Genomic DNA, 103,164 nt, shown 5'->3' with positions numbered 1-103,164 from the left:
TTGAGTTGCTCATCAGGATTGGAGGACTCGTATCTCTGAGGACGATTCTTCTCCTATAGACTGTGTCTCATCACACACAAGTCTCCTCCTACTACCAGTAAACATAGCTATTACAATTAATAGGAAATCATAGCCTACAAACAGTCCAACTAGAATATTGTTGCAAAGTTATTGTCGGTTATAACGATTAGAGGATATTTCAGTAATTGTCCATATAAAGCTGTTGTCTATGACAGGGACATGGACAGAGGAGAGATAAAAAAATATATATTTTCTCACCCATCTACACACAATACCCCTTAATGACAAAGTGAAAAATATTTTTAGAAATGTTAGCAAATGTATTGAAAATTAAATACAGAAATATCTCATTTACATAACTATTCACACCCCTAAGTCAATAATTTGTAGAAACACCTTTGGCAGTGATTACAGCTGTGTGTCTCTAAGAGCTTTCCACACCGGGATTGTGCAACATTTGCCCATTATTCTTTTCAAAATTCTTCAAGCTCTGTCAAATTGGTCGTTGATCTTTGCTAGACAATCCTTTACAGGTCTTGCCATATATTTTCAAGTAGAGTTAAGTCAAAACTGTAACTCAGCCACAGGGAAACATTCACTCTTCTTGATAAGCAACTTCAGTGTAGATTTGACCTTGTGTTTAAGGTTATTGTCCTGCTGAAACGTGAATTCATCTCCCAGTGTCTGTTGGAAAGTAGACTGAACCAGGTTTTCCTCTAGGATTTTGGCTGTGCTTAGCTCCAACATACACAACATAACCAAAAGTATGTGGACACCTGCTCGTCGAACATCTCATTCCAAAATCATGGGCATTAATATGGAGTTGGTCCCCCCTTTGCTGCTATAACAGCTTCCACTCTTCTGGGAAAGTTTTCCACTAGATGCTGAAACATTGCTGCGGGGACTTGCTTCCATTCAGCCACAAGAGCATTAGTGAGGTTGGGCACTGATGTTGGGTGATTAGGCCTGGCTCGAAGTCAGTGTTCCAATTCATCACAAAGCAGTTCATTGGGGTTGAGGTCAGGGATCTGTGCAGGCCAGTCAAGTTCTTCCACACCGATCTTGATAAACCATTTCTGTATGGACCTCGCTTTGTGCACGCCGGCATTGTCATGCTGAAACAGGAAAGGGCCTTCCCCAAACTGTTGCCACAAAGTTGGAAGCACAGAATCATTTGGAATGTCATTGCATGCTGTAGCGTTAATATTTCCCTTCACTGGAACTAAGGGGCTGAGCCTGAACCATGAAAAACAGCCCCAGACCATTATTCCTCCTCCACCCAACTTTATAGTTGGCACTAGGCATTGTGGCTGATAGTGTTGTCCTGCCATCCGCTAAACCCAGATTCGTCCGTCAGACTGCCAGATGGTGAAGTGTGATTCATCAATCCAGAGAACGCGTTTCCACTGCTCCAGTGGCGGCGAGCTTCACACCACTCTAGCCGACACTTGGCATTGCGCATGGTGGTCTTAAGCTTGTGTGTGGCTGCTCGACCACAGAGTCCCATTTCATGAAGCTCCCGACGAACAGTTCTTGTGCTGATGTTGCTTCCAGAGGCAGTTTAGAAATTGGTAGTGAGTGTTGCAACCGTGGACAGACAATTTTTACCCACTACGCGCTTCAGCACTCGGCGGTCCCGTTCTGTGAGCTTGTGTGGCCTATCACTTCGCGGCTGACCCGTTGTTGCTCCTAGACATTTCCACTTCAAAATAACAGCAATTACGGTTGCATACATTTGACAAACTGACATGTTAGAAAGGTGGCATCCTATGACGGTGACAGCTCTTCAGTAAGGCCATTCTACTGCCAATGTTTGTCTATGGAGATTGCATTGCCGTGTGCTCCATTTTTTACACCTGTCAGCAACGGGTGTGGCTGAAATTGCCGAATACACTAATTTGAAGGGGTGTCCACATACTTTTGTATAAATAGTGCAACACTTTGTATTCAGAACAAAAACGTAATTGTTTTGCTCCATTTTTTGCAGTATTACTTAAGTGCCTTGTTGCAAACAGGATGCATGTTTTGGTATATTTGTATTCTCTACAGGCTTCCTTCTTTTCACTCTGTCAATTAGGTTAGTATTGTGGAGTAACTACAATCTTGTTGATCCATCCTCAGTTTTCTCCTATCACAGCTATTAAACTCTAACATTGGCTTCATGGTGAAAACTCTGAGCGGTTGCCTTCCTGAGTTAGGAAGGACGCCTGTCTCTTTGTAGTGACTGGATGTACTGATACACCATCCAAAGTGTAATGAATAACTTCACCATCCTGAAAATAATATTCAATGTTAGCTTTTTTTACTGTTACCCATCTACACATCGGTGCCCTTCTTTGCGAGGCATTGGAAAACCTCCCTGGTCTTTGTGGTTGAATCTGTGTTTGAAATTCACTGCTCAACTTAGGGACCTTACAGATAATTGTATGTGTGGGGTACAGAGACGAGGTAGTCATTCAAAAATCATGTTAAACACTATTGAGTCCATGCAAATTATTTTGACTTGTTAAGCCAATGTTTACTCCTGAACTTATTTAGGCTTGCCATAACAAAGGGATTGAATAGTTCTTGACTCAAGACATTTCAGCTTTTCATTTTTTATTAATTTCTACAAATTCTGAAAAGCATAATTCCACTTTGACATTATGGGTTATTGTGTGTAGGCCAGTGACAAAAACATCTCAATTTAATCAATGTTAAAATCAGGCTGTAACACCACAAAATGTGGAAAATGTAAAAGGGTGGGAATACTTTCTGAAGGCACTGTATATACACTGACTGTACAAAACATAAAGAACACTTGCTCTTTCCATGACAGACTGACGAGGTGAATCCAGGAGAACGCTATGATACCTTATTGAGTCACTCGTTAAATCCACTTCAATCAGTGTAGATGAAGGGGGGGAGACAGGTTAAAGAAGGATTTATAAGCCTTGAGACAATCGAGACATGGATTGTGTATGTGTGCCAATCAGAGGGTGAATGGGCGAGAAAAAATATTTAAGTATCTTTGAACAGGGTATGTTAGTAGATGCCAGGCGCACCGGGTTGAGTGAGTCAAGAACGGCAACGCTGCTGCGTTTTTCATGCCCAACACAGTTTCCTGTGTGTATCAAGAATGGTCCACCACCCAAAGAACATCCAGTCAACTTGACACAACTGTGGGAAGCATTGGAGTCAACATGGGCCAGCATCCCTGTGGAACGCTTTTGACACCTTGTAGAGTCCATGCCCCGATGAATTGAGGCTGTTCTGAGGGCAAAAGGGGGGGTGCAACTCAATATTAGGAAGGTGTTCCTAATATTTTGTACACGCAGTATATACTGTATATGCCATTTTAGCAGACCCTTTTATCCAAAGCAACTTACAGTCATGTGTGCATACACTGCGTGCACAATTGTTAGGCAAATTGTATTCCTCGGGATTCATTTTATTGTTGAACAAACACAATGCTCTCAGTCAATCCAAAATGTTATTGAACCTCAAACCTGAATGTTTAACAAAGGAAAATTGAGTTTTGTCTTTCTCAGGGAAATATATAAGTGTGCACAATTATTAGGCAACTATTAGTGTGCAGAATTACTAGGCAACTAAATTACAAAAATAATTTCTCTCAACTCACTTGTTTATTCTCAATTTTTAGAGTAAGTGTAACAGATAAGTAACACAAAATGACAATTATATAACATTTTTGGCCTTTCAAAAATATTCAGTGACCAATATAGCCACCCTTATTTTCAATAACTGCCATGAGTCTTCCATCCATGGAGTCTGTCAGTTTCTTGATCTGTTCACGATCAATTTTCGCTGAAGCAGCAACCACAGCCTCCCAAATGCTGTTCAAAAAGGTGTATTGTCTTCCATCACTGTAAATCTCACGTTTGAGAAGGGCCCACAAGTTCTCAATAGGATTTAAGTCAGGTGAGGAAGGGGCATCTTTGAGGCCCTTGCTGGCTAGCCAAGCAGTGGAGTACTTGGATGCATGTGATGGAGCATTGTCCTGCATAAAGATCATGGCCTTCTAGAATGCTGAGGACTTCCTCCTGTACTACTGTTTGACGAAAGAATCTTCCAGAAACTGGCAGTAGGTTTGGGAGTTGAGTTTCAGTCCATCTTCAACCCGAAAAGGTCCAACTACCTCATCCTCAATGATAGCAGCCCATACCAGTACCCCTCCTTCACCTTGCTGGCAGCTGACTCAAAGTGGTGCCCTGTGTCCATTACTGATCCAGCCACGGGCCCATCCATTTGGTCCATCAAGAGTCACTTTCATTTCATCTGTTCATAAAACCTTTGAAAAATCTGTCTTCAGGTATTTCTTTGCCCAATCTTGATGCTTCAACTTGTGAATCTTATTCAGTTGTGGTCTTGTTTCAGACTTCTTGACCTTGGCCATGTCTCTGAGCACTTGACACCTTGTACCTTTGAACACTCCAGGTAGGTTGCAGTTCTGGAATACGGTGGCACTGGAGGATAATGGGTTCCTAGTAGTTTGACGTTTAATTCTTCTCAAGTCTTTTGCAGTTAATTTGCGCCTTTTCTTCCCCATGCGTTTTTTGCGCCCCAGTTGACTATTCGCAACAAAACGTTTGATTGTCCGGTGGTCACACCTCAATAGTTTAGCTATTTAAAGAGTGTCGCATCCGTCTGAAAGGCATTTTACATTTTTGGCTTTTCAGTGTCAGTTAAATCTCTTTTTTGGCCCATTTTCCCTGAGGTTATGAGGCTGCCTAATAATTATGCACACCTTGATATAAGGTCTTATTCACTTTCGACACACCCTCCCTCATTACACAAATACATATCACCTGAAAATGATAAAATCCAATAAGCATTCAAGTTTATATGGTTTGGAGTTCGAAATTGTGAATAGAAATAATGATAAGATCAGAATACTCACTTGCCTAATAATTGTGCACGCAGTGTACATTTTAAATATGGGTGGCCCCGGGAATCAATCCCACAACCCTGGCAGTGCAAGCCTCTGCTTGACCAACTGAGCCATACAGGACCATGCAGTAATACGACCTCTTAAAGTTGTGAATGTCCTCACCTTCAGCGGTAATTATGTAGTTGAGGTGCATAGAGCAAGCCCATGCTGATTATGGTACATAAATGGACAATGGGCTAAAAGTAAGAGGAAGAGAGGAAATGAATTAGTAATGATCTGTGTGAGGTCTGAGCACTGAGAAGGGACTGGTCTGAAAGCCCAGGGAGATGACTGAACACATAGACAGACAGAACGACTGCTTGGGCGATAAATGCTGTCTGTGTCTGTCCTATCTGCCACAGAGACGGACAGACTCAGATAAATGGACAGGGGATGGAAGAGAGGAGGAGGAGGGGTGTATATTTTATTAATTTAACTAGGCAAGTCAGTTAAGAACAAATTATTATTTACAATGAAGGGAAGGAGGACAGAAGGATCAAATTGTAGCCATTCCATGGATGTGACCTAGAATGCTGTTTATTGGATGTTGAAAATAAAATACATTACTTTTCCGCGGCCCGCCTGTTATATTTTTGGAAAGGACTCCCCAGACACTCATAGTGGTACTTAACAATGGGGGTTCTTTGGAAATTCAGTGCAGCTTTCTGTGTTTTCTTATTCACTCTGAATGTTATGTATGAACCAACACATCTGCCCACCATAAAAGAAAACCTGTCCTGATATCCCTAACAAGGTAATCGAATGTGTTTAAAGCCAGATTCATTGCTAAAGGAATCTCTAATTAGGTCATTAGATCGGGGGAAGAATCCATATAACAAAATTGCAGAGTTGGATCATTGGGAATCAAACCTATGGCACTGAAAATAATTCAATGAATTGTATTGAAGGAGGATGTTATTCTGGTGGGTACTGAATCTACACTTCACTCAGCTTACAATGTCGGTATAACTGTAACAAACACCCCCGTGCACACTGAGGCTGCGCCAGAGGTGTTTCCATGGAAACGGGTTGCCAGTAAGGGCGGGCGGCTGTATGGGTTAATTGGGGGTGGGGTTTATATGAGCCCACCTCAACACAGATGTTACCCCCCCCCCCCCCCACCCACCCCCCAGGTCTCCAGGGTACGCATCTCAAAGAAACCAGCCTCTTGGTTACCATGTATCCCTCCACAGGACTCGACTATCAGAGAGAGAAAGACGTGTCACAAACAACTCACCTACCAGGATTATCAGCACCCATTAGCAGAAGGCTCAGCGGTTTCAACTGAACTAGAAGGGATTTGATACTGTGAAGTGGTGGTTAATGAATGTAACCATATGTAATTAATGTTGTCATAACACTGTAAAATCACATCTGTGTCCTACCTATAAGTAAAGGGGCCATGTTTTTTGTTGTTGTTGTTTTGTTTTACAGTGGTTTCATGCAATGAGCCAACAGTGTCCTCTAGTGTATGGATCATTACAGTACTTCTAAGATTGGATCACAAATTCAACATAAGTACTTATTGTATTTCACCTCATAAATAGACTGGGGAAATATTCTCTTCCACTGCTACAAATGATCCAATATTCAAATCGTTCCTTTTTATTTCTATGGTTTTTATTAACATATTTCACATTTCATCAGGTCAATATTCCAGGGCATGTTAGCTATTGACTTAAGAAGACTTCAGGATGTGCTGATAAAATAAATGCTATTTCCATAATTAAAAACGGTAGATTTTCTCAGTTATAGAAAAACATCTGTTTAAAATAAAATAAAGTGATTGTAGTATATATATTTTATAAATACAATTTTCTATACAAATCTGATCTTAACTAGACTGTTACAAATCTGGTAAATGGTGCCTTGTATACGGTATGTACGTATTTAAATGTTTCGATGTTGAAATAATTGAAGAGACGTTGATGTTATTCAAATGAATAATGAGTTGTGGACTTTGATACACTTTTCTAATAATATATCTTTATTTCAATTAAACTATCTATATTGACTCGTTCATTACACTGACTACTACACAACAGGCATTGCAGCTTGAATCCCAACTTTAATATCTCTTTAAGTTCCCTAAAAATAGCCTAAAAGCGTTCCAGTGCTAAGCATCAAAAACATGATAGGTAAAGTTCTCTTGCTTGGGTTTGAGGCTGAAGCTGTAGGTTCCAATTCGCTTCCTGTAGCAGAAGAACAAGAACGAGAGACTCCCGACGAAGAGGAGGAACAGTCCTATTCCCAGTAAGATGTAGTCCACCAGACGAAGAGTAACAGAGCTCTCTTTGACGGACACTGCCAGAAAACATGTCAGAATACATTAACTCCCCAATATGTACATCTGATCATCATCATATACTGTATATCATGGGCTATAAGTAGGACATTCTGGATATTTGGGATGTTATCAGTAGCCTAGTCATCATGCTGTCACAGTATAGCTTATTTTGATGCAGTCACACTTTGAAGAGCATTTACCTTGGTGTGATCGAAGGAATGGTCCACAGGTTGCTTTTCCCGTTCCCATTAGATTAGAAAATCTTTCTGTCCGCTCAATACAATCCTAACAAAAATTAAATATATGGAAAGAGAATAGCATTGAACTAGTTAAACTTCTTCTCCTAGTAGAGAAGTTTTCAAAAGCCTCTAGGGTAGCCATACCAAAATGGTTGAACACAGTGGCTGAAATTAAACTGGAAATACCCGGAGCTGGACTCCTGCACCTATTAAGGGTGGCAGGTAGCCTAGTGGTTAGAGCGTTGGACTAGTAACCGAAAGGTTGCAAGATCAAATCCCTGAGATCAAGATCGAATCCCCGAGATCGAATCCCCAACCAAAAGGTTGCAAGATCGAATCCCCGAGATCAAGATCGAATCCCCGAGATCGAATCCCCACCCGAAAGGTTGCAAGATCGAATCCCCGAGCTGACAAGGTAAACATTTGTCATTCTGCCCCTGAAGAAGGCAGTTAACCCACTCTTCCCAGGCCGTCATTGAAAATAAGAATTTGTTCTTAACTGACTTGCCTCGTTAAATAAAGGTTAAAAAAAAAAATTGTTAAAGGGAGAGTCATGCAGAGCTGAGCTCCAGCACCTTGGGTTAAAGGGAGAGTCATGCAGAGCTGAGCTCCGGCACCATACGGGTTCAAAAAAGAGTAGGATAAAGTATTAATCCTAGCCCAAACCCCTAACCCTAGAATAGTAATACATTGTACTCACAGCAGCAAGCCTAACTCTAACCCTAATTTTGGCATAACACTTATATTCAACCCGCCAGGACTTCCCCAATTCCCAATTTAACCCCTGGTTGAACAGTAAATCTAGACATCAATGTACATACTGTATACTTGAGTAGTACAGTATGAATAAAGATGGACAGATACTCACAGGCTGGCAGGTGGCTGAGCCAGTCTCAACACAGATATGAATCTGGCAGTGCAAGTAGATGACATTGAGGTTGACGTAGGAGAAGATGCGAAGGGACAGGCGAGACTTGCTGGAGTTGCCGTTCTCCAAGACTGTGGTGTACGTGTTGGGGAGGGGACAGCTGATGAGAAAAGAGACAGAGAGAGATAGATGACTGGCAGAAAGCTTAGAAAGTACCTAAACACATCTGTATCTTCAGGAACATTTCCCTTCTATTCTGTTCTACTCCATGCCACTTAATGAAAACCTAGCATCTAAACTAACTATGATAGGGCAACATAAAAATAAATTGTAGAACAGACCTGTTTTCCAGGAACAAGTAAATTGTTGGTTCCAAGGGGTTGCTGCTCTGGGTGGCCCAGCACTTGTTGATGACCACTTTGATCTGGTCAACTGTGGAGTTGACACTGACCTCGACCACAACGTCCTCCTCGGGAGACAGGCTGTAGTTCTGAGGGAGAGGGGACATTCCATTCAGGAGCTGAACCGTCACATGGAAAGTCCCTGAGCCCATGACGGCATCTTTGATCATGTCATACCTGTCAACAAAATATGTCATGAATAAGATATTTTGTAACAGCATGCTGAATATGTCATAGTTCATAGATACTGCATTACTATAGACTGTATGTTAATCAGAGAGACATTTCAAGCCTTTATTGAGTAGACTTATGTGTAATCAGTTTCAGTCTAGCTGAGCAGTGATATGTGGGTGTAAAATGGTGGTGACCATAGTGACGGTAGATAAAGTAACCATGGCGCCTGGCACAGCGTACCCTGTGGGGCCATAACCCGCAGAGATGAGGATGCTCCTCCCAAATGTACACATGATGGGGACCTCCAGCCGTACTGTAGGAACTCTCGTTTTGCTGTCGGGCAGGCTCTGGAGATCCATGGAATTGAACAGAGTCGTCTGAGCAGTGTAATGAGTGCTATTCTGAAATACAAAAGTTGACAGGGGAATGGGAAAGTTATTTTACTTTCTAACAGACCATGAGGACAGTTCAATCTAGTTTGGTCATCAAACATCTGCACCTACAAGAGACCATATTCACAGGCTGCATGTTGCTATGCATATTTTTGCTGTTGTTGCATGTTTTGACTAAATAAGGACATTTAAACCTGTAAAATCCAGGTCTGTTATGTACGGTACATTATAGAATAGCCTTTTATTTCCCCAAAACACACCAGAGACTATGCTCGTTGTGACACAAAGGGGCAATAGTTAGCATCATCTAGCCACTGGCTCACAAATGTACTGACTCACATATAAGAGCTGTGTGTTACACTGGTCCCAAGCCACCGTCAGCTGGACATGGCTGCTGTTCGCTTCGTTCACGCCACACTCCTGTCTCCCCAGGTAGAGGGAAGAGTCCCCAATGTGCCTCGCCTCCAGGAAGTCCCTCGCAACTGTCACGATGATATAGCTGGCCCTGCACTCCACAGAGATGCCCCTCGTATAAGAAACCAGAATAGCCAAAGATGTTGGAGTCTTAGGCTGCAGACTCGTTGTGATGAGACCGCTGGTCACAGTGGTGGTCATTGCTGTAGGAACGTCAGTGGTGGTTGTGGTTGGAACTGGGGTCATGGTTGTGATTAGGATTGGAGTAGCGGTTGAAACAGTGTTGTTGATTCTAACGGCATTGTTGGTTGTAACTGGTGTGTTGATTGTAGTTATAGTTTTATTGTTGGATGTGATTGAGGTTGTCTTGTAGGTTGTAGTGGTTGAAACTGTATTGTTGGTTGTAACCAGAGTGTTGGTTGTGGTTGTGGTTGTGATTGTAGCTGGAGCTGTGGTCGTCTGGACAGGTGTCGTGATGGGCATTGTAGGTATGGTTGTGGTCAAAGGTGCTGCAAGGCAAAAATATGAAAATTACAGGTTGAACTGTAGTGAACTGATTAGGCAATGAAGCCTGCAGTACTCTAGTATCTCCAAATACCTATGAATTAAGACTATTAAACTAAAGTGAAAGAAAGGATTCTCTATTGTCTACCTGAACAGCCCCGTCCTGGCCTGGAGGGGTTGGAGTCAGTGAATCCGTCCAGACAGAGACAGCTGTAGGAGCCCCAGGTGTTAGTGCACTGGGCCCATGGGGAGCAGTCCATGTCCCCTGTACTGCACTCATCATCATCTGTTAGAGACAAAAACAAAAATAGAACTGGCATTGAAAATCAGGTTAACAGTTGATGCAGATTGGTATCCCAAAATGTGCCCTCCATCTAATACTCACAGAGAGTTACCTTCTTTCATATTTAACCTACAGTATATTTCATCAGGAAGTCCCATTGATATAAATAATAGTTTTCAAGAAGGCCAATTTAAGACCTGGCACATTATCTTGTGCACATTCCTTTTATCAAAATCAAAGTATTCTTACAAATGTAAAAGGTTAAGACAGTGTTACCATCTATACGGGTGTTGTTGCTGTCAACAGTGTATATGGAGCTGTTCTGTAGGGCCTGCATCAGAGCAGAGGACACCTGCAGGATGTCCTGGGACTGACTGGGTGTGAAGATGATGATGAAGTTCACTACTACACTGCCAGGAGTCAGGCCTGTGATCTGAACCCTCACATCTCCTGAGTTCACCAGGGCCAGGATATAAGGAGGGAGAGACTGGAGGATCTATGAGACAGTTAGTGGAGACAGGGTGTTTGTGTCAGTGTTGTTTGATAGAAACTACAACATTACAACATGTAGGAACTACAAAACATGTGTAGGTGTCTTTATTACATCATTCATGTATTCCATGTTTCTACTATTAGTGAGGACAATGACATCATTCAAACATTCAAAAACCATTTATCAAACATCCGTTGTGCGATAGCCTTGTACCTCTTTCTCAATACTACGACTGAGATTCTGATACTCCTGGCTAGTGGGGTACAGCAAGGCATCAGTGAACTGCACGTTGGTCAGGCGAACTGTTGCTCGAAGTGTCTGTGCAGCTGTGGATGGGATACACTCATCCAGTCAATGCACTGCAGTAACTAGAAAAGCAATGGTGTAAAGTACTTCAGTAAAAATACTTTAAAGTACTACTTAAGTCGTTTTTTGGGGTATCTGTACTTTACAATTAATATTTTTGACTACTTTTATTTTTACTTCACTACATTCCAAAAGAAAATGATGTACTTTTTACTCCATACATTTTCCCTGACACCCAAAAGTACCCATTACATTTTGAATGCTTAGCAGGACAGGAAAAGGGTCCAATTCACACACCTATCAAGAGAGCATCCCTGATCATCCCTACTGCCTACGATCTGGCGGACTGTCTGAGTGTTGGAGTGTGACGCTGGCTATCCGTAAATAAAAAAACAAGACAATGGTGCCGTCTGGTTTGCTTAATATAAGGAATTTGAAATCATTTATACTTTTACTTTTGATACTTAAGTATGTTTTAGCAATTACATGTACTTTTGATGCTTAAGTATATTTAAAACCAAATAACTTTAGACTCTTACTCAAGTAGTATTTTACTGGGCGACTTTCACTTTTACTTGAGTTATTTTCTATTAAGGTATCTTTACTTTTACTCAAGTATGACATTTGGGTAGTTTTTCCACCACTGTAGAAAAGTTTAATATCTGCTATAGGAGTCAACATTACGTGAAAGTGTTTTGCTGTGCCAGTGTGTAATGAATAAAGTACACAGCATCAGTTAGGAGAACACAACCCTCATAACAATTAAAGTTTGCGCACATTACAGTTAGTTGATCTGTCGAACATCCTGCACATGGTACTAACCAGTCTTAACCAGCAGCAGCAGGCTGGCCCAATGGCTCCCACAGGCACAAGGAGTGACAGTGACATTGTAGAGAACCCCAGGTTGCAGCCCTGTCACCTCCCAGACTGACAGCTTTGTCTCCCAGCGTCCCTTGACCTCTGACCCCTCCTTCAACACCACGAGGAAGCTGAGCCCGCTCTGGGATTGGCCAGTCCAGGACAGGCAGAAAGAGAAGCCAGTAACATTGGAGGCCTGCAAGTTGGTGGTGGGGGTTGGGTCTGGGGGAGAGGGTAGAAGGGAATCAGTAGTCAATCTCACCTTGAAATATTACAGCATCTGAGCTGCTTTGAAATTAGTTGTGATTTTGTTAAGTGTTCAATGTATTAAAACAATTCGATTAAAGTGGAGCACTTTGGATAATATTATCCAAACAGCCTCAAGGGCTCTGAGAAACAGCAGGGGAGTCATTGGGGGAAACTGATATTGGAGAAAAAAATGGTCACTGCTATACACTGTATAAAGAGAGTGTTATTGATTTACATACGGCATGTGGATGGTGGTAGTGAGGAAACACTCAGATACATGTCCTCCACAGTAGGTCCCATGCTGGTTTGGGGCATGGAGGTGGAGAGGGGTAGGGTAGGAGTGTTGGTGTTAGTGGTATGCTGCAGTGAGGTGGGACTACTCCAGGATGTGAGAGCTGTACTGGTCTCAGACCTGTTGGAGCTGGTTATAGCTAGGTCATGTGTGGTAACAGGTATATGGGTGGAGCTCAGCATCATGCCCCTGTCTGTGGTTGTAGCTACGGCTGTTGGGTTATCAATAAAGCTGGAGTCCCAGGACTGATAGCTGGTGCTGTTGGGTGGCAACTCTGTTGCATTGGCCCACCAAAACGTATGAGTGGCATTACTGGGCAGGGCTGAGGTCACAAGGTAAGCAGCTGAAAGCAGAACAAATAGGTTGAGAGTGTGAGTTAAACATTTTCATTTTGACATTCATTTAATATAACCCAGAGTTAGTATACACCACTCCCTGTTCTTACCTTGGCAGTCTACCCCTGTGTTGTTGGGGTTCAGATCAGTGAATCCAGGATGGCAGGTGCAGCTGTAGGAGCCCTCTGTGTTGGCACAGTCTGCTTGACGTGAGCAGCTGCTGAGAGCAGCATAGGTACACTCATCTATATCTGAAAGGACAGCAGCATAATGTGTGTTATAAACTCAGCAAAAAAAGAAACGTCCTCTCACTGTCAACTGCGTTTATTTTCAGCAAACTTAACATGTGTAAATATTTGTATGAACATAAGATTCAACAACTGAGACATAAACTGAACAAGTTCCACAGACATGTAACTAACAGAAATTGAATAATGTGTCCCTGAACAAAGTAACAATCAGTATCTGGTGTGGCCACCAGCTGCATTAAGTACTGCAGTGAATCTCCTCATCATGGACTGCACCAGATTTGCCAGTTCTTGCTGTGAGATGTTACCCTACTCTTCCACCAAGGCACCTGCAAGTTCCTGGACATTTCTGGGGGGAATGGCCCTAGCCCCTAACCCTCCGATCCAACAGGTCCCAGACGTGCTCAATGGGATTGAGATCCGGGCTCTTCGCAGGCCACTGACATTCCTGTCTTGCAGGAAATCACGCACAAAATGAGCAGTATGGCTGGGGGCATTGTCATGCTGGAGGGTCATGTCAGGATGAGCCTGCAGGAAGGGTACCACATGAGGGAGGAGGATGTCTTCCCTGTAACGCACAGCGTTGAGATTGCCTGCAATGACAACAAGCTTATTCCGATGATGCTGTGACACACCGCCCCAGACCAATCGATCCCGCTCCAGAGTACAGGCATCGGTGTAATGCTCATTCCTTCGACGATAAACGCGAATCCGACTATCACCCCTGGTGAGACAAAACCGCGAGTCTTCAGTGAAGAGCACTTTTTGCCAGTCCTGGCTGGTCCAGCGATGGTGGGTTTGTGCCCATAGGCAACGTTGTTGCCGGTGATGTCTGGTGAGGACCTGCCTACAAGCCCTCAGTCCAGTCTCTCTCAGCCTATTGCGGACAGTCTGAGCACTGATGGAGGGATTGTGCGTTCCTGGTGTAACTCTGGCAGTTGTTGTTGCCATCCTGACCTGTCCCGCAGGTGTGATGTTCGGATGTACCGATCCTGTGCAGGTGTTGTTACATGTGGTCTGCCACTGCGAGGATGATCAGCTGTCCATCCTGTCTCCCTGTAGCACTGTCTTACAGTACGGACATTGCAATTTATTGCCCTGACCACATCTGCAGTGCTCATGCCTCCTTGCAGCATGCCTAAGGCACATTCATGCAGATGAGCAGGGACCCTGGGCATCTTTCTTTTGGCGTTTTTCAGAGTCAGTAGAAAGGCCTCTTTAGTGTTCTAAGTTTTCATAACTGTGACCTTAATTGCCTACCGTCTGTAAGCTGTCAGTGTCTTAATGACCGTTCCACAGGTGCATGTTCATTAATTGTTTATGGTTCATTGAACTAGCATGGGAAACAGTGTTTAAACCCTTTACTATGAAGATTGTTAAGTTCTTCGGATTTTTACGAATTATCTTTGAAAGACAGGGTCCTGAAAAAGGGACGTTTTTTTTTTGCTGAGTTTATGTAGACACTGTGTATGTCTACAGGATATATAATATATTCCCTTGAATGAATGTGTGTGCGTGCATGCATGATTGTGCGGGTGCGTGTTCATGTGTGTGTTCATGTGTGTGAGTATGCGTGCTTGTGTGCACATCTGTGTGTGTTTTTGTGAGTGTATGATTGTGTGTTTGCACTGGTGCGGTGTGTGTTTTTCTGAGTGTGTGTCAATGACAACAACAACAAAAAATTCCAGAGGAAACATGTCACAGATGAGTGTGAAGGGGAAATGGAAGCAGAGTGGGACACCGTGGTGTTACTGAGTCAGCACAGTGTTCTCAGTAACACGAGTATAACTCCAACACAGACTACATAATCATAGCCACCAGAAAACCCAACAAAGTCGACAGACAGATGTTACCAGAAATACTGTATATGGTGCTCACTTACCTTATCTGGAGATATTTATGGCCCTGGATGTTACACACTACAAAAGCCTGTGTATTTACACCCCACAGTGCAGTACTGTATCCTCTTACCTTCAACTGACACAGAGGTGACTTCTTCAATGTGTTTGAGAAGAAGGTGCAGCTTTGTGGTCGTGTTGGACAAGGACAGAGTTTCAGGGGAACCAATCAGCATAGATGAAGCGGTTCTAAATGGTCCTACAGGCCAGGAGCTGATGTAGTATACAGAGACGTCAGAGGAGTCCAGGGCTCCGGTCACCTATAAGCCAATACAGAATGGTCAAGGCCTATACTGGGCACACACACTGAGAAATGTAGGGGCAATATAATGGACCGTCATTGAGAAGAACATAGGGAGAGATACAGTAGCCTACCACAGAGTGCAAAAGCCTTGTGTGGTTCATGATTCCCCCGTCCATGGATATCAGCTGCTGGTAATCTGTCTTCACAGTCACAGTGACGTTGAACCAACAGCCTCTATTGCCTGAGTGAAATAATAACGAATAACGGTTTGCAATATGATTTTATGTGCCGTGATGTTTACACAATTGCAGTTATTAAACAATTTAAACATATATCTTGAATCACTTCAACAATAAAGTTGATCTGGGATCTGTACTCACCTGTATGTTGAGGGTTGGTGCAAAAAGAGAGGCCCTCTCTCTGGCAGCACTTTTGCCACCCTGGGCAGTCTGAGTCCCATTCACACCCTGTATTCCTGGGTGCGTTCACTACACCCTTGGGGCAGGAGCCTGGTTTGGCAGTGAACTCTCCACTTCTGTTCATAGCTTAATCAATGAGAGAGACAGAAATAGAGAGAGTATCATTTCAGATGTTTACAAAGAGCACTGTAAATAGCAAACTACGAACTGTATTCTTGGTCGACAGCCCCATCTATTGATCTTTGTTAGATACTTCATAAAAAGGGGTCTCCGTGACTACAGGTCCTGATTGTTGTAGGGCAGGGTGCTGATGTAAATTGTGAAAATTAGAAAACTGTTAAATATGTTCTTTACACATAGATACTTCTGTGTGCTCCTAAATATACTTTCTTTTCATGATGAACAAGTCCTAAAATATAAGCTGGACCACTCACGTAAAGCACAGTAGCTGCCCACTTGTTCATAGCCGTCACAGCACCTCATAACCTCCTCGGTGACATTCATGTACTCAGTCCAATAGGCTGTTTTGTAAAGAGTGACCATACACGTCTTCCAGGGTAGCCATCCTCCACACAACCTCCGGTCGCTGTAGGAGGTCTTATAGGACCACACTTTACTCACCACCGTGCTCTCATGTCCAGTACACAGGTGGTAGCTGGACATAGACAGGTCATATCCTGAAATAAAGAAATACTTATGTTATATAGTATCTAAAGGAGACAATGCTGTTCTTTATGTTTGCAGAATGTAAGACAAATGGGAAGGGAATTCCAAACAACTGCTACAAATACATAATATTGGAAAATAAGTATTTGCAGATCAATGTTGCATAAATAACAGGATATATACACACGAACACATAACAAAAGGTTTTAATTTCCACAACAGCCAGCATTCATATAGGGCCAAGGAGTGCCCACACTATAAACGCACGTACAGTATGCAACATTTTATGATTTGCACCTGGTTTTAGAAACAGAATCAAAACTGATTAGCAGATATAAGCTACCTGTCTCCACCTGTACAAAGAAAACATTAACAAAGATATCATGGAACATGGCAATAAACAGTAAAGCATACACATTTTCATATTATTGATTGTGTCATAACTTATTGTCCTACCTTTAAACAAAGTGCTGTGTCCCCTACAGAGGTCAAGAAGAGCCACGGCCAGACTGAGAGAGAACATCCAACTCATCTTGAATAAATGAAATACGCCACGTATTCAAGGACCATGCTGCACTACCATTTTCAGAGCTGAGCTTTTGGTAACGGTTCTGAGTTTCTTTTCCCTCGTCGTCCACACACCCTGATATCCTCCACCCTTGCTCCCACAGTCCCCAGTGTAACATACTGCATGGCAATATCTAGATGGAGAGTGCATACAGCTATATGGAGACGGTGTATCCATTCACATTTGGTTGAAGTGACATTTCTGGAATCAAATTGATTCCTTTCTTTGTTCCTATGTTCCTGTATGTTTCCTGTATTTAAAAGTACTGTGCATCCCTAACTATTGAGTGTGTGCTTATCATCCAAACCAGTTATGCGTGGCCGGGACAAACATAAGGCTTTGCAAATACACTACATGAACAAAAGTATGTGGACATCTGCTCGTCGAACATCTCATTCCAAAATCATGGGCATTAACAGGAAGTTGGTCCCCCCTTTGCTGCTATAACAGCCTTCACTCTTCTGGGAAGGCTTTCCACTAGTTGGAACATTGCTGTGGGGACATGCTTCCATTCACGCACAAGAGCATTAGTGAGGTCGGGCACTGATGTTGGGCGATTAGGCCTGGCTCGAAGTCGGCGTTCCAATTCATCCAAAAGGTGTCCGATGGGGTTGAGGTCAGGGCTCTTTGCAGGCCAGTCAAGTTCTTCCACACTGATCTCGACAAACCATTTCTGTATGGACCTCGCTTTGTGCACAGAGGCATTGTCATGCTGAAACAGGAAAGGGTCTTCCCCAAACTGTTGTCACAAAGTTGGAAGCACAGAATCAAGATTTCCCTTTACTGGAACTAAGGGGCCTAGCCAGAACCATGAAAAACAGCCGCAGACCATTATTCCTCCTCCACCAAACTTTACAGTTGGCACTACGCGTTCGGGCAGGTAGTGTTCTCTTGGCATCCGCCAACCCCAAATTCGTCAATCGGACTGCCAGATGGTGAAGCGTGATTCATTACTCCAGAGAACGTGTTTCCACTGCTCCATAGTCCAGTGGTGGCAAGCTTTACACCACTCCAGCCGACGCTTGGCATTGCACATTCTGATCTTAGGCTTGTGTGTGGCTGCTCGGCCACGGAAACCCATTTTATGAGGTTTGGAACTCGGAGAGAGAGTTGTAACCGAGGACAGACCGAGGACAGACAATGTTTACGCGCTACACGCTTCAGCACTTGGCGGTCCCGTTCTGTGAGCTTGTGTGGCCTACCAACTTTGCGGCTGAGCCGTTGTTGTTCCAAGACGTTTTCACTTCACAATAACAGCATACAGTTGACCGGGGCAGCTTTAGTAGGGCAGTAATTTGACGAACTGACTTGTTGGAAAGGTGGCATCCTACGACAGTGCCATGTTGAAAGTCACTGAGCTCTTCTTTACTGCCAATGTTTGTCTATGGAGATTGCATGGCTGTGTGAATCCACTAATTTGAAGGGTTGTCCACATACTTTTGTATATATAGTATATGTTATGACCTGCCATGGCAAACAACATGTTTGTGATGCTAGAGGGGAAGAGATGGTGGCTATGAAAAGAGAGCAGCAGTGACTGTCCCAGGTGACTTGGTTTCCACTCAAGTAACCATGGAAGTGTTTGCTCTCATCCTCTCACTCATCTCCTCACCCACTGCCTCCGGCAGGCAGGCAGGCTGGAGAATCAGGAGAGGTGATGTAAAAATGCAGTCACTAAAATACTGTGCTACCTAGTGTTTCACTAGTCTTGCCTAGGGCAACAGACTCAAATTAAATCAAAGTTTATTTGTCACGTGTGCCAAATACAACAGGTGTAGACCTTACAGTGAAGTGGTTACTTACAGGCTCTAACCAATCGTGCAAAAAAGGTATTAGGTGAACAATAGGTAGGTAAAGAAATAAAACAACAGTAAAAAGACAGGCTATATACAGTAGTGAGGCTATAACAGTAGCGAGGCTACATACAGACAGTTAGTCAGGCTGATTGAGGTAGTATGTACATGTAGATATGGTTAAAGTGACTATGCATATATGATGAACAGAGAGTAGCAGTAGCGTAAAAGAGGGGTTGGCGGGTGGGACACAATGCAGATAGCCCGGTTAGCCAATGTGCGGGAGCACTGGTTGGTCAGCCCAATTGAGGTAGTATGTATATATGAATGTATAGTTAAAGTGACTATGCATATATGATAAACAGAGAGTAACAGCAGCTATTCATGAAATATTAATATTTTCTGCTGGTTATAATGCTAATTTGATAACTAAGCTCTCTAGGAAAAGTAGTTCCTTTAGAAATTGTCACTTTTCACTCAAAGACTGTAATAAAAAATACATGCTCCATCCTTCCATAAAAAAGATGTCTATAACCTCTGGAATTTTAAAGGTTCACTCATCACAACACATTCATTACCATCCTTCCATACAAGGCTTATACATCTTGTAATTCTAATGTAGTGTGAAAATGAACTATTAAACATATTAAGCAATTAAACCTAGCCTCAGTAATTTGACTGAATCAATTATGATAGTCTGAGGCACATCACTGCATGAAAGGCACATTTACAGGCCGTACACTCCAGTGCACAAGTCCGAAAGGGTATAGCTTCTGGACATTTTTGTGTGCACTTGTCCAGCAGTGTTTGGCCCGGCACACATCCCATAAATCTCAAATAACGGACCACTTTTGTGCGCAGACATGCACGGACGTGTATACAGTATGTCCGGAAATAGTTCAGTAAAATCCCCAGAAACTACCACACATGTCCACCCACATACCCGGACACATCTTGAAATTCCAGTGCACGCCTTTGACGTCAGTTGCAATACATCTCCTTACACGTCCGTCCACGTCTCTCCCATGAATGTCAGTAAATGGTCGTGCACTTGCTCAAGGTTGCACATATTTATTCGCCCCACTGAATGCTAATGCTAGTCATTGCTAGCTTGCCTTAGTGGCTGTCAAGGGTATAATAAAAACACAATGAATTATTAAATGAATGACTTACAGTGAATTATTAATTAATTAATAAATGACTTAATTATTTGTATAATAATAAATATCACAAATCAACCTTTTCCGAAACAAATATTCAAGCATCACTATCAAGGTTTTTCCAGCACCTCACGACATTGTTATACTAAAACAAGTCTTAGTTCCTTGAATAAAACTTATCAATACACTTGTTGAAGGACGACAAATAATTGCAGTAGAGCGGGAGAAAGTGGGTAATAGCATCTGCATTTAGGCTAAGCAGAGCCTGAAACTAAAGTAAAACCCATGGAGGCTAGCCCTGGGCCAAGCTGGATGACTCCTGCCAGTATTCAGTGCTCTTATTTTGAAAACACTTTCATTAATTATTGAATTTCAAATGTGGTGCTTACTTGCTTACATGGGAAAAAGAGGGGTGAGGGTATACCTCATATGAAGGAATACGAACGAGCCTATTCAAAATTCAAAGACTAACAAAAGTGTTTTCAAAAGGATCAAGCACAGTACTGACAGGAGTCATCCAGCTTGGCCCAGGGCGAGCCTCCATTGGGGGTGCTATAGTGTTGAGAGTTGACTGGTCCGTGGTATATACAGTGCATTTGGAAAGTATTCAGACCACTTGACTTTTTCCACATTTTGTTACGTTACAGCCTTATTCTAAAATGTATTTTAAAAATGTTTTATTTCCTAATCAATCTATACACAATACCCCATTAAAACTGAAATATCACATTTCCATAAGTATTCAGACCCTTTACTCTGTACTTTGTTGAAGCACCTTTGGCAGCGAATAAAGCCTTGAGTCTTCTTGGGAATGACGCTACAAGCTTGGCACACCAGTATTTGGGGAGTTTCTCCCATTCTTCTCTGCAGATCCTCTCAAGCTCTGTCATGTTGGATGGGGAGCGTCACTGCACAGCTATTTTTAGTCTCTCCAGAAGCGGTAGATTGGATTCAAGTCTGGGCTCTGGCTGGGCCATGAAAGGACATTCAGAGACTTGTCCAAAGCCACTCCTGTGTTGTCTTGGCTGTGTGGTTAGGGTGGTTGTCCTGTTGGAAGGTGAACCATTGCCCCAGTCTGAGGTCCTGAGCGCTCTGGAAAAGGTTTTCATCAAGGATCTCTCTGTACTTTGCTCTGTTCATCTTTCCCTTGATCCTGACTAATCTCCCAGTCCCTGCCGCTGAAACATTTCCCCACAGCATGATGCTGCCACCACCATGCTTCACCGTAGGGATGGTGCCGGGTTTCCTCCAGACATGACGCTTGGCATTCAAGCCAAAGAGTTCAATCTTGGTTTCATCAGACCAGAGAATCTTGTTTCTCATGGTCTGAGAGTCCTTTAGGTGGCTTTTAAGAAACTCCAAACGGGTTGTCATGTGCCTTTTACTAAGGAGTAGCTTCCGTCTGGCCACTCTACCATAAAGGCCTGATTGGTGGAATGCTGCAAAGATGTTTGTCCTTCTGGAAGGTTCTCCCATCTCCACAGATGAACTCTGGAGCTCTGTCAGAGTGACCATCGGGTTCTTGGTCACCTCCCTGACCAAGGCTCTTCTCCCCCAATTACTTACTTTCACCAGGCGGCCAGCTCTAGGAAGAGTCTTGGAGGTCACTGTGTTCTTGGGGACTTTCAATGCTGCAGAAAGTTTTTGGTACCCTTCCCCAGATCTGTGCCTCGCCAGAATTATGTCTCAGAGCTCTACGGACAATTCCTTCAACCTCATGGCTTGTGTTTTTCTCTCACATGGACTGTCAACTGTGGGACCTTATATAGACAGGTGTGTGCCTTTCCAAATCATGTCCAATCAATTGAATTTACCACAGATGGACTCCAATCAGGTTGTAGAAACATCAAGGATGATCAATGGAAGCAGGATGCACCTGACCTCAATTTCAAGTCTCATAGCAAAGGGTCTGAATACTTATAAAAGTAAGTTATTTTATTTGTAAGAAATTTGCTACATTTTCAAAAAAACGGTTTTCACTTTGTCATTATGGGGTATTGTGTGTAGACTGATGAGGAAAACATTTAATTTGATTTTAGAATAAGGCTGTTACGTCACAAAATGTGGAAAAGGGGAAGGGCTCTGAATACTTACCGAATGCACTGTAGGTTGCCTTAATGGAAACTCCCCAGACATGAGATCCATGTGCTGTGGCTCGTCAAGTAGCTCTTGTCCCTCTCCAAGCAGCTCTGTAGTTCTCCATTAAGGGCAGTGAGCACCTCACTCCGCAAGTAGGGGGGCTTGACGAACCACACTGGTTTTCTGTTTTGCAGGCCTCCTCATTGGCCTCCTCATTGTTCTCTCTCATTCTCTGCAAGCACTCTCGACCATGCATCTAGAACCAATAGAACACAGTAAACAAATGCATAAGTCTCAAGTCATTCATGTTCATATAATTCATATAAAATCTTAACTTCACCCCACTAACCCCAGATTCAGAGTTAGTGAAGGGGAATTCCAACCTTTGACATATCACCTACCTTCATTGTAGTTCCCCAAAACAGTTTTTGATATCTTGTGAAAGTACTGAGATTATTGGTATTATTGGACTATTGTGATAACAATAGTTGAATTTCATCCACTTGGTTGAAAGGGGCTCCACATGCCTTTGGCTACATGCACTCGATGTATCACCCACAAACACAGACCCAAAGGTCATTATAATCAAATGAGATATAAGTTTTGCATGTGATACAGTCAGTGCACAGAGCTACAGGCATGAGGACTAGAGTAGGAAACAGAATGTTAGCCAAAATGTGTACCAAGCTCATGATTACTGTTATTTTCAGTAAAACAGTCAATACAGTTCTGATCAAATCCAATCAAAATGTATTTGTCACATGTGCCGAATACAACAGTTGTAGACCTTACAGTGAAATGCTTACTTGCAAGCCCTTAACCAACGATGCAGTTAAGATAATACCTCAAAAAAGTAAGAGATAAGAATAACAAATAATTAAAGAGCAGCAGTAAATAACAATAGCGAGGCTATATACAGGGGGTACTGGTACAGAGTCAATGTTAGTCACCAGTTAGTCAAGTTAATTGAGGTAATATGTACATGTAGGTAGAGTTATTAAAGTGACTATGCATGGATAATAACAGAGTAGCAGCAGCTTAGAAGAGGAGGGGGGGAGGGTGGGCAATGCAAATAGTCTGGGTAGCCATTTGATTAGCTGTTCAGGAGTCTTATGTCTTGGGGGTAGAAGCTGTTTAGATGCCTCTTGGACCAAGACCTGGCACTCCGGTACCGCTTGCCATGCGGTAGCAGAGAGAACAGTCTATGACTAGGGTGACTGGAGTCTTTGACAATTTTTAGGGTCTTCCTCTGACACCGCAGAAACAATTACTGTTCCAACAAAGTACAGCAATCAGTGATTAACGGAACTACGAGGGCTAGAGCAGCCACTCTAGACCAGGTGGGTGGAATTCAATGTCTGTTTTATTCTACTTTTCTACACTCAAATATATAACTTGAAACATGTAATAGGGCCATATATGCACTATGTATTCCAAGGACCAGGAGTAATAAACCTAGTGTTACACAGAAACTACTTTTACAAAATTACTTCTTTGTATGGTTCTCCAAGATTGTGTCCCCTATGTTATCAGGTAAACCTGAGAGATACGCCTGCCTCACAGTCTTGTAATAGGTGGCACAAGAGCCTGCAATGGATATAAGCACAATAACCTGTAATGGATATAAGCGCAAGGTTAATTTGATGTTGTTTTGGTGGCCAGGTCACCGGTGTAGAGCATTGCTATCGTTTGTAAAAACAGCATTAAGCATACCATTGAAAGTATCAACCATTTTCAGTATTTGAATGAACAAAGAAAACATTAACATCTGGGGACGTGTTCGTGCTCTTTGACATCGCACAGACACATTGTGCTGGGAGGTAAATCTGTGTCAGAGAGAATGCAAACGTGTTACATTTGTGTAAATGTTACAACTCAATTCAACAATTTCTAGAATAATCTACTACACTAGCTAATTGCCTTTGCAAAAATGTATGTCTTACTAGCTGTGCATGTATGACACACCAGGGTTAAACCTCGTTAGTTAACTAGCTAGTTACCTAGCTACAATAGTACGCAAGTATAAACAATAGTACTCAAGTATAAACACCATGGGACCACGCAGCTGTCACACCACTCAGGAAGGAGACGCGTTCTGTCTCCTAGAGATGAACGTACTTTGGTGCGAAAAGTGCAAAACGATCCCAAAACAACAGCAAAGGACCTTGTGAAGATGCTGGAGGAAACAGGTACAAAAGTAACAATATCCACAGTAAAACGAGTCCTATATCAAAATAACCTGAAAGGCCGTTCAGCAAGGAAGAAGCCACTGGTCCAAAACCGCCATAAAAAAGCCAGACAATGGTTTGCAACTGCACATGGGGACAAAGATCGTACTTTTTGGAGAAATGTCCTCTGGCCTGATGAAACAAAAATATAACTGCTTGGCCATAATGACCATTGTTATGTTTGGAGGAAAAAGGGGGAAGCTTGCAAGCCGAAGAACACCACCACAACCGTTCAGCACGGGGGTGGCAGCATCATGTTGTGGGGGTGCTTTGCTGCAGGAGGGACTGGTGCACTTCACAAAATAGATGGCGTCATGAGGAACGACAATTATGTGGATATATTGAAGCAACATTTCAAGACATCAGGGACCCTCTGCACACATCGACAACAGCCACCCTTGAAGCATCGTTACCCATCGCTCCACAAAGGGGAACAACTACTTCAAGGTCTCAGAGCGAGTGACGTCACCGATTGAAACGCTATTAGCGCGCACCACCGCTAACTAGCTAGCCATTTCACATCGGTTACACTCACCCTCCTTTTGACCTCTTCCTTTTCCGCAGCAACCAGTGATCCGGGTCAACAGCATCAATCTAACAGTATAGCTTCCGTCCCTCTCCTCGCCCCTACCTGGGCTCGAACCAGGGACCCTCTGCACACATCGACAACAGCCACCCTGGAGCATCGTTACCCATCGCTCCACAAAAGCCACGGCCCTTGCAGAGCAAGGGGAACAACTACTTCAAGGTCTCAGAGCGAGAAACCATGCTTATATTTGTTACAAACCTGAAAACAGGATAAATAAGTAGACACAGAGATATGGCTTCTTTTCACTGGGCTTCTCTTGCAACACATGAGGTAGAGAGGCACGCGCCTGTGGCAGTTGAGAATTTACGTGACGTGGACCGTCTGGAAATTTCATGAAATGTACTAATGCATAATTGGGATTTTACTATCCCAGAAATTCCTGTATCACGTAAGTGTTCTGGGATGTGTGGATCTCTACAGGAGTCTGCACATTAGCATTGGGAAATTCCCACCCACAACCGTGCACCTCAAATTTCACAGGAATATAAAAGATCCAATTTCACCCAGAAACTCTGCTTTTCATACAGGCTGTGCTGGAGGGAGGTGAGGGAGGGAGGGTGCTCTCAGAGAAGAGGGGCGGCTCAACCTGAGTGACACAACAACCATTAACAGGTGTCATCACATCACCTAGTTCCACAGATTATGGGACTGGCCCTAACTGCAGAAGCACAATCATAGTGTCCCCCACTCAGGTGCAGCTTGTTCTATCCAGTTTATTTGCATACCTTAAAGTCTTCGCATATACACACAGATTGTACATACATGTCAAAATGAGGCAATAGCAGTGCCCCACCTTCCTTGGATTATCCGCTTGTGAGGTACCTTGTACTACATGAAGACTTTCCAGGATGTGGTCGGATAAACAGAGCAACAGGCGTCCTCTGGGTATCTGTAATGAGAGAGAGCAGAGGTGCCATAATGACATTTTTAATCACATGTCTTTAATTAGTTTCAGTGGGACAATGGATCTGGTTACAGAGAAACGCATTCATCCACCAATGCCAAATGCAGATATTACCCCGTGCTTTGATTGTCGTCATTTAGATGCACATAAATAACATTAACAATAAGAGAAAATACATTCTGCATTTATTTATGTAATTCCACATTATTTAACAGTATCCATCTATGGTTTTAAAGACCATAATATTGATATTCTGCAACTGAGACAGCGATTTTGACCTGATAGCAATATGACTGTTTTTTTTATTGAATGTGAATTGGTGTTGCTTCCCAAGGGCATGCTCACATGTCAAAGAACGAAAATATGGCCTGTCACTTTAAGATGGTTAAATCTGCCTGTCATATCCTACACTCCCGCCTACATGGTATAAAGCAGCCTATCAGCTCACAGCGCACGTGACGAGCGTTCTATGCGATGACCTCATCCCTGGAGTGGGATGACGTCAAATTCAAGATGGATGGAATCACGACTACCACACACTCAACATAATTCTGATATAAAGTCTTTAGTGTGCTGCGTGGAAACAGAACGAATACATAGGGGTAAGTTTAGAAAGCCATGAAACTACTTTGGTTGAGATTGTCTTGCGCTAGTGCTCTACATTGGACTCTTGTTTGGAGAAAAGCTTTTTTTTCCTGACGTAACTCTGAGGTGGCTTCTTCGTCTTTTCTAAACCCCACGAGTAACTGCTCTGTGTCTGCTCCTGTAGATGCTGCGTCTGCGCTTTAACTAACCAGGGAGAAGATACAGTAGTGGGTGTGTGCGCACACAGTGACCACACACTCGTTTCTCGAGCACTGTGGTTTTATTCTGTTTCTTTACGTTTCTCTTTCGGAAACATTAACACAAAGTGATTACGTGATTTCACCACCAGCAACGGTAACAAACAGACCATATACCGCGTCATTGTTTTAGATGTAATTGACCTATTTAGTCCATTACGGAGAGGATACTTGCCCGAGTTCTAAAACCAGTTTCGGCTGAATTTGTGTGTCATCAGGAATTTTAGCCACGTCTCGCTTATTATCTAATGCTTGCTCCCCTGGCTTCTCCTCAGACACATTCTATGGGCGCAGCGTTCTAAACTTTTCTGGTATGTTATGTACCAAACATGTTTGTGTAATCATGTGGAATTGATAACGGTGTCCACCGTTCTGTGTGCAACGGAATGAACGCTGTCTGCGTTCCTTCTAAATATGCCCCCCGCCATGTCTTCTGATTAAAGACATGATGTAATCGAAATAGAACCTATAAATGCGCATGCGTCATGTTATTTGCGCTCATAGCACAGATAGATACAGTCGCCTCCTTCCAGTTGCTGAGCTAAAAAAGGTTGGATAGTCTAATGCAGTACTCTTCATGATTTACAGAATACGTGTTTTGGTATTCTAAAATTGAAAATTAAGGATTTACCAACTAGGCAAATCAAATTTTCACTAATAAATTGTTGGCACAGACTGCATAGCAAAATACCTCTTACCGAAAAAAACAGGCTTCTGGCAAACACTTGTGTCAAGTCTTTGGCCAATTTGTCGCAAATTTGCAGCAAACTCATTTTTCATGCATATGCCAGGTTTTGTGGCAGACTTGCGGTAAATTTGCGGCAATTTGTGAACTTCTGGCGATCAATTCTAGGAAATTTGTGATGAACTTTCTGATTGCTGCAAACTCAGTATGAATATGCAAATTAGATCAGGGAAAAACTAAAACATTAAATGTAGTAAATATAAACATGTATTAAATGTATAAACATGTATTAAATGTCTTAACAGATACAAATAAATCCAATACATATTGAAATCATCAGCATGGTAAAAAGAACAAAGACCAGATATTTCCCAAATAAATGGTTTATTTAATATTTTTATGTAGCTACAACACATACATGAGAGAAATGTGAACACTATGGGTGGGGATGTTGACCTTAGGATTATTATTATTTTTTACATTTTAGTCATTTAGCAGACGCTCTTATCCAAAATGCATACATTTTTTTCTCCGTACTGGTCCCCCGTGGGAATCGAACCCACAACCCTGGCGTTGCAAACACCATGCACTACCAACTGAGCCACACGGGACATGTTTAAAGGGGCAACTACAGAATTATTTACATGAGCCAAGTGATAACTGAGCAATAGATTTCAACCAATGGAAGTTTAAAAAATCATTAACAAAATGTAAATAATTAAAACATAACTAAATCATACCCTGTTCAGGACTATTGCCTTTGAGTGAACTTTGGAGATGGCGGCCTTGTGGAAGTCCTTCGTCCAAAGCTTGTTGAATGCATGTACTGAAACAATCAGAAAACACCAAACAATCATTCATCATTAAGGTTGTTAGAATTTTCAGCGGGTTTTGTGATGAATGAGCAATCTGATTCAATAAATGCACATTTAGCTATATTCTGCGACAACCCTCCAGTAAGCTAGCGTCTTGAGCATGGTCGCCAGGCTAACGTTAGCTAACTATTAAACCTTAACACAGCCAGAGATATTAGCACAGAAAATGGCTAGCTAACTAGTTAATGGTCGTTCGCTAATGCTCAAGCTAATGTTAACTAGCTACCTAATTATGATAGGACAACCTATTTAACCTGAATCAAATGTAACCATCAAATTCTTAATGGTAAGTAACAAACTTTACAAATTATCACAGTTTTCAGTCTGCCAAAACACCCTTAGTTTGTCTAAATAACATTAGCCATTTTCAAACTCACAAAGTCGCACTAGAGGACTTGTTAGTTGCCACGTCTTGACACTTGCTCACATTATGGTGGACTTATCCCACTGGCTGGGTCAAATATCCATAATGTATTTTTTAGTGTTGCGTTACGCAGGGGCTTTGCTGACATGCATCTAAAAAAAATTGGTTGAGTTTGCCCCACCAAGATTTACATGCTAAAATCAGCACTGCCATAACCCAACCTTAATAACCCAGTACAAACGACCCAACCTTGCTGTTTTTACAAAAAACAACCCAACTATTGACCCAATGCCTGCAACCCAGCAATTGGGTCATCCAAACAACCCAGCATTTTGTAAAGTGTAACTTACATCTCAAAGTCATGCATGCAAGAAGTCTTGGCCTGTCTGGTGCACAAATATTTCTGTCCTCAGTTTGATTGAAGGCCTCAATCTGTATTTTTTCCTTGTAACTGATTGTTTCCAGAACAAGAGAAGGAACAACATGATCAAGATGAGTTAGCTTCTACTAGTTTTAAGCAATGAAAGATCTGATTGTTACAAAGAATGACTGTATGGGCTACATTTGAGAATACATGCATTTGCTTACCTTATCAATCTTATAGATAATACTAATTTATCGCTCCAAAAAAGTGTTATGAGTGATTGCACCGCAAACATATTTCCAGGGTGTTGATGCATCCTCCTCTCTGCCTCTTCCAACACCACTGGTAGGGGAAGGGTATCCATCTGCAAAAATAAATGTTGCATTATTGTCAAATCAACTCATATTGTTGCTACCTTAGCAGTTGTGCTAGCTAACATGCTACTGAACTGTGACACTAGCATATTGGTATTAAGACAGCAACGTATTCACCCAAAAATATAAATGTTTAGGCAAATCATTAGTTTGCTAGCTTAGCTACCTATCACATTAATTGTGCAAAAATAGGATAGCTAACGTTAGCTAGCTAAGCACTAGCCTGTCCGTGGCACTGAGATTGAAACTGGTATCAACAAAATGTGTTTCACTCTATCCCATAAAACATGACATTGCTAACTAGGTAACATTTACCAAATACAATGTTGAAGTTTATTCACTATGAAGTTTAATTAATAAGTTAGACACTCACAGGACAACTTTGGTAGCTAGCTAAGATAGCTTGGTTTCCATTTTTCAACAGATGTTTCTAATCCAGGTTACTGGTCTTGGCACGTTTTGCAACAAGTTATGCCACAGATTCAAATTGAAGCTTGAGAGAATTGTCTGCCAGAAAAAAATCTCTGGCGAACTCTTTGCCACTTGTGGCAATAAATATTATTGATGCCAAAGATTTGCCACAGATTCACCATTAGGTGCAAACATTTGCAAACTACTGGCAACATTTTGTGGCACACCATTTAGTTTTCAGCAAATTTGCCACAAACTTGGGGAAGTTTCTGAAACATTGTCACACCTGTATGTTATAAGAATTTGGCATAATGTTATTAGATTCTTCTACTTTTTACAACTTTTCTGCTGTTATTTATTTCTTTAGGTAGATTTATTTGACACAGTTTGTTTGATTTTATGTATTTCCTAAATGTTTAGGTAACTCCTTCCTTATTTTTTACTGAACAATGTTAGTCAAACTAAGGGTCTTGAAATTAAAATCCTCATTTTTTTTCTTGCCTTTCAGTCAGAATGGAGAGTCTGGTGCACTATAGTAATCCCTCCCATGGCCTCTCGGTCTTGGGGATGCTCAATGAGCAGCGCCTGAAGGGGCAGCTCTGTGACACAGTCTTGGTTGTCGGCGATCAGAGGTACCAAGCCCACAGGAGTGTGCTTGCTGCCAGCAGTGAGTATTTCCAATCCCTGTTCACACGAAGGCTGTCTGACACCCACAAAGTGATACAGTTGGACTTCTGTGAGCCTGAGGCCTTTGAGGTAGTGCTGAATTACATATACTCATCCTCCCTCTTCGTGGACAGAGGCAGCCTGGCAGCCATCCAGGAGATGGGATACAGTCTAGGAATCCCCTTTCTAACCAACATCATGTCAACAAGGCCGCATGTGTCTTACTCCGTCTCCAGAAAAAGGTTGTCCTTCTCAGAGGAAGATGACAACGACAGCCAGCTGAGGAGTGTCATTATGCGCCAGAACCGAGGTGGGGATTCTCCCGGCCCCAGTCGCTACAGTTCAAATTATCAAGGAGAGCCCTCAGGACACAGGAAACCAAACAAATCAGCCAGGAACACTGCATCCAATCCCAGAAAATCACCTGAAGCAACTAGTGAGGGTTCTGATAGCAAGCCCATCAGTTCATATGCCTCCATCTTAAAGGGGAAGACATCATCACGCACAGGGTCATCAGTAAGGCCCCAACTCACCTCCTCAGTCTCCTTCAGTGAATCTCCAACAGTCATGTTACAGACTGAGTCTGATCTAAGCACTAAAGAAGAGGAGGAGGAGCAGAGGCTCTACAGACCCAAATCAAAATTTCAGGGCTCGGCAGGGGAGCCTAGCCAGACCATTGACAGGAGTGGCCCACTCATAAAAAGCCTGCTGCGCAGGTCATTATCCATGGACAGTCCCGTCCCAGTCTTCTCCCCAACACTGGAGCTCAATAAGCTGCAAGGCCGGGAACAGTCTGTTGTTAAGATGGTGGCAAAGACAGAGGAAGGGACTCAGAGTGAGCACAAACACAGTGTGAAAATGGTTCCGCCACTTCTTCTCAGGTCAAGGCACCACAGTAGGTATGATGATGAAGAAGAAACTCAGGGAGAGGTGTTCCATGTGAAGACAGAACCTAGCAGCCCACTGTCTGACCCCTCAGAGATCATTAGAATCACAGTAGGGGATTCTCTACCAGTAAACCTAAAAGACATTGAAATTAATTTTGACCAAGGCCCTACTAAGCCATTTTATAATCTCCCTGGAAAGCGAAAGGTGAGAAGAGACAACAGAAGGTACCCATTCAAGAAGTCCAAAGGTGTGAACAAACATGATCTACCACGTGAAGATGACAATAACATGTCTGAATCTGTACCTCACAACTCCAACATGGATGACAATGATGGAGACTGGACTGATGAGCCCAGGCAGAGCAAGATGTTTAAATGCTGGAACTGTTTAAAATTGTTCAGATCCAAAGCTGGACTGCACCGCCATGTTAACATGTATCACAACCCAGATAAGCCATATGCTTGTGACATCTGCCACAAACGCTTCCACACCAACTTCAAAGTCTGGACCCACTGCCAAACCCAGCACGGAGTGGTACAAAACCCTGCTTCATCCTCCAGCTCGTTCCAGCTGGATGAAAAGTTTCAGAGGAAGCTGATTGATATTGTGCGAGAGAGAGAAATTAAGAAAGCCTTGCTCATGAAGCTGAGGAGGAATAAGCAGGGTTTGCAGTCTCAGGTGTTTGCCAAAAAAGGTGGCCTGAGGTCCAGGTCAAATTTGATATGCCCTTACTGTGGGAAAACGTTTTTGTTTCTGTCTCAGTTCAAGCAGCATTTGAAGACACACCCTGCAGAGAGGGCCAACCAAGAGACTGAGAGAGAGAGCAGTCTCTGCCAAAAGGACCAGGACCAGCCCGGTCAGAAAGAGAACATAGACACAGAGGTTTACTCCTGCAGGCTCTGCAATGAGAAGCTGTCCTCTCACTTTGAGCAGGGAGACCACGAGAGGGGCTGTCGACACGCAACCGTGTGCCCGTACTGTGGCCTCCGATTTTCCAGCCCAGCGGTTAAAAAAGAGCATGAAGCACACTGCAAGTACAAGAAACTGACATGTCTGGAGTGCATGCGGACCTTCAAGTCCTCCTTTAGCATATGGAGACACCAAGTGGAGGTTCATAACCACAACATTATGACTGTTAAGGAACAGCTGAGTCATCAGGAGGAGATCAATGGAGAAGTATCTGACCACCTCGGAAGGCCGCTCCATACCCAGGAGTCTGTGGGAGCGGGGAGCTCCAGAGAGGACATCATCTACAGTGACTCTTCAGGTCCGCCTATGTTCGACTCAGAGGATTCTTCATCATTCGTGCCCGAGGACTTGAGTGTTAGCCAGCAGAAGAACGACCATCATGGCGAGCTGACAGTGAAGGAGGAGCCCATTGAGGAGGCTGTGAGCGAGAGGGAGGACATGACGTCTGGGGCCTCCATCGAGCCCGAGGAGCCAGGTGTTTGGCCATGTGAAAAATGTGGCAAGCTCTTCGGTGGCCACAAAGACCTAGAGCGCCACCAGGAGCTGCTGTGCCACATCAAACCCTTCATCTGCCACATCTGCAATAAGGCCTTCAGGACCAACTTTCGTCTTTGGAGCCACTTCCAGTCCCACATGTCCACCTCCGATGAACCTGGAGTGAGAGAGGTCGATGATAGGCGCCCTTCGTCTCCCTCCCCCTCACCACCACCGGCGGTCACACAAGCAACTGGATGTTGTGCCCCACAAGCTTCTCCACCTAAACCAATGGAGGCAGAGCCAGTGGTAGCTACATCTGTGGTAGCTAAGGAGGAGGAGAAGCCTGTAAGCTTGTCGTCAATGCCCAGGACCAAGAGGCCGGAGATGGACAGATCATACAGTAGCCCCCTACCCAAGACGGATAGCGTGGATAATCCTCTCACCCCTCAGGAATCAGAAACCTTTTTTTACCATGCTCCCACTCTCTCTGCCCTCACGTTTAAGAGGCAGTACATGTGTAAGCTCTGCCACAGGACATTCAAGACTGCCTTTAGTCTTTGGAGCCATGAGCAGAGCCATAGCCACATTTGAATGTGTCTCACTCGGACACCTGTGCTCTGTTTTGAGCCTCTGAGATGATACTTTATGCTCACAGCATCGTAAAATATCAAATACAACTCTATCTACACAAGAAAGATTTTGAATGTATTTATTGCTGTTGGTAGTTGGCTTTCCTTCATGTTATATTTTCCAGTGGCCATGTGTGTTGGTGTAAAGGTGTGAATGTGTGCAATTAATTGCTATTTGCCTCGTCATCAGCTCCTAACAAATGTTACTTGGCTTTTGACATTGTTAGTACTGCGTAAATATATTTCAGATAACCCCCTTTGACTCGTCCTTACCTATTAAAACTCTTTTGATTTAGGAATTGCTGTACTGTACAATTCAAGATCAGTTAAGTGCTTTTGCTTAAATTGTGAATTTGTGTTGATTGATGCGTGACGATTATGAATATGATATATGAATATGATATTAGTGGCCTCAGGCATCATGTTTATTGACATGCACTTTGCAATTCTGTTCACTATTAACATTGCGCATATTGGTCAAATTACATTGATTCATTATTGTTATATGAATCTTTATTTTAGATCCTCTGCATCCCATTAACATTTCAGCTATAATCTGTTTTGTACCATAAAATTATGGTTTTCATATTGACTATTCATATTAATTCTTCTTTATTCAGATTTTGTCATTGCCTTAGTGATATTTCGTGTAGATTATACTAGTAAACAAAACCAAAGAGGAGATAGATTAGCAAGGGGATAAAAACTGGAAAAACGTGCAGTATTTTAACTGACACTTTTTGTAGATTCTGAGAAAATAAATAATCTTTATTTCTATTTTAATTTTAGATATCACACAATAAATTACAGATCATCATGAATGGATTATTGTGTAAAGAATAAGGAAAATATCTACTTTATTGGGAAAGGAGTTTTGTTTACCTTCTGGGCTTGGTGTATGGTAGATTTTGTTGTAGTTTTTTAAATGATTAATTTGGTACAAAAATACAAAAGAAACTTGTATAGTAATGCAAGAATGAATTTGAATGACCAAAGACATGGGTATTGTATCACTGCTCTGTGACGGCTCAATACCAGTATGATGAAGTCTGAAATAGTTTGTATGATAATTACACAAGTAATCGTGTGAATTGATAGCATGGTCTTAGCATATGCATCCTGAGACAATTGACAAATGTTCTGTTAAAACGAAGCACAATAAATCGTTGCAGATTACCTACTTTTTTTACTTGGATATTTTGAATGATTTACAACCAAGAGCCAATAAAGTTTTTAAAAAATGTAAGAACGTGAAAGCAAGACTTGCCCTGGGTGAAAAAGTGGTATTTGGAAAATAGTTCCTTTATAACAGTCCAATGCTTTTGGGTTGCTGTGGTTGTGATGGCTTGTTAATTACAGTACATCTGGAAAAGAGGATTTAATTGTTGATGATAAATGTTTTTATCATTTGTACACTGATTGAGGAGACCGCAATAACCACAGATATTGATATTCAGATTTGAAAGATGTAACTTTTTAATGTTTCACATCTGTGGTTAGGTTAAAACAATGTATTTATATTTGTGCTCTGAATTTTTGTGGAAGATCTTAAAAAAAGAAATTGAGTTCAAAGAAATTGAATATAATTTTGTGTATATGGCAGTGTTTGTATAACCTTTTAATTTTGTATCTATAATTAGTTTGTTTATGAAAATACATATCTTTAGTATTATTCTGCTATTTCTGCAATAATGCATATTTGTATGGGTTGCATTATTGTTGCTTTACATAAAAGGCAGCCATTTTGTGTTTTTTCTACAGTTTTTGTGCTTGAATTCTTTCTGTAATAAAGAGTAATATTGCAGTAGCTGCCTTGGTATTGAGTGTGTATACTGTTTGGATTGCGTTAATAAGAAACTAACACCCTTGAATCATGTGAAGGTTTTCAGGAGAAGTTGGTATGTGTTTTAAATGAGTAGTGCCTCTGTACTTGGCTTTAGCTTCCACTGTGGAACTATTGAAACTGCAATCTGGTTGCGCTAGTTGCAACATTATTAAGGCATGTTCAGAGCTGTTACAGATAAAATAGCTGTTACAGATGGAAAACCGCTAACTAATGTGACCAAGAGAAAAAGTTGGCAATGTTATTCCTTGGACAGATGGTCACTGCCATGGGTCACATAGATGTTTTTCAAGCTATTTAGCCACTTGGGCAGAGGTGACACATTTTTTGGGTTGTGAATCAGGAAGTGAATTTGTGGTCTGCACTGATGTGGAACTTTAGGATATTGAGACATTATAGTACAAGGTCACTCTGAATGAAAAATATGTGATTGGAGAGGAAACCTTTGCAACAGATGATGAAAAACATCCATACAGCTGAATGGCAAAGAATGCTTTTGAATAAAGCATCTGGCCTCTCAACCTAAAAAAAGCCCTGACTGTTTAATTATTCATTCTTTATTGGAAGATTTCTTCCACATCTTTGCAAGTTGACCTGTCTGATGATGCATGCTTGGTATGCAGTATAGTGCACAAATCTGAACCCGTAAAGGACAAGACAGGCCAACAAGAACATTGGCCGTCTGCAGTAAATCACCTGCTGGGTGTCAATAAAGTGTGGCGATTCAACGTGTAGTCAGGAAATGAACATAAAATGATTAACGAGGTTCTGTGGTCAGAGGCAATAGGATGGCAACCCACCACGCACGACCGATGTTCGTGTTGGTCTGTCTTGTCCTTAACATCAGTAAGCACAGTAGCAGGTGGTTTTCTAAAATAACAATTGGGAATGTGAAATTAATTCAAGGTGATACATTTTATTTTCAAAAGTGAAACATCTTTCTTCACATCATTTTAAAGCAAATGTCAAACATAAATCAGAAAATTACTTTACAATTACTTGAAAAGATAATTAAAACTTCCATAAAGCAGTTATTAAATGAAAACCTGTTTCATACAGACATGTTACTTGTAGCACTTCGTTCATACAAAAAAGCAAAAATGGTACTTGACAATGTTATACTCTGTACTATCGGATGTGAAAGGTCATGTTTCAGTGTTGACAAAGGCATTTAGAGAAAGAGTAGGGATAGGTAACTAGGATTGTAAAATGACTGCTTACAAATGTGCACACACTGCTTACCTCATTTGCACACACTGTATATAGACTTTTTCTATTGTGTTATTGACTGTATGTTTGTTTATTCCATGTGTAACTGTGTTGTTGTTTGTGTCGCACTGCTTTGCTTTATCTTGGCCAGGTCGCAGTTGTAAATGAGAACTTGCTCTCAACTAGCTTACCTGGTTAAATAAAGGTAAAATAAAAAAATACAAATAATAAAAAATAAACTGATTTTACTTTCTGATTAGACATTGGGTGGTTGTACTTCTAGCGTACTAACTAATAGTTATGACACCCACGGCCTGCAAATGCCCATGTCAATGAAGCAATTACATCCCATAGTCAATAAAGCCCACAATTTAGCCTGGTCCCAGATCTGTTTGTGTTTTCTTGCTAACGTCAATGGTCATCCTATGGTCACAACCATAAGAGTTGACAAGACAGCCCCAACGATTTGGAACCAGGCTACCCACAGCAATGTTTAAAGATGCACTGTGCCCTCACAGTGCTAAGGTGTCTTTTATTAGCCTTCTCATGGTGGTGCTCACTGAGGTGCCCAGCGTATCAGTGATCTGAAAAGTGATTTTGTACAGGTAAGGCTGGACATCTTTGAGGCTGGTGTCGAACACATTGTCCACTTCCGACTGGGTGGGCATCTTGGGTAGGTACTCGTGCCGGTTGATCACTTCCACGATGTTGATCACCTTCTCACCCAGCTTCTCGCCCACTTTCTCCCGGCAGATCTGTCTCTCCTGCTCGTTGGCCAGGTTGACAACATTGACCTTGATGCTCCAGACCTCCCAGGGAATACACTCATCAGAGAAAGGCCAGCGGGACTTTTTTTTCTGGTAGAACTCCAGTGAGATTTGTCCCATTCCATCCGTCCCATTGCCCATGGCATCCTGTAAAGCACAATATAGATCCAGAGGTCAATGGATGCCAATAAATTACAAGTATGGTTATACATAACTCATATAATATATAGCTATACGTTTTAGTGGATAATATCTATACATTTCAACAAACAATCAGTCATCATATAGGACTACCTTGAATTCTCCTACTGCTTTCCTGATGGCCCTGTCAAGCTCATCAGAAGAAACACGAACAAAACTGAAATCAATAAAGTCGCAGTCAATGTCCTGTGTGCCAACAGTACCAATGGAGTAGGTGCCCTCTTTCTTGTAGTGAAATTTCCCAGTGCTGCGATGCAGTAAGATAGTGTGCAACAGAGCCAACATGGCCTCGTCCACCTGTCTTCCCTCCACCGACACTTCCAGAGCCTCCGAACGGCAGTTCATGGTGATCTGTTTCCCCACAGCGGCAGATGGAATATATGGTGGAACTCGCTATTCCAAGACACCCTTCAACTGTTGTTCACGTTCCATAGAACTGGGCTAAACATCAACACAAGCTAGCTAGCTAGCTAACGTTCCTGCTATCTATTGTAAGTAGCTAACTAGCTAACTAAACGTTGGTTTCCTGTGACAAGCTCGATGGTTATCAAGAGAACACGTTATTTTTAAACTGACTTGTTGAATATTGCAACATATGTAGAAAATGTGTTGTTGCTAGCTATGTTCTTTATAAGTATTTATTAATAACAACATGCTGACACACAAACTGCAATTTCGTTGTCCTACTAAAAAGGGGAGGAGCTACTTCTGTGAACAAGTTGGGAAAACTACGGAAAGTCCTGTGGACCAATCCGAAACTTGTATCCGTTCTTATACCCCAGCAATGTAATAGCACGTGTATAAGATACAAGTCAGCTATAAATCAGAAACGATCAATAAAAGCTATGTAATTGCAGTTATTTCTACATGAAAACGCAGATTTTCCTTAGATATGAAAATGTATTTGAAGATAGAATTGAAAGCTTTGGAAAACCCACTAGAGTATAGATGAAAGCGCTTTAAGATATCGCTATGCACTCTGGGAATAGCAGTTCATGCCACATCACATGACATTTGCAATTTTTCGATTTCGGTCATCGACGGTATCGGAGATGGTCTTCAAGCGTGTGACGAGGCTTTATAGATAAGGAGTTCACAAAATAATACATTTGTTTCGTCGTTTGAAGCCACGAATAACTTTCACTTGGCTTTACGCCATGGACACCAGAAACGATTCATTGACATTACATTTTGGACTACGTGATATTAGCTAGCTAGATAACTTGCTAAATTAGCTAACGTTGACTCGTAATCTCAATGAGAGAAAGGTCTGACGCTAGCTAGCCAATTTTTATGAAAAGCTCGTCGTAATGTGTAGTTGGCTAACTTACTGTTGTTGGCTAGCAATGCTAGGGGCTAGCTAGCAAACACAGACATTTGATACAATGGTGTGCAGCTAACGTTAGAGATGAGTGGAGCTTGCTCGAACTTGCTTGGTCTAACTTACTCAAAATACTAAGTTACTTGCAATAACTTTAAGGAAACCATTTATATTGCTTGCTTGTTAGCTACCTAGCTTTCTACTGCCGTTTTCAAACCAGATAGCTAACGTTAGCAAGGATTAACTACTTCCTTGAAGTCTATAGTTACTCATCTTGGGATATTTTAGTTAGATGTTGAGTCTCCATCAGTAACCACGATATTATTGACCAGATAAGAGGCTAACATTGCATAGAGTTACTGGTTCAGTGGTTGAACTTGTTCATAAGACTAGCTTTCATTGCTAATATAGCTGGATCCATAACTCAGATGGCAAACGTTAGCTAACTTAATTGTCTTGAATGACGGGGACTTAATTCAAAAGCGCATCAGACCATGTTTTGTACTGGGTCTTACTTTCAACAGACCATTGTCATTAGTTCAATAAATAGCTAGCAAGCTATTTAAGTCAGTTGCTGAGGATGACTGACTCAGAAAGTCCCCTTTCAAATTCTGTTTTGGGAGACTTGCAGTGGCTTTGCATGGTAACACTGTTCATTGCTTCCAGCATTACATTGATACTGTATCTAATACAGTATTTTTACGACGATCTACGGATACAGAAGCCTGAGCAAAACAATGCTGTTTCGGGGGAAGCGGAAGCTCTGTTGGGATGGGCGCTGTCACTGAAAAGCTGGAAAAGTCAATGGAGAGGTGCTTGGTGCAGAGCGTTGAATGACGAATCGAGGAAGTCTGGGGTGAGTCCCATGACCCATACACTAGTTTATTTAACTTTCCAAATTACTATGGATTTACACAAGTTGCCTGTAGCTAAATAAATGAATAGGAAAGTCAGTGACAGACGTTAGAAAGAATCTACTGTATCACAACAAACAACATATGAATACAGGATCTGTATTAACTGAAACAAGACCTGAGCACACAGGTAAGCCTCGTAGTACAAGAGATCAATCACCTTCACAGAATCCAGTGTCAACAATCTTGATTCCTGTACCTTGCTACTGTACCTTGTAACCTTTTCATCTCACCAAATTGTAAACATGATCCATTTGTACCCTGTTCTCTGACTCTTTAGTTGAAACTGTCAAAAATGAAGTGTAATGTTGAGATAATGTCAGTTGTTGGGGCATAGCTTTTTGCTGACCACCACCTGACCCAGGTACTCCTAACTCACACAGAGCCCAGTGCAACTAACATTTGAAGAGGAGGGCCTTCAGTCATCAGAGCTGGTGGTTGGCCAAGTGTCCACCTTAAAAAAATCTGCTGGGCAGAAGGTAAGATAAAATCCCTGTGTCATAGACTGGCTCTCATTGAATGGCTAGCAACAAATTGCACACAGAATGAAAAGCTCAGTACATGATTCCGTATAGTCCAGATATGGTTCATCGTTGTTTATAAATGCTTATTTTCCTGATTAATATCAAGTTTGAGGTAAGAGGAGGAATCTGGATCAATTGGGTCATTGTTGAACCCAGTGAAGCGTGGTCCTCCGCCTACAGCCACTGAAATGGTTTTGCAGTTGTTTTTAGTTTGACAGTGGAGGCCTCTTAAACATTAACTACAGTTAGTAAAGAAAGCATTTGTGTTGTTGCCATTTCCTAATCAATGTGCCTTAATGTCATAACCAGCCTCTATAGTCAATTGACTCTTCCACTGTAATTCAATGTAAATGGCAGTGCTCTATTGGTGCTGCAGCCTTTTAACTTCATTTCAGGCCCGCAGTGGCCAATATTCTGATTCACACAATGTCTATTAGCTTCACTGGCACTTCCAGACATTTTCCTCCTCGCCTTAAATTGTCTGTCTAGAGCCAATAGCACATTTTTACGACCTCCTCTCCAGCTCCAAGTTTATGGGATCCTCATATAACCAGCGCCTCTTCTAAAAAGGTGAAGAGAATTCTCACAGTTTTTATACATTCTTAGTAAAGGAAAGCAAAGCAGGGTTTTTCAGATGGACTAGTCTGTTATTTAAGCTGCAATACGTAACTTTTTGGGCGACCTGACCAAATTCACATAGGCGTGAGTTATAGATCTGTCCTTCTCATTGAAAGCAAGTCTAAAAAGCAGTAGATCTGTTCTATGTGTGCAATTTCTATGATTGCCATTGTTACGTTTTGTTTTTGCATCTTTTACATTTTTGGTTTTGTACACCAGCTTCAAATGACTGAAAATACAATATTTTTGGTTATTGAAAATATATTTCACAGCGGTTTAGATGGTACAATGATTCTCTGCACTTGTTTGTTTTGTCACAAACTGAAATTAGGAGAGCTGTTAGAATTTTAGCAACCAGGAAATGTCGAAGTGATTTCTGCACATTGCACCTTTAAATGCCTGCTCAATTTATTTTGTTTAGGTTTTTCTATAATATGCAAGATCCAGATGCTGCTTCATTGTTTTTAGAGACTTTGGTAAACAAAGGCTTATCCTTGACCTGCCTGCATGAGTGAGTGTGCAGTAAGAAGCTTAGTAGCTGTCTCCTTATAGCCAGCCCGGTACAGATCAACACTAAGGAGATGAGGGAAGTGATGATGAGGAGGGTCCTGCTGGGAGAAATGGGCAGTATGATGAGATACTTCATGTTTGGAGCTTTCAAGTTGATTGTTGTCACACACTGAACTGTTAAAAAAAATAAACACACACACATTAAGGAAGAAAACCAGGTAAGCAAGTCTGAATGTGAACCATGTATGAATACCGCAGTTATGGTTGGGCGTGTTTAGCACCAAGCACCTTTTTACCTCAAATTGGTTTTTTTGTGTAACCTTGATTACTGTACGGTACTATTGTAACTGTATGCGGTCTTGTCTTCCCCTAGGCTGCACAATGCAAGGTTGTCGGGGATAAGCTTCAGTTTTCCCTCAGTGCATCACCATCAGCCATGTCTCCAGGAGAGCCCTGTAGGTACAGCGTGAAGATATCTCCACTTGAACTGCAGGTAAAGGAACACAACAGTCATGTCCACTACATCTGCAGCTAACATCTTTCCCATCTCTATTGGAGCGATGCTTTAGACAAACAAAGGGAGGGAGAGAGAGGAGGAGGAGGGGGGGGGGGGCAGGGCTCCTGGTTCTCTCCCTGTGTTGTCTTAATGGAGGAAGCTCTGTGATTTATTGAACATGACACACTTCAGCGTAGCTTTGCTGCTGCTATGAGAATCGGATTAAATGGCGAGGGCCTAGAGGTTGGAAGATGTCCTGGATACCTTATTTAAATCACTGTCTGTCTAATGTAAAATACTGGAGTGGGTATAAGTGCCCCTTCTTGGTAAAGGTGCTCCATTTTTTTCTACTACCTCCACTTTTGTCATTGGAGAAGAGAGAAATTAAGAATAATTTCTCACCCAAAAAGGGATGTTGAGAATTGTTCCCTCTTTCATGTTAAACATCCATTTTATTAGCATCGCCCGTAACTGGGCACAATTTAAAGTCAAATCTCTGACTCGGGCTCACCCATAATATTTAGCAATCTAGCCTTTCCTTCTGCTGGTTTTTCCTCTAAGTTGCTTGCTGTAGCCAAGTACTACTTGTGGTTTCATATTGAACATCATGAAAGTGAGAAAGACAGCCCGGGTGTGTGTTGTGGGTATATTACATAAAGCTATAAGCTTCCATCCTGTCTAAGTTATTGAGCTAGTTGTTAAGCGGTTGCGAATGCACGGCTAGTAAGTGGCTGTTGAAGTTAACCCAATTGATTTAAAGCTATTTTTTTTTATAAATCTGGTGCTTGACTTGTTGCCTCGTTGTGGGCCTGATCCTGCCGTAAATACAAGTCCAGTGAGAGGTAAAAAATCTAAAGCCAGGCCTAGGTTTGGTTAGGAGACCTTTTGTCAGGGTTTTGGATTGGTTGTTGTTTTTGGGAGGGGTAGAGGGAGGCTATTGTTACATTTTTTTTCATACTCCCTTCTTCGGTTTGGTCTGGAAAAGTCCTGAGGGCAGGCCTTTTGATATATTTTCATCCTTTTTCACATTGCGACTGACTGACTCTAGAATGGTCCCTGTTCTTGTTATGAGTGATTGTGAGGGATATATTTAAACAGTATATTGAGCCAGTGTGTTTCTCTTTCTGCCTCACTCACACGCTCTGTGGTTTTGCAGCTTAGTGCACTTTGGCCATGTGTAACCACACAGTTGTAACACAACCATAAGAGACTAGGCTATATTCATTGCAGTGGGGCATTTCATGTGACTGACGTGATGGGCTACTTTAAATGGAATCCTTTTGTTCTCAAGTATTTTTTCCTAAACCATAAGAGACTAGGCTATATTCATTCCCCATTACTATAATGACACCGTGTTTGTTGTCAACATTTTCCCACACATTGATGATACATCTCCCATGGAAATAGTAGTGCTTCTGGCAAAATATGGTTGCTGTACTTTACTCACCATTACTTGACTCCATTTGTACTGTGCTTTATGTAACACTAAGGCCTACACTTTTTCCAGTATGACCAAAACCTATTTTTACTGATCTAACTGATTTTTGCCTTATATATATATAGTATTTTAGTGCTATCAGAAAAAGCCTTTGTTTGCTAACATAGTTGGCTGTACAGTCAGAGTGGATTCTAGGCATGCTGGGATAAGATGGCCCAGTCACTAGCACAGTCCTCTCTCCCTCTATAGCCCTCTGTCTGTCTCTCTCCCACACTCGCTCACTCTCCTTCTCTCTCACTTACTCTCTTTTTCTCTCCATGGTGGACTGCTCAATTACAGCTCATTGTGTTGGCTTGCACTCTGCAGGGGTGAAGCGTGTGTTTGGGATAATACAACAACTGTGTTGTTGCTCATGGTCGTTCTGTTGCCCTCTGTTCCCCAGTTGGACTTGCAGATGAGGGAGGCTGAAGGCGAGGTCTGGGTGGGCTGGGGGGTGTCCCATCTGGAGACATGGGACCTGCAGCTCAGCCCCAGCTTCACACAGGTATGGCCCATAACCCACAGTCTTTGGTATAAAATATATATTAGGCAAACATTTAAAAAAACTAAGATCTTCAATACTTCCTGAGGGTAAACTGCAAACCTCAACATGTTTTATTTTTTTATGATGTTTCCAAAAATCAGCAGTCCAGACGAGTCAAACGGTAATGGAGATGAATGCTAGTGATGTGATGGTGGAGTGTTGATCTTTTTGCCTGTCTGTCAGGACAATGCCACAGGCCCCAGTGCGGCTGCAGTAAAGGACGTGCTGAGACAGCTGCTGTGTGCGGCTCGTCCCTCCGTGATGCTGAGTTGCAGGCCTGCTCAGGCCACAGAGGTCAAGGTGAGAGGAAGACATTACAGTTTGACACTGGAACAGGACTCCCGTGGGTCAGGACAGGACAGGATCGACAGACCAAAGGAACGGGCAGTACAGGAATAGTTATAAACAGTTTTTTGGGGGGGAGATAGAAATATGCAATGTGTGAAAAGGGAAGAAAAAAAACGATTATAGTTTACTTAATAAAAATTACATGTAAAACATATGGTCATTTTCCCCTTCCATCAACCCACTCCAGTTGTAGCCAGCAATGTCGGAGTGGCATTGACTAAAATACAGTAGAATAGAATACAGTATATGAAATGAGTAAACATTATTAAAGTGACTAATGTTCCATGTCTATGTACAGTTGAAGTCGGAAGTTTACATACACCTTAGCCAAATACATTTACACGCAGTTTTTCACAATTCCTGACATTTAATTCTAGTAAAAATTCCCAGTCTTAGGTCAGTTAGGATCACCACTTTATTTTAAGATTGTGAAATGTCAGAATAATAGTTGAGAGAGTGATTTATTTCAGCTTTTATTTCTTTCATCACATTCCTAGTGGGTCAGAAGGTTACATACACTCAATTAGTATTTGGTAGCATTGCCTTTAAATTGTTTAACTTGGGTCAAACATTTCGGGTAGCCTTCCACAAGCTTCCCACAATAAGCTGGGTGAATTATGGCACATTCCACCTGACAGAGCTGATGTAACGGAGTCAGGTTTGTAGGCCTCCTTGCTCGCACACGCTTTTTCAGTTCTGCCCACAAATTTTCTATGGGATTGAGGTCAGGGCTTTGTGATTGCCACTCCAATACCTTGACTTTATTGTCTTTAAGCCATTTTGCCACAACTTTGGAAGTATGCTTGGGTTCATCGTCCATTTGGAAGACCCATTAAAATATATATATATATATATATATATATATATATATATATATATATATATATATATATTTCACCTTTATTTAACCAGGTAGGTCAGTTGAGAACAAGTTTGGGATGGGAGGGATTTTTATCGGGACGGGACAGGAAAGTTCCGGGTTTATAAAAGTTTTGCGGAATCAGGACAGTACGGGAAAATTTTGACAAGACTGGACTGGAATACATTTTCCCTCCTGTGTCAACCTGTCGATGACATACAACAACAAATGCACCCTCTCAGCACATCGTGCTCCTGTCACCTGTTGGCCATTTCTATACCTCTCTATTGATAGATTACCTGATATGCAGAAGTGCTGAATATCAACATAGTTAGGTTGCTTAGTCTCTACACCACGCTTTCCTGAGTCAGGTGTGTTAATGCTGGGCTGGAACAAAAGCATGCACACCCTGTAGCTCTATACTTCTCTCCACTATATAATATATGGTAGTACCTAATATCAGCATGTTCTCTGTCCGCTTCTCTAGCAGGCCTATAAGCAGGTGACATCACCGCCCAAGCCCCCCCGCGCTCACGACTGGAAGCTGCTGGTGAAGAATATCCGGGTGACATGTAAGGAGCAGGAGGACGGTGCTGCAGGTGAGGGACACAACTGGATCACAACCTGGTTCAACCATGAATACATGGGCAAAACAATGAAGTGTTGCTACAGCGCCACATGTGCCTCATGTTGAGGTGGCTGCAAGCAGAGAAAACAGTAGCATGGACCTCAAGGAGCTGCTGAGACTTGTTCTTTTCTGACATCAGTTGAACCTATTGAAGCCTACTCACTGTGGTTCCAAACTCTCCTACAGTAGCAGGGCTGTCAGAGCTGCAGATCATCAGCCACAGCGTCTCTCCCTGTATACATTACTGTTGATAGTTAGATGTGTAGTGTTCAGCACTTCTCTCCCCAGTTGCTTCTTTTTCATTAAAGCTAAGAGGACAACTACTGATAGGGTTTATTGTTTAAATGTGCAGTGTGGCATAAAGCCAAGGAGGCAGCAGCTATGCAATAGCCAGGGCCACTTGTGTCTCTACCAGTTGATACATTATTCATTCAGTTACAACCCTGATAGCCAGACTGACTTTCTCAGCCATTGACATGTATACTGATATTTCTAATATTGAGTTGCACCCCCCTTTTTCATTTACATTTACATTTAAGTCATTTAGCAGACGCTCTTATCCAGAGCGACTTACAAATTGGTGCATTCACCTTATGATATCCAGTGGAACAACCACTTTACAATAGTGCATCTAGATCTTTTGGGGGGGGGGGGTTAGAAGGATTACTTTATCCTATCCCAGGTATTCCTTAAAGAGGTGGGGTTTCAGGTGTCTCCGGAAGGTGGTGATTGACTCCGCTGTCCTGGCGTCGTGAGGGAGCTTGTTCCACCATTGGGGTGCCAGAGCAGCGAACAGTTTTGACTGGGCTGAGCGGGAACTGTGCTTCCTCAGAGGTAGGGAGGCGAGCAGGCCAGAGGTGGATGAATGCAGTGCCCTTGTTTGGGTGTAGGACCTGATCAGAGCCTGAAGGTACGGAGGTGCCGTTCCCCTCACAGCTCCGTAGGCAAGCACCATGGACTTGTAGCGGATGCGAGCTTCAACTGGAAGCCAGTGGAGAGAGCGGAGGAGCGGGGTGACGTGAGAGAACTTGGGAAGGTTGAACACCAGACGGCTGCGGCGTTCTGGATGAGTTGTAAGGGTTTAATGGCACAGGCAGGGAGCCCAGCCAACAGCGAGTTGCAGTAATCCAGACGGGAGATGACAAGTGCCTGGACTAGGACCTGTGCCGCTTCCTGTGTGAGGCAGGGTCGTACTCTGCGAATGTTGTAGAGCATGAACCTACAGGATCGGGTCACCGCCTTGATGTTAGTGGAGAACGACAGGGTGTTGTCCAGGGTCACGCCAAGGTTCTTAGCACTCTGGGAGGAGGACACAAGGGAGTTGTCAACCGTGATGGTGAGATCATGGAACGGGCAGTCCTTCCCCGGGAGGAAGAGCAGCTCCGTCTTGCCGAGGTTCAGCTTGAGGTGGTGAGCCGTCATCCACACTGATATGTCTGCCAGACATGCAGAGATGCAATTCGCCACCTGGTTATCAGAAGGGGGAAAGGAGAAGATGAATTGTGTGTCGTCTGCGTAGCAATGATAGGAGAGACCATGTGAGGATATGACCGAGCCAAGTGACTTGGTGTATAGTGAGAATAGGAGAGGGCCTTAGAACAGCCTCAATTCGTCCGTGCATGGACTCTACAAGGTGTCGAAAGCGTTCCACAGGGATGCTGGCCGATGTTGATTTGAATTCTACCCACAGTTGTGTCAAGTTGGCTGGAAAAACCCAGCAGCGTTGCAGTTCTTGACGCACTCAAACCTGCCTGGCACCTACTACCATACCCTGTTCAAAGGCACTTAAATATTTTGTCATGCCCATTCACCCTCTGAATGGCACACATACGCAATCCATGTTTCAATTGTTTCCAGGTTTAAAAATCCCTCTTTAACCTGTCTCCTCTTAATTTATACTGATTTGAAGTGGATTTAATAAGTGACATCAATAAGGTATCTCAGCTTTCACCTGGATTCACCTGGCCAGTCTGTCATGGAAAGAGCAAGTGTTCCTAATGTTTTGTACACTCAATGTAAATGTACTGGTCACTACAAGTAACCATCTTGCTATTAACCCTTCTGCAATTTCTGGCAGCCCTGCGAAAATCTAATTTACATAACAATAAAAAACATTAGTCCATCTGTTTCAGCTAGAGAGATCTGTTTTTTTTTTGCATGAGCTGCTTCTCAATCTACCTCATCCGCCAATATCTCCCTTCCACATCTCCGGTGAAAGGTGACAGAGCTAAATCTGTTTGTCAGACCATGAGACATCCCAAAAATTGGTCTTCTCAGGAAAACATCTGTTGCGTCCATACGGTTTGGCCTACAAACTATAATGACCCTCTGGAAATTTTCAAGACTAGGGACAAGACTCATCTGAAAGTACCAGTTAAAAAAAGAATGGAAGTGTATATGTATGGGTATAGTTTAGTGCCTAAAATAAGGGGTTAAATACATGTCCCAAAATATATACAGTACCAGACAAAAGTTTGGACACACCTACTCATTCAAGGGTTTTTCTTTTTGTACAATTTTCTACATTGAAGAATAATAGTGAAGACCTCAACACTATGAAATAACACATATGGAATAATAATGTAACCAAAAAAGTGTTAAACAAATCAAAATATATTTTATATTTGAGATTCTTCGAAGTAGCCACCCTTTGTCTTGATGACAGCATTGCACAGTCTTGGCATTCTCTCAACCCGCTTCATGAGGTAGTGACCTGGAAGGCATTTCAATTAACAGGTGTGCCTTAAAAGTTAATTTGTGGAATTTCTTTCCTTAATGCATTTGAGCCAATCAGTTGGGTTGTGACAAGGCACAGTAAGGGTGGTCTACAGAAGATAGCCCTGTTTGGTAAAAGACCAAGTCCATATTATGGCAAGAACAAATCAAATAAGCAAAGGGAAATGACAGTCCATCATTACTTTATGACATGAAGGTCAGTCAATCCTGAATATTTCAAGAACTTTGAATGTTTCTTCAAGTGCAGTCGCAAAAACAATCAAGCGCTATGATAAAACTGGCTCTCATGACGACCGCCACAGGAGAGGAAGACCCAGAGTTACCTCTGCTGCAGAGGATAAGTTCATTCTAGTTACCAGCCTCAGAAATTGCAACCCAAATAAATGCTTCAGAGTTGAAGTAACAGACACAGATCTCAACATCAACTGTTCAGAGGAGACTGTGTGAATCAGGTTTTCATGGTTGAATTGCTGCAAGGAAACCACTACTAAAGGACACCAATAGTAAGAAGAGAGTTGCTTGGGTCAAGAGACATGAGCAAGGACATTAGACTGGTGGAAATCTGTCCTTTTGATCTGATGAGTCCAAACAGGAGATTTTTGGTTCCAACCGCTGTGTCTTTGTCAGACACAGAATAGGTGAACGGATGATCTCCGCATGTATGGTTCCCACCATGGAGGAGGTGTGATTGTTTGGGGGTGCTTTGCTGGTGACACTGTCGTGATTTATTTAGAATTCAAGGCACACTTAACCAGCATGTCTACCACAGCATTCTGCAGCGATACACCAGTCCCACTAAGCACAAACCAGATGGGATGGTATTTGTTTTTTAACAGGACAATGACCTAAAACACACCTCCAAGGTGTGTAAGGGCTATTTGACCAAGGAGAGTAATGGAGTGCTGCATTAGATGACCTGGTCTCCACAATCACCCAACCTTAACCCAATTGAGATGATTTGGGATGAGTTGGACCGCGGAGTAAAGGAAAAGCAGCCAATAAGTATTCAGCATATGTGAGAACTCCTTCAAGACTGTTGGAAAAGCATTCCTCATGAAGCTGGTTTAGAGAATGCCAAGAGTGTGCAAAGCTGTCATCAAGGCAAAGGGTGGCAACTTTGAAGAATCTAAAATATGTTCCATGTAGTGAATCTTTTATTCAATGCATTTCTATGGGCTAATAGCAGTAATGCCCCAAAAAATATGTTTATGCCTAAACTAAAGTGTTCAGACCATAGAAATAGAATGAACTCATTCTAATACTGTAGGTTCAGACATCCAACGTCAATTACAATTTTATTTAGTTTTCCAACAATTAATTGAACGTCGACTTAATCTAATGTTCAAACATCATAATGCTCATGACTTGGGTTGTCAGTGTACTGTACCAATCAACCCCAATGTTTGATTTGTATGCGGCCGTGCATTTCTGTTGAACTCCTCTTCTGTTGTTTGCACTTGGCAGGCAGTATGAATCCCCTGTGTGTGCTGCAGCTAGACGACCCTCCACAGAAACTCTCCACTTCAGTCCAACAGAACACAGCCAGCCCAGCCTGGGACCAGCCCTTCATCTTGTGAGTCCAGACTCGAGATCCACTGCTGCTGCCAGAGAGTCTTTACACAGCTATTTTTATATGGAAATCAAAAATGAAGCTAGTAGACATTATAGTGGCATGTAAGCTCAATCTCTTAGAAACACTTGCCACCCAGTCGCACAATATCCAACCTACAGTCCCTCTCGCTCCCTCATTTTCTTCCTGTTGCTCGTTCTCAGTTTTGTAAATGTTCCTCTTTCTCTCACCAAGTGAGCTGAATGGACGATCAAAAGAGCTCAATATTCAGCTGCTGGATGATGGGAATCCTCAGGAGAGTAAGTATATATTTGTTGTGTATCTCTTAATTTAGGCACAGGGAGAGGTAAGGACACTAATAGTATGTCTGATTACACACCCACAATATTTGAATTTAAGAACAATTAAACCTTTTTATCATGTCTGATAGTCTTAAAATGTTGTCATTTTACTCATACTGTGATTTATTGTTGTTTGTGAGCAAAATTATACAGTTGAAGTCGGAAGTTTACATACACCTTAGCCAAATACATTTAAACTCAGTTTTTCACAATTCCTGACATTTAATCCTAGTAAAAATTCCCTGTCTTAGGTCAGTTAGGATCACCACTTTATTTTAAGAATGTGAAATGTCAGAATAATAGTAGAGAGAAGGATTTATTTCAGCTTTTATTTCTTTCATCACATTCCCAGTGGGTCAGAAGTTTACATACGCTCAATTAGTATTTGGTAGCATTTTCAGTTCTGCCCACAAATGTTCTATAGGATTGAGGTCAGGGCTTTGTGATGGCCACTCCAATACCTTGACTTTGTTGTACTTAAGCCATTTTGCCACAACTTTGGAAGTATGCTTGGGGTCAATGTCCATTTGGAAGACCCATTTGCGACCAAGCTTTAACTTCCAGACTGATGTCTGATATCCACTTAATTTTCGTTTCTCATGATGCCATCTATTTTGTGAAGTGCACCAGTCCCTCCTGCAACAAATAAACCCCACAACATGATGCTGCCACCCCCGTGCTTCACGGTTGGGATGGTGTTCTTCGGCTTGCAAGCCTCCCCCTTTTTACTCCAAACATAACGATGGTCATTATGGCCAAACAGTTCTATTTTTGTTTCATCAGACCAGAGGACATTAATCCAAAAAGTACGATATTTGTCCCCATGTGCAGTTGCAAACTGTAGTCTGGCTTTTTTATGGCGGTTTTGGAGCAGTGGCTTCTTCCTTGCTGAGCGGCCTTTCAGGTTATGTCAATATAGGACTCATTTTACTGTGGAGTGGATATAGATACTTTTCTACCTGTTTCCTCCAGCATCTTCACAAGGTGCTTTGCTGTTGTTCTGGGATTGATTTTCACTTTTCGCACCAAAGTACGTTCATCTCTAGGAGACAGAATGCGTCTCCTTCCTGAGCGTTATGACGGCTGCGTGCTCCCATGGTGTTTAAACTTGCGTACTATTGTTTGTACAGATGAACGTGGTACCTTCAGCGTTTGGAAATTGCTCCCACGGATGAACCAGACTTGCGGAGGTCTACAATGTTTTTACGGAGGTCTTGGCTGATTTCTTTTGATTTTCCCATGATGTCAAGCAAAGAGGCACTGAGTTTGAAGGTAGGCCTTGAAATACATCCACAGGTACACCTCCAATTGACTCAAATGATGTCAGTTAGCCTATCAGAAGCTTCTAAAGCCATGACATCATTTTCTGGAATTTTCCAAGCTGTTTAAAGGTACAGTCAACTTAGTGTATGTTAACTTCTGACCCACTGGAATTGTGATACAGTGAATTATAAGTGAAATAATCTCTCTGTAAACAATTGTTGGAAAAATTACTTGTTTCATGCACAAAGTAGATGTCCTAACAGACTTGCCAAAACTATAGTTTGTTAACAAGAAATTTGGAGTGGTTGAAAAACGAGTTTTAATGACTCCAACCTAAGTGTATGTAAACTTCCGACTTCAACTGTATGTATGAAGTCTTGTTATAGCAAACTGATTGGGATGTGTTGTCTTCCTGACAGACTCCTTAATGGGTCAAGTGTCCGTGCCTTTTGATCTGGTGAAGAAGCAACCCAAAGGACAGCAAACATTTGCCCTCATATCCAATGACCAAGTGACTGGGTCACTTACTGCTGAGGCAAGATAACTACCTTTTTTAAGGCCCAGTGTGTTTTATATATATTTTCACACTATGAGGTAGGAATAATACTGTGAAAATTATGATAATGCCCTTTTACTGTAAGAACTGTGAGAAAAGATCACCTGAAATGTCAGCCTGTTTTGGTGGGATGGAGTTTTGACCTGCCTGGTGACATCACCAGGTGGTAAGTTGGTTAACAGACCAATAAGAAAGAGTTCCAAACCTCTCTGCCAATAACAGCTAGTTTTCCGCTCCTCACTCCCAGACCGTCTTAGCAAAATTCTTGCTTGTCAAATTGCTCTTAGCTAAGAAGCTATTTTTGTTTCTTTTTGGCCATTTTATTGAAAAGATTCACAGTAAGTTACTTAATTGTTACCCAGAAATTATTTGATATAGAAATAAAAATATCTGCTTTGGACATTTTAACTTCTTAATACATATGAAATTCATATCTAATACCTTACCATTTTACACAATGAATCATGTCATTCCATCCTTTCTCTCGTCCCCAAGTTTACCTATTTGGAACCTAGTGAAGTGCGGTCGTGGCAGCCCCCTACTCCAGCCCCCACTAAGAGAGTGGAGATGGACCGCACGGTCATGCCCTGTGGTACTGTGGTCACCACAATCACTGCAGTGAAGAGTAAACCAGCTCGACCACTACTGTCTGGACTCAGCAAAAATCCAACCCAGCGTACGTATTGAGTCTTTAACAATAGAATTAACGTTTAAGATGGAACCCCAAAAGTATGACAGCAGGTAACCTAGCGATTAAGTTACCGAAAGGTCACTGGTTCGAATCCTGAGCCAACTAGATGGAAAATCTGTTAATGTGCCCTTGAGCAAGTCACTTAACCTGAATTGCTCCTGTAAGTCTCTCTGGATAAGAGGGTCTGCTAATAGACTAAAATGTCAATGTATGGCAATAATCTGGAGGTAATATAGTCCTCCTTGTCCACATACTATCGACAACTATTCTCTGGGGATTTCATGTTCAGGCTTTTGGACTTTCTTGTCTAGGCATTACTATGAGATGTTGCTTACAGGAGATGGGCTCAGCTTATTTTAAATCAAATGTATAGAATGCAATTACTGGTATTATTGTCAATAAAATGATAAGGATTTTATCCAAGTGATCTTGTATGTTTTCAGAGACCCCCTTGAAGCCTCCCAGCGGCACCAAGTCCAAGCTGTCGTCTCGGAGGGTGTCAGAGCAGCCATCCATGCTTGGGACGATGGGGAGCAAGGCCCTGTCCTCCTCCGACACAGAACTGCTCATGCTCAATGGGTCCGATCCCGTGGCAGAGGCCGCCATCCGCCAGCTCCACGAGTCAGCCAAGCAGAAGCTCAAGTCCCCGGTCAAGAAGAGCACCATCATCATCTCAGGAGTGGCCAAGGTACCATAATAATACGTAAGATTTGGTTAGGGCTTTTCTGAAACCCTAAGACACGAACTCAAAGGCATACCATACAGAGCAGCTCGACAGCAGCTCGGCAGTACACTCCAAGGTCAAATGGGGGATGCTTATATTTGCTCATTTGCCCATTTTCACTGCGTTTGCAAGTGGGTAAGCTGCACAAGTGTGAAATGCAAATGTTTTTTGCATATCCAAACCCTCACTGAGACACCCACAAAGATTGGTGTCACAATCAGGGATCAGCCATTATTGATGGCGACCCTGGAGCAGTTAGAGTTAAGTGCCTTGCTCAAGGGCAGAGCAAATTTTTTTTCTTCATGTTGTTGGCTTGGGGATTCAAACTAGCAACCTTTTGGTTACTGGCCCAAAGCTCTAACCGCTAGGCTACTTTCTACCTCTTAGAGTCTCTTCTTTTTGAAATGTTAAGTGTGGGTTTTCTATTCTGTACTCCATTTCCTAGACCCCTCTTTCTCAGGATGATGAGATGGCCTTGATGGTGGGCTACGCTGCTGCGATGGATGCCTCCATGTCGGAGCAGGGTTCTCAGGAGATTTCTGTGGCAACTGCGTCAGTAGTAGGAGCCAGTAGCAACCCCCCGGCGGCGTGGTCGGAATCCCAGGAGGGCCCCAGTGGAGTGGCCCAGGCTCAAGCCCAGCAGGCCCCGGAGGACTGGGAGATCCAAGCAGACGAGGACCCAGACAGGGATGCAGATAAAACCTCCATGTCCCTCTGCATCTCAGAGTCAGGCTCCAAAAAGAGCAGGGGTGAGAGTTTATGGGATGGTGCCCTATGCCGGCACTGTGGCAAATCTTAAAGATCTTGTTGTTGTCTATTTTTAGCCTTATTCTCTCCTAAAATATTCTACCGTGCATATCACTTTGGTAACTCTCTTACTCTACTCACGTCCTTATGATCCTGGTCACCACTCCAGTCTGTTATTTTTAGTGTCTGTCTCTCTCTCTTTCCATCTCGTTGATCTGATTTCTCATTTTTCCTTCCTCCTATCTCCACCCTTCCCTTGTCTCTTTATTCTTTGCCATCTTAAAGAGGATACCATTGCTAACCAGAAATGTTTTCCTGAAGAGTAAGTTACCTCACAGCAGCTGTTAGTAGCTTGGTACAGTAGAGACTAGCATGCTATCCATCTATGAAATGTGACATTCACATTTTCTTTCAGATGGTATAACATCTTTTAGGCTGCAACAGCTCCAAGCTGAGTTGTAGGAGCAGTTTTAGGTGCATTTCTATCAAGGTCGGTGCTATTTTTCAAGACCAGAGTTGGGGCTGGGCAATATGGCCTAAAAATCATATCTCAACGATTCACAATAAATATATCACTTAAAAAAAAATGTTTTCTCTAAATAAGCTTTGTTGTACAATTAAAGGTCAAATACACTGCATTTTTAATGATCTAAAGATTTTCCGGTTTGTGAAATGATATCCTTTTTTGCAATAATCACTATGAAATCTAGTGAAAATGTGTTTTTTGTTACAAATTTAACTAGAACCGTGCATAATGCACATTCACTAATAATGACTAACTTCTTGTAGTAGGCATAACAGAAAATGAACACAGGTTTCATAAACAATCTTTCAAGCACAAGCCCATGTAGAAGTGAGTAACCAGCTAATCTTTATATTTGAAGTTTAGCCAACTTGGAACAATAGTGCATTCGGAAAGTTTTCACACCCCTTGATTTTTTTTCCCCACATTTTGTTACGTTACAGCCTTATTCTAAAATTGATTAAATTGTTTTTTTCCTTCATAAATCTACACACAATACCCATAATGACAGAGCAAAAACGTTTTTTGTTTTTTTTGCACACAAAGTAAATAAATAAAATATCATATTTATGTAATTATTCAGACCCTTTACTCAGACCTTTGGTAGCAATACAGCCTCGATTCTTCTTGGGTATGACGCTACAAGCTGGGCAAACCTGTATTTGGGGAGTTACTCCCCTTCTCTGCAGATCCTCTCAAACTCTGTCAGGTTGGATGGGGAGCATCGCAGCACAACTATTTTCAGGTTGCTCCAGAAATATTCGATCGGGTTCAAGTCCGGGCACTTGGCTGGGCCACTCATGGACATTCAGAGACTTGTCCCGAAGCAACCCCTGTGTTGTGTTGGCTATGTGCTTAGGATCGTTGTCCTGTTGGAAGGTGAACCTTTGCCCCAGTCTGAGGTTTTCATCAAGGATCTCTCTGTACTTTGCTTTGTTGATCTTTCCCTCGATCCTGACTAGTCTTCTAGTTCCTGCCGCTGAATAAGATCCCCACAGTTTGATGCTGCCACCACCATGCATTACTCTATGGATGGTGCCAGATTTCCTCCAGATGTGACGCTTGACATTCAGGCCAAAGAGTGCAACCTTGGTTTCATCAGACCAGAGAATCTTATTTCTTATGGTCTGAGAGTCCTTTAGGTACCTTTTGGGAAACTCCAAGCGGGCTGTCATGTGCCTTTTACTGAGAAGTGGCTTCCGTCTGGCCACTATACAATAAATGCCTGATTGGTGGAGTGCTTTAGAGATGGTTGTCCTTCTGGAAGGTTCTCCCATCTCCACCGAGGAACTCTGGCGCTCTGTCAGAGTGACCATCAGGTTCTTAGTCACCTCCCTGACCAAGGCCCTTCTTCCCTGATTGCTCAGTTTGGCCGGGCGGCCAGAGTCTTGGTTGTTCCAAACTTCCATTTAAGAATGATGGAGGCCACTGTATTCTTGGGGGCCTTCAATGCTGCAGACATTTTTGGTACCCTTCTCCAGATCTGTGCCTTGACACAATCCTGTCTCGGTGCTCAACGGACAATTCCTTCGGCCTCATTGCTTGGTTTTTGCTCTGACATGCACGTGGGACCTTATATAGACAGGTGTGTGCCTTTCCATATCATGTCCAATCAATTGATTGTACCTCAGGTGGACTCCAATCAAGTTGCAGAAACATCTCAAGGATGATTAATGGTAATAGGATGCACCTGAGCTCAATTTAGACTCTCATAGCAAAGGGTCTGAATACTTCTGAAAATAAGGTATTTCTGTTTTTTATTTGTAATAAATTAGCAGCATTTCTAATCCTTTTTTCACTTTGTCATTATGGGGTATTGTGTGTAGATTGATGACCATTTTTTTATTTAATCAGTTTTAGAATAAGGCTGTAATGTAACAAAATGTTGAAAAGGGGGAGAGAGAGCGAGAGAGCTTAACTAGCGTCTCCCGGTATGATGCAGTCAAGACGGGTACAATGTAATCATATTTGATGATAAATAACCTAGCTATGGCAGCTATTAGTCTACTATAACGCAAGTTGGCTTGTTTGGTTGTTTGCTGTCTCTCCCTGCTCCCTGTTTCACTCGCTCACAGTAACTTACGGCTCCTCCCCCACTTGCTAGAGCGGCCATCCTCTCTTCCTCCTCTCCGCTTAATAACGTAGCTTAAGAAATTACTTTTCTGCGGCTTCTCTTTTTTATTTTTTTATTTAACCAGGTAGGCCAGTTGAGAACAAGTTCTCATTTACAACTGCGACCTGGCCAAGATAAAGCAAAGCAGTGTGACAAAATCAAACAACAGAGTTACACACACAAACAAACGTACAGTCAATAACACAATATAAAAAATGTATGTACATTGTGTGCAAATGTAGAAGAGTAGGGAGGTAGGCAATAAATAGGCCATAGAGGCAAAATAATTACAATTTAGCATTACTACTGGAGTGATGGATGTGCAGATGATGATGTGCAAGTAGAGATACTGGGGTGCAAAAGAGCAAGAGGGTAAGTCATTAATATGGGGATGAGGTAGTTGGTTGTGCTATTTACAGATTGGCTATGTACAGGTAAAGTGATAGGTAAGCTACTCTGATAGCTGATGCTTAAAGTTAGAGAGGGAGATATAAGTCTCCAGCTAAAGAGATTTTTGCAATTCGTTCCAGTCATTGGCAGCAGAGAACTGGAAGGAAAGGTGGCCAAAGGAAGTGTTGCCTTTGGGGATGACCAGTGCAATATACCTGCTGGAGCGCGTGCTACGTGTGGGTGTTGCTATGGTGACCTGTGAGCTGAGATAAGGTGGGGCATTACCTAGCATAGACCTATAGATGACCTGGAGCCAGTGGGTTTGGCGACGAATATGTAGTGCGGGCCAGCCAACGAGAGCTTACAGGTCGCGGTGGTGGATAGTATATGGGGCTTTAGTAACAAAACGGATGGCACTGTGATAGACTACATCCAATTTGTTGAGTAGAGTGTTGGAGGCTATTTTGTAAATGATATCGTCGAAGTCAAGGATCGGTAGGATAGTCATTTTTACGAGGGTATGTTTGGCAGCATGAGTGAAGGAGGCTTTGTTGCGAAATAGGAAGCTGCTTCTAGATTTGATTTTGGATTGGAGATGTTTGATATGAGTCTGGAAGGAAAGTTTACAGTCTAACCAGACACCTAGGTATTTGTAGTTGTCCACATATTCTAAGTCAGAACCGTCCAGAGTAGTGATGCTAGTCGGGCGGGAGAGTGCGGGCAGCAATCGGTTGAAGAGCATGCACTTAGTTTTACTTGCGTTTAAAAGCAGTTGGAGGCCTCGAAAGGAGTGTTGTATGGCATTGAAGCTCGTTTGGAGGTTTGTTAGCACAGTGTCCAAAGAAGGGCCAGATTTATACAGAATGGTGTCGTCTGTGTAGAGGTGGATCAGAGAATCACCAGCAGCAAGAGCGACGTCATTGATCAAATCAAAGTTTATTTGTCACGTGCGCCGAATACAACAGGTGTAGTCCTTACAGTGAAATGCTTACTTACAGGCTCCTACCAATAGTGCAAAAAGGGTGTTAGGTGAACAATAGGTAAATAAAGAAATAAAAGGACAGGCTATATACAGTAGCGAGGCTATAAAAGTCGCTAGGCAACATACAGACACCGGTTAGTCAGGCTGATTGAGGTAGTATGTACATGTAAATATGGTTAAAGTGACTATGCATATATGATGAACAGAGAGTAGCAGTAGCGTAAAAGAGTGGTTGGTGGGTGGTGGGACACGATGCAGATAGCCCGGTTAGCCAATGTGGGGGAACACTGGTTGGTCGGCCCAATTGAGGTAGTATGTACATGAATGTTTTGTTAAAGTGACTATGCATATATGATAAACGGAGAGTAGCAGCAGCATCGTAGAAAGATGGTTTTGGGGGGGCACACAATGCAAATAGTCCGGGTTGCCATTTGATTACCTGTTCAGGAGTCTTATGGATTGGGGGTAAAAACTGTTGAGAAGCCTTTTTGTCCTAGACTTGGCACTCCGGTACCACTTGCCATGCGGTAGTAGAGAGAACAGTCTATGACTGGGGTGGCTGGGGTCTTTGACAATTTTTAGGGCCTTCCTCTGACACCGCCTGGTGTCGAGGTCCTGGATGGCAGGCAGCTTAGCCCCAGTGATGTACTGGGCCGTATGCACTACCCTCTATAGTGCCTTGCGGTCAGAGGCCGAGCAATTGCCGTACCAGGCAGTGATGCAACCATTCAGCATGCTCTCGATGTTGCAGCTGTAGAACCTTTTGAGGATCTCAGGACCCATGGCAAATCTTTTTAGTTTCCTTAGGGGAATGGGCTTTGTCGTGCCCTCTTCCCGACTGTCTTGGTGTGTTTGGACTATTCTAGTTTGTTGTTGATGTGGACACCGAGGAACTTGAAGCTCTCAACCTGCTCCACTACAGCCCAGTCGATGAGAGTGGGGGCGTGCTCGGTCCTCCTTTTCCTGTAGTCCACAATCATCTCCTTAGTCTTGGTTACGTTGAGGGACAGGTTGTTATTCTGGCACCACACGGCCAGGTCTCTGACCTTCCTATAGGCTGTCTCGTCATTGTCTGTGATCAGGCCTACCACTGTTATGTCGCCTGCAAACATAATGATTGTGTTGGACTCATGCCTGGCCATGCAGTCGTGGGTGAACAGGGAGTACAGGAGGGGACTGAGCACGCACCCTTGGGGAGCTCCAGATTTGAGGATCAGCGTGGCAGATGTTGTTACCTACCCTCACTACCTGGGGGCGGCCCGTCAGGAAGTCCAGGGTCCAGTTCCAGAGGGAGGTGTTTAGTCTCAAGGATCCTTAGCTTAGTGATGAGCTTTGAGGGTACTATGGTGTTGAACGCTGAGCTGTAGTCAATGAATTCTCACATAAGTGTTCCTTTTGTCCAGGTGGGAAAGGGCAGTGTGGAGTGCAATAGAGAATGCATCATCTGTGGATCTGTTTGGGCGGTATGCAAATTGGAGTGGGTCTAGGGTTTCTAGGATAATGGTGTTGATGTGAGCCATTACGAACCTTTCAAAGCACTTCATGGCTACTTACGTGAGTGCTACGGGTCTGTAGTCATTTAGGCAGGTTGCCTTTGTTCTTGGGCACAGGGACTATGGTGGTCTGCTTGAAACATGTTGGTATTACAGACTCAATCAGGGACATGTTGAAAATGTCAGTTAAGACACCTGCCAGTTGGTCAGCACATGCCCGGAGCACACGTCCTGGTAATCCGTCTGGCCCCGCAGCCTTGTGTATGTTGACCTGTTTAAAGGTCCTACTCACGTCGGCTACGGAGATCGTAATCACACAGTTGTCCGGAACAGAGAAAAGAGAATTGAACCCTGTGGGGGAGGAGGGGGGGTGGGCAAGTTGCTACAGGGGTGCTGAGATGTTGGCTGGGGTATGGGTAGCCATGGCCAGCCGTAGAAAAATGCTTATTGAAATGATCAATTATTGTAGATTTATTGGTGGGCAACTGGGAGGAGGTGCTCCTATTCTCAGTGCAGTGGGCAACTGGGAGGAGGTGCTCTTATTCTCCATGGACTGTACTGTGTCCCCAAACTTTTTGGAATTAGTGCTACAGGATGCAAATTTCTGTTTGAAAAAGCTAGCCCTAGCTTTCCTAACTGAATGAGTATATTGGTTCCTGAATTCCCTGAAAATGTGCATATCGCGTGGGCTATTCGATGCTAATGCAGAACACCACAGGATGATTTTGTGCTGGTCAAGGGCAGTCAAGTCTGGGGTGAACCAAGGGCTATATCTGTTCTTAGTTCTACATTTTTTGAATAGGGCATGCTTATTTAAGATGGAGAGGAAAGCACTTTTAAAGAGCAACCAGGCATCCTCTACTGACGGGATGAGGTCAGTATCCTTCCAGGATACCTGGGCCAGGTCGATTCGAAAGGCCTGCTCGCTGAAGTGTTTTAGGAAGCGTTTGACAGTGATGAGAGCTGGTCGTTTGACCTCGGACCAATTACACACGCAGGCAATGAGGCAATGATCCTGGTTGAAGACAGCAGAGGTGTATTTGGAAGGGAAGTTGGTCAGGATGATATCTAAGAGGGTGCCCATGGTTACGGATTTAGGGTTGTACCTGGTAGGTTCCTTGATAATTTGTGTGAGATTGAGGGCATCTAGCTTAGATTGTAGGACTGCCGGGGTGTTAAGCATGTCCCAGTTTTGGTCACCTAACTGTACGAACTCTGAAGATAGATGGGGGGCTATCAATTCACGTATGGTGTCCAGGGCAAAGCTGGGGGCTGAAGGTGATTTTTAACAAGCAGCAACGGTGAGAGACTTGTTTCTGGAAAGGGGAATTTTTAAAAGTAGAAGCTCGAATTGTTTGGGCACAGACCAGGATAGTATGACAGAACTCTGCAGGCTATCTCTGCAGTAGATTGCAACTCCGCCCCCTTTGGCAGTTCTATCTTGTCGGAAAATGTTATGGTTAGGGATGGAAATGTCATGATTTTTGGTGGCCTTCCTAAGCCAGGATTCAGACATGGCAAGGACATCTGGGTTGGCAGAGAGTGCTATAGCAGTGAATAAAATAAACTTAGGGAGGAGGCTTCTAATGTTAACATGCATGAAACCAAGGCTTTTACGGTTACAGAAGTGAACAAATGAGAGCGCCTGGGGAATGGGATGGGAGCTAAGTGCTGCAGGGCCTGGGTTAACCTCTACATCACCAGAGGAACAGAGGAGGAGTAGGATAAGGGTTCGGCTATAAGAACTGTTTGTCTATTGCGTTCGGAACAGAGAGTAGAAGGAGCAGGTTTCTGGGCGCGAAAGAATAGATTCAAGTCCTAATGTACTGACAAGGCTATGGTAGGATGTGAATACAGTGGAGGTTAACCTAGGCATTGAGTGACGATGAGACTCTTCCTAGAGCTGGCCACCCGGCCAAACTGAGCAATCGGGGGACAAGGGCCTTGGTCAGGGAGGTGGCCAAGAACCAGATGGTCCCTCTGACAGAGCTCCAGAGTTCCTCTGTGGAGATGGGAGAACCTTCCAGAAGGACAACCATCTCTGCAGCACTCCACCAATCAGGCCTTTATGGTAGAGTGGCCAGACGAAAGCCACTCCTCAGGAAAAGGCCCATGACAGCCTGCTTGGAGTTTGCCAAAAGGCACCTAAAGACTCAGACCATGAAAAACAAGATTCTCTGGTCTGATGTAACCAAGATTGATCTCTTTGGCCTGAATGCCAAGCGTCACGTCTGGAGGAAATGTGGCACCATCCCTACGGTGAAGCATGTTGGTGGCAGCAACTTGCTGTGGGGATGTTTTTCAGGGACTGGGAGACTAGTCAGGATCGAGGGAAAGATGAACAGAGCAAAGTACAGAGAGATCCTTGGAAACTTGCTCAGGACCTCAGACTGAGACGAAGGTTCATCTTCCAACAAGACAACAACCCTAAGCACACAGCCAAGACCACGCAGGAGTGGATTCGGGACAAGTCTCTAAATGTCCTTGAGTGGCCCAGCCAGAGCCCAGACTTGAACCCTATCAAACATCTCTGGAGAGACCTGAAAATAGCTGTGCAGCGACGCTCCCCATCCAACCTGACAGAACTTGAGAGGATCTGCAGAGGAAAATGGGAGAAATTCCCCAAATACAGGTGTGCCAAGCTTGTGGCTTCATACTCAAGAAGAATAGTGGCCGTAATCGCTGCCAAAGGTGCTTCAACAACGTCCTGAGTAAAGGGTGTGAATAATTATGTAAATGTGATTTTTTTTATTTTTAATACATTTCCAAAAATGTCTAAACCTGTTTTTGCTTTGTCATTATGGGGTATTGTGTGTAGATTTATGAAGGGGGGAAAAAACAATTTTAATCAATTTTAGAAGAAGGCTGTAACTTGACAAAATGTGGCTTCAAAGACATTAACACTTGCAGGCTATAACAAATGAGCATTGTCTTGCAGTGACAGAACGATAAATGAGGAATTGCAAATAATGAATGATTACCTAGTTGGGCTAACTTTTTTTAAATTATTTTTATTTATTTTTTACTTCTTGCTGTAGACCTACATCATCATCCTCTGCCTGCATCCTTACCTTTAGCCTGCTCTGATGATTTTCATATAAGCATTGTAGGCTACACGACTGTGTCCAGAAAATGTCTAACTGCCCACAAACTGAATAGCCTTATTCTAGCTGGCTACTCGACAGCGATGCTGTCCATTCAGCCACACCCCATGGAGCTCCACTATGCCTACCTGTACCGAAGTGCTGTCCATTCAGCGGTGCTGAATCACAGGCACGTCCTTAATGTGTCGATTTTTCTTCATTTCTTGGTTGAGTTTGTTTGTCTTTGTGTCCTTCGCGGTTGTAGGCCTAAGTCATTCCTTTGTGTGCCTTTTTATTTCAATGCATGTATAGGATTTATCTGGCATAGTTTGCATTCGCAGTCAGCTGTTTTATGCTCTGGTTACTTTCACATTGATGTCGGTATTTAAAGTGGGCATTGATAGCCTGTATTTGGCATCTGTCATTTTGCAGTGTATGCACTGCTCCACAAGTAGGCTAAATGAGTCAATGTAGCCTACAGTATGTATGATGAGTTTGAGTAGTACGTTGTACAGGCCATTCCGCAGACCTTGAAACCAACTACACTGCTCAAAAAAATAAAGGGAACACTTAAACAACACAATGTAACTCCAAGTCAATCACACTTCTGTGAAATCAAACTGTCCACTTAGGAAGCAACACTGATTGACAATAAATTTCACATGCTGTTGTGCAAATGGAATAGACAACAGGTGGAAATTATAGGCAATTAGCAAGACACCCCCAATAAAGGAGTGGTTCGGCAGGTGGTGACCACAGACCACTTCTCAGTTCTTATGCTTCCTGGCTGATGTTTTGGTCACTTTTGAATGCTGGCGGTGCTTTCACTCTAGTGGTAGCATGAGACGGAGTCTACAACCCACACAAGTGGCTCAGGTAGTGCAGCTCATCCAGGATGGCACATCAATGCAAGCTGTGGCAAGAAGGTTTGCTGTGTCTGTCAGCGTAGTGTCCAGAGCATGGAGGTGCTACCAGGAGACAGGCCAGTACATCAGGAGACATGGAGGAGGCCGTAGGAGGGCAACAACCCAGCAGCAGGACCGCTACCTCCGCCTTTGTGCAAGGAGGAGCAGGAGGAGCACTGCCAGAGCCCTGCAAAATGACCTCCAGCAGGCCACAAATGTGCATGTATCTGCTCAAACGGTCAGAAACAGACTCCATGAGGGTGGTATGAGGGAGGGCCCGACGTCCACAGGTGGGGGTTGTGCTTACAGCCCAACACCGTGCAGGACGTTTGGCATTTGCCAGAGAACACCAAGATTGGCAAATTCGCCACTGGCGCCCTGTGCTCTTCACAGATGAAAGCAGGTTCACACTGAGCACCGGTGACAGACGTGACAGAGTCTGGAGACACCGTGGAGAACGTTCTGCTGCCTGCAACATCCTCCAGCATGACCGGTTTGGCGGTGGGTCAGTCATGGTGTGGGGTGGCATTTCTTTGGGGGGCCGCACAGCCCTCTATGTGCTCGCCAGAGGTAGCCTGACTGCCATTAGGTACCGAGATGAGATCCTCAGACCCCTTGTGAGACCATATGCTGGTGCGGTTGGCCCTGGGTTCCTCCTAATGCAAGACAATGCTAGACCTCATGTGGCTGGAGTGTGTCAGCAGTTCCTGCAAGAGGAAGGCATTGATGCTATGGACTGGCCCGCCCGTTCCCCAGACCTGAATCCAATTGAGCACATCTGGGACATCATGTCTCGCTCCATCCACCAACGCCACGTTGCACCACAGACTGTCCAGGAGTTGGCGGATGCTTTAGTCCAGGTCTGGGAGGAGATCCCTCAGGAGACCATCCGCCACCTCATCAGGAGCTTGCCCAGGCGTTGTAGGGAGGTCATACAGGCACGTGGAGGCCACACACACTACTGAGCCTCATTTTGACTTGTTTTAAGGACATTACATCAAAGTTGGATCAGCCTGTAGTGTGGTTTTCCACTTTAATTTTGAGTGTTACTCCAAATCCAGACCTCCATGGGTTGATAAATTGGATTTCCGTTGATTATTTTTGTGTGATTTTGTTGTCAGCACATTCAACTATGTAAAGAAAAAAGTATTTAATAAGATTATTTCATTCATTCATTCAGATCTAGGATGTGTTATTTTAGTGTTCCCTTTATTTTTTTGAGAAGTATATAAAGCTCATATTGAGGTGATAATGTCTGGGGGACATTTTGTTTTTGCTGTTCTCCAAATAATAGCATTTTAGAGTTTTTTAAAGTTGTGTAGAAGTACAGTAAATGAGCTTCAACTGGTGGATGTATTTCTACACCCCACTTTGACATACCTGAGGTTTTGCCGAACTGACACCACTGCCACGCCGTTCTGACACCACTGCCACCCCAAACACAGCAACCCCATCCACCAAACTACTTCCTGCGGCTATGTAGAGGACACCATTTCAGTTACTGTTGAATTATATTCATTTACGACAACCTCGTCTTGTTTTCTCCTCTTCCTCCCACCAGGAGGCGGCTTCCTGCAAAAGAGTGCCAAGCTGTTCTTCCGCCGGCGCCGCCAGTGCAAAGACCCGGGTATGAGCCAGTCGCACAACGACCTAGTGTACCTGGAGCAACCTGTGACGGTGGACCGAGAGAAACGCACGGCCACTTTCAGCCGGATGTTGAACCGCAAGCTGCTGCCCAAGAGCAAGAGCAAAGCCAACGGCTCCACAACCCAGACACCCACTCCCACCCTGGAGGAACAACACGCAGCCTGACTCCCCCTCCGATAGTTCTGGAGCCCCCCACGCCGCCATTCCTACCGCCTCTAACCCCTTCCTCAATCCTCCAGCCCCCCACTCCACCACCCCTACCACCCACTTCTTCCCCTCCTCTAGTCCTCCAGCAACCCCACTTCACCACCCCTACCACCCACTTCTTCCCCTCCTCTAGTCCTCCAGCCCCCCACTCCACCACCCGCTTCTTCCCCTCCTCTAGGCCTCCAGCTCCCCACTCCACCACCCCTACCACCCGCTTCTTCCCCTCTAGGCCTCCAGCCCCCCACTCCACCACCCCTACCACCCGCTTCTTCCCCTCCTCTAGTCCTCCAGCCTCCCGCTCCACCACCCCTACCACCCGCTTCTTCCCCTCTAGTCCTCCAGCCTCCCGCTCCACCACCCCTACCACCTGCTTCTTCCCCTCCTCTAGTCCTCCAGCCCCCCACTCCACCACCCCTACCACCCGCTTCTTCCTCTCTAGTCCTCCAGCCCCCCACTCCACCACCCGCTTCTTCCCCTCCTCTAGTCCTCCAGCCTCCTGCTCCACCACCCTACCACCCGCTTCTTCCCCTCCTCTAGTCCTCCAGCCTCCCGCTCAACCACCCCTACCACCCGCTTCTTCCCCTCTAGTCCTCCAGCCCCCCACTCCACCACCCCTACCACCCGCTTCTTCCCCTCCTCTAGTCCTCCAGCCCCCCGCTCCACCACCCCTACCACCCGCTTTTTCCCCTCCTCTTGTCCTCCAGCCCCCCGCTCCACCACCCCTACCACCCGCTTCTTCCCCTCTTGTCCTCCAGCCCCCCGCTCCACCACCCCTACCACCCGCTTCTTCCCCTCTAGTCGTCCAGCCCCCCACTCCACCACCCCTACCACCCGCTTCTTCCCCTCTAGTCCTCCAGCCCCCCACTCCACCACCCCTACCACCCGCTTCTTCCACTCCTCCAGTTCTACAGCCCCCCACTCCACCACCCCTACCACCCGCTTCTTCCCCTCCTCTAGTCCTCCAGCCCCCCGCTCCACCACCCCTACCACCCGCGTCTTCCCCTCCTCTAGTCCTCCAGCTCCCCATGCCGCCTCCACCTCTACCATCTTGCACTGACTGAGAGATCCCACTTCCCGATCCGTGAATCATACACTACTAGTTGGGGAAACATTGTCTTTATCTCCCTTCCTCCTGCTCTTCCTTCACCGTCACCTTTTTTTGAAGCAGAAATATTTGATAGGGAGTATATCTGTTTGGGTGATGCTAATTTGAATGACTTTCACCTTCATGCCATTTCATGAGATCATTTTTTCGTTTGATTTAAGTTGACCTTTTTTTTTTGCAACATTATTGAAACATTCTCTATTTGTGGCCTTCGAAACCATGAGAAGAACTACTGGTGGCCAACCTGGACCCTCGTCCAATCTGAGGGTGGTCAGGGCAACCTGATGGGATCTGATGGAAGGTGGACCAAAGGAGAAAAGAATGGTGTTGACAACTCCACTAATATCATATTTTTTGCCCTCAGAACAGCCTCAATTCGTCGGGACATGGACTCTGCAATGTGTCGAAAGCGTTCCACAGGGATGCTGGCCTATGTTGACTCCATTGCTTCCCACAGTTGTCAAGTTGGCTGGATGTTCTTTGGGTGGTTGAACATTCTTGATACACACAGGAAACTTTTGAACAAGAAACACCCAGCAGCGTTGCAGTTCTTGACACAAACCGGTGCGTATGGCACCTATTACGATACCCCGTTCAAAGGCACTTAAATGTTTTTTCTTGCCCATTCACCTTCAGAATAGCACACATACACAATGCATGTCTCAATTCCCTAAAAGCTTAAAAATCTTTCTTTAACCGGTCTCTGCTTCTTCATCTACACTGATTTGAATTTGATTTAACAAGTGATATAAATAAGGGATCATAGCTTTCAACTGGATTCACCTGGTCAGTCTGTCATGGAAAGAGCAAAAGTTCTTAATGTTTCTTCAGTCAGTGTATAGAAATAGCAAGCAGCTTATGTACTGTAGGCCCTATGTGATTGAGATAGGTGTTTGATGTGTTGTCAAGGGAACCAGTCTGTTCCACTAAGGTTGATACTAGTGGGAGATGATAAAGCCTAACATTGTAATACAAGACATCTTATCTAAAATAAATTCACATGCAAACCTCAAAGCTACTGTGAAAATCATATGCTAGACTAAACATTTCAGTTAAGTTATGACAGTATTGTAAATAACACATCTAAAGAGGTAAATGTCATTCATCCGTTACCTGACACTGAAACCATTTTGGAAAGACCAAAATTAGTTTTTAATATATAATTCATTGAGTTTTGTATTGTACACTATAAACACTATTTCAAAACAGTGCAGCGACATCATGGAGAAGATGAATTTATTTTTTATATATTAACATTTTTGAATGTTTTTTGTATTATCACTTTTCTTTTATAAGCTATTGCAGTGTTTTTAAAATGATATGCAATTTATTGTCGTCTTCTGACCTAAAGATGCCCTCTTTACACTACAACTCTGTCTTGGGTTGGTGAAGTGGTAACTAGAACCCCAATGATCTCATATGCTGAGAGAGGGAAAGAAAGTGATACTACCCCAAGGCATACTTATTGCAGTGTTCACTAAAAATGCAGTGTTGATGCGCACATGCATTTCCACTGAATTACTTGTGTTTTTGCTGTTTTTTTGTTTTAAAAATGAAATGTATCGGAGCTTTAAACATCTTAACTGAAAGGGTGATAAGGAAAGTTTGGGAAATCTGAATGGTTTCACTGCTTTGGGCTTTTACCTAGCTAATGATTGTACTGTTATTTTTCATAAACCGGTAAATTAAATGAATGTTGTCTTCGATATGATTTCCCTTTGTGTTAACTACTGCTTTTCTTCTCAGCAAATGAACCTCCTGAGAGGACTGCTATACTCTTATGGACATGATGGCAGTACTCAAGATGGATGTAGTAGTCAGATGCCCTACTGTTTGCAATACTTTTGAAAAGACTGGAGAACAGTTCTTCTACCAGTGTAGTAGTGACAAATTGTAGTGTTAGGGATTACCTCTTGGAAATCATCAATTTTTCAGGTATGAACAGTCTTAGAATGACCTGGGGTCTGTGTGACCATGGCCTTGCTATCTATCCCTAACTGTGCTTTCTATGCCTATCAGCTGGTGTTTTCAGAGGACTTGTGAATGTTGCTATATGGCTTGAAAGGCTTTGAGATGAGAGAGGGGCCAGTTCAATTTCCCCCTCTCAACAACCCATATGAAAACTGTATAATCAAGGAGCCCTGCTTTTTATCATATCCAGGTATGACTGACTGATTACACTGGGGTATCAGGTTGCTGGAAGAAAAAAATGCATGCCATTTGTGTTGATCTAGAACAACCGCATTAATGAAGTTATCTCCTGCATATACTGTATGGGTTATATTTGAAGTGGTGGACTGGCCGTAGGGCAGTTTGGGCAAATGCCAAATGGCCTGGTCCATTTTTGGCCAATTGGGCCTGTTAAAATGTAGTGCAAAATTTTTATTTGGCTAGTAATGAAGGCCTTGAGGAGAGAAATTTGCCAGGATGGGGGCATTGAACAAAATGGGCTGGTGTGTTAAATGCCTGGTACCAAGCTCTTGCTGTTTTGAAAAGTTGTGGGTCAAATATTGACATGGGCTGCTGGTAGAGTTTCCAATGGCCTGACTGCTCCCTGTTTTAGTAAATAAGATCAATTTTAGAGCCATGTTGCAGATTGAGGCATATGCTGACACCCGAAGTCATCTAAAAACCATGTAAAAAGAATGTGGGAAGTTTTAACCATGCTAACTTGTTTCTCAGGCTTTAACATGGCTACTGACAAGTGCAAGATTATGCATTTCAATAGGCAGTGGGCCTGTATTTGATCTAACTGCTTCCTGACATTTAATATTGGCATTGGCTCTGAAATGCACAGAACCTGGTTGACTGCTTATATTGAATGTCAGTCAATGCCATGCAGGGATTATGACTAATTAATTATTGACATCAGGTTTATCATCTTGAGCAATAAATATTGTCTGAATAACCACTGAAGTGTGCTGTTCTTTCAAGCTGTGAAAAAAAGCTTGTTTCCCTTTTCTGACATAATAGGGCTATGTATTAAAGTTGAGGCCACACCTATTTTATGCAATTAAATGTTTATGTAATGCAATGTTCATATGGAGATCACATCTACAGTTGAAGTCGGAAGTTTACATACACCTTAGCCAAATACATTTAAACTCAGTTTTTCACAATTCCTGACATTTAATCCTAGTAAAACTTCCCTGTCTTAGGTCAGTTAGGATCACCACTTATTTTAAGAATGTGAAATGTCAGAATAATTGTAGAGTGACTTATTTCAGCTTTTATTTCTTTCATCACATTCCCAGTGGGTCAGAAGTTTACATACACTCAATTAGTATTTGGTAGCATTGCCTTTAAATTGTTTAACTTGGGTCAAACGTTTCGGGTGTTCTTCCGCAAGCTTCCCACAATAAGTTGGGTGAATTTTGGCCCCTTCCTCCTGACAGAGCTGGTGTCACTGGGTCAGGTTTGTAGGCCTCCTTGCTCGCACACGCTTTTCAGTTCTGCCCACAAATTTTCTATAGGATTGAGGTCAGGGCTTTGTGATGGCCACTCCAATACCTTGACTTTGTTGTCTTTAAGCCATTTTGCCACAACAGTGGAAGTATGCTTGGGGTCATTGTCCATTTGGAAGACCCATTTGCGACCTAGCTTTAACTTCCTGACTGATGTCTTGAGATGTTGCTTCAATATATCCACATAATTTTCCATCCTCATGATGCCATCTATTTTATGAAGTGCACCAGTCCCTCCTGCAGCAAAGCACCCCCACAACATGATGCTGCACCCCCGTGCTTCACGGTTGGGATGCTGTTCTTCGGCTTGCAAGCCTCCCCCTTTTTCCTCCAAACATAACGATGGTCATTATGGCCAAATAATAATATTTTTGTTTCATCAGACCAAAGGACATTTATCCAAAAAGTACGATCTTTGTCCCCATGTGCAGTTGCAAACCATAGTCTTGCTTTGGAGCAGTGGCTTTTTCCTTGCTGAGCGGCCTTTCAGGTTATGTCAATATAGGACTCATTTTACTGTGGATATAGATAATTTTGTACCTGTTTCCTCCAGCATCTTCACAAGGTCTTGCTGTTCTGGGATTGATTTGCACTTTTCGCACCAAAGTACGTTCATCTCTAGGAGACAAAACGTGTCTCCTTCCTGAGTGGTATGACGGCTGCGTGGTCCCATGGTGTTTATACTTACGTACTATTGTTTGTACAGCTGAACATGGTACCATCAGGCATTTGGAAATTGCTCCCAAGGATGAACCAGACTTGTGGAGGTCTACAATTTTTTTCTGAGGTCTTGGCTGATTTCTTTTGATTTTCCCATGATGTCAAGCAAAGAGGCACTGAGTTTGAAGGTAGGCCTTGAAATACATCCACAGGAACACTTCTTCTGACTCAAATTATGTCAATTAGCCAGAAGCTTCTAAAGCCATGACATAATTTTCTGGAATTTTCCAAGCTGTTTAAAGGCACAGTCAACTTAGTGTATGTAAACTTCTGACCCACTGGAATTGTGATACAGTGAATTATAAGTGAAATAATCTGTCTGTTTACAATTGTTGGAAAAATTACTTGTGTCATGCACAAAGTGGATGTCCTAACTGACTTGCCAAAACTGTAGTTGTTATCAAGAAATTTGTGGAGTGGTTGCAAAACACGTTTTAATGACTCTAATCTTAGTGTATGTAAACTTCCGACTTCAACTGTACACCAGAGACTCTGGATATAATGACAAGATGCTTGTGTCTCTGCCAATGACTGCATTCGGAAAGTATTCAGACCCCTTGACTTTTTCCACATTTTGTTACATTACAGCCTTATTCTGAAATTGATTAAATCTTCTTGGGAAGGGTACCAAAAATGTCTGCAGCATTGAAGGTCCCCAAGAACACAGTGGCCTCCATCATTCTTAAATGGAAGAAGTTTGGAACCACCAAGACTCTTCCTAGAGCTGACCGCCTGGCCAAACAGCAATCGGGGAGAAGGGCCTAGCACTCCACCAATCAGGCCTTTATGGTAAAGTGGCCAGACAAGCCACTCCTCAGTAAAAGGCACATGACAGCCCGCTTGGAATTTGCCAAAAGGACTCTCACACCATGAGAAACAAGATACTCTGGTCTGATGAAACCAATATTGAGCTCTTTGGCCTGAATGCCAAGCTTCGCGCCTGGAGGAAACCTGGCACCATCGCTATTGTTAAGTATGGTGGTGGTGGCAGCATCATGCTGTGGGGATGTTTTTCAGCGGCAGGGACTGGGAGACAAGTTAGGATCGAGGGAAAGATGAAAGGAGTGAAGTACAGAGAGATCCTTGAAGAAAACCTGCTCCAGAGCACTTAGGACCTCAGACGGGGATGAAGGTTCAACTTCCAACAGGACAACGATCCTAAGCACATAGCCAAGACAACGCAGGAGTGGCTTTGGGGCAAATCTCTGAATGTCCATGAGTGGCCCAGCCAGAGCCCGGACTTGAACCCGATCGAAGATGTCTGGAGAGACCTGAAAATAGCTGTGCAGCAACGCTCCCCATCCAACCGGACAGAGCTTGAGAGGATCTGCAGAGAAGAATGGGAGAAACTCCACAAATACAGGTGTGCCAAGGTTGTAGTGTTATATCCAAGAAGATTTGAGGCTGTAATTGCTGCCGAAGGTGCTTCAACAAACTACTGAGTAAAGGGTCTCAATACTTAGGTAAATGTAATATATATATACATTTTTGCTTTGTTTCCCCCCCCCCCTCAATCTACACACAATACCCCATAATGACAATGTAATCAATTTTAGAATAACGCTGTAACATAACAAAATGTGGAAAAAGTCTAGGGGTCTGAATCATTTCAGAATGCACTGTATATCCGCCCCACAGCTATGTATTTAGCCAATGCAGATTATGCTATATGATGCATTTACTTTACACTTCAACATTGTATGGCAGCCGTGTCAGCTCCCCATTAACATTACGTGGGGAATATTTAATCAATGATATTTAACTGAATGTCTAGAATTAGAATAACATTCAAAATTGTAAAAGTTAGCGTAACTAAATATATGGCTCTGATCCGCCCTAACAATAGGATTCCTTGTTCGCAGAGTTGAATGGTTGGCTGTCAAGCTCCCGCTTATTCCTGTCTTTGGATTGGTGGATACATCTCAATTTTTTTTATGAGGGAGTTAACGTCAACTGCCTGTTTTCAATGTAGTGAGATGCTACGCTAGCCTAATGAATATGCATAGACCGTCTCGAATTTCTGTGGGGGCAATTCTGATATTAAGCGTTTTCCTCAAAGTTGCTGGGAAGTCACGTGCATCACAGTTATATCAGTACACTCGTAACAACCTAAGTACAACGAAACTTCTATTATATCAAATAAGGCCTCATGTATCAAAATAGCAATAGTTTTTTTTCTCCTGACTAAATTCGACACTACAAAAACTCCTCACTTGCTTAATAATTCATGATCTACTTAACGTGGACAGATTTTGGGAGGGAGTAAACCCTCTCCCTTCGCCCCTTCCATTCTGTTTACACTCAGAGGGCCATGGTTATTTGCGTATTCAAAGTGTGGACTGAATGAGTGCAGTTTGGTTTTCAATAGCCTATTGTTCATGTGAAAATATAGATATATTGCATTGAAATAGGTGATCTGGTTGTGTAAAGCAAATTTGTAATGAATAAGATGTTATTTTAAAAACGTGTTTAATTGTCCATTTGATAACGCGAGCGATTGAGCAAAACTACGATTCCCAGACTACACTTCACTGCATTTCCGGTCTTGCGCGGTTTCTGGAGCGGATTGGAACCCGGAGTCAGGATTCTGTAAATGTGTAGTAGTTGGATAGCAGGTAACGTGTTTATTTCTGCAGTTTGAACAAACAACAATTGTGCCACCGTGCAGAACACAATATTTTTAGTTTGCATGGTGCACACGGAAACTCCCGGAGGGTCAGAATAACGCCGTTCTGACGTTGAAATGTACTGGCTCCAGATGGGGTTTGCGTCTCCATTCCATCCGCCATGCCGATTGTTCTTTGTTACATTTGCATTCCGCAAAATACGAGACTGAGATCTGAGTTAAAACCCGGCTAGAGTTCGGAAACCGGTGAAAACCGGGATCCTATTCTTATTGTGTAGCTACTCCCCTGGTTAATTGTGATTAGCGTGAAATGTATAGCGTTATTTTCATACTGGAGAAGTGTAACGTTATGGCCTTTGCTTTAGTGAAGTCTCCATACATTTACCACACCACTGTTTTTGTCCAGAATATAGCTCCAGGTGGATTTATCCACATGAATCAAGAAGTGTAGGCCTTACATCAGCCACTCCTTTGGTCCACTTCAGAGGATTGCATACATTCTTCAGAATTAATTAAGTTGACCAACATATTTGGTATTTATACATGTATTTCTCTTGCAACCAACAGCCTCTCTCTATAATGATCATGTTGTAATAATGTAATGATAATCTCTAAGTAAAAATAGGTAGCCTACTGATCTTGTAAATAGCATTGGTTCCTTATCTTCCATGACCCTTTAAACTCTTGAAAGTTTTGATTTCAATAAAGCAAATGATACACATGTTACAAAGGTTTGTAACACCATCCCTTTCTCCTTTTTTTTTGAAATTGTAGATTGTCATAATGACGGAGCAAACACCAGATGAGTTTATCTGTGAGTATACTGAAAACTTCAATGCCTTGAAATGGCAAAGTGCGCATTGCCATTCTATTGTAGCTCTCACTTGGTCTGCACATGCGTGTGTGTGGCACCCTACAGGTGCATATGTGTGTATTTCACATTGTGCATGCCTGTGCCTATTTAGACATAACCCACTGGGCACAGACGTCGATTCAACATCATTTCATTGAAATTACATGGAAACAAGGTTGATTCAACCAGTGTGTGCCCATTGGGAAGGGTATGTGATATGTCAACCTCGTCTCAGAGCATTTCGTATTATTCTGTACGTAAATTGCCCCACTCCATTTAGGATAATACTGTATGCCTGCTGTAAGTTGCCTATATGCAGCCTAAACAGAAAGAGGAATGTGGACAGAGACCTACTAGAGCAGCATGACCCCCTCAAGATTCTGAGCCTGCCTGGCAGGGTTGGTCCTACAAAGCCAGCGCCCCCTGATGGGAGAGCATAATATACAAGGACATTCTCAAAGCTGCTAATGAGAACCTTGATGACCTTGTACCTAGCCGGTGTGGTACCCCCAACCAGGTAGTGACAGGGCTGGCAACACTGGCTGCAGTAACCCATGGGGAGGGGGTCACAATCGGACAATCAGAGAGGGGGCATATTATTGTGACCCTGGTGGGGTCACAATAATATAATCAAAGGTCTGACTGCACAAAGAGGCTTAGGAAAATGGTCACAATGGGGGACCAGTGTATCTGATCTCCATCACCTAGGACTTAACATTGGTTAATCAAATCTCCCCATTTTTGCCAATTTTGCTCAATCTTGCATGCTTTCTCAAACAGCTGTAACTGGATATGCATTTGTAAATCAAGTCTTTTCTTGAGTTGGGCTCTGTGATGTAACAACCGTTGAGGATCTGAGCTTATGGTTGATTGTGCCGAAAAGGGGTTGAGTGTGTAAGAGTGTGTGTGTGTGTTTGTGTGTGTGTGTGTGTATCCCACATCTGTTGCTAGGGGGTAAGGATGTTACGGTCAATATAGGATGAATCACAATAATTGTTTGCTATAATAATAATTGCTTGAACTGAACTATCAACATTATTATGCCTATTTATTGTTAATGATGGGAATTGAGATACATTTTCAAAAATCTTGCGTATCGTTTTTTTTAAAGAGCTATGTATAAAGCAAATTGAGGTAAGAGCAATGGAAATGCTTTTAGCGGAAATCTGCTTCAGTTCTGTGGGTGGCACTGTGTGCTCTTTTCAAAGGATGGATCCTGGCCTCTTGTGGGGCCTAGGGATCCGGGCGGATGGGGGTGGCCGGTCAGTCACTGGGATGACTACCCAATTTGTGATTTGGAGGGGCTTTAACAGGTGGAATAGTGGAGAACAATTGGAGGGTTACTTAGTAGCAATACAAATATCATGGTATAGTTATATGGACACTCAATCACTATGGTACTTTGTAATGGTAAATTTACAAATACATATTATGATAAATAGATTTGAAACTTGTATCTCATTATGGTAATTGGTGAAATAAGTATAGACAGTTCTAATTGTAATGGCTTAGCAGATAATAAGAAAAGACTATCAGTATTTACCTGGCTAAAAGAGAAGGAATATAATATCTATTGTTTACAGGAAACTCATTCAACCATTTTAGTTGAAGTTGTGTAGAAAAAGGACTGGGGGAGTGAAATATACTTCTCCCATGGGCAAAGAAACTAAAAAGGGGTGATGATATTAATTAACAGTAATTTTGATCTGAATGTGCAAATTGTTCAAACAGATCTGCAAGGTAGATGGATTATTTTAAATATGTTATTGGACCATAAACAGATATGGCTCATTAACCTTTACGGACCAAATCATTTATTTGAAAATATATATAATCAATTATCAACCCTACAAGCAATACACAACTCTATTATTATGGTGGGGGATTATAATACTATTTAAATACCTCAATGGACCATAAAGGAAATCACACTACAAACTATCACCCTCATGCTCTTAAGGAAATCATGAATGTCATGGATATATTGGAACTAGTGGATATATGGAGACTTAAATATCCTGACTGAGTGAGCTATACATGGAGGAGGTTTAATATCCTGACCTAGTGAGATATACATGGAGGAGGTTTAATATCCTGACCTAGTGAGATATACATGGTGGAGGCTCAATCAAGCTAGTTATATATTTCTCGTTGGCACCAAACGTTTAAAAGTGTTGATAGGGGACAAAATGCGGTCGGACCATCAGATAATTGGCATATACATAACTCTTACTGAATATCCTTATGGGCGAGGATCCAGATTATCTTATTGTATGGGACACTTTTAAATGTGCCTTTAGAGGTCAGTACTCAGCTCTAAAACGAAAGCAATGTAGGTCAAAAGAGTTCATATTAACATAGGAAATAGAGGGACTAACAGTACAGATGGCAATAAAAACTGTACCATAAAGGCACAGAACACGTTAGAGGAAAAACAAAAAGAAATGGAGGAACTTATTCAAGAAAGATCAAGTGTAATATATTATAAAAATAAAGCAAACTGGATGGAAATGGGGGAAAATGCACCAAATACTTTTTTAATCTTCAACATAGAAATGCTACCAAAAATTATTTACTGAAACGTGTTACAAATGACACCCTTGATTCACCAAATTATATTATTGATGGAATTAAAGCCTTTAAGGCCGGGAAAACTCCAGGGCTGGATGGCATACCAATTGAGGTGTATTTTATGATATACTCAGAGGATCGTTATTAGCATGTTTTAACCACTCCTATGTAAATGATAGATTATCGGACATTCAACAAGAAGGTCTGATTTAATTTTACTGAAACAGGATACAAGTGGTAAATCTAAAGATCCAGTCCATGAAAAAAAAGTCGAGGCCCCTTACACTTAAAAAATTATAGCAAAATGTGTAGCGCATAGAATTAAAAAGGTATTGTCGGATATTACTCTTTCTAATCAGACAGGTTTTTTACATGGATGATACATTGGAGATAATATAAGACAAGTACTGGAAACAATAGAACACTATCAAAAATCTGGGAAACCAGGCCTGCTATTCATAGCTGAGTTTGAAAAGGCTTTTGATAAAGTACGACTGGAGTTTATAGATAAATGCCTGGAACATTTACATTTTGGACGATCTCTTATAAAATGGGTTAAAGTCATGTATAGTAAAATGGGTTAAAGCTCATCTACCCCCTAAAAAATAAATACAAATAAATAAAAAAAATACTATATGTTATGTTTGGTATGGTTACTTAAGACAGATGGTTACTTTAAGGCAAAAACGAAAGGAGGGTGGTTGGTCGAAGTGGGCGTATAACGTGAACGTCTAGCAACCCAAAGATTGCAAGTTCGAATCTCATCACAGACAACTTTAGCATTTTAGCTAACTAGCAACTTTTCAACTACTTACTACTTTTTAGCTACTTTGCAACTACTTAGCATGTTAACTATCCCTACCCCTAATTGTAACCCTTTTAGCTAACCCTAACCATAGCCCTTTAACCAAACTCCTAAACTTAACCTTAACCACTAGCCAAGCAAATTTTAGCGAGCTAGCTAACGTTAGCCACCTAGCTAGAATTAGTAACATATCATACGTTTTGCAAATTCGTAACATATAATATGAATTGTAATAAGTAACATATCATACGAAATGGGTGATGGACAGCCACAAATGAATACATACCATATGAAATGTAACATGTCATACTAAATGGAGTGTCCCACATTTATATACAGTATAATTCTAAATGCTCTGAGACCAGGTTGGATATGTGGTATCTGATAAGTGACTTTTTGATGGTACCTCTCAGGGTGTGAGGACTGTGGGCAGTATCATGACTCTGAGTGTCCAGAGCTGGGACCAGTAGTGACTGTACAGGACTCATTCGTTCTCAGCAGAGCTCGGTGAGTAAAAGTCCACCATGCAAAATACACAATGAGAGGGTTACCGAGTTGACTCCAGCATGGAGAGGGTTTCTAGCTTAGCTTAAAATCTTACAAATGGTGTCTTTAAAGATGGCAATATTTAACCTGATATCTGAGGAACAGAAATGGAGGAGGCTATGTATTGGTAGATGTTGTATTGTTTGTGTTTGTCATTGGTCAGGTCCTCTCTGCCGGAAAATCTGGAGATCAGACAGGTGCCAGATGGAAAGGAGGGAGTGTTTGTCCTCCGACGGTTGGTCAATAGGACCAGGTTTGGACCGTTTGAGACTAAGAGGGTGTCCCACCTGGACAAAGAAGGCCTGTTTCCTCTGAAGGTGCTTTCTCAACATAGGGTGCTAATTTTATGGAGAAGATGTGTATGTCTTATACAGTTGAAGTCGGAAGTTTACATACACTTAGGTTGGAGTCATTAAAACTCATTTTTCAACCACTCCACAGATTTCTTGTTAACAAACTATAGTTTTGGCAAGTCGGTTAGGACATCTACTTTGTGCATTCATCATTCCCAAGGTTCATCCTTGGGAGCAATTTCCAAACACCTGAAGGTACCACGTTCATCTGTACAAACAATAGTACGCAAGTATAAACACTATGGGACCACGCAGCCATCATACCGCTCTCCTAGAGATGAATGTACTTTGGTGCGAAAAGTGCAAATCAATCCCAGAACAACAGCAAAGGACCTTGTGAAGATGCTGGAGGAAACAGGTACAAAAGTATCTATATCCACAGTAAAACGAGTCCTATATCGACATAACCTGAAAGGCCGCTCAGCAAGGAAGAAGCCACTGCTCCAAAACCGCCATAAAAAATCCAGACTATGGTTTGCAACTGCACATGGGGACAAAGATCGTACTTTTTTGGAGAATTGTCCTCTGGTCTGATGAAACAAAAATAGAACTGTTTGGCCATAATGACCATCGTTATGTTTGGAGGAAAAAGGGGGACGCTTGCAAGCCGAAGAACACCATCCCAACTGTGAAGCACGGGGGTGGCAGCATCATGTTGTGAGGGTGCTTTGCTGCAGGAGGGACTGGTGCACTTCACAAAATAGATGGCATCATGAGGAACGAAAATGATGTGGATATATTGAAGCAACATCTCAAGACATCAGTCAGGAAGTTAAAGCTTGGTCACAAATGGGTCTTCCAAATGGAAAATGACCCCAAGCATACTTCCAAAGTTGTGGCAAAATGGCTTAAGGACAACAAAGTCAAGGTTTTGGAGTGGCCATCACAAAGCCCTGACCTCAATCCTATAGAAAATATGTGGGAAGAACTGAAAAAGCCTGTGCGAGCAAGGAGGCCTACAAACCTGACTCAGTTACACCATCTCTGTCAGGAGGAATGGGCCAAAATTCACCCAACTTATTGTGGGAAGCTTATGGAAGGCTACCTGAAACATTTGTCCCAAGTTAAACAGTTTAAAGGCAATGCTACCAAATACTAACTGAGTGTATGTATGTAAACTTCTGACCCACTGGGAATGTGATGAAAGAAATAAAAGCTGAAATAAATCATTCTCTCTACTATTATTCTGACATTTCACATTCTTAAAATAAAGTGGTGATCCTGACTGATCTAAGACAGGGAATTTTTACTATGATTAAATGTCAGGAATTGTGAAAACTGAGCTTAAAACCTCTTACATCTAGATGTTCCGCTAGCGGAACGCCTCACCAATATCCAATGATAGAGCGTGGCGCGAATTACAAACACCTCAAAAATCCCAAAACTTTTTCAAACATATGACTATTTTACACCATTTTAAAGACAAGACTCTCCTTTATCTAACCACATTGTCCAATTTCAAAAAGGCTTTACAACGAAAGCAAAAATCACACACCCATTTTTCAAGCTAGCATATAATGTCACAAAAACCAAAACCACAGCTAAATGCAGCACTAACCTTTGATGATCTTCATCAGATGACACTCCTAGGACATTATGTTATACAATACATGCATGTTTGTTCAATCAAGTTCATATTTATATCAAAAACCAGCTTTTTACATTAGCATGTGACGTTCAGAACTAGCATACCCACCGAAAACTTCCGGTGAATTTACTAAATTACTCACGATAAACGTTCACAAAAAACATAACAATTATTTTAAGAATTATAGATACAGAACTCCTTTATGCAATCGCGGTGTCCGATTTTAAAATAGCTTTTCGGTGAAAGCACATTTTGCAATATTCTGAGTAGATAGCCTGGCCATCATGGCTAGCTATTTTGACACCCACCAAGTTTGGCACTCACCAAACTCAGATTTACTATAAGAAAAATTGGATTACCTTTGCTGTTCTTCGTCAGAATGCACTCCCAGAACTTCTACTTCAACACCCAATGTTGTTTTGGTTCCAAATAATCCATAGTTATATCCAAATAGCTGTGTTTTGTTCTTGCATTCAAGACACTATCCGAAGGGTGACGCGCCGGCGCGTATCGTGACAAAAAATGTCAAAATATTCCATTACCGTACTTCGAAGCATGTCAAACGCTGTTTAAAATCAATTTCTATGCGATTTTTCTCGTAAAATAGCGATAATATTCCAACCGGGAGACCTTGTTTTCGTTCAAACACGGAAAATAGAAAATGGAGTCTTCACATGCGCGCCAGTGTCATTGTTCTCAGAACGACCACTTTCCACAACCCCTACTGTTTTTCGCCCAGGGACTGCAGAGTTATCATTCAACGTTCTGGCGCCTTCTGAGAGCCTATGGGAGCCTTAGAAAATGTCACGTTACAGCAGAGATCCTCTATTTTCGATAAAGAGGCTACAGAAGGCCAAGAAATGGTCAGACAGGGCACTTCCCATATAGAATCTTCTCAGGTTTTGGCCTGCCATATGAGTTCTGTTATACTCACAGACACCATTCAAACAGTTTTAGAAACTTTAGGATGTTTTCTATCCAAATCAAATAATTATATGCATATTCTAGTTTCTGGGCAGGAGTAATAACCAGATTAAATCGGGTACGTTTTTTATCCGGCCGTGAAAATACTGCCCCCTATCCTAAACAGGTTAAATGTATTTGGCTAAGGTGTATGTAAACTTCCGACTTCAACTGTGTGTATGTATGTACCGTGTGTGTGTATATATATATATATATACACACATTACCGTTCAAAAGTTTGGGGTCACTTACAAATCACTCAGGAATTGTGAAAAACTGAGTTTAAATGTATTTGGCTAAGGTGTATGTAAACTTCTGACTTCAACTGTATGTCTATATGTTGTTTGCAATGGTGCTAATATCCCACTCTGTATTCTCTGTGTCTTTGTTTTGTTGGTGGCCTTGACAGATCTTCCAGAGAGATAACCAGGTAGTCTGTTTTGATGCAGCCAATGAGGATGACTGTAACTGGATGATGCTGGTTCGGCCCGCCACTGACCATCAGCACCAGAACATGACTGCTTACCAGCACGACGATGAGGTCTACTTCAACACCTCACAGGTATCATATATCATATACTAATACTCCCAACCAAAGCAACTGAGAACAGTTTTGTCCATTCTGTAGTGGATAGGTCCCAATATCCACACTAGCGTACTATTTGGTGTCCATGGGCAATACATCACTAATAACTGGAAGAGAGATCTCAGACACGGAGATTATTCACTCTACTTTTATATTGTAACCCTCTGTCTTTTCCCCAGGATGTCCTGCCAGGGTCTGAGCTGAGGGTTTGGTATGGGGCCTTCTATGCCAAGAAGATGGAGAGGCCCATGCTGAAAGCCCCAGTCCCTCCACCTCCAGCAGGTATGGAGCTCCACTGGATTCTGCATCATTGTCCCCTGAGATGCAAACTGGTGTACTGTAGCTTTCACCCTACTCTTAACGCAGATTGATTAAGTGTTCTGATACTAAACTCATAATGAATGTGAAATATGTGAAATTGTTGTACTATTGTTTTTCCTTCAGTTGTGCATACTGCCTGTACCAAGCCAGAGGGGACTTTGGGTAAAGTTGGACCATCACTGCCCCTAGTGGTGGGAGAGAAGGATGCAGGTGAGTTCACTTCCAGAGATGCCACAAATACTTTGCGGACATACAGTACCAGTCAAAAGTTTGGACACACCTACTCATTCAAGGGTTTTTCTTTCTTTTTTACTATTGTCTACATTGTAGAATAATAGTGAAGACATCAAAACTATGAAACAACATGGAATTATGTAGTAACCAAAAAAGTGTTCAACAATTCAACATATTTTAGATTTTAGATTCTTCAATGTAGCTACTCTTTACCTTGATGACAGCTTTGCACACTCTTGGCATTCCACCCTGCATACCACTGCTGGCTTGCTTCTGAAGCTAAGCAGGGTTAGTCCTGGTCAGTCCCTGGATGGACCAGATGCTGCTGGAAGTGGTGTTGGAGGGCCAGTAGGAGGCACTCTTTCCTCAGGTCTAAAAAATATCCCAATATCCCAGGACACCCTTCACACTGCCCTGTGTAGGGTGCCGTCTTTCGGATGGGACGTTAAACGGGTGTCCTGACTCTCTGAGGTCATTAAAGATCCCATGGCACTTATCGTAAGAGTAGGGGTGTTAACCCCGGTGTCCTGGCTAAATTCCCAATCTGGCCTTCAAACCATCACGGTCACCTAATAATCCCCAGTTTACAATTGGCTCTTTTACCCCCCTCCTCTCCCCTGTAACTATTCCCCAGGTCGTTGCTGTAAATGAGAATGTGTTCTCAGTCAACTTACCTGGTAAAAAAAAAAAATCCCTCAACCAGCTTCACCTGGAAAGCTTTTCCAACAGTCTTGAAGGAGTTCCCACATACTGAGCACTTGTTGGCTGCTTTTCCTTCACTCTGCTGTCCAACTCATTTGGGTTGAGGTCGGGTGATTGTGGAGGGCAGGTCATCTGATGCAGCAGTCCATCACTCTCCTTCTTGGTCAAAGAGCCCTTACACGGCCTGGATGTGTGTTGGGTCATTGTCTTGTTGAAAAACAAATGATAGTGGGACTAAGCGCAAACCAGATGGGATGGTGTATCGCTGCAGATTTCTGTGGTAGCCATGCTGGTTAAGTGTGCCTTGAATTCTAAATAAATCACAGACAGTGTCACCAGCAAAGCACCATCACACCTCCTCCTCCATGCTTCACGGTGGGAACCATTCATGCGGAGATCATCCGTTCACTTACTCTGCGTCCTACAAAGACACGGCGGTTGTAACCAAAATCTCAAATTTGGACTCATCAGACCAAAGGACAGATTTTCACCGGTCTAATGTCCACTGCTCGTTTTTTGGCCCAAGCAAGTCTGTTCTTCTTTTTGGTGTCCTTTAGTAGTGGTTTCTTTGCAGCAATTCGACCATGAAGGCCTGATTCACTCAGTCTCCTCTGAACATTTGATGTTGAGATGTGTCTGTTACTTGAACTCTGTGAAGCCTTTATTAACTCTGGGTCTTCCTTTCCTGTGGCGGTCCTCATGAGAGCCAGTTTTGTCATAGCACTTGATGGTTTTTGCGACTGCACTTGAAGAAACTTTCAAAGTTATTGAAATTTTCCGTATTTACTGACCTTCATGTCTTAAAGTTAGGATGGACTGTAGTTTCTCTTTGCTTATTTGAGCTGTTCTTGCCATAATATGGACTTGGTATTTTATCAAATATGGCTAACTTCTGTATACCACCCCTACCTTGTCACAATACAACTGATTGACTGAAAGAAAACACTTTGAAGTTTGTAGAAATATTAAAATAATGTAGGAGAATATAACACAATAGATATGGTAGGAGAAAATCCAAAGAAAAACCAGCCTGATTTATTTTTGAGAGAGAGACCGTCCTCTTAGAATGGCAAGTAAAAGGTCATATTGAAAATTAGCTCCCTGGATGCAATTCCTATGCTGACACCCTGTGCTAGCCAATCTATGGTCAAGGTTTCAGGCTTGTAACTTCAAAAACTAGTAAGAAAAATCTGTTTTAGTACAGGGACACAGTCTTGGAAATTCGTGTTTGAGCACGCCATGAAGACAGGACGCACCTGCTAAAATCTGTTTCCTATTGGACACAGTCTTGGAAATTTGTGTTTGCGCACGCCATGAAGACAGGACGCACCTGCTAAAATCAGTTTCCTATTGAACATACTTCTTTCCGTAAGAAATATTATAGTTTGATTACATTTTAGGGTATCTGAGGAGTAAATTGAAATGTATTTTGACTTGTTGAAACAAAGTTTAGTTGTAGATTTTCGGATTCCTTTCTCTGCATGTTGAACGAGTGGATTACTCAAATCGGGGGCACCAACTAAACTGACTTTTTGAGATACAAAGAAGGATTTTATCTAACAAAACAACACTACATGTTATAGCTGGGACCCTTTGGATGACAAATCAGAGGAAGATTTTCAAAAAGTAAGTGAATATTTAATCGTTATTTGTGAATGTATGAAACCTGAGCTGGTGGGAAAATATTTTGATGTGGGGCTCCGTCCTCAAACAATCGCATGGCATGTTTTCGCTGTAATAGCTACTGTAAATCGGACAGTGCAGTTAGATTAACAAGAATTTAAGCTTTCAACCGATATAAGACACTTGTATGTACCTAAATGTTTAATATCTATAATTTTTATGATTATTTATTTGAATTGCGCGCCCTCCAGTTAAACCGGAAGTTGTCCCGCTAGCGTGACGCCTAAACTTAACAAGGCACACCTGTTAATTAAAATGCGTTCCAGGTGACAATCTCATGAAACTGGTTGAGAGAATGCCAAGTGTGTGCAAAGCAGTCATCAAGGCAAAGGATGGCTACTTTGAAGAATCTCAAATATAAAATATATATAACCTTTCCTTCCTTAATATACCAGCACATCCATTATATAGAAGGCTTCCATGATGGTTGAGGGCTTCAGAGTTGGGTTAAGACAGGCGGCTGAATTGCTCATATTAATCAGGACAATATTTAAGAGGAAGAGGTGCTCTTCTGTGTTTACATGAAAAACTTCTTGCCAGATCACCTGCTAAGCCACCTCCAGGAACTGAAGGCTGTAGCCCTGCCCCCTGACAACCAGCCTCAGCAGCTGGAGGAAGCAGAACTAGTAACCCCTGACGACTGCCTCAGTGCTGAGCCCATCCCTGCTCCTCCCCCTCTGCCATCTCATAAGAGAAGTACGGGGAAGAGGGCCAAAGGAGGACGGAAACCTAGTGCTGCAACTATAGCGGCACAGAAGAAAAGTAAGACCGGTTCCACCTCTTTTTCGTTGTTACATTATTGACTACCCCATCACATGCACTGTTCAATTTCCACCATATTCTCTCTTCAAAATGTGATTTTCATTTATACCTTCCTGCTTTTAGTTGCAGCGTCATTAGAGCCAGTAGAAAAAGCCCTCAACACGGTCCCTACAGACGGAGGAGAGGCCATGCTGGATGACAATGACCTGGAGATTGGCCCTGATGAGGTGGCTGTCACCATGCCCAGGCTTACCCGCACCCTCCTCTCCGCTGGGAAGTAAGGATCAACACCCTTTCCACTATACTGTCATGACTTACATTGCCAAAGTAAATGTCTCTAAGTAGAGTCCTAATTTTTCATCGCTATCTTTCAACTACAGTTAAACTTTCATCATATTCTTACTCTCTCTCCACACTGTCTTGTCCTTCTCTCCTCTCTCTCGCTCTCTCCACACTGTCTTGTCCTTCTCTCCTCTCTCTCACTCTCTCCACACTGTCTTGTCCTTCTCTCCTCTCTCTCATTCTCTCCACACTGTCTTGTCCCTCTCTCTTCTCTCTCACTCTTTCTACTATCTTGCCCTTGTTTCTTCTTCCCAGGCCTGAGTCGAGGAAGAGGTTCCTGCGGCAGGGAGTAGACCATAAGAGGGTTTACAAGTGCACCCTCTGCAACAAGGTCTTTCAGAACAGCAGCAACCTCAACAGACACATCCGCTCCCACGGTAATCCCGCCTCTACTCCCTCCTTTTTTTGTCCCTGTGTTTTTTGTGCCAGGACTTCTCTCTGAAGAGCAGCATCCGTGGAGATCACTGTGATTACTAATCATCAATCTACACACAATACCCCATAATGACAAAGATGAAACAGGTTTTTAGAAATTTGTGCAATTTATTAAAAAAAAAACAGAAATACCTTATTTACACATGTATTCAAACCCTTTTCTATGAGACTCGAAATTGAGCTCAGGTGCATCCTGTTTCCATTGATCATCCTTGAGATGTTTCTGCAATTTGATTGGAGTCCACCTGTGGTAATTTCAATTGATTGCACATGATTTGGAAAGGCACATGCCTGTCTATATAAGGTCCCACAGTTGACAGTGCATGTCAGAGCAAAAACCAAGCCATGAGGTTGAAGGAATTGTCCTTAGTTCTCCGAGACATGATTGTGTCGAAGCACAGATCTGGGGAAGGCTACCAAAAAAATTATGCAGCGAAGAAGGTCCCCAAGAACACAGTGGCCTCCATCATTCTTAAATGGAAGACATTTGGAACCACCAAGACTCTTCCTAGAGCTGAGCAATCGGGGGAGCGGATCTGGGGAGAAGGGTCTTGGTCAGGTGACCAAGAACCCGATGGTCACTCTGACAGAGCTCCAGAGTTCCTCTGTGGAGATTGGAGAACCTTCCAGAAGGACAACCATGTCTGCAGCACTCCACCAATCAGGCCTTTATGGTATAGTTGCCAGATGGAAGCCACTCTTCAGTAAAAGGCACATGGCAGCCCTCTTGGAGTTTGCCAAAAGGCACCTAAAGACTCTCTGAACCATGAGAAACAAAATTCTCTGGTCTGATGAAACAAAGATTGAACTATTTGGCCTGAATGCCAAGCATCACGTGAGGAAACCTGGCACATTCCCTTCGGTAAAGCATGTTGGTGGCAGCAACTTGCTGTGGGGATGTTTTTCAGCGACTGGGAGACTAGTCAGGATCGAGGGAAACATGAACAGAGCAAAGTACAGAGAGATCCTTGAAGTAAACCTGCTCCAGAGAGCTCAAGACCTCAGGTTCACCTTCCAACAGGACAACAACCCTAAGCACACAGCCAAGACAATGCAGGAGTGGCTTCGGGACATATCTCTGAATGTCCTTGAGTGGCCCAGCCAGAGCCCAGACTTGAACCCGATTGAACATCTCTAGAGAGACCTGAAAATAGCTGTGCAGCTACGCTCCCTATCCAACCTGACAGAGCTTGAGAAGATCTGCAGAGAAGAATGGGAAAAACTCCCCAAATACAGGTGTGCCAAGCTTGTAGCGTCATACCCAAGAACACTCAAGACTATAATTGCTGCCAGGTGCTTCAACAAAGTAATGAGTAAAGGGTCTGAATACTTATGTAAATATTATATATTTTTTATATACATTTGCAAATAAAACAAAAAAAAACAGTTTTGATTTGTATTTATTTACATTTTTACATTTAGCAGACGCTCTTATCCAGAACGACTTACAGTAGTGAATGCATACATTTCATATTTTTTTCCCCCCGTACTGGTCCCCCGTGGGAATCGAACCCACAACCCTGGCGTTGCAAACACCATGCTCTACCAACTGAGCCACACGGGACCAGTATGGGGTATTGTGTGTCAATTTATGAGGGGGGAATAACATTTTAATCAATTTTAGAATAAGGCTTTAACGTAACAAAATGTGGAAAAAGTCAAGAGGTCTGAATACTTTCCGAATACTCTGTATCATACAGACATACACATATACACAATAATACATACGGTATGTTTTGTTTGTTTGCCTGTGCTCTCTTAGGTGATAAGCTGTTTAAATGTGATGACTGTGACAAAATGTTCAGCCGCAAGGAGAGCTTGAAACAGCACATCTCATACAAGCACAGCAAAAATGAGGTAGGCACACCTAGATCAATGCTTTTGGCCTTTACAGCTTTTCCCCAGGATAGTCGCTTTTTCTGTTGCAGTGGATAGCTCCTTGATTCACTGTACATTGTGTGTATCACTCATGTATCACTTGTGTGTCTCCCCCTCCAGCTCGACGTAGAGTACAGGTACAAATGTAACACATGCGACAAAGCCTTCCGTGTGGAGAATGCATTGAAGTTCCACAACTGTAAGACAGGTAAGTTCACCATGAATTGGAAAACATAATTTAGTTGCAGACCATTTGTTGGGGTGTCGGCAATCTTTTTTCACCTTTTGAAAGACTTCTGATGTTACTGCACAGTTGTGTCCCTTGTTGTACTGTACTGTTTCATTGTCCTGTCTGTAACGTCGTTCACACAATATCCTATCCATCAATATTTATTTAATTTAATGACTAGTCTGATTGTTTGTTCTTGGTCCTGTGGTGGCAGATGACAAGACATTCCAGTGTGAGATCTGCTCGAGGTTCTTCTCCACCAACAGTAACCTCTCTAAGCACAAGAAGAAGCATAGAGAGAAGCTTTACACCTGTGAGATCTGCAGCAAGATGTTCTACCGCAAGGACGTTATGCAGGACCACCAGAGGAGACATACTGCGGGTCAGTACTGGCAGAGGGACCAGGAGGGCGTGATCTTTCTTTATTACTATTGTATTGATACTCTGGCGTTTATTATACGTTTGAAGTATGTTCTAGTATATGATGTACTTGATTGTATACATCAACACAGCAGAGCTTTTACAAGTGGCTGGATCATGACGTGTTATATCCCAAAGCATCAATCAACACTTCTCTCAGCACCTTAGTGCTCAGCTGTACTGTTATTGTATGTCTCAGCAAACCCAAAAGACCTGAAGAGTGAGGAGCTGGAGGCCAATGGGGAGGAAGGGAGCAAATACAGGAAGGAGCCTTCAGAATGTCCTATCTGCGGCAAGGTGAGATGACACAGATACCTGAAAATATATCAAATAATATTTGAAAGAAGATATTTACCCTGACTGTGTGTATCCAGGTGTTTTCCTGCAGGAGCAACATGAACAAGCATCTGCTGACTCACGGGGATAAGAAGTACACCTGTGAGATCTGCGGACGCAAGTTCTTCAGAGTGGACGTCCTGAGGGACCATATTCACGTGCACTTTAAGGTGAGAGAGTTTAGGTTGATTTTGCAATAAAACATTTAGTTCATGCTTCTTTTGACCTTCGACATGACCAAATATTTGGCAAACTCTCAAAAATGACAGAACGAGATAGAGATTGACACTAGGTCCATATTGGTGTCGTTGTTCAACTTCTTGTGGTTGTGTGTTCCGAAGGACATAGCCCTGATGGACGAGCAGGAGAGGGAGGAGTTCACCAGAAAGATTGGCATCTCAGTGGACAGCAGTGACAACACTGATGATGAGGATGAAGACGATGACCAAGAGACCCACAAATACAGCTGCAAGAAGTGTCAGGTCAGTCACACACACACAGACATATACTCCATATCGCTGGCCGATGTGAGTAAGACTTTTATGGACATACTCAACCACTCCCTGTCCCAGTCTATAATCTCCACATGCTTCAAGGTGTCCACCACTGTTCCTGTACCCAAGCAAGCAAAGGTAACCTGACTATTGCTTTGAGCTCCACCTTACTTGACACCCCAGACCCACTACCATTTGCATACCGCCCCCACAGATTCACGGACGACACAATCGCCATTGCACAGCACACTGCCCTATCCAATCTGGACAAGAGGAATACCTTTGTGAGAATGCTGTTCACAGCTCAGCTTTCAACACCATAGTCTCCTCCAAGCACATCATTAAGCTCAGGGGGCCCCTCAGAGGTGTGTGCTCAGCCACCTCCTGTACTACCTGTTCACCCACGACTCCAACACCATCATTAAGTTTGCAGACGACACAACGGTGGTAGGCCTGCTCACAGACACTGACAAAACTACGTGGAGGAGGTTAGAGACCTGGCAGAGTGGTGCCAGGACAACAACCTCTCCCTCAATGTCAGTAAGACCAAGGAGCTGAATGTGGACTACAGGAAACGGGAGGGAGCACACCCCCATCCCCATCGATGGGACTGCGGTGGAGAAGGTCAAAAGCTTCAAGTTCATCGGCGTGCACATCACAGAGGACCTGACATGGTCCCAACACACAGACTTCAACCTCAGGTGACTGATGAAATTTGGCATGGCCTCTCGGATCCTCATGAAATTCTATAGATGCACCATTGAAAAATTATTGTCTGGCTGCATAACCGCCTGGTATGGCAACTGCACCACCCTCAACCGCAAGGCTCTACAGAGGGTGGTGCAGACGAACCAATACATACAGTTGAAGTCGGAAGTTTACATACACCTTAGCCAAATACATTTAAACTGAGTTTTTCACAATTCCTGACATTTAATCCTAGTAAAAATTCCCTGTCTTGGTTCAGTTAGGATCAAAACTTTATTTTAAGAATGTGAAATGTCAGAATAATAGTAGAGAGAATGATTTATTTCAGCTTTTATTTTAAGTTTACATACACTCAATTAGTATTTGGTAGCATTGCCTTTAAATCGTTTAACTTGCGTCAAATGTTTCGGGTAGCCTTCCACAAGCTTCCCACAATAAGTTGGGTGAATTTTGGCCCATTCCACCTGACAGAGATGGTGTAACTGAGTCAGGTTTGTAGGCCTCCTGGCTCGCACACGCTTTTTCAGTTCTGCCCATAAATGTTCTATTTGTTTGAGGTCAGGGCTTTGTGATGGCCACTCCAATACCTTGACTTTGGAAGACCCATTTGCGACCAAGCTTTAACTTCCCGACTGATGTCTTGAGATGTTGCCTCAATATATCCACATAATTTTCATTCCTTATGATGCCATCTATTTTGTGAAGTGCACCAGTCCCTCCTGCAGCAAAGCACCCCCACAACATGATGCTGCCATCCCTGTGCTTCACGGTTGGGATGGTATTCTTCGGCTTGCAAGCCTCCCCCTTTTTCCTCCCAACATAGTAATGGTCATTATGGCCAAACAGTTCTATTTTTGTTTCATCAGACCAGAGGACATTTCTCCAAAAAGTATGATCTTAGTCCCCATGTGCAGTTGCAAACCATAGTCTGGCTTTTTTATGGCGGTTTTGGAGCAGTGGCTTCTTCCTTGCTGAGCGGCCTTTCAGGTTACGTCGAAATAGGACTCGTTTTACTGTGGATATAGATACCTTTGTACCTGTTTCCTCCAGCATCTTCACAAGGTCCTTTGCTGTTGTTCTGGGATTGATTTGCACTTTTCACACCAAAGTACGTTCATCTCTAGGAGACAGAACGCATCTCCTTCCTAAGCGGTATGACGGCTGCGTGCTCCCATGGTGTTTAAACTTGCGTACTATTGTTTGTACAGATGAACGTGGTACCTTCAGCGTTTGGAAATTGCTCCCAAGGATGAACCAGACTTGTGGAGGTCTACAATTTTTTTTCTGAGGTCTTGGCTAGTTTCTTTTGATTTTCCCATGATGTCAAGCAAAGAGGCACTGAGTTGAAAGGTAGGTAGGTCTTGAATACATCCACAGGTACACCTCCAATTGACTCAAATTATGTCAATTAGCCTTTCAGAAGCTTCTAAAGCCATGACATCATTTTCTGGAATTTTCCAAGCTGTTTAAAGGCACAGTCAATTTAGTGTATGTAAACTTCTGACCCACTGGAATTGTGATACAGTGAATTATAAGTGAAGTAATCTGTCTGTAAACAATTGTTGGAATAATGACTTGTGTCATGCACAAAGTAGATGTCCTAACTGACTTGCCAAAACTATAGTTTGTTAACAAGAAATTTGTGGAGTGGTTGAAAAACGAGTTTTAATGACTCCAACCTAAGTGTATGTAAACTTCCCACTTCAACTGTAACTGGGGGCGAGTTCTCTGCTCTCCAGGACATTTACACCAGGCGGTGTCTGAGGAAGGCCCGGAAGATCGTCAAGGACTCCAGTCACCCGAGCCACAGACTGTTCACTCCGCTACCATCTGGCAAGCGGTATCAGAGTATCGGGTCTCGGACCAACAGGCTCCGAGACAGCTTCAACCACAAGGCCACCAGACTGCTGAACAGCTAATTCTAGCTGCCTAATTTCTCAGACCTGTACCTTAGAGACTATTTGCACTGACCCTCCACACATCCAACGCTTACACACAAGCACACACACACACATCCTCACTCACACACACACGCACACGCACACGCACACACACACACACACACAATGCTGCTGTTCTATTTATATACTATTTTATTCAACTGCACGACCAAAACACTCTCCAATTTATATTTGTAGATAGTTACTTTACATAGCACATTCATCATTCATACTGTATATCCTACTGTGTATATCAGTTATATTACTATGTTTACTATTATTATGCATACTAATTTCTCCCACAACTTTTACATTTTTATTTCACTTTCGATTATATTGATATTTCTACTGCACTGTTGAGTGAGCTTGCAAGTAAGTATTTCGCTGCATCGTTTATACCTGCTGTGAACTGTGTATGTGACGAATAAACTTTGATTTGACACACACACATATTCACACAAATTCCACATCCCGACACACATTCTGTCACACAAACAAACCTTCACCACTGTGGTGGTCAAACAGACACACTCACACTCTTCATGTTAGACCCTGATGTCTTTGTATTTGTAGGTGACGTTCTTCAAGGGCAGAGACTACCTGAAGCACATCATGGACTTGCACAAAGAGAGGGGTTATGGCTGCATCATCTGTAACCGGCGCTTTGCTCTAAAAGCCACATACCATGCCCACCTGGTCATCCACAGAGAACAGCTCCCAGACCCTGCAGTGCAGAGGTGAGACGGGGGACATAGAGATGAGAGACAGGGGCATGGGTCAGGGGTGGAGAGAGATGAGACACAGGGATATGGGACAGGGATGGAGAGAGATGGGTAGAAAACCGGTGGGGACCGGGGAGTGTGAAAAAATGGTACAGGGACACAGAGATATAGAACAGGTGCACTGTTGTACAGTCTCACTATTGGCTAGTTACTAGCACTCAGACTATAACCCAATCTGTTACACTTTTCATTTTGCTCAAAAGGTACATCCATCCCTGTGAAATGTGTAGCCGAATCTTCAACAGCATCGGCAACTTGGAGAGACACAAGGTCATCCACACAGGTATGAACTGAAGCCTTCATCTCAACCAATATACTTTGTAGATACTGGACCACATTACATTCTGTACTTTAACACGCATCAATCACCGATTTTGGCACTATGATTATTCACACAATATTTGTATTGAAGGCATGATGAAGATATAAAGAATATTGTTCATTCCATCTGATTTTTATGGGCTTATTAAACTTTTCTTTTGCTGTCTCCTCTGTAATGTTGTCCACCCAGGGGTGAAGAGCCACGGTTGTGACCAGTGTGGGAGGTCATTTGCCAGGAAGGACATGCTAAAGGAACACCTGAGGGTCCATGACAACATCAGAGACTTCCTCTGTGCCGAGTGTGGGAAAGGTGAGGCCATCACCATGACAACTATGCTTGTCACATACGGTAGTTAGGGGTAAAGGGGTTTGGCTAATAGACTAGAAATGGAGACCAAATTGACCTACATTGGTGGTGGAATTTCCAAATGCTCCTTGGCCAAGCCTTTTACCTTGACTGACAAAAACAAGAAATATGCCACTTTATGAATGGGAAAAGTGTTCTGATTAAGCATGTGCTGTATATACAGTGAGGGAAAAAAGTATTTGATCCCCTGCTGATTTTGTACGTTTGCCCACTGACAAAGAAATGATCAGTCTATAATTTTAATGGTAGGTTTATTTGAACAGTGAGAGACAGAATAACAACAAAAAAAATCATAAAAACGCATGTCAAAAATGTAATAAATTGATTTGCATTTTAATGAGGGAAATAAGTATTTGACCCCCTCTCAATCAGAAAGATTTCTGGCTCCCAGGTGTCTTTTATACAGGTAACGGGCTGAGATTAGGAGCACACTCTTAAAGGGAGTGCTCCTAATCTCAGTTTGTTACCTGTATAAAAGACACCTGGGAGCCAGAAGCAATCAATCAGATTCCAAACTCTCCACCATGGCCAAGACCAAAGAGCTCTCCAAGGATGTCAGGGACAAGATTGTAGACCTACACAAGGCTGGAATGGGCTACAAGACCATCGCCAAGCAGCTTGGTGAGAAGGTGACAACATTTGGTGCGATTATTCACAAATGGAAGAAACACAAAAGAACTGTCAATATCCCTCGGCCTGTGGCTCCATGCAAGATCTCACCTCGTGGCGTTGCAATGATCATGAGAACAGTGAGGAATCAGCCCAGAACTACACGGGAGGATCTTGTCAATGATCTCAAGGCAGCTGGGACCATAGTCACCAAGAAAACAATTGGTAACACACTACGTCGTAGGACTGAAATCCTGCAGCGCCCGCAAGGTCCCCCTGCTCAAGAATACATATACATGCACATCTGAAGTTTGCCAATGAACATCTGAATGACTCAGAGGACAACTGGTGAAAGTGTTGTGGTCAGATGAGACCAAACTGGAGCTCTTTGACATCAACTCAACTCACCGTGTTTGGAGGAGGAGGAATGCTGCCTATGACCCCAAGAACACCATCTCCACCATTAAACATGGAGGTGGAAACATTATGCTTTGGGGGTGTTTTTCTGCTAAGGGGAGAGGACAACTTCACCACATCAAAGGGATGATGGACGGGGCCATGCACCGTCAAATCTTGGGTGAGAACCTCCTTCCCTCAGCCAGGGCATTGAAAATGGGTCGTGGATGGGTATTCCAGCATGGCAATGACCCAAAACACACGGCCAAGGCAACAAAGGAGTGGCTCAAGAAGAAGCACATTAAGGTCCTGGAGTGGCCTAGCCAGTCTCCAGACCTTAATCCCAGAGAAAATCTGTGGAGGGAGCTGAAGGTTCCAGTTACCAAACGTCAGCCTCGAAACCTTAATGACTTGGAGAAGATCTGCAAAGAGGAGGGGGACAAAATCCCTCCTGAGATGTGTGCAAACCTGGTGGCCAACTACAAGAAACGTCTGACCTCTGTGATTGCCAACAAGGGTTTTGCCTCCAAGTACAAAGTCAGGTTTTGCAGAGGGGTCAAATACTTATTCCCCTCATTAAAATGCAAATCAATGTATAACATTTCTGACATGCGTTTTTCTGGATTTTTGTTGTTGTTATTCTGTCTCACTGTTCAAATAAGCCAACCATTAAAATTATAGACTGATCATTTCTTTGTCAGTGGGCAAACGTACAAAATCAGCAGGGGATCAAATACTTTTCCCCTCACTGTACTTTTTTTGAGTAAAAACATATATAAAGGTAAAGCTAAGAAATTAAGCCAATGTGTTCTCTGCAGGGATGAAGACCAAGCATGCGCTGAGGCACCATATGAAGCTGCATAAGGGCATCAAAGAGCACGAGTGTAAGGAGTGCAACCGTAAGTTTGCCCAGAAGGTCAACATGCTGAAACACTACAAGAGACACACAGGTGAGATGGACCCAGCAACAACAATACAAAACAACCCAGAGGAATGAAAAAAGAGGCCACTTTCATTCGTAAACATGGGCTGGGCACTTTAAGCTAACATACTGTACATGACCAAACATTTGTCAAATCTTACAGATACAGCAACGCTAATGAAGCATGTAAGTTACAAGTGCTGTACAAAGGGCTCATTGGGTTAAGGCTTACACTGACAGATGTACTGTTTCTACTCCTACAGGAATAAAGGACTTCATGTGTGAGTTGTGTGGGAAGACCTTCAGTGAGAGGAACACCATGGAGACACACAAGCTTATTCACACAGGTAAGTTCCTGGATGAATACTCATAGTTTCATATATGGTGTGTTTTGACAACTCCATGAATACCTTCTCAAAGTTTCTTTATCTTTTGAGAGCTGTTAATAGAGCTGTCTCTCTCCCTTTCTCTCTCTCGCTCCCCAGTGGGGAAGACGTGGTCGTGTGCAGTGTGTGATAAGAAGTATGTGACAGAATACATGCTCCAGAAGCATGTGCAGCTGACCCATGAGAAGGTGGAGGCCCATAGCTGTCACCTGTGTGGCACCAAGGTGTCCACCCGAGCCTCCATGAACCGCCACATGAGGCGCAAACACCCCGAGGTGTGCTGGGACAGTAAGGGTTAAACCATATAAACACCCCGAGGTGAGCTGGGACAGTAAGGATTAAACCATATAAACACCCCGAGGTGAGCTGGGACAGTAAAGATTAAACCATATAAACACCCCGAGGTGAGCTGGGACAGTAAAGATTAAACCATATAAACACCCCGAGGTGAGCTGGGACAGTAAGGATTAAACCATATAAACACCCCGAGGTGAGCTGGGACAGTAAGGGTTAAACCATATAAACACCCCGAGGTGAGCTGGGACAGTAAGGATTAAACCATATAAACACCCCGAGGTGAGCTGGGACAGTAAGGGTTAAACCATATAAACACCCCGAGGTGAGCTGGGACAGTAAGGGTTAAACCATATAAACACCCCGAGGTGAGCTGGGACAGTAAGGGTTAAACCATATAAACACCCCGAGGTGAGCTGGGACAGTAAGGGTTAAACCATATAAACACCCCGAGGTGAGCTGGGACAGTAAGGGTTAAACCATATAAACACCCCGAGGTGAGCTGGGACAGTAAGGGTTAAACCATATAAACACCCCGAGGTGAGCTGGGACAGTAAGGATTAAACCATATAAAACACCCCGAGGTGAGCTGGGACAGTAAGGGTTAAACCATATAAACACCCCGAGGTGAGCTGGGACAGTAAGGATTAAACCATATAAACACCCCGAGGTGAGCTGGGACAGTAAGGGTTAAACCATATAAACACCCCGAGGTGAGCTGAGACAGTAAGGATTAAACCATATAAACACCCCGAGGTGAGCTGGGACAGTAAGGGTTAAACCATATAAACACCCCGAGGTGAGCTGGGACAGTAAGGATTAAACCATATAAACACCCCGAGGTGAGCTGGGACAGTAAGGGTTAAACCATATAAACACCCCAAGGTGAGCTGGGACAGTAAGGGTTAAACCATATATGCATGAGATCTATCACAACTTAAATGGAATTCTTAGAGTATCAGCTGAAACAGCCATTTTCTGTCATGTTCTCCAGACCTAGAGTTGGCCATCTCTGTTTTAAACATAATTTTCTATCCCACCTGTCTGTGATAGTGAAGTCTCAGTTTTATTTAAACCTGTGTGCTTCTGATCTTACCTCCAACCCCAGGTGGTCACTGTAAGAATAGATGAGTTTGACGAGCTCCAAGAAGACTCAAACATCGATGAGTCAAGCATCTGCATTGTGCAGGTACGTAGAGCCATACAAAGCCTATGGTGGTGAGCTAAGTAGCATATATGCACAGATGAAACTATTTTAAAAGCCCAATGCAGTCAAAACGTGATTGTCCTGTGTTTCATGATGTGTGATTGTGGAAACGTACAGGAATTCAAGTCATTTTGTTCTCCCAATCTGGAATATCTCACCATCAAATGCCAAAAGCGTTACCTCCCGAGAGAATTGTCTTCCATCATCGTCGCAGCCGTGTATATTCCCCCTTAATCCAACACTGCGACGGCTCTCAAGGAACTACACTGGGATTTGTGCAAACTGGAAACCGCATATCCTGAGGCCGCATTTATTGTAACTGGGGACTTTAATAAATGTTTTCTTGGTTTCGAATGTTTTGACTGAGACCTTAGACAGGTGTGTGCCTTTCCAATTGAATTTACCACAGGTGGACTCCAATCAAGTTGTAGAAACATCTCAAGGATGATCAATGGAAACAGGATGCACCTGGCCTTCTAGGCAGAGTTGCAAAGAAAAAGCCATATCTCAGACTGGCCAATAAAAATAAAAGATTAAGATGGGCAAGAGAACACAGACACTGGACAGAGGAACTCTGCCTAGAAGGCCAGCATCCCAGAGTCACCTCTTCACCGTTGAGACTGGTATTTTGTGGGTACTATTTAATGATGCTGCCAGTTGAGGACTTGCGAGGCGTCTGTTTCTCAAACTAGACACTCTTAACGTACTTGTCCTCTTGCTCAGTTGTGTACCGAGGCCTCCCACTCCTCTTTCTATTCTGGTTCGAGCCAGTTTGCGCTGTTCTGTTAAGGGAGTAGTACACAGCGTTGTACGAGATCTTCAGTTTCTTGGCAATTTCTCGCATGGAATAGCCCTAATAACTCAGAACAAGAATAGACTGACAGGTTTCAGAAGAAAGTTATTTGTTTCTGGCCATTTTGAGTCTGTAATCGAACCCACAATTGCTGATGCTCCAGATACTCAACTAGTCTAAAGAAGGCCAGTTTTATTGCTTCTTTAATGAGAACAACAGTTTTCAGCTGTGCTAACATAATTGCAAAAGGGTTTTCTAATGATCAATTAGCCTTTTAAAATGATAAACTTGGATTAGCTAACACAACGTGCCATTGGAACACAGGAGTGATGGTTGCTGATAATGGGCCTCTGTACGCCTATGTAGATATTCCATTAAAAAATCTGCCGTTTCCAGCTACATTAGTCATTTACAAAATTAACAATATCTACACTGATCGGCTATGAAAAGCCAACTGACATTTACTCCTGAGGTGCTGACCTGTTGCACCCTCTACAACCACTTATTATTGTTTGACCCTGCTGGTCATCTATGAACATCTTGGCCATGTTCTATTATAATCTCCACCTGGCACAGCCAGAAGAGGACGGGCCACCCCTCATAGCCTGGTTCCTCTCTAGGTTTCTTCTTAGGTTCTGGCCTTTCTAGTGAGTTTTTCCTAGCCACCGTGCTTCTACACCTGCGTTGCTTGCTGTTTGGGGTTTTAGGCTGGGTTTCTGCACAGCACTTTGTGACATCAGCTGATGTAAGAAGGGCTTTATAAATACATTTGATTCATTGATGCACTGCATTTCTGATCAATTTGATGTTATTTTAATGGACAAAAAATATTTCTTTTTTTGTAAGTGACCCCAAACTTTTGAACGGTAGTGTGTATTTGTGTAATATATATTATATATTATATTTTTTTTATTATATATATATATATATATATAGTTGAAGTCGGAAGTTTACATACACCTTAGCCAAATACATTTAAGCTCAGTTTTTCACAATTCCTGACATTTAATCCTAGTAAAAATTCCCTGTCTTAGGTCAGTTAGGATCACCACTTTATTTTAAGAATGTGAAATGTCAGAATAATAGTAGAGAGAATTATATATTTCAGCTTTTATTTCTTTCATCACATTCCCAGTGGGTCAGAAGTTTACATACACTCAATTAGTATTTGGTAGCATTGCCTTTAAATTGTGTAACTTGGGTCAAACGTTTTGGGTAGCCTTCCACAAGCTTCCCACAATAAGTTGGGTGAATTTTGGCCCATTCATCCTGACAGAGCTTGTGTAACTGAGTCAGGTTTGTAGGCCTCCTTGCTTACACATGTGTGGGCAGCCTTTTCAGTTCTGCCCACACATTTTCTATAGGATTGAGGTCAGGGCTTTGTGATGGCCACTCCAATACCTTGACTTTGTTGTCTTTAAGCCATTTTGCCACAACTTTGGAAGTATGCTTGGGGTCATTTTCAATTTGGAAGACCCATTTGCGACCAAGCTTTAACTTCCTGACTGATGTCTTGAGATGTTGCTTCAATATATCCACATCATTTTCGTTCCTCATGATGCCATCTATTTTGTGAAGTGCACCAGTCCCTCATGCAGCAAAGAAACCCCACAACATGTTGCTGCCACCCCCGTGCTTCACGGTTGGGATGGTGTTCTTCGGCTTGCAAGCATCCCCCTTTTTACTCCAAACATAATGATGGTCATTATGGCCAAACAGTTCTATTTTTGTTTCATCAGACAAGAGGACATTTCTCCAAAAAGTACGATCTTTGTCCCCATGTGCAGTTGCAAACCGTAATCTGGCTTTTTTATGGCGGTTTTGGAGCAGTGGCTTCTTCCTTGCTGAGCGGCCTTTCAGGTTATGTCGATATAGGACTCGTTTTACTGTGGATATAGATACCTTTGTACCTGTTTCCTCCCGCATCTTCACAAGGTCCTTTGTTGTTGTTCTGGGATTGATTTGCACTTTTCGCACCAAAGTACGTTCATCTCTAGGAGATAGAACGTGTCTCCTTCCTGAGCGGTATGACTGCTGCGTGGTCCCATGGTGTTTATACTTGTGTACTATTGTTTGTACAGATGAATGTGGTACCTTCAGGCATTTGGAAATTGCTCCCAAGGATGAACCAGACTTGTGGAGGTCTACAATTTTTTTTTCTGGGGTCTTGGCTGATTTCTTTTGATTTTCCCATGATGTCAAGCAAAGAGGCACTGAGTTTGAAGGTAGGCCCTGAAATGCATCCACAGGTACACCTCCAATTGACTCAAATTATGTCAATTAGCCAATCAGAAGCTTCTAAAGCCATGACATCATTTTCTGGATTTTTCCAAGCTGTTTAAAGGCACAGTCAAATTAGTGTATGTAAACTTCTGACCCACTGGAATTGTGATACAGTGAATGAATTATAAGTGAAGTAATCTGTCTGTAAACAATTGTTGGGAAAATGACTTGTGTCATGCACAAAGTAGATGTCCTAACCGACTTGCCAAAACTATAGTTTGTTAACAAGAAATTTGTGGAGTGGTTGAAAAACGAGTTTTAATGACTCCAACCTAAGTGTATGTAAACTTCCAACTTCAACTGTATGTGTGTGTTTTTAATTTTTTTTAAATTTTGGGATTGGAAATTATGCAGACAATTACATTGATGGAAACTACAATCTATCTGCACTATTAAAGCTGATCTACCCCCTTTGACACTTTTCGTTGAAAACAATCACAGTAAGGTACTTTATTGTTACCCAGTAATGATTTGACATTGAGATACAAGCGGCTGCATTGAACCTTCAATATTTTGGGTTCTCATACCCTCCTTTGTAGCCCAGTCTAACCCCAGAGAAGGAGGCACTTTCTGGGGAGAGGCCCCAGCGGACCCCCCGGCTGCCCAGGAAGAAGCAGAAACAGCTGGAGGAGCTGGAGCTGCCAGACTCTGACAAGTACGCTGACTTCACAGGCAATGGAGTAGAGTACACCACCACCATAGTGGGAGATGAGACCAGCTCTGCTGTGCAGAGTATCCAACAGGTGGGTGTGCCACACTGGACATGTGTTAGTCTGATCATCAATGTTAGAAGTTATATGAGGTTAGAGATTCTACTCATTACAATTGGGTCCACCTGTCTGTGATAAATGTCTTAAATAGTATTTTGGTCATGGATAAGTGGAGTTTTTGAGTTTTCCATGTTATCCACAACATCATGTGTAGATTGTGTGAGTCTATCATACTGTATGATCTGACCCGATGTGACTGGTGCTGTTGTTGTAGGTGGTGGTGCAAGCCAACCCCAACGCGTCCTCAGCCTCCTCCACCAGCATCACAGTGACCCCCATCACCTCCCATGCCCCTTCCCAGTTCACCAGCCTGCAGCCCGTAGCCCTGGGCCACCTGATGGCTAGTGACCACCGGCCCCTCACCCTAGACAGCTCCATCCTCACTGTCACCTTTGACGCAGTCACTGGCTCCGCAATGCTCCACAACCGGCCCACCGAGCTCACAGCCGAGACGGTGGAGCCAGGTGGTGACGGAACTGGGCCACAGTCGGTCGCCCACTTCATCAACCTGACCACCTTCGTCAACCCAATCCAGGGCCAACTCCTGGAGGCCCCCACCTTGGCCTGGAGGCCCGTCACGCAGGCTGAGGGGTTCCAGGTCACCCCTGTGGTGGAGGGGGCTCCAGGTGATGCCCAGGACTCTGAGACCCAAACACCAGAGCAGGCTAGACAAGCCCAGGCAGTGCAGCAGGCCAACACAACACAGCATATGTTCAGCTGCTAGACTGGAGAAGGGAGGTGCTGGTCACCTCACAGTCCTGGTGAAGGATAGTGGATAGTCTACACACATGGAATGCCGATTCCTATTATGAAGGCCTATGTGGACTAGAGACCTTGAATGCTGTCACCAAAATGCCTATGTTACATTCTCCCCAAAATACATCCCTGGAACAAGAGAACATTGATGGAGGATGATTGCATTTACAAGAACCAAGAGCCACTTTGTCTTACGTCAACATTAGTTGTTCCTTCCTTTTATTGTAAAAAAAAAAAACACAGAAGAAGCTGTTTACAGAGATGGATGTATAGTTAAAATGATTTTGCTGCATTGTTTCTTTGGTCAAAACTGCACAGGTTGACTTATCAACATAAACAAAAGTAAGCTATTGAATAATTTGTGAATTTTAAACATGCATGTCTAACAATATTTACATATTATATATACAAAAGTATGTGGACACCCCTTCAAATTGGTGGATTCAGCTATTTCAGTCACACCCTTTGCTGACAGGTGTATCAAATTGAGCACACCGCCATGCAATCTCCATAGTGAAACATTGGCAGTAGAATGGCTTCACTAAAGAGCTCAGTGACTTTCACCGTGGCACCGTCATAGGATGCCACCAAATTTTGCCCTGCCAGAGCTTCACTGGTCAACTGTAAGTGCTGTTATTGTGAAGTGGAAACATCTAGGAGCAACAACAGCTCAGCTGGGAAGTGGTAGGCCACACAAACTCCCAGAACGTAACCGTCGAGTGCTTAAGCGCAGAGCGCGTAATAATCGTCCTTTCTCGGTTGCAACACTCACTAATGAGTTCCAAACTGCCTCTGGAAGCTGCGTCAGCACAAGAACTGTTCTTCAGGAGCTTAATGAAATGGGTTTCTATGGCCAAGCAGCCGCAACACGCCTAAGATCACCATGCACAATACCAAGTGGTGTAAAGCTCGCCGCAATTGGACTCTCAAGTAGTGGAAATTCATTCCCTGGAGTGATGAATCACCCTTCACCATATGCCAGTCCATGGACAAATCTG

The 103,164-nt window shown here is 42.9% G+C and overlaps 6 protein-coding genes across 13 annotated transcripts; 3 read left to right on the top strand and 3 right to left on the bottom strand.

The window, feature by feature from the left end:
• Positions 1 to 6,549: 6,549 nt before the first annotated feature.
• On the bottom strand, positions 6,550 to 13,050 carry LOC115153698 (uromodulin-like 1). The gene is made up of 11 exons (XM_029699300.1): positions 12,659 to 13,050; positions 12,135 to 12,392; positions 11,220 to 11,332; positions 10,790 to 11,009; positions 10,379 to 10,516; positions 9,652 to 10,235; positions 9,161 to 9,321; positions 8,687 to 8,923; positions 8,346 to 8,505; positions 7,439 to 7,523; positions 6,550 to 7,255 (listed from the first exon to the last, which is right to left on the bottom strand). Exons 1-11 carry the CDS (start codon positions 12,894 to 12,896, stop codon positions 7,068 to 7,070), a joined length of 2,382 nt encoding a protein of 793 aa, XP_029555160.1. The 5' UTR covers positions 12,897 to 13,050; the 3' UTR covers positions 6,550 to 7,067.
• Positions 13,021 to 22,528, bottom strand: LOC115153736 (uromodulin-like 1). The gene is made up of 9 exons (XM_029699324.1): positions 22,523 to 22,528; positions 22,267 to 22,377; positions 16,865 to 16,874; positions 16,290 to 16,532; positions 15,817 to 15,981; positions 15,568 to 15,677; positions 15,266 to 15,452; positions 13,141 to 13,297; positions 13,021 to 13,054 (listed from the first exon to the last, which is right to left on the bottom strand). Exons 1-9 carry the CDS (start codon positions 22,526 to 22,528, stop codon positions 13,021 to 13,023), a joined length of 1,023 nt encoding a protein of 340 aa, XP_029555184.1.
• A 3,778-nt stretch (positions 22,529 to 26,306) lies between these two features.
• On the top strand, positions 26,307 to 35,194 carry LOC115154344 (zinc finger and BTB domain-containing protein 21). Of its 3 annotated transcripts, XM_029700491.1 has the most exons (3): positions 26,308 to 26,444; positions 30,266 to 30,424; positions 30,558 to 35,194. In XM_029700491.1, the coding sequence occupies exon 3, from the start codon at positions 30,583 to 30,585 to the stop codon at positions 33,346 to 33,348; it is 2,766 nt and encodes a 921-aa protein (XP_029556351.1). In that variant the 5' UTR covers positions 26,308 to 26,444; positions 30,266 to 30,424; positions 30,558 to 30,582; the 3' UTR covers positions 33,349 to 35,194. The 3 variants fall into 3 exon arrangements, with proteins under 3 accessions (XP_029556348.1, XP_029556351.1, XP_029556350.1); XM_029700488.1 differs by having other exon boundaries at positions 26,307 to 26,444; positions 30,266 to 35,194; XM_029700490.1 differs by lacking the exon at positions 26,308 to 26,444 and adding an exon at positions 26,477 to 26,781 and having other exon boundaries at positions 30,266 to 35,194.
• Positions 35,195 to 36,125: 931 nt separating this feature from the next.
• Positions 36,126 to 38,122, bottom strand: LOC115154347 (autophagy-related protein 101). The gene is made up of 2 exons (XM_029700494.1): positions 37,500 to 38,122; positions 36,126 to 37,352 (listed from the first exon to the last, which is right to left on the bottom strand). Exons 1-2 carry the CDS (start codon positions 37,749 to 37,751, stop codon positions 36,951 to 36,953), a joined length of 654 nt encoding a protein of 217 aa, XP_029556354.1. The 5' UTR covers positions 37,752 to 38,122; the 3' UTR covers positions 36,126 to 36,950.
• A 283-nt stretch (positions 38,123 to 38,405) lies between these two features.
• Positions 38,406 to 67,040, top strand: LOC115154346 (C2 domain-containing protein 2). Of its 2 annotated transcripts, none has more exons than XM_029700492.1 (13): positions 38,406 to 39,583; positions 40,025 to 40,120; positions 41,667 to 41,786; positions 43,670 to 43,771; positions 43,994 to 44,110; positions 45,505 to 45,616; positions 49,846 to 49,954; positions 50,186 to 50,250; positions 51,975 to 52,090; positions 52,607 to 52,787; positions 53,246 to 53,490; positions 53,972 to 54,275; positions 65,324 to 67,040. In XM_029700492.1, the coding sequence occupies exons 1-13, from the start codon at positions 39,308 to 39,310 to the stop codon at positions 65,572 to 65,574; spliced, it is 2,094 nt and encodes a 697-aa protein (XP_029556352.1). In that variant the 5' UTR covers positions 38,406 to 39,307; the 3' UTR covers positions 65,575 to 67,040. The 2 variants fall into 2 exon arrangements, with proteins under 2 accessions (XP_029556352.1, XP_029556353.1); XM_029700493.1 differs by having other exon boundaries at positions 38,407 to 39,771.
• A 6,169-nt stretch (positions 67,041 to 73,209) lies between these two features.
• On the top strand, positions 73,210 to 102,520 carry LOC115154343 (PR domain zinc finger protein 15). 5 transcript variants are annotated; one of them, XM_029700484.1, is made up of 26 exons: positions 73,457 to 73,520; positions 73,938 to 74,064; positions 74,306 to 74,345; positions 78,174 to 78,267; positions 78,470 to 78,623; positions 81,620 to 81,772; positions 81,976 to 82,078; positions 82,241 to 82,327; positions 85,277 to 85,498; positions 85,622 to 85,775; positions 86,096 to 86,217; positions 88,038 to 88,132; positions 88,274 to 88,361; positions 88,597 to 88,764; positions 89,002 to 89,099; positions 89,177 to 89,308; positions 89,480 to 89,620; positions 92,854 to 93,017; positions 93,266 to 93,345; positions 93,574 to 93,693; positions 95,574 to 95,705; positions 95,941 to 96,024; positions 96,163 to 96,338; positions 97,466 to 97,546; positions 101,180 to 101,383; positions 101,625 to 102,520. In XM_029700484.1, the coding sequence occupies exons 3-26, from the start codon at positions 74,315 to 74,317 to the stop codon at positions 102,132 to 102,134; spliced, it is 3,393 nt and encodes a 1,130-aa protein (XP_029556344.1). In that variant the 5' UTR covers positions 73,457 to 73,520; positions 73,938 to 74,064; positions 74,306 to 74,314; the 3' UTR covers positions 102,135 to 102,520. The 5 variants fall into 5 exon arrangements, with proteins under 5 accessions (XP_029556347.1, XP_029556346.1, XP_029556343.1 ...); XM_029700486.1 differs by lacking the exon at positions 73,938 to 74,064 and having other exon boundaries at positions 73,435 to 73,520; positions 95,574 to 95,654; XM_029700483.1 differs by lacking the exon at positions 73,938 to 74,064 and having other exon boundaries at positions 73,435 to 73,520.
• The last annotated feature ends 644 nt before the right edge of the window (positions 102,521 to 103,164 follow it).

This window comes from Salmo trutta, chromosome 19 (genome assembly GCF_901001165.1).
Source record: "Salmo trutta chromosome 19, fSalTru1.1, whole genome shotgun sequence".
NCBI classification, from domain to species: domain Eukaryota; kingdom Metazoa; phylum Chordata; class Actinopteri; order Salmoniformes; family Salmonidae; genus Salmo; species Salmo trutta.
This window is presented reverse-complemented; position numbering and strand designations above follow the sequence as displayed.

Bases quoted from the DNA above. Each gene is read 5' to 3' on its own strand.
- LOC115153698 (XM_029699300.1), bottom strand. From the start codon at position 12,896: ATGATGCTGAGCTCCACCCATATACCTGTTACCACACATGACCTAGCT. The intron at 12,393-12,658 runs GTATGTAAATCA...CCTCTCCCCCAG, and splicing joins ACTACCACCATCCACATGCC to ACCCAACCCCCACCACCAAC. The intron at 9,322-9,651 runs GTGAGTCAGTAC...TTTGTATTTCAG, and splicing joins GTAACACACAGCTCTTATAT to AATAGCACTCATTACACTGC.
- LOC115153736 (XM_029699324.1), bottom strand. The intron at 15,982-16,289 runs GTGAGTGGTCCA...TCATTGATTAAG, and splicing joins GGGCAGCTACTGTGCTTTAC to CTATGAACAGAAGTGGAGAG. The intron at 15,678-15,816 runs GTGAGTACAGAT...TATTTCACTCAG, and splicing joins CACCAACCCTCAACATACAG to GCAATAGAGGCTGTTGGTTC.
- LOC115154344 (XM_029700488.1), top strand. From the start codon at position 26,339: ATGACGTCAAATTCAAGATGGATGGAATCACGACTACCACACACTCAA. The intron at 26,445-30,265 runs GTAAGTTTAGAA...CTTGCCTTTCAG, and splicing joins AACAGAACGAATACATAGGG to TCAGAATGGAGAGTCTGGTG.
- LOC115154347 (XM_029700494.1), bottom strand. From the start codon at position 37,751: ATGAACTGCCGTTCGGAGGCTCTGGAAGTGTCGGTGGAGGGAAGACAG. The intron at 37,353-37,499 runs GTAGTCCTATAT...TGTGCTTTACAG, and splicing joins AAGCAGTAGGAGAATTCAAG to GATGCCATGGGCAATGGGAC.
- LOC115154346 (XM_029700492.1), top strand. From the start codon at position 39,308: ATGACTGACTCAGAAAGTCCCCTTTCAAATTCTGTTTTGGGAGACTTG. The intron at 50,251-51,974 runs GTAAGTATATAT...TCTTCCTGACAG, and splicing joins TGATGGGAATCCTCAGGAGA to ACTCCTTAATGGGTCAAGTG. The intron at 52,091-52,606 runs GCAAGATAACTA...CTCGTCCCCAAG, and splicing joins CTGGGTCACTTACTGCTGAG to TTTACCTATTTGGAACCTAG.
- LOC115154343 (XM_029700483.1), top strand. From the start codon at position 74,315: ATGACGGAGCAAACACCAGATGAGTTTATCT. The intron at 93,694-95,573 runs GTGAGGCCATCA...TGTTCTCTGCAG, and splicing joins CTGTGCCGAGTGTGGGAAAG to GGATGAAGACCAAGCATGCG. The intron at 101,384-101,624 runs GTGGGTGTGCCA...CTGTTGTTGTAG, and splicing joins CTGTGCAGAGTATCCAACAG to GTGGTGGTGCAAGCCAACCC.